Raw genomic sequence first — 107,992 nt, forward strand, 5'->3', positions numbered from 1 at the left:
CCCTCCCCTCCCCTCCCCTCCCCTCCCCTCCTCTCCTCCTCTCCTCTCCTCTCCTCTCCTCTCCTCCCCTCTTCTCGCTCCTCTACCCTCCTATCCTCCCCGCCCCTTCTCTGCTCTCCCCTCCTCTTCTCTCATCTCCTCTTTCCACCTCTCCCTATCTCTCCCCTTCGTCTCCCTACCTCTTCCCTCCTCTCTTCCCCTCCTCTCCTTACCCCACCTTTCCCCACCTCTCATCTCCTCTCCATAGCTCCCCCTCCTCTCCCCTTCTCTCTTCCTCTCCTCTTCCCACCTCTCCTCTCCTGTCTCTCCTCTCCTCTCCTCTCCTGCCTTCCCCACCCCTCCTCATCCCACCTCTCCTCTCCTCTCCTCGCCTCCCGTCTCCTCGCCACCCCTCCTAACATCTCCCCACCTCTGCCCACCTCTCCTCTCCTCTCCTCGCCTCCTGTCTCCTCGCCTCCCCTCGCCTCCCGTCTCCTCGCCTCCCCCCTAACATCTCCTGTCCTCTACCCACCTCTCCCCACCCCTCCCCTACTCTCCGAATCCCCTCCTTTGAGTACCAATACATTGTCGGCAAATGGCAATTATAATTGTATATATATTGTATGGGTAGTTTGGAACGCTCATGTACAAAGATCATAATCTTCTTATCTATGGCTATTTTGAATTTTGCGTGCTCAATATATTAATTATTGCAATAAGTTATATGTCTAATTTTTAATAAAAATAGTGGGATCTGACATTGGTGGAATTCATAGATGAATACATAATCATTGAAAAAAACAATCATTAATATGTTAGCATTTGGTTTGAAAATAGATTGAAAAAAAATCAAAAAAAAAAATCAAATTATCTATTTACAATTTCTTATCAAAAGGCAATAAACGCGCAATAATATTTAGAACCAAAATAGCGCTGGGTTTATGGTTATCGGGGTACGCTGCATCCATTAGTAAATTTACTTGTGCATTGAATAATATTAATGTATTTATTAGGGCTGTAACGATTCATCGGTGCATCGTGAAATCGCGATTCGGTACCCGACGATACTGTATCGTATCGCATTGTAAAACATCGTGTGTATCGCGTATCGTTAGATTCGTTACCTCGACTTAAGATTTGTATGCTTAAAACACTTTCTAAACATCTTTGCACGATCAATGTGTTAACTTTCACTTTTTACTGTCGAAACAGCGAAAGCCACTTCAGCCGCATTTTCGCAAACAGCAGGTAGAGCTAGCAAAGTACGTTACATCTACCTTATCTACACCATGTTTGTTTTTTAAACTAAAATGAAAAATGAAAATAAAATTATTGAAAAAAATGCAATTTAATTTTCTTTTTTAAATTTGATTTACAAAAGGTATTGAAAAAAAACTGGAATCTGCGAGCTAGCTATTTGCGAAAATGCGGCTGAAGTGGCTTTCGCTGTTTTGACATTTTCAGTCGTCTGCAAAGTCAAGAATGGCGGAAGGAAATACTACCGGTAATAAAGAGAACAAAAGACAAATAAATAATAGTCATTTAGTAACAATAATAGGCTCAACAATTAACTTGAACAATTTTCATTTAATATGATCAACAATTTGAAAATAGCAATCATTAACAAATAATATTCATTTAATAATATACCAAACAATTTGCAAAATAATAAAAACATTTAAAAAATGCAGTTTTGGTAAGGATATGCTCAACAATTTACAAAATAGGCAAACATTAAAGTCTTACATAAAAAAGTTATATATATATCGATATAAGCGTATCGTGATATATCGTGAATCGCGTACTCCGTATCGTGATACATATCGTATCGTGAGTTGAGTGACGATACACAGCCCTAGTATTTATTACCAAACGGACATTTACCTAAAAGTGAAGAACCATTATCAAGATTATGCCACCGTATTCACTGATTTTGGTATTCTAAGGTAAATACAATATCAAATCATACAATCAACAGAGCAGCATCACCAGCAACAGCAGCAGCGACACAAAATATCTTTATAGCAATTTTAATGACAATAACCCGGTAATGGTGAGAAGGGCTGTATAAAAAAGGTAAATGCAATTATTCACGGTTTGGAATAATTCAGAACAAACAAGAACGAAGCATTGTTTTGAAAGGCATGCAAAATGTTACCCGACTGGTTTATTATCCTCTTATACATACTTTCACAGACTTCATACCGACGAATACCATAACAGCCGACCGGTCCGCCTCTCACCGGCCCAGGGTTTGTACGGCCTTTATGACATCTACTTCCGGGGACTCGCGGGCGCACCTCGCGGGCGTGCGCCCGCTACTACAGTTCCACCGGAAACAGACTGAAGCTTGTCTAACGAGATTTGTTAGGATATTGTTTTCATACTTGAAACAGGAGTATACTGTCGACAAATAATTGATGCAAACGATACTTGTACCATGGTTGAGAGTGTTTTCTTTGTATTTGTATACCAACTTACGTACTAGATACATACGCAAAGTAATATCCAATCCAGCATACTCCGAGTCTATTTCTAAAATCTGACATTGTTATAAGAAAAGTGTTGCATGTTTTACATCGTTCATTCTTGTCCGTACCGAATCGAATATTAAATACTGTAAAATCATGCCATCTATCAATATATGTCATTGGTATATTTCAGCATTACATCAAACTATTAAACTGTGATTGAAACATTGACTACATTTGAATATTTCAAAAACACACTAAAACCAAACAGATAATTAATAAAAATAATTTATACTGAATGTAATGGTCTTGTAATAACAACACTAAATATTGAAATTATTGCGACATAATTAATAAAAACATATCAAATATTTAACAAAAAACACTAACCAAATGAAGCACAAAATAAAACATTTTTTTAAAGAACAAACTCGTAATAAGCCATCGTATTTAAACGGAGAGTACCAGACCCAACCACGTAATGAACTATCGTCTTAAAACGGTGAGTACCAGACTCAACCTCGCAATGAGCTACCGTATTTAAACGGTGAGTACCAGACGCAACCTCGTAATGAGCTATCGTGTTTAAACGTTGAGTACCAGACCCAACCTCGCAATGATCTATCGTATTTAAACGGTGATTACCAGACTCAACCTCGCAATGATCTATCGTATTTAAACGGTGATTACCAGACTCAACCTCGCAATGATCTATCGTATTTAAACGGTGATTACCAGACCCAACCTCGCAATGATCTATCGTATTTAAACGGTGATTACCAGACTCAACCTCGCAATGATCTATCGTATTTAAACGGTGTGTACCAGACTCAACCTCGTAATGAGCTACCGTATTTACCAGACTCAACCTCGTAATGAGTACCGTATTTAAACGGTGAATACCAGACTCAACCTCGTAATGAGCTACCGTATATAAACAGTGAGTACCAGACTCAACCTCGCAATGAACCATCGTATTTAAACGGTGAGTACCAGAACCAACCACGCAATGAGCTACCGTATTTAAACGATGAGTACCAGACTCAACCTCGTAATGAGCTACCGTATTTACCAGACTCAACCTCGTAATGAGCTACCGTATTTAAACGGTGAGTACCAGACTCAACCTCGTAATGAGCTACCGTATTTAAACGGTGAGTACCAGACTCAACCTCGTAATGAGTACCGTATTTAAACGGTAAGTACCAGACTCAACCACGTAATGAGCTACCGTATATAAACGGTGAGTACCAGACTCAACCTCGCAATGAACCATCGTATTTAAACGGTGAGTACCAGAGCCAACCACGCAATGAGCTACCGTATTTAAACGATGAGTACCAGACTCAACCTCGTAATGAGCTACCGTATTTAAACGGTGTGTACCAGACTCAACCTCGTAATGAGCTATCGTATTTACCAGACTCAACCTCGTAATGAGCTACCGTATTTAAACGGTGAGTACCAGACTCAACCTCGTAATGAGCTACAGTATCTAAACGGTGAGTACCAGACTCAACTTCGTAATGAGCTACCGTATTTAAACGGTGAAAACCAGACCCAAACTTGCAATGAGCTACAGTATTTAAACGGCAAGTACAAGACTCAACCTCGTAATGAGCTACCATATTTAAACGGTGTGTACCAGACTCAACCTCGTAATGAGCTACCGTATTTCAACGGTGCGTACCAGACTCAAACTCGTAATGAGCTACCATATTTAAACGGTGAGTACCAGACTCAACCTCGCAATGAGCTACCATATTTAAACGGTGTGTACCAGACTCAACCTCGTAATGAGCTACAGTATTGAAACGGTGCGTACCAGACTCAAACTCGTAATGAGCTACCATATTTAAACGGTGAGAACCAGACAATAAAAAATACCTCATTGACTCTAACTTCACAATTCAATGTAACATCTTCTCCTAATCTTCTTCATCAATTTTGTGAAAACTCTACGGTAATGATCCTCTAGTCATTGTTTTATTTTCATTTACCTAATTTGTAACCATTCTTGCAGTTACAATACTGCATTAAACAGTTTCTTACTACAGTAGAAACCCGTTGGCTTGATATCCCAGGGACCGGCCAAAGTACTTCGAGCCTCGCGAATATCGAGCCAAGCGGGAATGCTTGCAAAGAGTAAAACAAAAGCGGTTCTTAACATCCAGTTCGTGCCAACTAGAAAATCGAGCCAAGATATATCGATCTAACAGGTTTCGACTGTATACTGTCGTAGAATATTTCTACTTAATTATGTTAATGATAATAAAACGGTGTCATGACGTCATATTTGTCTTTCGCTGAACGTAAAAAAATCGGCTTGATTCGCAAAGGAAATTCGCTTTTTTTTCTACGATACCAGGCCCCAATATCACGAAAATACTGAAGTCAAATCTCAAACTCATTCTCAATTCATTTTACTATATACATGTACTTAATTCCATTCGTATGATCTTTGATTCTTGTAGCTCATTATTTAACATTTTGAAAATCAGCGAGACTAAGCCAAATGCCGCGTATAATGTGATTTTTATATTTTTTACTTGTTTTGACTTGTTTAAGTAACATATTGTGATAGGCTGCGACTGACAGTACTTTTATGTTTTAGTTGCGATTGACAGTACATGCATGTGTTGGGCAAATTTTCAATGGGTTAAGCTGCTTTCTGAACTTGACTTCACTCAAATTTTCAATGTGTTAAGCTGCTTTCTGAACTTGACTTCACTCAAATTTTCAATGTGTTAAGCTGCTTCCTGAACTTGACTTCACTCAAATTTTCAATGTGTTAAGCTGCTTTCTGAACTTGACTTCACTCAAATTTTCAATAAGAATCGCTCTTGATAGGTTTTAGCCTATACATTTTTAATAGCTCATAAAAATGTACAATTTCAACGTGACATCATATCTTATACTGTTTCACGTGTGTAAAACAATTTTAAAAACTTAGTTTAAATCAAGTTATATATCTTGTCTTGAAAGAACATACACCAAGCAGCTATTGGCAGAATTTTGTAAATCCAAGCCTGAGGTCATTCCATGTTTTATGCTTGTCGGCACAGGGGGTATTTTCTGTCATATTTAAATAAATATTGACAATACAGCTTCAACATGAATATTATCATCATTTTGTGGACATATAAAAATAAATGGATGTTTTTCTGTGATGTTTAAGCCTTAAAACGTGAACAAGCCTTTAACTACTCTAACATTTTATAAGATGTTCTTGCAATAATGTGTGTGACTAATTGTATGTGTTTATTTTTACTATAAATCAAACAAAATATACATAAATAACATGTTTGAAATATTTTATTTGTTCATATTTTAAACAGTTTGCGCAGGTCATGAATGCATTGTTCCATACAAAACATATTGCCTTGCAATTTCTCAATTTTAAAATGCGTGTATTCATAGTTGAACAATTTAGTTAATAAATTATTGAATACAACTTGGAGAAAAAAAGTTGAATTTATCAGTTGGTACATATGTATACTTTTAAGTATGGTGTTTATGATGTGTATGAACAAACTATTTTACATGTACCTCAGTATTTCAAGACCATTTCGAATGAATAATTAAGGAGAAACAGGTCCTAATCAAATTGATATTTTAAGTATCTATCATGTGTTTCCGGTACACACACTTGCCCGAGGGTCGGATTTTTCGACCCGGACCTGAAAAACATGGTTGATATTTTTTTCTTGCATATCTAAAATTATAAGCTTGTGGAAAAGTTGACGTAGAAAACGCACTTTTGTACAGTTCATCAAAAAGGGCGTGCGACGTTGTTTACTGACGTTGTAAAACGCAGTAATTTTAAATGACTAGTGACGTCAAATAGTTCCTCTAAAATAAGAGAAGTCTAATAGTGGAATAGCCTTACACCTTCAAACTAAAGCAAGTATGTGCCTTGCCTGAAGTTTCACCTCGCATCTCGCGAGATCCTGGTTTCCGATTTTCCCTTGCACTAATCTACCAGCTGGGAAGCAATATAAAATTATACGGAATGCTGTTATGGCCATCGCCTATGAATGTGTTAATCTGAAACACGATACTTGATAGTATGATGATGTAAACGAGAAATCACGAAACTACGATAATGAAAACGCGACAATACAATGATGAAAACGCGATAGTACGACAGCGATACTACGGCAGTTCGATGGTGATAATGCGACTATCGTTTTTCACCATCGTATTGTCGCATTTCACCAGCGCTTACATAATCGTAGTATCGTATTGTCGCGTTTTCAACGCCTTCTGTCGCGTTTTCATCATCGAACTGTCGCGTTTTCATCATCGTGATATCGCGGTTTCATCATCGTACTATCGCGCATTCATCATCGTACCGTCTCGTTTTCATCATCGTACTATCGTGTTTTCATAATCGTATGTTGTGTTTTCATCATCGTACTGTCGTGTTCTCTACATCGTTCCGTCGCGTTTCATCATCGTTTTGTTGTGATCCATCATCGTACTAGCCTTCCGGTACACATGCGCATAGAATAATTTGCCCTCCATGTGACAAAATGTCGGTTTCAGGAGTCCTTGCATTATGTCTTCAACTGAGGATTTTATCACGTATTTGACATTGATCTGAAATACTGTTTATTTAAAAGATTTAACAACGATTTAAACAATAAAGATTGAATTATGAATTGTCTTTAACAATTTTTGTTCAATATAACAAACCAGTCAAAACAATATCTCCGAACAGTTTTCAAAATGCAATACCCCTCAGTTCTCATCATCATCATCATCATCAGCAGCAGCAGCAGCAGCAGCAGCAACATCATCATCGATATCGTCACCATCATCAACGTCAGTCGTCGTCGTCGTCGTGATGATTATCATCATCATCATCATCATCATCATCATCATCATCATTTACTTTTTGTTATTTCTACCATTTCTCTTGTACAAAGTATTGAATCGTTGTTTATGAAACAAATCAATACACGTAACTCAAATCAACAAGCCACATCTTTCCGATATCATTTCAATATCATTATATATTCAAAACATATCTATACATCTTTTCTCAAAAATAAATGCATTGACAACCCTGAATAGAATTTGACGCTTAATTTCTCAAGGCATTTTTAGTTTTAACACATTGTTTGGAAGAAACAACATATTTGTGTTTGAGTCACGTCTTTGAAGATGACAGGCGTATTAGAATCGATATGTCTAGAAGTCATTAAATTTAAATCATTTAAAGCAAAGATGTTTTTCAATATCTGTCATACAGACAGATCGCAATTCAGTATGAATATAAGGTAAGAAGACTTAAAGGCCCAACCCTTGTTTTAAAGGGACTCACTCATGGACTGTAAAATGCACCTTTTTAATTACGAAATAAAATGTAGCAAATCGTAAGAAGTGTTAAAACAAAAATACCAAAAGCTCGAACCCTTCAGCAAATGGCGATTGAAAATTAATTACGGCTGTGGTGTTGGTTGATTGACATTATCTCGTGATGTCATCAATGTATCCTTAAGATGTTAACATATCCTCATCACTTTTTAACGTCCCGGTGGCCGTTAGGACTAAACGGATGTACTCTACTTTTTTCTTGACTTTACCGGCGTGGGTTCGAACCCCACTAAAGCCAAAATACTTTTTAATGCTATAATTGTATATTTTCTGCAATTTCGATATCATAGAGTCAAATAATGATAAAATAAGTGTTTCCTGATGCATTAACAATAAAAGTAATTTTTGGTAAAAAGACATGAGCGAGTCACTTTAAAGTGGCACTCAGTAAAACAGAATGTCCTAGCTAGAGCGTTAATAAAGCTAACAGAAATATACCTGAAGTACTTGAAACCAGTCTTATCTTACATGCAAATTGCTCAATTGACTATACATGTATAATATATAGGAAAAGTATTTATTGGTACCTGAAGTTGTCTGTTGGTAACCATACACAATACGGTGTACTTTAAGTATTTGCTGCCTGATTTCTAATACGTTCAAAAAATAACAATCAACAACATATCTTACATTAAGTTATGTACAGTTTGTATATTTGCTATTTTGTTTCAATTTAAATGGATGTTAACGCCATATTTTGCAATCTTTGAAGGGCCTAATAAAAAACATTTTAAGTTATTTTTGGTAAAAAATAATTCTGGACACAAAACCCTTTCAAGTGATATCAATATAATATGACGTCACCAGGCAACTGTAGTTCACATCTGCTTGGGTCGAATACCTTATTAAGGTTGTCTTATAAACCCGTTGGCTCGATAGCCCAGGGACCGACGAAATAATTCGAGTCTCGCAAATATCGAGCCAAGTGTGTATCCTTACATATTTTTAGTAAAAGATAAGCGGTTCACAACGTTCAGTTCCAGCCAGCGAGGAAATCGAGCCAAGCGATATCGAGCCAATGGGTTTCGACTGGATGATTTATAAAATATATATACCAAGAAGAGCGAGTTTGGCCCTTTAAACATAATGTAGATTACAGGACACGTTTCACTGGTGAATCCAAGGGCGGCGCCCCCGGAAGACCACCGCCCCCCCCCCCCCAATTAAATCGCAAAAGTTTACTTTTTATTTAAATGTATGAGAAAAATAAAAATTGTAAAAAGTTTCTTGGGGGATTGTCGCCCCCCCCCCCTTTCAACACTTTAAACCAAATTCATTTGGTTCTGAGGGAGGGGCACAATTCAAACGGTTACGCCCCCTAAGTTACGACACTTGTACGCGCTCCTGCATTTTACTTCGACAAATTTCTGACGCTTCTAATAACTCAAAAATATCCGCAGGCTCTAATGAGTTTTATAACACCAAAAAATGGAAATAATGACACGGTTTGACATTTTTGTACCTGCGATTCAGAGGTTAGTGGAGACCGCATTGACACTGTATAATTGTTATATTTTATACTTTCATTTTACAAACAACATGTCGAGCAATTTAATTCCTATATTTAGATATTGTATATACGACCTTGCATACTTTGTATGTTTCTTTCAGTAATAAAATATGCTAAACCATATGTCGAGCGTGATTAAATGCCTTTTACACTAGTGTTGACTTGAATTAAACTATTTACGTATTACATACAAATGTAAACGACTTACCTGGTATGCACATCCGCGCCAAACACTAAGATTGCTTTTGTTATTTTTGCTGCTATTATTACACAGTGATTTGATGGGAATTAACTCCTACTTTGGTGTCATTTGATCTGTACACAATTAAATGGCATTTAACCTAAAATATTTTTTTTCTTCATATTTATCAAAGGGATCGCTCCTACCAACTATCAAGCATAAAATAACTATGAATTACTGCAGTTTAACAATGTTAGAAAATCTCGAAATCCTATTAAGGCATTTCGAGATTTTCAGACATTGTTAAACTGCAGTAATAGCACTGTCACACAGGACACTCATTTTACGTCCGTCCCGGGAGACGATTAGTATTTTATTTTTAGTGGCGCGGCGGGGATACGAACCAGCGACCCATGGATTGACAGTCAAGTGTGTTACAGTAGACCACGGATCCGCCACAGTTGCAATTTTTATTAACGAAGTATCCTTTAAGTAGTCCATTGAATGGTTAAATGACATTCAGGGTCTTTTTATTCTTTAGAACTAATGAAAAATGTTCGCACTTTAATGTGTCTCTCAAGTTATAGGGGCATACAATTAAACATGCTTCCAGGGGCGTAGCTAGCCCTCTATTAATGTGGATTCATAATTATGCTATGGGATTCCGGGGGCATGACCCCTCGAAAAAAGGGGAAAAAATGGTCCAATCTGGTGCATTTTTGGCGTTCTGAGGTGCTTTATTTAGCACTGGAAAATGGACAGTTAATAATGGACAGGATTATGGAGTCAAGTACGCATACTGCAACTTTGGCTGATTTTTGTCAGAATCATGTGGATTTAGCCCCATACTCGCGTATAAGGCAGCTTCGCGCCTGGTTTCAGGTACGCCTATTATAGGTGAACGAGTGCTTCATGCCATCTTTGCTTATTTATTATATTTTATTTCTATTTTTTCAGACCGCGCATGTGCGATGCCGAAGCACCGATACATGATGCATTTTTACTTCAGCAGACAACCAGTGCACGTGAACGATTCGCTCGTTCGTGAACTCACAAACTGGTTCCGGTACGGATGAGCCTGATCAACACTACCTTGCGTGTGACGTCAATCTTGTGACGTCACAAGACCGAAAGCTCATGGTGCACTTTCAGAAAATGATGATTATTTATCCTTTGCACTTTTGTTTGACCATGGTCCATAATATCCTAAAGCTAACTGTAAATGTATTTATTGTATGCTTTACGGTGGTTTTAAGAGATTAATCAGTGAAATAAAAATGTATAATTCACTGATTGAAACAGTCGTAAATGGATATTTTTCACTGTTTTGAAATTTTTGCCCGCTGTCAGTTCAAAATCAAACGTCAGCGCGCACAGGGCTAGGGCAACGACGCCATTTCCGAAATGACGTTACGTGAGCATACACATTGGCGTATTTTGAATATACGGGGTCCCGTGCACTAAACGTGTACGGACCCCGTACACGAATACGTATACGGAGCACCACGTGTACGGACTTCTGTACATCCACACCCCGAACTTAAATAAACTTAAATATATGGAGTTATTAACTTCTTAAATAATTTAACACTTATGCAGAAAAACATATTTTAACCGTTAATTTTTGGCCAAAAAAATAATATATAAATATACATATGGATGTATGGAAGCCGTATCCTGGCATGCTCGGGACAAAAGAACGGACTCCATACATACAACGTGCACACGATGGATATACGGACCCCATACACGTAGCATGTACGGAACGGATAAAGGGACCCCGTGCATGCAACGTGTAAGCTATGGGAATACGGACCCCGTGCATGCAACGTGTAAGCTATGGAAATACGGACCCCGTGCATGCAACGTGTAAGCTATGGAAACGGACCCCATGCATGCAACTTGTAAGCTAGGGAAATACGGACCCCGTGCATGCAACGTGTAAGCTATGGAAATACGGACCCCGTGCATGCAACGTGTAAGCTATGGAAATACGGACCCCGTGCATGCAACGTGTAAGCTATGGAAATACGGACCCCGTGCATGCAACGTGTAAGCTATGGAAATACGGACCCCGTGCATGCAACGTGTAAGCTAAGGAAAGACGGACCCCTTGCATGCAACGTGTTAGCTATGGAAAGACGGACCCCATGCACGCAACGTGTAAGCTACGGATAGACGGACCCTGTGCATGCAACGTGTAAGCAATGGAAAGACGGACCCCGTGCATGCTCCGTGTAAGCTATGGAAATACGGACCCCGTGCATGCAACGTGTAAGCTATGGAAAGACGGACCCCGTGCAAGCAATGTGTAAGCTATGGAAAGACGGAACCCGTGCATGCTACGTGTAAGCTATGGAAAGACGGACCCCGTGCATGCAAGGTGTAAGCTATGGAAATACGGACCCCGTGCATGCAACGTGTAAGCTATGGAAATACAGACCCCGTGCATGCAACGTGTAAGCTATGGAAATACGGACCCCGTGCATGCAACGTGTAAGCTATGGAAATACGGACCCCGTGCATGCAACGTGTAAGCTTTGGAAATACGGACCCCGTGCATGCAACGTGAAAGCTATGGAAATACGGACCCTGTAACGTGTACGGGGAGGATATACGGATATAAAACAGACTCCGAACACGTTGGTGCAATATTATTATTTTATAAATGCAGTATTATGTTTAATTCATTTAATAATAATTACTAAAACAAACAATAAACGTAATTTGTGTAAAGACGTTTTTGCACGTTTTAATGGCCACGTAGCTATTAATTAAAAATATTTTATTAAAGGTATTTTTTACTTAAAACGTATCGCGTTATGTTTGTTAATGTTTTGATCATACTGTCTAATGAGTTCAACATAATTCTGCATTTGATATAAAAACAAAATGTTTTTTGAATCCATCTTTATTGTGTGCCTTTAATTGAAAACAAAACCAACTATAATCATGGTATATGTTGTTATTGTTTTTACTTTAAAGAAACTCTGCATAATTAATGCACCTACGTTCATCTAGGTTTCCAGTGAAAATAGTTAACATATAACTGGCTCTCTTGTAGTTGTAGTAAAAGTATTGAAGCTTTTTAAAGGCACATGGCAAAACGGGCCGTATAATATATTATATATTTTAACATTAAATAAAGAATAAATCTAAATATATATATATATACGAGTATACATACACACTAACAACATATTGAATATAAGGGAATAACATTATACAATAAAAAGTCATTAAGTTGAATAACATGTGCACGATAAACATTATAACTATGTAGCTAAAAGCAAATAAAATACGTCAAATATAAAGGTATATGTACGTTTAAGCAAATATGATTCTTGTATTATATACATGTACATTTTCCATCCGTACTTATATTTACGAGAAAGGTTAAAGTAAAAATCAATCAGTTATAATAATTGTATTTTTTGCCACTTGTAATTGGATCTATTATTTATTGTACATTGATGACGAGGAGCGTGTCTTTCACTCCGCCGACAACCAGAGAGGAAGAGCGGCTGCTGAAGTACAAAGCTTGAGGGAAGTACACTCCGTCTTGTTGCCTTGCCAGTGTGGCCAACTTCGTCTTCCCGTCCTTGTCAACCTGCAGCACTGTTTGGGAGTAATAGCAACAGACAAACACGTGTCCGGAAGTTGTCGCGTGCACTCCCGAAGGTCCCCTTAAGTCAGGATCAGTGAATGTGGCCAGCTTGTTGCCGAGGTTGTCCAGGGTGATAAGTTGATTGTTTGAGTAGTTTGTGATGTAGATAGTCTTCCCGTCGTTACTGATGGCAAATCTCCTCACCGTGTAACCAAAGGACTCGTCCTCGTACAGCGTCTTTACCCGCTTCCCCGTCATCGTATAGACGTACAGCGCGGTGCGTGATGAAATGTAAAGGTTGTTCCCGTGATGAGTCGCGCCGTAACATTCATGGGAGAAACTTAACTTTCTCGTAGTCACAAGTTTCCCTTTTGTAATGTTAATGAAATGAAGTTCATGTCTATCATCATTGTTAACACAAAGCGCAACCTCATTCCCGCCAATGTGGCACACGTCAAGTGGATACTTAGGAACATCACAGTGGTCGACAACCCTGTACTCCTGGTCCAGAAGTTTCACTGTCATGTTGTTGTAGTCTGTAATAACAATCTCTCCACCAGGCAGCTCACACATCCCATAGATATCACATCTATCTTTGTCTGAACTCATCTTCACGTTGTACTCCTTGTAACCTTCTGTAGCAAATACATGATCTCGCGGGAATAGCGATGTACATGGTTGTTTACAAAGAACATTCGATTCATTTAACTCTCCAAATGTCTTCATCGAAGACAAGTTATCTTCTATTCCATTATGTTTACGAAAAGTTAAATCGTATTTGACAACACTTGACATGTTTTGCAGAATTTCTTTTGCTTGTTTGATTTTTTCTTCACATTTTTTGAAACCAATATATAGGGGTGGTTCGCCTGATGAGTCTTTGCTTTGTATGTCATCTATGATGTTCTTTAATTCATCGTGCATCTGTGTGCAGGATTCCATATCTTTCTTAATGGACATTTCCTGATCAGCTACCAGACGGTCTAATTCTTGAACGGTTGTTTTCTCCATCTTGTCAAGCATGCCGTTGATCATTTTACGAATTGCTTTGATTTCATCAACAATGGCTGTTCGAGTCTTCCTCAATGAGGAACTATTTTTCTTTCGGTCGTTTTTCATATCTTCTATCTGCTTCCTAAGAACAGCAACCTGTTGAGGTAGTTGGCGAAACCCGGGATCTTTGCGGATGTCCCTTGCAACGTCTGGAATGTGCTGTATTGATGAACATAGTCTGCAATGAAAGAAGGAAAACTTGTTTTTCATGAAGACGCTTGTTTATAACATTTTTCTAAAATCACTTTAATTTAAATACTTATATTTCGTCGTCGTTTTCGTCGTCTTGCAAACAGACAGACAGAAAGACAGACAGACAGGCACAAACACAGACAGACAAACAGGCAGACCTACATAAACACATATATAAACACAGCAAAATAGACATACAGACAGACACGCAATCACATAGACAGACAGAAACACAGACAAACGGACACATATACAGACATACGCACAGGCAGGCAGACGGACAGACACACAGACAGTAAAAACCACAGGCAAACACAGACACACGGGCAGACAAAATACAGACAGACGGACAAACATACACACACAGAAACAGACAGACACGCACACAGACATACACATAGTTCGGCAGACAGACAGGCAGACATACAAACAGACACACTGATATACAGAAATAAAGACACACACAGACAAACAGACCGACACAAAGACAGACCGACACAAAAACAGGTGGACACACAAATAGACATAAACACAGGCAGGCAGTCAGGTAGACAGTAAGAAATACCGACAGACAAACAGACATACAGACATACAGACAGATAGAAACACAGAAGGACACTCACTCACAGACAGTCATACACACAGTTAGGCAGGCAGGCAGACAGACACACAGTTAGGCAGGTAAGCGAGCAGACACAAAGATAAAAGATACACATATATAGAAATACACACAGACAAACACATACAGACAGGCAGACACACCTACAGACAAACAGACAGACACAGGCAAAGACACAAACAAACACACTCACACACACACAACCTCACACACACGCAAACACACACACACAGACACACTCACGCACGCGCATTAACACGCAAACGTGCTCGCACACACAAACACACACACACACTCAGGCAGACAGACAGAGGGAGACACACACACACACACACACACACACACACAAATACACAAACACAGACAGACAGATAGACAGACAGAAAGACAGACGGACACATATACAGACATACGCACAGGCAAGCAGTCAGGCAGACAGACGAACAGACACACAGACAGAAACAAACTCAGACAAACACAAACACATAGTCAGACAGAAACATACACAGAAACAGACGGACACGCACACAGACATATACACAGTTAGGCAGGCAAACAGACAGACGGACATACAAACAGACACACTGAAATACAGAAAGAAAGACACAGAGGCAGACCGACGCAAAGATAGACGGGCATACAGAGAGACATAAACACAGGCAGGCAGGCAGACAGACAGAAATACTGACAGACATACAGACAGATAGACACACAGAAAGACACACACTAACAGACAGCCATACACACAGACAGGCAGAGAGACACACATTTAGGCAGGTAAGAGAGCAGACACAAAGATATACGATACACATATAGAAATACACACAGACAGGCACACAGACAGACCGACACATATATAGACAGACGCACAGACAGACGGACGCACAGACAGACATACACACAGGCAGTAAAGCAGGCAGGCAGGCAGGCAGGCAGGCACCGCGCACACACAAATACTCACATACACATAGAAAGAAACAGACAATCACAGATACACGGACAGACAGAATCACAGTAAAACGTACAAACAGATAGACATAAACACAGGCAGGCAGACAGGCAGGAAGGAAGAGAGATTGAAATAAAAACAGACACCGTGATATACAGAAAGAAAGACAAACACACAAACACAGACAAACATACACACAGACAGACCGACACAAAGGCAGACGGACACACAGATAGACATAAACACAGGCAGCCAGGCAGACAGACAGACATACTGACAGACAAACAAAACAGGCAAACACACATACAGAAAGACACACAGACAGACACTCACCCACTTACGCACAGACAGACATACACACAGTTAGGCAGGCAGGCAGACAGACACACAGATACACATATATAAAGACACACAGACAAACACAGGCATACACACAGACAGACAGACACATAGACAGACAGACACACAGACAGACGGACACACAGACAGACATACACACAGGCATGCAGGCAGGCAGACAGTCACGCACACACGCACGCACACACACACACACACACACACACAAAGAAACACAGACAAACATTAACTCAGGCAGGGTGGCAGGCAGACATACTTTCAGACAGACAAGCACACAAAAAGAAAGTCACACATGCCAAGAAATACCACTTTTCATTTCTAAACAAGAGTTAACTTCTGCTACACATTAACCCCTAATTGACCGAGAATCTTAGGTCAAATTCTCATGATATCATGTTTTGGGAATTGCTGTTGTTTGGGTCAGATTTGGTAGAATGTATTAAATTTGGCAATAAAAACATGAAGAAATATTCAGTGTTTTACATAATTATTGACAAGTTAAACTTATTACAAACTTATATATATATATAATTTGTTGTTTTATAATGAGTAACATGAACTGCTAACAACTGTTTTATTTGGAATGTAAATGTTACCTATATTGCAATATTATACCTTACATAAATGTGTCTCTTCTTTGTGTATATAAAGTTGATCGGTCCTTATAACAATGTATTTTAATAAAAAAAACTAGTTTTTATGACGTCAGCGGTCCATATCATGTTTTTGGCCGATCCGGACCTCGCCAAAAAAATAATATGGACCGCTGACGTCATACAATATGGACCGCTGACGTCATAAAACTGGTGAGTGCTGCTTGTAATTTTCTCAAGGGCATTTTTTCGCAAGTAAACATTATTAGATTTGTTCAATAAAACACATTAAAGGTACTTTAAAAATTTTAAGTGGTAAAAAAGTGTTCGGTTTAATATAAGAAATAAAACACACCGCCTCGGTCCATAAACACCTTCTGGGGCTGACTGGCCGGTCCTTATAATGTCATATGACCCTCAGTGGAGTGTAATATTTCTTAATTATATATGAATCTTGTTGTTTCATAGGTCGAATTGTATTAAGGGGAATGCTTTACTAAGCGTATAGATGTTGATTTTACAATGGCAGATTTATTGATTTCGCATTTTATGAAAAAACAAATACTCTTTTATTTATTCATTTTAAAAGCTTTGTTTTTCAGTTCAGTCGAACCCCGTTGGCTCGAACTCCTAGGGACCGGCGAAAATACCTCGAGTCTCAGGAAATTCGAACCAAGCGGTAGTGTTTATCTCCAGTATAATGAAACAAGCCCATAACATCCAGTTCGGGCCAAGGAGGAATTCGACCCAAACGAATTCGAGTCAACGGGTTCGACTGTATACGTAAACACAATGGAAAATTCAATCGAAACTTGTTGAAAATACATCATATGTGAAACTGAACCTCCGAATGTAACATTTACTTGAATTATGTTTACATCATTATGAATACATTCTGGGGCATTGCAAATTCATTTTCTTAAAAAAAGATTTGTTTTGCGAATGATTCAATCAAGAAAATTGCTTTGTTTTGTGTGAATCTTGCATTGTCTTCATACCGTGATCAATGTAAAAACTTACTTCCCCCATCCTCCCCTACACCTCCCCCAAACAAATAATAAAATGATTCCCCACGATCTTGTCTGTAAAAATGTATACAACCCCGAACAGAACCGACTATGTTCTATTGAAGTTTAAATAAATATATAAGGTCAACATGTTTGGTCATTTAAAACTGTTCTCTCAAATCTTAGTAATAATGCTGGTAATGCTGCGGCTTTTGCTGTTAATACTTCCACTACTGCTACTGCTACTGCCACTGTCACCGCCAGCACCACAATACCTCCTCCACCACCACCACAACCAGTACCACCACCGATAAAGTGATGTTGCATCCCCTGAAACAACTGTCGCTGCTGCTGATACTGTTGTTGTTGTTGTTGTTGCCCCTTCAACAGCACCAGCTACTTCTACAACTACAAACTATCCAATACCTAATACTACTGATGCTAATCTCGCGATAATTAACTATATGCAGTTGTGGAAGAAGGGACTACGTTTTTGTCTCAATGCAAGACCCTTCATTTATGTATTTATAATAATGAAGGTTCGAAGAAAAAAAACATTATTTCCGCAGATTTTTACATTCAAAGAAAAACGACTCCCCGAATCATTTTTCTTCGTGTACAGGAGTCAAAATATAAGTTTAAACATATTTATTTTATATATATATTATTTATTCATATACAACGATGTTGTAAAAAAAAATGTTATTTCAACATTTTATTATTTACTCTCGTTGACACGATTTCACGCGAGAGTGGGGTCTTGTGTTGTGGTGGGAACCGGAGAACCCGGAGAAAACCCACATGTCCGGTTTCGTGACCACAAACCAAATTCACATGCGACCAAGCCGGGAATTAAGCCCGGGTCGCCTAGGTGAGAAGCGAGTGCGCTAACCACTGCGCTAACCGGACAACTAACCCGGTAGTCGATAAAGTTTTGCACCAGTCAATTGTAACCACGCCCCCCCCAAGGTCCGGCGAATAGCGGGGACTTTCGGTCCAGCCAACTACGGGTAAAATCCCCGCCCTGAGGGGATATACTGCTGGTAAAATCCCCGACAAATGCCCTCGACCCCAGGGACTCTAGGTAAGGGCTATCCCCGGTCCGGCCCGGACCGGGGGGGGGGGGTCGCGTGGTTACAATTGACTGGTTCATTTGGCTCGTAAAGAATTATTACTGGGTCGTGATTTGGGTTAAAATATATCCTTAAGAAGGCCAAATCCTAATAGCCCCTTAAACAACAATACTGTAATCAAGTTGTTAAATTAATCGACACAATCAAAGCTAAAGGCGCTACTAGTATTAATACATTTAGATGTTGCGAGTTCAAGAAATATAATCATTAATTAGTTACACTTGTACTTGATGTTTTCAATCTTTAAACATAACTCAAGGGTGTGGTTTAGAGAGTTAAATACTTTTGCCCAGGAGATTATTAACACTATCAAAGATTTAATTCTTAGCTTAGTTATAGTTCAGAAAATCATGTCTATATTCAGTAAAAACCTACTGTTGAACTATTTGTTAGTTTGAAAAGTATCAAAATATACAAATTGAGATGAAGCGTTAAACCTAAGAAACATAGACTTTTACAAAAACTGACCAAAATAAGAACTCCCATGCAATTAATGCTGGACATAATGGCCATTAAATTTCAATGATTTAGCTGTTGTTTGCAATTTACTAATAAAATTTGACTGGAGAATCGCAAAACCACTGACTGGAATATTCTGTATACACACAGACAAACCCAGACAGACAGACAGACAGACAGACACGCACGCACGCACGCACGCACGCACGCACGCACACACACACACACGCACACATACACACACACAAATATACACAGACAGACACACGCACTGACAGACACGCTCACTGACAGACAGACACACAGACAGACACGCACGCACGCACGCACACACGCACGCACGCACGCACGCAGACACAAACGCACACACACACACAGACAGACACACAAACAGACACACACATAGTCAAACACACACAGACAGACACACCCAGACACGCACGCACCCACTCACACACTAACACACACAGAAAACACACACACGCAAGCACGCACGTGCGATGCACACACAGACACACACAGACAGAAGGACACACAGTCAGACATACACACAGACAGACAGACATACATACAGACATATATTCATAAAGACACACAAACAGACAGAAAGACAGACCGAGAGACACACAGACAAACACACAGACAAATACACAGACAGACAAACAGACAGACCGAGACACAGACAGAGAGACACACAGACAAACACACAGACAATCACACCGGCAAAGAGACAGACAGAAAGACAGACGGACAGACGGCCATACAGACAGCCATATAGAATGCCATACAGACAGCAATACAGACAGACAGACGGACACAATGAAATATGGCATATTAAAAGTAAAAAACAATAAAGACAAGTAAAGACAAATAAAAGCATAGCATATGTTTAAAAAATACCAGATGATTAATATCTAAATTGAAAGGTAAATGGTACATGTATAGGAATGTTGGGAGGCTAATAGCATAAATTACTGTATAGTCTAAGTCTTGGTATTTATAATAACATTTCATAGAAGAAAGGCTTGGTTTAAAAATAACTTAGATTTCTTGCTATGACGATGTTTTGCGAATTCATTCATTTAACGACATACAGTTTGTATTCAGTATTCTATAAGTCGCAGAGAGTTTATATTCAGTATACCATAAGTCGCATACAGTTCAAATTCTGTATATTACCATAAGTCGCATAGAGTTTAAATTCAGTATACCATAAGTCGCATAGAGTTTAAATTCATTGTACCATAAGTCGCCGAACAACATTGGCAGTATTTGTAGCAAAGCTCATAACTCTTAGAATGTGTCGAGTTATGTCCCTTGACTATCTGAGAAATAATGAAGAGCATTAGAACCATTCGGAACTCCTCGGCCATTATCCATCGAAAACAACCTCGGATGTATGTCGGTACAGCAGTAGAAGTAGATCGTAAAAAATAAATAATAGTAAAAATGAATCGTTGTGTTTAACGTGTATTTTGAATCACTAAGTTTTGTTTTGAATTGATTGTCAGTGAAACGTATTATTGCAAAGGCAATTAAGATTCCAAACAGAAAAGTCATTAAGTGTAACTTCTGAATTTAAAATACTACACTATCTACTTGCAAATTACTTAAATGTAAAGAATTCTGTCATTGTAAACCATCCATATACATCCGAGATTGTTTTTGATGGAAAATGGCCGAGGAGTTCCGAATGCGTTGGAACATAATTATTACGCATTATTATGTGATTTACAGCGTCATTTTATGTACGTGCACGACATATTCATCTAGTCAAACCGCACAGCTAGAAATTTTGCCCAAATCATCGTGAATTAATAGGGAGTACTTAAGTATTTCTCAATATTTCTCCATTCGAATAAAGGTCTAATAATATAGGATCTGACACGAATAACGAGTCTTTATATCATGGTATACAGGGGCGGACCTGGATTCGACGTTAGATGGGGCGCTACTTAGGGGCGTAACTATTTTAGTTGCTCATCTCCCTCAGAACCGAAATCTATTTTGTTGGAAGTCCTGGCAGGGGGAAGGGAGTTTGGGGTATCCCCCCACCAAAAAAAAAGAAGAAAAAATAATAATAAAAGAAAAAATAATTTTAGTTCAAATTGTGCACTTTGGGGGTGTTTTATTATTTCAACTATATTGAAATGTAAAGAAAAAAATCTTGGACAATTTCAGAGGGGGTGGGTTTGCCCCCCCCCTCCCCGATCCGCAAGTGATATTTAATCAACGAGTTCAAAAAATGTGTTAGTAAGCAAGGCTTTGTTGACAGTGTTGACGAATAAAAAATATAGCATAGTCTAATAATACACATATGTAAAATACAATTTTGTTATGATTGTATAAACCGGAGAAAATTTTAAGCATGCTTAAACTATTGTTTGATCAGTATAAATACTGTGATTGTTTTATTTTAACTTAAATCGTCTTTGAAACATACCTATGATCCACGGCAACGCACACATGGCAACACAGCTGGTCATGGTCACCACAGATCAGCTTGAGCGCCTCCCCGGGGTGCCTCTCGCATCTCTCAAGGACGTCCACCGTCCCTGGTGCTGCTGCCCATTTCTTCACGTCCTTCCGGTCGAGTACCGAGTGTCTCTTGAATAGCTTGTTGTGAACTGGGACACAGTTTACGCAGTAATATTTCGTGCACTGATTACAGAAATATTGAGCTTCCGTGTTCAATCTATCTTCTTCGCATGGGGAACAGACGAAATCATGGATGAAATCACAGCCCCTCTGAATGGAGGATTCAAACTTCGATGCCATAGTCCTGTAACATATAGGGTTTCATTTATAAATGTCCTTTCCCTGGCCTTCACTACCAACCAGGAAGTTTATTTTAATAAACAACTTATCGTCTCAAATCTATACAAACAAAAACATTGATATCTCAATTCTATACGAACGTAAAACTTCTGTCGTAAACAATTTCGACACTATTTTCTTCACTAATTGTATCCTTTAAATAATATTTTTGATATAAAAACAAGAGTATAGGAAGTAATTGAAAATATTTCATGAGAGAAATCAACCTTACAATGATTGTTTATAACTTTACGTTTGAATAGAAGTTGAATGTCAGCGTGTTTTTTGTTTGCATAGATCTGAGACGTCAATCTTTTATAAAACACTCTTACATGTAAATTCTATACAAACGTTAATTTTCTGTTAAATTGAATTCACGTTGGATGGACTGAGATGATTTTCATAGCGATAGTATTCACGTTTCTGCAATACATGTCCTCAGATTGTTATTTACGTTTGTGTAAACAGTTCTCAAAAGGCATTTAGTCGAGAGGAACGGCCAAAACCTTTATCGATTGTCCAAGATACATAGTTAAATGTTTAATTCAGATCATGACCTCTTATCACTCTAAGGCAGTTTCTAGAGAGTATGTCATACTAATGTATACATTAATTTTGGTAAGGATGGCACTGTTGTAAAGTTTTTGTGTCTTATAATATTGATTAAATCAATCAAAGTGTTCGCTTTAATAAATACACTTTCATTTTCTATGCCTTAAACGAAAGTAATAATACTTTGCGGCAAACGGTCCACTTTACGATAATTGTGTTTGCATGTAATCGAAGAGTATCGTTTGTATAGAGTTTAACTATGGCGACTTATCTCTAGCCTACGTAATAGGTCATGTGACTGATTTTTGTGTACAGACTAAAACGCAGATGTAACTTTTGGCTCTACCATCGTTAGAATAACGACAAATGTAGATAAAGTTTCGTTCGATATTTTATTTTGTCATTTACACATCAAAACATGTCCAACCCGTGTAACCACTGGAATGGCAGTAACAGTGAAACGTCCTGCAATTACATAAATAACATTGTCTTACAATACTGGAGACATTACTAAATAACTTATCATTATAAGAATGATAAAGAATGACATGAAGGTTAAAATGGTTATGGAATGAAATATACATTTTAACAATGAGTTCAGGGTGAGTGACTGTTCTTTATACAATAGCCTATATTATACATCAAACAACATTGTTTTTATACTTACAAAGTATCTGGTACTTTAGACACGTTACCCCAATCAAACTCTGGCTTTCGCTCTCAAACCGGGACTGGAGGACCTGGTGAAATATGAGCTGTAACAAACCATGCAGTTGTTAAAGTGACTTGTAGAGATGAAATCGTGAGCTTTATTATAAATTAAGGTTAAATGACGTTCAAAACAGCCCGCAAAAATATCAAAGACAAAACCCGGTCCGACATCACAAACAAAGACGGAAATACAGAAATAGACAAAGCCTACGCTCTACTTACATTTGTCTAATAGAATATGGATATCTAATGAAGCTGTTATGACACTAAATTAATATGCCATTTTATTATACGTGTCGATATCTCCCGATACGATCTACTACAAAACTGCCAGTATCTCTGGCTTCCTCTCGTGGAGAAAACTTACTTAACCCAAAGAAAATATACATAAAGTTTACACTACACTATTGATTTTATCACCCTGTCACACAGACAACATGGATAAATATTTATATAGTAACGCATACAACAAATGCAAAGAAGGGTTTCAACTTTGCATACAATATACACTAAGAAGGTGTTACGAAACGCATACAATATAGAATCAGAGCAAAATATTGAATTTAAAGTTTAAGTGTATTAAAATAAAGTTAAGTTTTAAGTTTATTATTGTATGACTTATATTAAAAAGAACACGTTAATGATGTAATTGATTGGGTATGATGTCTTTTGTTATTGTCTTAGGGAAAATACTTTCACCCCTTACACGTTGCATGTTCGGGGTCCGTACTTTTATCACTTCAAAGTTGCATTCACGGAGTCTTACTTTCATCCCTTACACGTTGCATGTACGGGGTTCGTTGTTGTATCCCTAATACGGTGAATGTACGGGGTCCGTACTTTTATCCCTTATCATGACGTTGTTTATACAGGGTACTTTAATTCCGAACATTAGCCTGGGTGTACGGGATCCGGACGTCCATCCCAAACATGCTAGTGTACGGGGTCCGTACTTTCATCTCAAACATGCTAGTGTACGGGATATGAACTTTCATCCCAAACATGCGTATGTACGGGTTCCGTACATCCATACTTATTTTGTCAACAAATGCTACGGATGAAATATGTTCTCTTGTTAACAAATACGTTAAAAAAATGATTTTTTATCATAGATATTGAAAAATCCATATATATTAACGGGTGCGGGTTCAGTGTACAAAAGTCCATACAGGTGGCGTTCCGTATACGTATTCGTGAATGGGGTCCGTACGCGTTTAGTTCAGAAGTTCAATTTTAAAGTAAACTCAACTAGTTTGTACACATTTAGTGTGAGCAATACATTCTGTACATACAGTTTATTGTTTATTACAAATGCATCAGACAAATGTTAAAGGGGGGACATAAATGAAATACTTATACAGGTAGATTAAAGGGACAAGACACCAGATAAAACAATTGTATGAAAAAAGAAAATTGTCAAAAGATTACATAAAATCGATATCGCTGTGTACAACGCATTGCATCTTTCTTACTGATGTATCACATCGCTAACGACACAATTTTGTTTGTGTCTTTCGCAGTGTTTGCATTTTTTTCCAATGCGAAATTCACTGGGTTTGTCCCAGTGAATATAAAAATCGCGTCTGTTTATGCACCTATTCTAATCACGGGAATTTCACGTGCTAAATGTATACACTATAAACTGGGAAATCTGAATGCGCTATTTTTTAACCGGGTAAACGCAGCTGAGACAGCGATAATTATTTTTAGTAATGAAAAATAATGAATTATAGGCCTCAGTCCACTGCTTTCATATTTGAAAACAAATGAAATTAGATGGATCCCTGGTCAAAAAGCCGTACAGATAAGCCAGAAGTGGCCCTTCTACGTATTTGAACAGATACAGAAATGGCGTTATGCGCCAATGGAGGGTCTTTCGGTAGGGCGAAAGCCTAGTTCTGGGATAGACCTCTACTAAATATAGCTATTGAAAAACCAAACCAACTTCGGAAAAAGTCAAACAATAAAACGAAAATATATGCGGATTTTGACTCTTCTTGTGTGCATCAATAGAGAAAATATATCCTAAAATGCTATACTATACAGTTTACCGAAACTAATTGAAATTGCTGAAGTCACTTGTCTAAAAGCCAGTTATTGTCATATCACGGGGACTTTTTCCAGTTCCCGAAGATATGTCCCTAAATGATTATGACGCGTGTTTAGTGTATTGTCAGCAGTGTGATATACACGTCTGGCATTACGGGTCAATCGTTGTAATAACAAGACAAACGAACTTTATACACAACACAGAGTTGTAGGCAAAAGGGTTCATTATTTTGTTTATTCAAAAACAAAAACAAAATCGACAATTCGAATTCCGATTTTGACATTCGAATACCAAACGTTTAATCGAATATTCGAATATTTGTTTACAGCCCTAAAAATAATGGTTGGACGTGTTTGTGGGCGATTGCCGTCCAACTTTGTGATCGCTTTTTAAACTTTACAAACTTTTTTCCTAATTTAAAACTTAAGAAATAAATCCTTCTGGCAAAATCTATATCTGCCAGACATTTTCAACCATTTCGGAGTTACTCTTCCTTTTCCCCTTTGCCACAAATGAACTGCGGAAACTTGGCTGTGCAAATTTAAAATCATACTTTATAAGCCATTTATAAAGTGGTTTGTATTTGCGAGACATAATATTATTATCATTTTCTTCATTGTATGTTGGCCTTGGAGGTTGGAGATATCGCAACATAAATAAGTATAGTGTAACCGCACATTATTTAGTGCAACATAACCTCTGTCATAAATGAGCCTCGTTTTGGATGCCAACAGCGAAAACTTTTCAGAGAAGTTTTACAAATTTATTTTATCAACCGCGAACCACCCCTCCACCCTCCATGCTATTTTATCTAGTTCACTTATATGTTGCATACATTTTATTGTGGGCGATTGCCGTCCAACTTTGTGATCGCTTTTTCAACTTTACAAACCTTTTTCCTAATTTAAAACTTAAGAAATAAATCCTTCTGGCAAAATCTATATCTGCCAGACATTTTCAACCATTTCGGAGTTACTCTTCCTTTTCCCTTTTGCCACAAATGAACTGCGGAAACTTGGCTGTGCAAATTTAAAATCATACTTTATAAGCCATTTATAAAGTGGTTTGTATTTGCGAGACAGAATATTATTATCATTTTCTTCATTGTGTGTTGGCCTTGGAGGTTGGAGATATCGCAACATAAATAAGTATAGTGTAACCGCACATTATTTAGTGCAACATAACCTCTGTCATTAATTAGCCTCGTTTTGGATGCTTAAGATATAAATCCGTCTGGCAAAATCTATATCTGCCAGACATTTTAGGTTTGTTTTGAGGAAATACTGTATTTGACGATTTTTGGACCATCTGGTGTCTAGTCTAGTCATTCTAAAATGCCGTCCAGGCTTTTTTTTATGGTTAGCCTGGACGTCATTCATAACAAAATTCGTAAACATGTTCAAAATGCCGATCAGAATTTGGTTGCACATTTATTAAGAATTTTCCAATTTAGTCTAATAAAACAAAAAAAGACGACTGTACCTGTTAAAAGTAATCCTTTTTACATTAATTGCACTATATATTATAAAATAATCATGTTCCGAATTGTTAAAACAACATGCATTTTCAAACACCATCAAAATTCACCAAACACCATTGTTTTTGTTCACGAATGTAGCCGAGAATATCCAAATGCATTTTCTTTTCTCTGCTTAAGGTTACACATGACTATTAGTTACTTTAGTACAAGCTGTAGTGTCATTGGCAGTAGTTTTGTTAATGCAACTTAAATGCTGTATTGTTAACCTGTAAATTATTCAAAATAAAATAAGAATGAAGTGTTTCCAAACATTAATTACAGTAAAACTGCGGTCGTTCGAACAAGCGGTCGTTCGAGAACCGGCGGTCCCTCGAGGTCGGAGCTTGGTCCCGAACATTTTTCTTTCTATTTTCATATAAAATATACCTACGCTGCATCGAAACCTAAATAAGTCGAGCAATATCCTCGGTCCCAAGTACACAAATCGTGCACAAAACCTTATGGCTCCCTCGAGGTCATATTTTCACCCTTTTTCCCGAACGCGTGTTCCAAAATTAACAAACAATTGCTAGGTGTAAAATTGTTTGCAAGTTGTAAAAATTGCAATGCCAGTTGAAAGGTAAGGTGTGAAAAACCGTTTATCACTGTTTATGCACGACCGATAGAAGTTGATAAGGGCATTTGAGGAGATAATTATGAAGCTTTTTGTAAAAATAAACATTTCTATTTATTCATTTTTGTTATTTTTTTTACATTTTACATTGAGAATACGACAACCTTTGAACATATGAGCGATTTCCTCAAGCAACACATAATCGGTGTCTTAGTAAACAGTCGGTTTGACGACTTCATACTTAAAATACGCTGATACAAGATATTTCATAACAGACTGGAAAATTTAAACTCGGGTCGTTCGAAACATCGGTTCCCTCGAGGATCTGACTCGGTCCCCGACGTCCTCGAGCGGTCGCAGTTTTACTGTACTTTTGTTAGTATATTGAAATAAAGACATTTAGTTTTTGCAAAATGAATCAAATAGCAATATCGTTCAGTTTGTGGAATGTTATCATGCAAAGTATGGGAAGAATTTTCATTTGCATGCATGGCATTTTTTTTTCAATTCGTTTTCATTATTTTCTATTCTTGTAATTTACCCCTCATTTGCGCTCACTTGGATGTCTTTGGGCTTTTGTATGCTTCATATCCTTTGTTTGGTGTCTTTAAACATCCAGATTCTGACACACAACAAAAAAACTTTTTCAAGTACTACTTGTCACAAACTTGTGGTAAGAGCAACCTCAGACACCAACTGGTGACTTTACGAGCTCTCTCCTCCCTACCTTCTTCCTATCAGTAGGCGAGTTAGTTTTCTGGTGTGCCCCAGTGAACGACCATTTGTATGTATGTTGACAAAAACCTGCCATGACGGTTTGAAATTCTGCAATTATTTGGAGGTTTTTAATTGACATCTATTGACATAAAAAACATTTCTACATTTCTTTCCCCTTCCCCACACGCACCTAGCCTCCCGTCTAAAAACGACCATACGTTATAAATACTATATGTGTGCTTTTACTTTGTATGACAGAAATGAGAATACTGGGGAAAATTACCGGTTTGCCTTTATAAGCTTTGTTAAATTTTATAGCGTCTCTTTGGACCGCTGGCGCGTTCACGTCACAAACTGGGCATCTGACCTTCTGTAAGATGACATTTTAAATGTAAAGTCGGCGACGATTGCACAAGTGTCTCATAACAACCCGAGGCATATTCTATAAGAGCTTGAAGGCCAATTCTCACGCAGAGGCCCGTCTTTGTCATGTTTTAACCCCTTAAACACATAAGTGTTACTTCTGTTTACCAATATAGTTCTTTTAAAAAACACAACAATTCTAACTCTAGTTGTTTTTTTTATAAGCTGTAAGCTTGACAATAAAACGCACTCTAGTCGGAAGAAAACAAAAAACAATGTTCTGTAATTACGTTTTTCTATCATTTTTTTTAAAAATAGTAATTTCCTGAAGATTCCCTTTAGTTGAGTTTGGTATAGGTTTTCTGATGTGAGGAATAAGGTATTTGTTAATATAAATATCATCATGAAACATCTGTTCTAGCGAAACGATATATACATACATAATAAATTGACAAGTCAGCAAAAACTTAATATCTCTGATTATTGTAAACTTGTATTGTCGTGTTGAAGTCAAATTGTGATAAATAGGTTACACAATAAAACATTTTGATTCACTTAGTGTAACAATGCTGTTGATATGGGTTTTTTTAATATTTAGTCTTATTTTCTATACATATGTATAATAGTATGCATTGTCCACAGCCCTTAGAATAGTTTGTAAATAAATATTGAATCCTGTATGTGACGATAAATGTTTTTCAAATTCATTAAATACAAAAGTGTGGTAACTGATAATGATAGTGTTAGGGGAAGGTAATCCAGACTAAAAATACTACTTCAGATTAAAATCCCAAAGTATAGTTGTGTGTAACCTTTTTTTCTTTTGACAGTATGAAGGTTACACACCACCAGTGTTATTCCCTATATAATTCAATGTAAAATTATAATTTTTAGACAACATTTAAAGGCATTTCGAGCGAATGCAGGCTATGATAACCAGATATATTCTTAAAGAAAAAGCTTTTAATTAACTTTTAAGCCAATAAAAAAGGGGGCTCAAGTTATTCCTAAGAAAAATTACTCCACTTGAAAAACAAACTCTGAAAATTGCACCGTCCGCCATGACAGTTCTTCAAAAATGACCTTTCAACTATAGGGCAACGGTTTATGCTTTAATCTCTACTCTAAATGATAAATCAAGCAAAAATAGATACTTAAGGTATAAAAGTTTCAGGAATAATGATAGTTTTGATTTACAGTGAATTGAGCAGGTGAAAACATGTCTATCAATCATAAGAACTTTTTTTTATTGAGAATTTTCCACACAAGTACGGAAGTACATATAACGTTATGGTGACGTCATTCCTGAATGCTCCTGTCAACTGAAATCTGAAATCCGGTATTTAAATTACTTTTTTGAAGAAATAGCTTGTGAATTTGCAAAATGGATATGTTTATTGATAAGAATTAAGGTATTTATTGGCAGTCTTAAGCCACAGAATACAAATGAAGAACATTTCATTTCATAGACAGTTTTTACATGTTTTTGAATTTTGTTATGAATGACGTCCAGGCTAACCATCATAAAAAAAAGCCTGGACGGCATTTTAGAATGACTAGTGTCTAGTCCCTTTAAGGTTATTATGAATCATGGTCAAACAAAAGTGTAAAGGCTAAATACTCGTCAATATTTAAGCACATGATGGTCATGCATGTATTTATCTGTCATGGTAAACAAGCTATTTGTTCAACAAAACAAATGCGCATACAAGATTTACACAACGGTATTCAGCGCTAGAATACCACAAATTAAACAACATATAACAAACAGAAGTAAAATTGTTAACACTATCAATCACATGGCATACAAGCATACTCATTTAAAATTAAAAGACACAGTTAAACAACAAAATAATATAGGTTATTGTTAAGGAAATCATAACAAACATTAACTCTCACATACAAATTATTAAGCAGTAAACTTTATTAAACTTTCTTTTCTTTTTATGGGAAAAAAAATCACCAGAATAAAGGCAAAAATAGTTCAAGACCTTTACTGGCTTTTGTCCTTTAAGGACTTTTCATGAATTTATGCAAGAATTTAATAGATATGGGTAAAGTAATATGCTTCAAAGGAGATTGGAAATATTGATAATACGAAGGTGGCTTTCTTTTGCTCGATTTTTTAAGTTTTAAAATATTTCAAAGTTTTTTTTTTAATAGTTGATTGTTTTTCATTTTTATGAAAATTTAAAATGTATTCACGTCGTTCAAATATTTCGAGTATTCCAAGGCCATGGACATTATGATTGATCGATTGAATATATGAGGAATATTAAAAGACTTTTCAATGGACTGGAGAAGAAAGTTCAAGATCATTTTTATTACTTGGGGAGAGAGTTCAAGGCTTTTTATGGACTGGTGGAAAGAATTTTATTTTATGCACTGGTGGAATGATTCAAGGTTTTTGATAACCCTGGGTTGATAATTTAAGGATTTTTGATGGACTGCAAGAAGAACTTGTAGGATTCGAAGACGCCATTGGGATCCTCCCACTGGGGATAGTGTCCTATCGCCGCGTCTAGTACAGTTATACTTGGGGATGGTACTACTTTCCTGTGGATATAAAAAGGAGATGACAGTTATACTCGCGGATGACACTACTTTCCTGAATAAATAAAAAAGAAGACAGGAATTATCGCGGATGGCACTACTTTCCTGTATATATAAAAAGCAGATGACAGTTATACTCGCGGATGGTACTTATACTTTCCTGTGAATATAAAAAGGCGATGACAGTAATACACGCGGATGGAACTACGTTCCTGAAGAAATAAAAAAGAAGACAGGAATACTAGCGGATGACACTACTTTCCTGTGAATATAAAAAGGAGATGACAGTTATACTCGCGGATGTCACTACTTTCCTGTGAAAAAACAGTCACACTCAGGGATTTATTTTATGTCCTGTGGAAATAAAAAGAAAATCGCAGTAACACTCTGGAATTGAACTTATTTTCTGTGGAAATAAAAAAAGAATACCGCAGTAACACTCTTGGATTGAACTACCGGTACTTTTCTGTGAAAATATTGGATTGAACTACTTTTCTGTAGAAATAAAAAGAAAATCGCAGAAACAGTCTGGGATTGAACTTCATTCCTGTGGAAATAAAAAGAAAATCGCAGTAACACTCTTGGATTGAACTACTTTTCTGTAGAAATAAAAAGAAAATCGCAGTAACACTCTTGGATTGAACTACTTTTCTGTGGAAGAAAAAGAATATCGCAGTAACACTCTGGTGTTGAACTTATTTTCTTTTTCGATTTTTTGCTCTTGTTTTTATGGGAATAAATTAAGCTAAATCATACATTAAATCAGTTTTATAACACAATAAAATATGTATGAAATGGTGTTTTACTTGTAATGATCAACGAAGGCGTATCCACTGTTAACTGGAATAGATGGCCCATTAATCATGTGAACTGAAATAAGAATATATATCATTAAATAATTAAAATAGTTTGCTGAGTATACAAAATAAAATCATTGTTTTTAGTCATTTTTGCCGAATGTCGGCCATCTTGAAAAATGGCCGCCAAATCGCATACTGCCTGGTCCTCGATTTTCATATATTTCTTTTAGTCTATAGTTTTCATGCTTTTAATTGTAACTTATTCACTCTTTCTTTAAAGTTTAATAATATCTTGCCAATAGAGTCATTCATTATGTACAAAATGATGTGAAGTTTATCACCTGGAAGTTTCGTTTCCAAAAGTGCACCGACCCATCTGTCCTTGTTTTCTTCCCGTTGGTTGAGCTATGTTATCAATCTAAAATACAAAATGTCTTGTTAAATAAACTCATGCATCTCGACAAAACATTTAAGTGATATAAATTTAACTAATGAATTTGATTCCATGTTATAAATAAGTCATAATTTTCAAAGGCATCAAAAAAGTATTTGTTTTCGGTTTACCGACCTACTCTCAATGTTTGCACCTAATGTTTGTTTTTTAAATTGACTTTACGCGACTAGGCGGATGAATTCACATGATTCGGACAAAAATATAAAAAGAATCGGCACTAATTAAAGCAAGAGTTATGGCCTTGTTTCACATATGCACGTTCTCACTGGTAATTTGTATACTAAGCATCATGTTAAAATCTTGAATGGTTATTAACCTACAGCTAATTTCAATTCTTTGCATGACTTTTTCATATTTTCAAGAGGCAAAACTCGATAACTATGATAACCAAACTACTTAAGCCTTCTACAATTGCGTTGTTTTGTTTTTGTCATTAGTAGCATGTACGCAAAGTTCTATGTGAAAACTGTAAATGCTAAACATCTTTTATTGTGTTATAATAACCGATTTATTATTAATTATTTTTATTCACATTTAAGGCGCACAATAAAGGCTGACGTATTTTTAAAAAATAGTTTTGAAGCATTTTCATGTTAAACTCATTTGAATTAAATGATAAACACAAAAAATCGCATATGATTTTTGGTGCAGATAACAAAATATTAGCCTTACTAAATGAGGTTTTGGAATTCATAGCTACGCAGCCACAAATTCCACAGTTAGAAAAGGCGTCAAAAAATCGCTAATATATTTTTATCTGTATATGAATCATATAACTGTGATCTACGCTTTCATTTTGCAGGAAAGTAGTGACATATCAGAGTATTACTGTGGTCTACTTTTTTTATTTTTAACAGGAAAGTAGTGCCATTCCCGATAATAACTAGGGTCTACTTCTTATTTTAACTTGAAAGTATTGCCATCCTGGATTATTACTGAGATCTACTTTTTATTTCCACAGGAAAATAGTGCCATCCGCGGGTATAACTGTGATCTACGCTTTCAATTCGCAGGAAAGTAGTGCCATCCGCGGGTATAACTGTAATCTACGCTTTCATTTGCAGGAAAGTAGTGCCATCCCCGAGTATTACTGTACTAGACGCAGCGATAGGACACTACCCGCAGTGGGAGGATCCGAATGCCGTCTTCGAATCATACAAGTCCTTCTTACAGTCCATCAAAAAGACTTAAATTCTCACTTTAGGTCCATCATAAACCTTGAAATCATTCCACCAGTGCATAAAACGCCTTGAAATTAATCAACCAGGCCATTTAGGATAATTGAAATCATTATATCAGTCCATCAAAACGCATTGAAATAAAATTTAATAAATCAATCAGTCTATCAAAAAGCATTGAATCATTCCCTCCAGTCCATCATACGCATTGAAATCACCTAACCAGTCCATTTAGACACGTTAAAATCAATCCACTAGTTCATTAAAGATGCACTTTTACACCCAACTAAGTTTTACCACGTTTAATACAATTGTTTTAATTTACCAAAAAGGATTAATTAATGTCAAAAGAATGGTTCATATGAAGGATACTTTGTTTAATTTGAAAGAACGGTGCAGAAAACACGGTATTTCTACCTTATGAAACAATGCTAGATCGCAGTAAATCTTTTAGCATTCACCAATCATTTAATATTTTTGCGTTTTCAGCTTTTGAATACACGGTTATAAACTTGTTACCAGTAATTAATATTTTCATGTATGCATCATCTAGTAATAAGTTGAAGGTTTATTACTCAGAATTTATGTTTTTTTATACATGTGTATGTATTGATTTTAAATGAGAGTGTCATTTTAAGAATCATTGTCCAAGAAAACGCATTGCAACAACCAACCAGTCCATTAAGAAGCATTTACTATCCCCCCACTCCATCAAAATGTCTTGAAACATTTTGGCATGCTCATTTGTAAGCCTTCTAATACTTACCTTATTCTAAAAATATAATAACGACAGGAATCATTAAAACATCTTAACATTATTACTTGAGTTTCCAATTACTTTTGTTTTTTTAGGTTAAATTTCTATAAATAAAGGTGATCAAATACAGTGTAAGAAGTGTTCCCAATGGTATCATAATCATTGTGTAAAAGCACCAGTGGATATATCACATGTAGACGTTGAATTCATTATATCCAAACTGTTCTATATTACACTCACTCACTCACTCACTCACTCACTCACTCACTCACTCACTCACTCACTCACTCACTCACTCACTCACTCACTCACTCACTCACTCACTCACTCACTCACTCACTCACTCACTCACTCACTCACTCACTCACTCACTCACTCACTCACTCACTCACTCACTCACTCACTCACTCACTCACTCACTCACTCTTTCACTCGCTCGCTCACTCGCTCGCTCGCTCGCTCGCTCACTCACTCACTCACTCACTCACTCACTCACTCACTCACTCACTCACTCACTCACTCGCTCGCTCACTCACTCACTCACTCACTCACTCACTCACTCACTCACCAACCCAACCACCCACCCACGCACCCAAACGCACGCACGCACGCACGCACCTACCCACCCACCCAAAAAAAACTTATAATTTCAATAATATTTTTTTCCTTCTTTGTCTATATGGTCAGCAATTGGTCAGCAAATCTCCTCTTTTTCTATATCGTCAGCTAATAGGTCAGCACTTTTGCACGACCACTCAATATCGGGTGGTGCTAAAAGCTGTTACCCGGTATCCGGTATCGCCCGGTGTCCGGTACCACTTGTCGATACCGGATTGAGTGCTACCGCAATGTTATCAGATGACTAATCTCATTATGACATGACCCGCTTTTGTATTGCCTTCTGAAGGTATTATTATCGGATAATGATCTTTGATGTTGGCGGTATGCTTGATTGATCTATTGTATCTTGATTGTATTTTTTTGAGTTATAAACAACCATTTAAAATCGTTTACTGTCATATTTTTGAATTGCAAGATAGGCAAACTAGCGACAATAACAAATAATAGCGAACTCTCACACAAAATGCATAGGTAATTGCACGGAAAAAGATGTGCACAACGCATGTTTAATTATTGTTATAATTTAAACACGCATGATTGATATAAGTTCGTAAGCATATAATGAAAATATCAACAAACACAAAAAAACATAGGTAATTGCACAAACCATTATGTGCCAAACGCATTTTCAATCAATGTTATAATTTAAACATGCATCACGAGACCATCGGTGGACATTGGATAACGGGCCTATCGATACCGGGATTTCTGAAGATAGTATTTTATTATCCGTTACCGATTGTGATGTAAATCCCGTATGTATAATGTTTATACAAGAATTGGATATGTATTAGTCAGACAATGATATTGTCACATCTGAAAGTGTCAACTTTAAAAGGCACTGGACCAATAAACAGATACACAGGAAATTGACCCCATGCCATGAGACAAGTGCAATAAACAAGGGGAAATATCTTGCTGCTCATGCTTGAAGTTAACATATAATAAGAAATGTATACTAAAAAAACATGTTTTAAAGGCTTGACAGACAACAAAATTGGAATTTTCTTTTTTACGATTTTTCATACATATAAGATTTAAACCTACCGAGAAAAAAAGAATAAGCACGTCGGCGTTTTGAAGATCAACACTGGATGTTAATTCAAATGAATTATTTCTATTCAAATATCACAATAAAAACCAAAAGTCATTTATTATCAAATTATAATGTATTATATTCAAGATTTACAACTTGTTAAAATTGTGAATATTAAGGGGACTGTCAACATATTAATACAGGTTAATCATACTATTCTTCGTTCATCAAACTAACTATTATGTTGTATTTGTGTAACATAATCAACGATTCAAGATTCAAACATATTTATTAAGAAACGTAAACATATTTTTTCTTAAATTACATGATAAGTTAAATTTAGATTATATATCATGTGACATAGTAATAATTATTTCTAATCATGATTAATTGCATATTAATTAAGCATATTTAAGTGAAAGAAAAACAAAATAAACATGCATGCATAAATAACAATTTTAAAGGCCATGGTTGATTGTTGGGGACATTGATACCGGGCCTATCGATACCGGAATTTCTTAAGGGATTATTATATTACCCGGTACCGTTTTTGACGAAAAACCCGGTATCAACATAATCTGGTAGATATCATAAACAGTCATACCGGCTTTTCTCAATATCGACACCGGGTCTCGGCTTTTAGCACCACCCTCAATATCATTCAATTTCGCGACTATTTATTTTCATCATCTGTCAGGATGCTTAGCAATAAGTATAATCCACTGCGGGTCCGTGGTCTGGTGGTATGAAAATTGACTCTCAACCCAGGTAAAAAATAACCATCTGCCTGTAGTGTGGTAACCACAAAAATCGTGTTATTGACGATACCATGTAAGGGAACTTTTTTAATATTTGGACATTTATTATGTTTCCTTAACGAAGAGTTGCCAAAACCAAAAATACTCTGAAGTACTGGCTTTTTTTAAATGGAATAGTACTTATGGGAGAAACTCACAGGGCAGGTTGCTGTCTAGCTACACTAATGAGAGATCAGGGATACATTTTTATTACTTTGAGTTTGACATTTCTTTTGTTGCTCTGTAACGTCTCAAGTCTGCCATAGTGATAAAATTGTCAAAAGACTTGTTGATAGCCATTTAGGTGGATGAGGCTACAGTCATGCCACTCTACTCTAGCTATGCTTCTTCCAGTGTTGGTATTGGCAGACTTGTTGCATTCATCGCCTTTGTCATTCACTCCAGTTTTTATCGATATTCTTAAGCCTTTCAAAGTTAAAAGAGTTAAAAGTTGGATATCGGTCACTCTATTAACCCTTTTGATCGATGTTTCTACCCAAAATATCAAAAAATCAATACTTATATCAGTCATGACGTAAAAAAGGACTGTTGACAAGGTAAAAAAGGACTGATGCTTGTCAACGTATGCCTGTTATGTGGTTATAGCTACAATAATGAGCCTTCAGGGATACTTTTTTATATTTTGACATTAGATATAAATATATACATGGATGTACATTGAGATTGCACATAACTTTTTATTTAACTTGTGGTAACTCTTAATTTGTTATCATTCACCATTTCTGTGTAATGAGGTATACTCATCACTACCCAAGAGAAAGTAAGCAACGCTGACAGGATATTCTGATTTTTTTCAGACTTGAGTCCAATATGTCACTACTGTCTGGAGCAAAATCTGGACCGAGTTTTCAAGTGTATAAAACATTAGTGAAGGTATTTCACTTGTTATTTTCAATTAATTGAGATATATATATATAAATGCATAACTATATAATTGCTAATTTCTCAATGTATGACAACTAATATCACATTGTTTTAAACTTTTAATCTTGTATTTATATACCAATCGGACCCCCACCCCCCTCCTTTTGGTCCTGGGAATAGTGGGGACTTTTGGTCCAGCCAATCCCAGGTAAACCTCGCCCTGCGTGGACAAACTGCTGGTCAAATCTCCGCCAAATGCCCCTGCACCCCAGGGACATCCTAGCTAAGGCCCATTCCTTGCTATTTTTTGCGCACCCCCCCCCCCCCCCCCCCCCCCCACCACATTCACTTGGCAATGCAGTGCCACCTGGAAGATAATAACATGGCCCATTTCCCCCTTTATCCGTGGTATACCCCGATCCTGGGGGGGGGGGGGGCATGGTTGCTATTGACTGGTGCATGAGTGGAAACAAATAACTTCTTTGTTTCCCTAATTTCAAATTTACATGAGTGGTCTTTTAATACGTAATTAATTCAGCTGGGCAATACAACTATATAACATTGATAAAACGCTTGTTTGACTTTATATTTCTTTTCATGTTTCTCCAGTTTGTTAGAAGCTGTCGAAATGAAGCGTATGATCGATACCCACTGTTGTTTTACGAACAGTTCCAAACTTCAAAGGACAGACATTTCAGCTACATGCTGCAGAAATTGCGACCCAGAAGAAGAACATCCCAGGTATATGTTCACTAGAGGGTGTGTGAAATATTATGTTAGATAATAAGTATCTTCAGTGGTCGAGAGTGTAAGATAGGTTCATCCCAACCCGAGCATAGGTTTTTTTTACAAAAAAGATGTTTACTGATTTTCCGAGAACACCCTTTTGAAAGAGTTGGTATGAACTATTTTACACAAGCGGCCATGGTAGATGTTTTTATTCCCATCTCAGTTAAACTAAATACCGTTTAGCAAAAATGTATTTTTATGCTGGAACTCTTTTTTGTGTTACAAGTGAAGAAAAGGTTGTTCCATGTGGATATTTTTTATCTTTGCCCTTGGGCAAGGTAAGGATATCCAGCAAAAACATTTGGATCTACTTATATAGAAATATATAGGGCTTACATTTTTTCAGCTCCCCTTGAAACTTTTTTCCCAATATTTATAAGCAAGTTCCATCCCTCTGAGATATTTGCAGAGTTCTGTACCTTGATCTACTGATAAAAACAGACAAGCATGGACATCCTATCTTTTGAAGTTAAGCAGTTTGATGACTATCCCCCTCTGTCATAAATTTAACATTTAAATCAATTTTTCATAAAACTTGTCAACATTTAAATGCAAAAGTTTGTTTTTCTATAAACATAAATCCCAATTGATGCAAGTTTTCATTTTTTCTTTCTTTAATTTCAACATTTTAATCCTATCTTCATGACTTTTGTTCAGAATATTTGAATCTGAGACAATATTCTACCATTATTTCTACTCCATAGACAATTAATGAAAGTAACAAGCAATTTTTAATTACTGCCCACTAACTATATAATCTTTAAAAAAAATCCATTGTCAAATAAAAAATCTATTTTACTATTATATGGTGTACCGAATTGCCTCATATCCAAAAATATTTTGAAGGCGACTATAAATTAATTTCTAGATTTTCATCCCCGCCCCCTGCTCTTTTTATTCGCCGCTTTTTAGTTTTATTGACTCAAATAAAAGATGTTGAACTCAGTCTTTTTTGCATACCTGTCTGGTACTGTCTGGAAGTGGTGTTTATTCGTACCTACGGTTCAATTAAGGAATGAATTGCGGGGTTGATGTCATTATCGGGGTATGAACGCAATTGGGTTGGTCAATGTGTGTGTAGTCCGAAGGACTCCACGCGTACTTTGACCAACCCAATTGCGTTCATATCCCCGATCATGACATCAACCCCGCAATTCATTCCTTATATTTACACCAATAGTTCATTATTTCATTCAAGAATTGTTAAAAAACTACTTCATTTTATTTAAGAAATTATTTCAGTAATCCGTTCTTACCCATTCTGTAAATAGAACGACCCGACTATAACCGGAAACATTTTTTTCAAATGACGTCACAAAGATCAACCACTTGAAATCACTTTAAAACTTAAAAATTGAAACACTTCTGGCACCAATATATTTAAAATATAATAAACTAACACTTTCTAAAATGTTGATCTATATTTTACGGGACCTGCTGACACAATACAACTAATAACAAGATCAATAGCTTTCATGCATATTGTTATGCAATATATTACGATCCGAACATATCCGAAGATGTTGCGTTCATCGAAGGCAGTTCATTTAAGGAATGGAAGTTGAGGTGTAAATATTGTATTTAAACATTCACATTTGAAAAAGGAGAAATGTTACTATTTTGTTTGTGGCTCGTCTATAAAGTCTTGTATGCAATAAGCAAGAACATGAACATATATTCAAAGGTGAAACTGTCATCAAAAAGAAAGAAAAAATGTCACCCCCATCCCCCATTTAAAAAAAAATGGATGAAAATCTAGCAAATACTTTTTTTTTTAAATAAAACAGCATGCTCTCACTAAACTCTTCATACTGTTGATGTTGCTTCCTTTCTCTGATTGTTATTTATCCTGTCACTTGTAAACATGTATATTTTTGTCAACTTATGACGTAATGCAGAAGGGTTTAGATAATATTATGAATGTTCTAAAAAACAATGTGTGTGTGTTTTTTATACCGGTATATTATTTTTTACATATATATTATTTTAGAAGTTCAAAAAGAGCAGCGCAGATCCTAAAGTATACAGACATGATAATAGTCCAGGACAGAGAGACCCTCTTGAAGTCCTGAAAATTCAGTACGAGGTTATGAAGGCTACGGGAAATATACAGGTACATGTATACATGTTCACATCTATTTTATTTTGACTAGAATGATTTCATAAATAATGGCTCCAAAGGTAACTCCATAGGTAATAGTTAGCAACCACATTATACTATGTATAGGACGCAGCATAAATAGGACGGGGGCAAAATTAAAATACCTGAACAATTGGGTAAAAAAACATTAATACCATAGGTAGAACTCATTGAAAAATGTCCAAATAAGCAGACACCATTTTTGTTCTTTACACAGTATAATATGCTATTATATTTATCTTCTAAATGATTAGGTTGCAACTGGCAGGCCAAACACAGCCTGGGGCTGGCTTATCTTTTAGAAGACCAGAAAGAATTGCCTCTTTTCTTAGTGTTCATCATGAATTCCCTATCGAATGCCTCTATTCTACCCATGCGCCAGCTTCTTTGAACATTCACTTAAAATAAAACTTAGAGCCAAATAAAAAATAGGTTTGTTTCTGGTCACATGCCCAAAAAGATTTAGGTTGAAGGATTTGTTTTTTATTCTTCTAAAAAGGCATGTTTAAAGAAATACTGATTTTTTTTCTATGAAAAATAAAACACAAACAGTACTGATTAAAGTTCCAAATTTGGCATCCAATCTGTAGACTGAATATGTTTGTAAATGACAGTATCTGTATATACTAAGATTTATTTGAATCTTTAATAAAAGCAGGACTAAAATTTTAATTGGTCCTTTAAATACCAACACGGTCCTGCAATGCAAATTGTGTTGCATGACCTCAAGGCCTGCAATGTCATAAAGACTTATATTAAGACTGATATTACTTCTCCCCCATTCATGGGGAGACATATCGTTTTGGTCCTGTTCTTCATTCCATCAGTCCGTATGTCACACTTTGTTTCCCCTCTATAACGTAGTAGAATGCTTTGACCCAGGAGCTTCAAACTTGTTATGGAGGTTGGTCATGACCAGTAGATAACCCCTATTGGTTATGAGATCAGTAGGTCAATGGTTGCCGTTACCAACAGGTTAAAAAAATATTTTTTTGGTGGGGACCATAAGCTGGAAGATGGTTTTCCTTCTTTTATAAGCTAAAGAATGCTTGCTACCAGGAACTTCATACTTGGTATGCCAGCTGTTCATGACTAGTAGATGACCCTTATTGATTATGCGATCAGTAGGTCAACGTCCAAGGTTGTGATGACATAAGCTGAAAAATGTTTTCAGCTCACTCTAAAGAATGCTTGTACCAAGGAACTTCATACTTGGTATGCCAGTTGGTCATGACCAGTAGATGACCCCTATTGGTTATCAGATCAGTAGGTTGATGGTCAAGGTTGCTGTTACCTTCAGGTAAAATATGATTTTTAGGCGTTGATCATAAGCTGAATAATCAGGTTTCCGCTTTATTATATCCTGAAGAATACTTGCACCAAGCAACTTCATACTTGGTATGCCAGTTGGTCATGACTTGTAGATGACTCTTATTGATTTTGAGATCAGTTAAACAAGATGGTACTTCTTACATCCATTAATTTTAAGCTCGACTATTCGAAGAATAAGAAAGGAGAGCTATCCTAGTCACCCGAGCGTCGGGGTCGACGTCGGCGTAACCACTTATGTTAAAGTTTTTGTAAGAGTTTTTGTACCACCTCAAATATTTTCAAAGTCCATTGAAATATGGCTTTGAAACTTAGCACACTTGTTCACCATCATGCCCCCAACCTGTACACAGGAGGACATAACTCTATCAAGCATTTTGACATGATTATGCCCCTTTTTCTACGTAGAATTTATGTAAAAGTTTGCGTACAACCTCAAATATTTTCAAAGTCCATTGACATCTGGCTTTGAAACTTTGCACACTTGTTTACCATCATGCCCCCAACCTGTACACAGGAGGAGGTAACTTTATCAAGCATTTTAACAAAATTATGCCCCTTTTTCTACTTAGGATTTACGTTAAAGTTTGCGAACCACCTCAAATATTTTCAAAGTCCATTGACATCTGGCTTTGAAACTTAGCAGGTTTGTTCACCATTATGCCCCCAACCTGTACACAGGAGGAGGTAACTCTATTATGCATTTTGACAAAATTAAGCCCCTTTTACGACTTAGAATTTACATTAAAGTTTGCTTACCACAAATATTTTCAAATTAAATTTATGTAAATTTCTCAGCACATTAGATTGAAATCTAATTTAACAGTGATCCTTGCATGTTTCGCCAAAACTTTTCAATCCATACACCAAAAAGCGGCAGAATAGTCGAGCGCGCTGTCTCTGTGACAGCTCTTGTTAATATTTATAGGATCATTGATCTCATGCAGTAGATATTCACTATTGAATAGGGGTGAATAGGTCAAACAAGGTCACTATAGGTTTGTCCCAAGTTCAAAATTACCAATTTCATGTCCATCAACGATTATTTTTCAGCTACGACCACACAATGGGGGAGGCAAGCACTTTTACAATCCAACATTTTAGTTATGAATTTCATTATATATTTTTAGATGCCCAAATATATGAGACCAGAAGATTGGTATGCGCTGAGAAACCTGGATCCAAATGCCAGCAGCTTGCTTTACAAGTCAATCAAACAAGAGGAAGAGATTCTTGAAAGAATTAAACTCGGACACATCCAAAATGACGAAGAGTTTGTAAAAGCTACCGAGAGTGAGACTTCATTACAAAATCCATTTTATCTGGATTTTGAGGATAACACTTCACGTCAACTGTCAGCGAATGTTTGGAATGACAGATTAGCGAATTGTTTTGGAAAAAATGTCGTAGTGAATTGTCAAGGGATTAACTCATTTCGTGAACATATATCAGTTAATAGCATTTGCCGAAATGCTTTTAACAACTATTCAACAAACATTTATACTGATATGAACAGAAGTCATAAATGTCCTTTGAATTTGCACTTTGTATGTCAGAAAAATATTAACATTGGACAATCGGAAAAGGACTTTCCTTCATCAAATTTTCATCATGTACATCAGGAAAGAGAAATTTTTCCACGGGAAAAGTTGGTCTTCATTTCGAACTCTTCACCCAATGTGTATGAAAATAACACGGACGATATTCCTGTGATATTCAACTTCGGTTTAGAAATTCGGCAAGATCTTGTGTTAGAATACGCCATGAGAAATAACATTAGGCATGCCACATTGCCGATATCAAAGTTTGTAATGTAAGTCACCTCTTTCATTTGATTTGATAAACATGTTTGTTTTTCTTTACTGAAAGTAGCGCCAAAATAGACCAGATTCATTTCATAGTTACAAATATATCTATTTTCATAGTTTGGTCTAAAAATCGTTATCGTAAAAATTAGAAAAAAATGACCCCCATCCTGAAATCAAAAAATGTCCCTTTTGCATAACTGAAAAACTTAATACGTAAATATATTGCCATGTACGCTTGTTATTGCAGAATATAAAAATATCTTTATTTAAAGAGGAAGGTTTAAAAATAAAAAAAAATAAAAAAATACCCCTCCACAGCATTGACATTTTAGATGGCATTTCTAAATTTTTCCATGCGGTTTCCTATCAGGGCGGCAATTGGGGGTATCAATCACATTCAGTGAAATATAGAAACAATTTTGCTGAGAAACTATCAGATCACAAGTTAAAAATCGTTTGAAAATTGGTGATTAATGGCTAAAAGCGTGACTAGCGCTTTAAGAAAAAATATTTTTTTGGCATTTTCCAACAGATCTGTTCTATTGTGAGTTATCTTAATACATGTATATGATTGAATTGAAGGCATAGATGTCAAATTGAGCTGATTCTGAGACAAAAAATACAAAAGTCAAATCGGTCGATCTGTGAGAGTGCAGCTTTTACTGTTACTATAATGTGTGCAAGACTCTAAATACCTCATGAACTGTGTGAAGTGCTATAAATATTGAACAATACTTTTTAGTTTTAACATTATATATTTTACAACGATTGTGTAGAAAGTTATGATAAGTTATGATAATTTAAACAAAGTCACTCTCGTTGGCACAATGTTGCGCGAGAGTTTGGTCTTGTGTTGTACGGAAAATTGGAGTGACCAGAGAAAACCAATTGTCCGGCTTGGTGACCACTAACCAAACTCACATGTGCCCAGGCTGGGATTTGAACACAGGTCGCCTTGGTGAGAAGAGAGTGCGTAAACCACTACGCTAACCAGTCAACCACGTAGAAAACTTTTTGCTTTATACACATGTAATTGTATATGTGTTTATGCATTTTCAGGTTGACAAATAATCCTAACAGAGATGAGATAGTCGTAACACCAGTTCAACAGTTGGAGATTCTACGGGACGTCGAAGCTGGTATTGACTGGGAAACGGCTATTTTCAACAACCTACTGTACCCTTCACAAAGACTTGTTAGAACTTCAAAAGCGTACCAAGCCATTCGCAAGAATCGACATGCCGATTATTATTTACCGATTCATGATTTGGTGATGGATACTTTATTGAAGGCGAAGAAAAAGAAATGTTAAGGAACAAATATTTACAATAAAGCATGTGTGGCAATTGCAAAACACATGAGCCGATTATTTGGTTGCAGAAATACTTGTGTGTTATTATACCTATAGAACAATTTAAAAAACAAAACAATTGACTGGATTGTACATTGCATTGTCTTGAATATAGATATGCTGTTTATAATAAACAGACAAACAGTGTTGGAACGTATAAACTTCTTGTTATGACATAAACTACCTGTTATGACATTAAATCCCAGCTTCATAAAGTGATGTAGGGACTACATAGGAATTGTGTGCATGATCATGTTCGTTCGTCCGTCCATCTGTTTCTTTTTGTCCGTTCCATATCTTTCTCATTCAAGGTCAGATTTTCAATTAATTTGGCCTGGTGATCACCGTAGCAATAGGATGTGTTGTGCACAAGACCGGTGTTCCTTCTTTAAGGTCAAGGTCACAGCAATGTTCTGAACTTAGTGTGTATTACGGTCCGTCCAGTTTTCATCCACTCCATATCTTTCTAGGCTTCCAAGGTCAGAGTTTTAAATGATTTGGCAGAAGTTACCACCATAGCATGAAGATGTGTCGCTCACTTGATTTTCCCTTCTTCAAGGTCAAGGTCACAGCAATGTTCTGAACTTAGTGTGTCCGTCGGTCTGTCCTGTTTTCATCCACTCCATATCTTTCTTAGTCATGGTTGGATTTCAAAATATGTTGCAGAAGTAACAGTACGGCAGAAACACGAGGACGAATCATGCACAAGACTTGTTTCCGTACTTTCAAGGTCAAGGTCTCAGCAAGCTTCTGAACTTAGTATGTCTCGCTCTATAAGCCTAACTGATAAAAAATAGTGTCCTGTCCATATATATCTTTCTCATTCATGGTCAGATTTTAAAATAATTTGGCAGTAGTGACTACAATAGGATGAGGATGGGTTGAAGACAGGATTCCCTAATTTAAGGTCAAGGTCACAGCAACCTTCTGAACTGAGTATGTTTTGCTATATAAGCCTTACTGATAATAGTTTGTGTCCCTACCATATCTTTGTCATACATCAGATTTTAAAATCATTAATCACATTCTGTGATAGCTCTAGTTTGCTCAAAGAATATTGACCTTGGAATATGAAAGAATATTGACCTTGGAATATGAAAGAATATTGATCTTGGAATATGAAAGAATATTGAACTTGGATTATAAAGGAATATTGACCTTGGATTATGAAAGAATATTGACCTTGTATTATGAAAGAATATTGACCTTGGATTATGAAAGAATATTGACCTTGGATTATGAAAGAATATTGACCTTGTATTATGAAAGAATATTGACCTTGGATTATGAAAGAATATTGACCTTGGATTATGAAAGAATATTGACGTTGAATTATTAAAGCATGTTGACCTTGTATTATGAAATAATATTGACCTAGGAATATGAAATAATATTGTCCTAGGAATATGAAATAATATTGACCTTAGAATATGAAATAATATTGACCTTAGAATATGAAATAATATTGACCTAGGAATATGAAAGAATATTGACCTTAGAATATGAAAGAATATTGACCTTGGAATATGAAAAAAAAAATGATCTTGTATTATGAAAGAATAATGACCTTGGATTATGAAAGAATATTTATCTTGGATTATGAAAGAATATTTATCTTGGATTATGAAAGAATATTGATCTTGGATTTGAACAACGCCCATTATTTTAGTGAGTGTTCTTTATTGTAGAAAATCACACATCTGTAACAATTTGATACGTAAAACAAATAAATAGAGGGAGAATATTGGATATTCAGCTTATAATTACATAATCAAGAGAGTATAAATCATCCTGTATACACAAAGAATATAAAAACATTCAACAAATGTCTTGTTCGATATACTCTGGCGAAAAACAATGGAATCAAGTGGGTGAAATGAAAATGCATTTAAATACAATTAAAAACAGAAGTGGGCAAAAGCACACTTGTTTTTTCTATACAATTATTTATAATAATTTAATATATAATACAATTATCACTTTTAAGATATTAAAAATTAAAAACTGTTTCAGCCTTTCTGAAAGGCCAGAGACCTACATTTTGCCTGATTTGATGCGACAAAATTCTTATGGCATTTAAGTTTGTTATTTATTTTTTTTAAATATAGAACTATTGTTTCAACGGACATTTTTTCTCGATTTTTTCTTCTGAAAAAAACAGGAGCAGTCCTTTAAAAATGTTTATAAACACTTAATTTTATTTTCTAAAAAAACAGGGATGGTAAAACCATTCAACAAATCATTTGGTGTGGCCTTATGAAGAAAAGAAAATATTTATCAGCATGTGGACTGTGTTAGCAATGGTATTGACTAAATCCGACCTATATATTCATATAAAAATATCATACTTTCTTGTGAGATTTGGTCTATAAATACACTAAAGCAAGTTGGATGCAACGTTTCAGTGACATTGAGTCAATTGTTCAGAACTTGGTTTAAGTTAACAACATTGTTAACATCATCGTTGTTAACTTTCAAATCGGAATTCCTCTGGAGGTCTCACTGTAGGCTTATGCAGGCCTTCCAGCAGCCACTAACAAAAAAGTAGGAAAAAAGTAGGAGATTTTCTGACAGAAAAAGAAGGAAAAAGTAGGAATATTTTTTACAAAAAAAGTAGGAAAAGTAGGAATATTTTTGGTTAAATATGTAATTATTAATAGCTATAAACTTACCTAGAGGAGATGTTTTTAATGCAAAATCATACCATTCTATATGCCACATTGAATATTTTAGTGAATGATGCTTGGTCGGTTTCTGTTGCTGAACTGTGTGTGTGTGAAAAGAGGATGCACGTCAAAGTGGAACATGTTGCCACACCTTTCAACAACAGAAACCAGCCAGTTTGACATCTTTTATTCATTTTCTGCAAATAAAACTAGCTCAAAGAACAAACTTTAATATTTTTGCGGACTTTATTTTCAAAAGAGTAGGAATAGTAGGAGTTTTTTAGAAAAAAGTAGGAAAAAGTTTGAAGCTGTTAAAAAGTAGGAAAAAGTAGGAAAAGTAGGAAAAAGTAGGAACGCTGGAAGGCCTGCTTATGTTCCCTAGTATTCCTTATATAACAAGATTTGAGACAATTGTTTTAAATGAACTTGCCTTTTATAAAATTAGGAGCCCAACATATTATTTTTCACTTTTAAAGCTGCACTCTCACAGATATACCATTTTTACAACTTTTTTATTTTTTGTCTTGGAAAGAGCATATTTTTGCGTAAATATCTGCAAACCAATGATAAAACATTGCTGACAAAAGATCAAATCGCAGATTTTCCTATTTCTGTTCAAAAATTAATGTTTTATGGCTTAAACCGTTACTAACGGCTTAAGAAATATGCATAAAACATCAATTTTTGAACTTACATATAAAAATCTGCAATCTTTTTTTTGTCAGCAATCTTATATAACTGGTTTCCATGGAATCTCGCAAAAATTGGCTCTTTCCAAGACAAGAAATAAATAAGTTGTCAAAATGTTCAATCTGTGAAGGTCATTCATCATGCTTTTAACTTCAACAAATTTCTGAACAAATGGCCCAATGACAGAAATAAGTGGCCTTAAAAGATTAATCCATATCTGTAACTACCTGATTATGATATGCATACAACAATACAAGTGTTTTTCTTCCCCATATCACCTGCCAAAATCACACACCTACATACAGGGCAGGGCCCGCCATATTTACTAACATTTGAGTCTGATTTTGAGACCTTAGACAGGCTCAAAAAAGCAAAATCTTTATTTTGTTGTAAACATGCTTTCATAGGTGCAAAGATGATAAAAGTGGTTGTACCTTTTACAAACAAAAATGTACAACATTCAAACAGACATCTTTTTTATAAACAATGTTATATAATAGATATTTGGAAATAATTAAGATTTCAGTTATCTGAGCCCGAGTCTCAAATTCAGACTTACGATGTTAGTGAAGATGGAACCAGGTTTATTGTGGCTATACCCTGATTTCTTTTTGAAGAAACAAAGAGTTATATTTCATTGGGAATGGTTAACAATGATTTGTACATAACATAACAAAGATTAGACATGAAAATATTTTATGCATATCTTCACTAAATATTATTATAACATTTCTGATGAGAAAACGTCTGTGACATCATCAAATAACACATCATCAAATAACATTAATAATATATGTCATGTGTTCCCGTTCCGGATAGAAAATTCCGACCCGAGGGCACCTGCGTTGACAGGTAACGAGGCTTGCCGAGTTACCGGCTACGCAGCGTGCCCGAGTGTCGGATTTTTCTATCCGGAACGGACACACATGATAGATATTTTTTTCTAGCATACCTTTAATTACATTTTTTGTGAAGAAATTACATAAGAAAGCGCGTTTTTGTACATATCACCAAAAAGTGCGTGCGATGATGTTTACTGACATCATGACGCGCAGTAATTTGTATTACCTGCATACGTCAATATGTTCCTTCGATATCACGTCTTTTAAGGGTTATTTTGTTTTGTTTTAAGGAATATTTTTGTAAAGTTAATGTTAATGGAACTCATCAATTGAAATCTCATAACTATGGTGACATTTAGTGTTTAATAAAAGAAATTGAAAGTATTACGTCACAGCGCGTGACTCATCTGGCATGGGGGGATGCCAGATGGAGTTTTCCAGCACGGCTGAATTCACCGGAAATGCCTATCCGGTGTGCTAGAAAATATTATCCAACACAAGTTTAACATGCAGGCTTGCAAACATAGTGGTAAAATGGTAGATCCTATAAAACTAAAAAGCCTGCTGGTAAGCAAATAGAGTATTGCACAAAATCATTATCTTGCATTGTCACATGTATAGTACAAACATTACTGCATTCCAGCACATACAATGGCACTCAAGAACATACATTTCTATTCAAAAACATGCATTGCCACTCAAGAACATATATTACCATTCAAGAACATAAATTACCACTCAAGAACAAACAGTACCTTTCAAGAACATACATTATCACTCAAGAACAAACATTACCATTCAAGAACATACATTACCACTCAAAACATACATTGCCACTCAAGGACATACCTTGCTACTCAAGAACATACATTACCACTCAAAAACATACATTGACACTCAAGAACATACATTACCACTCAAAAACGTACATTGCCACTCAAGAACATTCATTACTACCCAAGAACATACATATGAACTCAAGAACATCATTTTATTAATAAGAACACACAATTACCACTCAAGAACATATACTACCACTCAGACTTTCATTCTCACTCTAGAACACACATATTTACTCCTCAAGTGAAGAACATACATATGACAATATTCTACAGTACCTCTTAAAAACTTCACTTCCATTCTAGATCAAACAGCTTCAATCTAGAACATGAAGTTCAATCAAGAAAAATACCTCATTACTTTAAAACAAGAACCTACATTCGATAACAATAATTACCATTAAAAACATATATATATATATATAATCACTCGAGATCAGTGCCACTCAAGAACTTTATTTAAACTCAAGAACACAAATCTTGATCCAAGAAGAACAAACATCAATACTCTAAAACAAGAACCTACATTATCACCCAATAACAATCTTCACTCAAGAACCAGAACATTAATCACCATTGAAAAATAAGAACCTTCATTCTCACCCAAGAACAATCTTCACTCAATAACAAGAACATTAATCACCACAGAGAAATTAGAACCTACATTATCACCCAAGAACAATCTTCACTCAAGAACAAGAACATTAATCACCACTGAAAAATAAGAACCTACATTATCACCCAAGAACAATCTTTACTCAAGAACAAGAACAATAATCACCACTGAAAAATAAGAACCTACATTATCACCCAAGAACAATCTTCACTCAAGAACAAGAACATTAATGACCACTGAAAAAAGAACCTTCCAACCCACATCATCAAGATCATTGATTTGTAACCACCCAAGAACAATTATTACCACTCAAGAACATACTTTTCCCTTTATTACAGCTCAATTACATGAATGGTTAATAATGGGATAATAATTATTTAGAACAGTTGGTGCATACATGTATATGTTTTTCAAAGTCATTGTTCATGCCATTTTTGAAATGTGCAATACTGATGAACTACAAGCATATTAGAACAAACCAACACTGGGTAAATTGTTTCGAACTTTGTTAAAGTTAACAATGTTGTCAATGTTTTCATCGTCAAAATGTTACAAACTACTTCTACTGATGAACTGGCATTCATCCGGGGTTGTTTTTGATGGAAAATAGCTGAGGAGTTTCGAATGCTTTGGTACCATGTGTGCCAAGTTTGATAACATATCTGGAGTCTGGTTTAAGAAAGATTTTAGGCGTAAAATCCGCTTAATGTCATATTTTTATTATTCTGCAACATTTTTGTATGAAATGAATTGTATTCTGTATTAAAGATGAAAACATAGCAGAAAGAAACAAATGCTAATAAGTCAATACCATCTGTGATGATACAACAGATTTAAGATTTTCACAGCTACTACTAAAAAGCATTTAACAATGTTGTTAATGTTCTCGTTGTGAACTTTCAAATCGTTTACTAGACTTGTGATCTGCTGTATTTCTAACAAGATTTGAGACAACTGTTTCAGCTGTACTTGTTCATATTTTAATTTGTGAGCAATTCATCATATTGTAAAAGTTTAAAAGTTAAAACAATGTGGCAATTCTTGTTGTTAACTTTATCGAAGTTCTGAACAATCGGCCCAAAGCTCTAAACATGAATGAAATGAAGAAAAGCACATTAATGTTAAATTCAGTGCATATTATTTAATAAAATATTGAATCTCATTATACATTATGTTATACATTGTCTATATTGCAATAATACCTTCCTTTAAAACATAACCCAATTAACAAAATTGTCACGTGTATTTAAAATTATGAGGTTATGGAGAACTAAAAATGAAAACAGGAGCACTGTAAATGGTTGCTTATGCTCGTTTCTTGTTTATACTCATTCAAAACTCAATCGTTATTGAAGCCAAAATTACCTGGGGCCATGGGAAGGGGCAGTGATTATGAACAGTCTCATGTCAGATTTAAGACTCAAGACTCCTTATGGCAGAACATCATTTCATTGTGATTTTCCTAGTATCAACACATTGATGGTGAATTTTGCTGAAATATATAACTTTTTGAATGTTTTACAATTATTTACTTATTTTTTGTAAAAGAAATGTAATAAATATGATTTTTTGTTCCTTCATAATAACGCTTTTTTAGTCTAGACTTTGACTTGAGACTGTTTGTAATCATGGTCCCTGGGCATTTGTGAATACGGGCCCAAGATGAGCCCTGAAATCGAGAGCTAATGACTTTTTTACAGCTGATATTTGCTTGCACACTTGCATCAAAATTAGAAAAAAAACCTACAAATTAGTATCAATTGCATCGGCTACAATTTCATATACCCCCACAGGGTGAAGGCAATTTTTTTCTTAGTATAGGGGTGGGTATCTTTTTTCACTAATTTGGACCCCAAAAGGGTGGTTATATAATTCAAAAGTGCCTTAATGTTTAAATGGAAGAACCCTAAGCCCTTTACCCTGCTTTGAACATGAAACCCTTAAATTATGAGACAAGTCTGTCACAAAGTCATTGATCATGGACAAAAATGGTTCCATAAAGGCACTTGGTTTTCCCATCTGCCTTGTTACTGTTAGATAGTCACTTCTTGTCCTTCAATTTATATTTAACATTCTTTTGGGTCAACGGTTTCGGTGGGGATTCTTTCGCTGTTTTCGTTGGTCCGCCTGGTTTGTTTCGATATCTGTCGTAGATGCCCTGAAAAAAAAATGACATGCCATATACAAAAGCACACAGAGCGGATTCAAAGTTCAAGCCAGGAAAGGTTAAAATACAATGAATTTTGATGAATGACCCTTGAGACCTTGACCTTTAACCTACTGACATGGATCTTGCACATGACACACTGACTTCTTATGGTGAACATACGTGCCAACAATTTTAAAATCAGCCAGAAAATGACCAAGCCACAGCTCCATAAAGCAAAGTACATGGGTGTTCTTATGAAAAACATTTTTGTACCAAGATATTATAAAGTCCCCATGAAACCCCCTGACAACCCCCAAATTATGGAATTTTGACCAATCATCATTAAGTGTGGCCATGACCTTCAACCCATATACTACATGGTTCACTGGACATGCTGTCTTGTTATGGTGAACATTTGGTGCAGAATTATTTTAAAATCAACTTATGCTTAGTTCAGTTACAGCCCATAGGCCAAATTACGAAGAACTTTGACCAATGACCCTTAAGTGTGGCCATGACCTTCAACTTATATATTATATGGTTCACTGGACATGCAGTCTTGTCATAGTAAAACATAGTCGCAAGTTATTTCAAAATCAACTTAAACATGGTTATGTTACAGTCTCTAAGTCAAATTACAAATAACTTTAACCAATGACCCTTAAATGTGGCCTTGAACTTTGACCTACAGAAGCTGGTCTTGCAGCAACACATAATCTTGTCATAGTGAACATTAGTGTCAAGTTATTTTAAAATCCCCTTATGCATGACCAAGTTACTGCCCAGAAAACGAATAGTTGAAGTCATCCCAATTGTCTGCCAGATCATAATTCTGTCCGCCCAAGGACATACCACAACCGTATAACCAAAGTTTTCAGACAACCTGGTTTATAATCAAAAGAAATTAAAATGGTATTGTGTAACCTGGAGTGTAGCATGCACTTCCCCGAGCAGCGGGCGTTTGGCTGGTTCACACTCCCAAGAATTCGACATCAGGTCCCAACATTCATCGTCGAACACGGGCAAGTGCTCTGGCCTTAAACCTGGAGAAGAAATCAATCAAGTTACGGCCAACCTTAAAAAAAATTTGCTGGCCATAGAACTTTGTAGTAGAATTGGATTTCCTCTTCTATGGTTGAATGGTGTCTTAAAGAAAGTATTTTTTTCAAACTAATACACAAACATCCCAATTTTTAATGAAACATGCAATTTTCTCAATGACATACTTATTTCCACGGCAAGATTACTGGTTACCCTGGAGAAAACTGTGCAAATATTAATCAACAGCAATTGACTGTCACACTCTTAATAATATAATCCAAGTACATGAACTTTTGGTCCTTCAAGACTTGTTTTTAACATATAAATATTCTAGATATGGCGCTATGCGATGAAAAGGAGTGATGGATATGCATACAGATCGGCAAGGGTATCGCTATTTGACAATGAAGCGGCAACAATGTAAAAAAATGATGAAAGGTTGTCAAATATCTAAGGGTTTTTACGAACATGGAACTGATATTTGGGGGTGTTCCCGGAGACTCGTTAGAGCTAAATAGTTTTTAATGATAATCTTTCAAAGCTTTACATAATTCACACACATATGTACCATTTTTTACGTAATTCCAAAGCTGTTCCTTGTTGGCGCACTGTTCGAAATTCTGTGGCAGACGGACGCTTCCCGCGCAGATGTACCAAAACAGAATTCCAAATGCATAAACATCCACACTGCTGTCATATCTTCCCGAAAACAGCTCGGGTGCCATATGGATTGGAGTACCTAAATAAAGAATCTTTTTTACAGAACTGCATTTTTGTAGTTTTAGGAAAGAATGTATTTCATTTAAATAGATTTCATCATGGAAAGCATTATATCAATTATATATATCTCAAATATTGAAAGACTGCTAGTTAGATAAATATTCTAAACCCCTGCTTAAACATTAACTGTGTATATTGCTCCCACTAAAATACTCCTACTGACTGATACTCCCACTCACTAAAATACTCCCACTGAGTGATACTCCCACTAAAATACTCCCACTGAGTGATACTCCCACTAAAATACTCCCACTGAGTGATACTCCCACTGAGTAATACTCCCACTAAAATTCTCCCACTGAGTGATACTCCCACTAAAATACTCCCACTGAGTAAAACTCCCACTCCCACTTAAATACTCCCACTGACTGATACTCTCATTAATATACTCGCACTGAGTAATACTCCCACTCCCACTAAAATACTCCCATTGATGAATACTTCCACTCCCACTTAAATACTCCCACTGACTGATAATCCCACTAAAATACTCCCATTGATGAATACTTCCTCTCCCACTAAAATACTCCCACTGACTGATACTCCCACTTAAATACTCCCACTGAGTGATACTCCCACTCCCACTAAAATACTCCTGCCTAGCTGAAACCAAGATCCGCTTGTCTCCCCAGTTGTATAAAGTCAAAAGTAGGTGATACATACCATTACTTTATTAACAAAGAACTAGATAGCAGACATACTCACCCACAATACTCCCACTCATCATTGCCTCTGGCTTACAGAAACCAAGATCTGTGATTTTCCCACGATTGTCCTTATCCAACTGTAAAGAATTATAATTATTCCATGCTTAATTTCTAAACAATCAAACGTTAAATGTCTAACACAGTTTTTTATTCTTAAAACTCAAAACCAATGGACTCAATGTTAACACATTTTCAATAACCTTAAACATTATACACATGCCATTGATGTTTATGAATTCAGAAAAACTTTGTCATATAATACGGTGTATATCACGGTAACTAAAACCATAAAGTTAAAGAAATATTTTTGCCTAATATAAAATAGGTACTGGTTTGAATTCTACTTAAGACCAGATTAATCCATCATCAGCCAATTGAATGAAACTGGTTAAATTCTTTGGTACATTTAAAGTTGTCCAAAATGTTTATTGGTTGGCAAAATGTTATCCAATAATTACAATTAACAAAATTATTGATATAATTTAAATGTGCAAATTGGGTTAAAGATAACCCAGCCAATTGTATGAAAACAGTTCATTTTTTGGTTTGGTTAAATTTAGTTCAAATGGTTATAGATTGATCAATATTTATCCAATAATGACTTTTGACCAATTAAATTGCTTGGATGTGCAAACTTACCAAAAGATTAACTTTGGATAAGTTATCAGGTTTTATACAGTTGCCCTCTGTGATAGGTTACAGAGGTTTTAATCAATAGGCCCTCTGTGGCAAACCTATCCACATTACATACAATTGGCCCCCTGTGAATAATTACATCACCATTGTTTACAATAACTGTACGCTATTCCGTAAAACATATTATTTTTTGAGGACCAAATAATGACTGGTATCATATTTCTAATCCCATTTCAAAGATACTCAATTATCATTAAATTTCTTCTCACTCAAGCTATTTTAATCAAGAAGAACAAACCAGTCTATTCAGTCTAACTTTGAAGCACAGTCTGGATCTGTTGATTGCAGAGTTCATAATCTCCAGTTGTAGTTAATCTCTGACATCGCACAGATTCCGCTTTCTTAGGAATAATGAAATAAACCAGTCTATTCAGCTTTACCATAACATACAATTGGACCCTGTGAATAATTTATCCAGGTTTTTTACAATTTCCTGTGGATAAGGTATCCATGTTTTTGTACAATTTGCCCCCTGTGGCTAACTTAACCAGGTTTTATACAATTGAGGCCCGGTGGATAAGTTATCCAGGTTTTTGTACAAGTGGCTTCCCTGTTGCTAATTAATCCAGCTTTTATACCATTGACCCCCTGTGGATAAGTTATCCAGGTTTTTGTACAATTGGCTCCCCTGTTGCTAATTTATCCAGGTTATATACCAATGGCCCCCTGTGGATAATTTATCCAGGTTTTTTTACAATTGACTCCCTGTAGATAACTTATCCAGGTTTTATACAATTGACCCCCTGTAGATAACTTATCCAGGTGTTATACCATCAGTCCTCTGTGGATAACTTATCCAGGTGTTATACAATTCCCCACCTGTGGTTTACTTATCCTGGTTTAACACAATTGGTTAATAGGGGATAACGGTTCTATACAATTGGCCCACCTGTGGCCAACTTATCCATGTTTTATACCATTGGCCCGCCTCAGGTCAACTTATCCATGTTTTATACCATTGGCCCACCTAAGGCCAACTTATCCATGTTTTATACCATTGGCCCGCCTCAGGTCAACTTATCCATGTTTTAAACCATTGGCCCGCCTCAGGTCAACTTATCCATGTTTTATACCATTGGCCCGCCTCAGGTCAACTTATCCATGTTTTATACCATTGGCCCGCCTCAGGTCAACTTATCCATGTTTTATACCATTGGCCCGCCTCAGGTCAACTTATCCATGTTTTATACCATTGGCCCGCCTAAGGCCAACTTATCCATGTTTTACACAATTGACACCCTGTGGCCAACTTATCCAGGTTTTACACAATTGATTAACAGGGGTTAACTTATCCCACTTTTATACAATTGGCTTCCTATGGCTAACTTATCCAGGTTTTATACCATTGGCCCTCTGTGGATAACTTATCCTGGTTTTTGTACAATTGTCCCCCTGTGGATAACTTATCCAGGTTTTATACAATTGGCTGCATAATTGGTTAACAATATAAGGTTGACTTACTAGGACATTTTTCAGTTTAATATCTCTGTGAACAAGGCCCTGACCATGAAGAAACCGTATCCCCTCGACCACATCGATAGAAACCTGTAATCTGAAATATGGAAAATTGTTGATGATCATTACCTCCACAGAACTCATTTTCGCTGACATCATCACATTTGAAAACATCACCATTGTTTACAATAACTGTACGCTATTCCGTAAAACATATTATTTTTTGAGGACCAAATAATGACTGGTATCATATTTCTAATCCCATTTCAAAGATACTCAATTATCATTAAATTTCTTCTCACTCAAGCTATTTTAATCAAGAAGAACAAACCAGTCTATTCAGTCTAACTTTGAAGCACAGTCTGGATCCTGTTGATTGCAGAGTTCATAATCTCCAGTTGTAGTTAATCTCTGACATCGCACAGATACCGCTTTCTTAGGAATAATGAAATAAACCAGTCTATTCAGCTTTACCTTGAAACTCTGTCAAGATTTTATATTTTGCAAAAAAATTATATGCATACAGTTCTCTGTAGACAATCCATAATGAGTAAATAATGCTAGGATACCACTTTCTGAAGAATAATGAGATAAACCAGTCTATCCAGTCTTACATTGAGACCTAGTCCAGAATTTGGTTGATTGCCAAGTACAGATCCCTCTGTAAACAATCCATGATGAGAAAAACTGCTTCGATACTGCTTTCCTAGGAATAATTAAGTAAACCAGTCTATCCAGTCTTACATTGAGACCCAGTCAAGATTTTGTTTGATAGCCGAGTACAGATCCCTCTGTAAACAATCCATGATGACAAATACTGCTTCGATACTGCTTTACTAGGAATAATTAAGTAAACCAGTCTATCCAGGCTTACCTTGAGACCCAGTCCAGATTTTGTTTGATTACCGAGTACAGATCTTTCTCTAGTAGATCCATGATAGGCAAAAATGCTTGGGTACCACTTTAGTAGAAATAATTAAATAAACCAGTCTATCCAGGCTTACCTTGAGACCCAGTCCAGATTTTGTTTGATTACCGAGTACAGATCTTTCTGTAGTAGATCCATGATAGGCAAAACTGCTTGGGTACCACTTTAGTAGAAATAATTAAATAAACCAGTCTATTCAGGCTTACCTTGAGACCCAGTCCAGATTTTGTTTGATTGCCGAGTACAGATCTCTCTGTAGTCGATCCATGATGAGCAATACAGCGGGAGTACCACTTCCGTAGCTGTAGTCGATCACAGAGCCACGTAACATAACAACTCTGTCATGGTCGGGGATATTCCTGAAAATATTTCAAACCAATAAATTAACTGTCAACTTTCATCTCAAAGAATATGAGTGAGCTAGGACGCCTCTTTACCTCTTGGGAACTTCGTCAAGCTCTGTAAATCATTGAGTCACACCGCGTTACAACTTATGTATGATTAGGGATGTTCCTAAATCTATGTCTGAAAACAATAATAATTATTATCAGCATAATTTTCATTGAATGTAAATCAGCTAGGATGCCTCATATACAGCTCGAGTACTTCTTCCGTAGCTGTTTGAGTTGAGAAGAGAGCCACATAACAATTTACACCTCTGTCATGGTCAGGATTATTCCTTAAACAAATTGGTACGATCTCTACTTTATATATGTCACTGACAGTAAGGTCTGTTTTTCATTTGTTCATGATGAGTATACCATGCACTCAAAATTAATGCCTCACGAATATTAATAGTTTATTTGAAAGAAAGGGAAAGGTTACTTATTTCACAAACAAATGAATGAAATACCAATGTTGTTTTTTCTTAATAGGGGAATAACTAAATTATTCTACAACTAGAAATGTGTCCATAGGACACGGATGCCCCCACTTCGATTTTTTGTCACAGAAAATAAGCCATAATGATTATTCAGGATAATCTGAGGGCCCTAACTCCTAAATGATTAAAGCGATTTCCATGGCTATCGAACTTGATCAAGATATTATGGTCACAAACATGTGTTAAAAGTTTGGTGAGGATTGGACAAACAGTTTTCAAGAATTAGATCGGAAACAATCTTCGGGACGTATTTTTCAAGTCTTTTTTTGCAAATAAAGGGCCGTAACTCCTAAATGACAAAAGCGATTTCCATGGCTATCGAACTTGATCAAGATATTATGGTCACAATCATGTATGTAAAGTTTGGTGAGGATTGGACACATACTTTTCAAGAATTAGATTGGAAACATATATTTTTGAAGTATTTTTGGCAAAAAAGGGCCGTAACTCCTAAATGACTAAAACGATTTCCATGACTATCGAACTTGATCAAGATATTATGGTCACAAACATGTGTTTAAAGTTTGGTGAGGATTGGACAAACGGTTTTCAAGAATTAGATCGGAAACAATCTTCGGGAATTTTTGGCAAAAAAGGGCCGTAACTCCTAAATGACTAAAGCGATTTCCATGACTATCGAACTTGATCAAGATATTATGGTCACAAACATGTGTTTAAAGTTTGGTGAGGATTGGACAAACGGTTTTCAAGAATTAGATCGGAAACAATCTTCGGGACGTACGTACGTACGTACGTACGTACGTACGTACGGACAAGGGCAACCCTATATGCCGTCACTTTGTGGGGGCATAAAAACGGACGAGTCTATGAACAGATGGGCCAATGAGCGGACGAGCTAATAATGAATAAAGAGAACTTTCTTACTTTGTGTAGAAGAACTCGAGAGCAAGATCATTCCAGTGTTTTTCATCAGGGGGAACAACCGACTTTATGGCACAGGGGGTGTAACTTGCCCATGAGTCACAAGAGTAGACAACTCCATATTGACCACGGCCGATTTCACGTCCCATCTGTGGCATACCTGAAGGAAATTGTGACAGAAACAATGACGATATAGATTTGTTAATTTTTGATAAAACAAAACAAAGTACAAAAAGGCAGGACTAATTTTCTTGGAAGACTGAACATTTTTAAATTATTATTCATTCTTTACAGCTCTGTGAATGTTAAAACTTGTTAAGTTTCTGGTAGCTTAAAAGGACAATGAAGTTTTAAGAAACTGCATCTGATTTCTTGAAACTTCTTAAGTCTGTATTATCTTGATTAATCTTAGCTCACTCTTTTTGTTCTTCAATAATTTGTGAAATATTTCCTTTTTTAGAAGTGTTTTGAGTGTATATTGAAGGTATCTGTCTGATTTTCATGAAAAACTAAGTTTTAAAGTTTTATTTATCAAAATCAGGTGTAAGTATGAATTTTGCTAATCGACATATAAAGCTACTTATGTCTCTAAAACTTAAGAACTTTCGAGAAATCAAGGCCTGTGAAATAAATGGACTTAAAATAATAACTCTGCGACCACATTAATTTTAATAAATAAATTGTTAAGAATAAACTCATAATAATAAAAAATAAATAAATAAATAAAAATGAGGCCTAATAAACGATTATAAGTGGGTATTTTAGTGAGTTGGCAGAAAAACACCAAATACGCTTATAATCGATCGTAGCCTTACCATAAAGTATGACATCTTTTAGTGAGGTGCTTTCCAGCGCAACCTTGGCAACTCTCGGTGCATGCACTTTCCGTAGTTTCAACCGCTCCTCTTCGATCTTAGTAAGTCGTCCCGAGTGCTTCATTTCCAGTTGCTTGAGTGCTGTCAGAAAGGCATCGTGGGATTTGTTGAGACGATCTTTGATCTGGGATGATATGCTCTTTGCTAATCTGAAAATGTAATTTTTAACGGTTTAAGAAAAATGCATAAAACATCCATTTTTTAACTTAAATATTAAATCTGCGATCTAATTTTTTATCAGCAGTGTTATATAACTGGTTTCCATGGATTTACGCAAAAATTGGCTCATTAAAAGACAAAAAAAAGTTGTCAAATTATGTTCAATCTGTGAGAGTGCAGCTTTAAATACATTTATCTACAATTTGAAGGAAGAATCTACCTAAAACATCTTTCCAAATCAAGAATCTACCAAAAGATTTCAGGAGATTTTTTTTTTAAATGTTATAGTTGGACATAAAAACTTAGAATAGGTCAGGAAAACAGAAAAAATAATTTCATTTTGCTATGCCTTAGGAATGACATCATCATCTCTTACAATGTAATACTTGCCTACTTACTATTTATTTCCTTTTTCAATACAAAAGAAAAGATTTTCCCATTCAATCCTCAGACTGTAAAATGCTTGGACAGAAACGCGCCTATCTGTCTGTCTCTCTGTCTGTAGGCCTCTCAGCCACAAGGTTCAGGTTAAAAGGCTACTTAGCAGAAATATTAAACTTCTTAATTTTCATGTATTCCTACATTTTCAGAACCCATGCTTTTTTCTGCTTTTACAGAATATTTCATGGGGAAAATAGGCTAGCGATCTTTGAATTTAATAACACTTTTTAGAAAAACCCGCCTATTTGTATGTGCAAGTAAAGTCACTTTGTAAATTGAGTCATGGGCTAAAATTTCAAAATAGTGAAAAATATCAAATTGATATTTTCAATGTTTGAAACAATGAAATATCAATTTTATTTCACTGATAAATCTCTAAAAATCACTGGAAAGCATAATTATAATAAAACTTTTATAATAATTGTTATCAACTTTATTATAAAAGGTCTGTGGCTTTTAACCTGGTTGAGCCAAGACCCAGGCCAACCCCTCGTTGGCAACCTTTTTCTTCCGGTCATTGTCAATCCACTCTAGCTCTACGGGATCATTATATTATAATTACTATCATGTCTCCATGTCTTCATTTAACGGTAAAGCAGTTTTGATAAGGGTGGGGTTTGTTTGTAGTTTTTTTTATTTTTTATGTAGGGTTAGGTTTTTTTTGGTGTTAGTGTCTGTGTTATATATGTGATGTTAGTAAGTTAGGCCTTTGCCTTGTGACCCTAAACAGGGTTTATTTTTGAATTGTTGACTATTAATTAGGTGAGTCCCTGTATTTTTCATTGTATTAATCAAACCTTGTTGCACTTAAACACTGGCCAACCTCTTGGTGTAAACACTAGTAGGTACAGTTTTCCTCAGATAATGACTGATCTTTGCAGATAAACATGTATCCTCCTAGCAGCAGGGAATAAGTAGATATGGCATAAATTTTAATGACAAATGAGTTTGTGACCTTGACCTTTAACTCTATGACCTCAAAATCAATAGGGGTCATCTACTGGTGGCTCCAAACCTAAATGTCAAGTTCGTGGGCCATGGACTGAGGCAATGTCAGCTTATCACAAAGACACGCTTTTTGCTTCAAGGTCACTAGGACCTAAACCTTTGACCTGATGACTCTACTGGTAAGACCCAACCTCCATGTCATGTTTGATGAACATAGGTCTAGGCATTGTTGAGTTATCACTTGGGAAAGCTTTAAAATCCTTTTACCATTAAAGGTCTCTATGACCTTGACCTTTGGCCGGAAGACCCCTCAAATCAATAGCGGTCATCTACTAGTCAGGCCCAACGTTCATGTCAAGATTGATGACCATAGTTCCAGGAATTGTAGAGTTTGCATCCAAGGTCACTGTAACCTTTGACCAGATGACCCCTAAAATCAACAGGAGTCAACTACTGGTTGGGCCCAACCTCCAAGTCAAGTTTGAGGGCCATGGGTGCAGGCATTGTCAAGTTTTCAATCGGACAACCTTTTAGCATTCATGGTCACCTTGACCTTGACCTTTGACTTGATGATCCCTAAAATAATTAGAGGTCATTTCCTGGTCAGGTTCAGTTTTCATGTCAAGTTAGATGACCATAGGTCTAGGCATTGTTGAGTTATTACTTGGACAAGCTTTGACAAACTTTTACTTTCAAAGGTGACCTTTCAACCGATGAACCCTAAAATAAAAAAGGGTCGCCTACTGGTCAGGCCCAACCTTCATGTCAAGTTTGATGACATACGTCCAGGAATTATCGAGTTATCACTCGGACAAGCCTTGGTCTACCGACGGACCGTCTGACTGACTGACATGTGCAAAGCAAAAAAAAACCTCTTCTTCGAAGGGGGGCATAATATTTATTATAACCATAGCCTCATAGACATACCTGGTAGCACTTAGACTGGCCAACATCTCGGCAGCAACTTTTTTCTTCCAATCATCATCAATACGGGGACTCTGGCTCCACGGCATACCCTGGACGATCTGATGGAAAGTGAAAATAATTTTGTGTTCATACATCAAACACATGACTAAAACACTAACACACTCAGCTAACATGTTGTTTTTTTTCTTATTATACTTCAAACACATGAATTATACTTATAAACTGTTAACATGAAAATCGTTTAGTTTTAATTATATCTGAAACACACACCTTTTACAAACAATCATATGGAAATCTTTACATTTTTAGTGTGCTTCAAAACACTAGATTATACTAACAAACTGTTCTCATGGACATTTTTTAGTTTTTATCATTCCTGAAACACATGAATTAGACTAATAAACTGTTAACAACATCTTTCTTTTATACCTCAAACACATTAATTATACTAACAATCAGTTAACAACATCTCGCATTAATTAAAATCTATGATGTAAAATATAATTTTATCATTGTGTTCTCTATATTATAAGTTTAGCCATGATTCAAAAAAAATAAATTCCATATCAAATTTCTATTCCTTACAATCATGCTTCTCATATTAATATGAAAAACTAAAGAAACAAACTCAGTAGCCAATATGTTCATAATAAATATGTATCAATTTATTTAAAATTAACCTTAAAATGAATATTTTTTATATGAACCTCGAGTGAAGAAATGATTATGTAATAGACAATTGTTAAGCAAGTTTTGAAAGTACACGTATAATATCAATTGAAAACATAGAACCTCATATGATATATAAGAAACAAGAGATATATATTTAGTTACAGTAGTAATTCTTATATATAAATAAATAATCTCCAAAACAAGAAGCCTATGTTTTAATATCGGGGAAACAAACGATGGACCCATTTATTGTTCAGAACTTTGTCAAAGTTAACAATTATGTTAAAGGGGCTATTAATTAAAATACACCAGATGATACAATAAATTTATTGCAAGATAAAAAAGAAAATTGTCAAAAACTTAAAATTGACATCGTTGTGTACAACGCATTGAATCTTACTTTCTGATGTATCAGCAGCCATCACTTAAAACTAGGGATGCAAACGAATGGCAAAATTGATATTCGAATATTCGGTTATTCTTTCGATCGAATATTCGAATATTCGATAACCAAAATAAATATTTAAAAAATGTCGTAAACTACTGTTATTTTTCGCTACAACTATAGCCGTGCCTTTGTAATAACCGGTTCACGCGACGGAACCTGAAAATCCCCATTTACAGAAAATAAATCGAACGAAAAACAATAGATTTTGAACAAACAAAAACCCAAAATAATTTAAGTTCCACAGTATTCGTATTTGTAAACAAGGCCATGATCGTAAATTCCCGGTTGAATGTCGTGATTCACCAACGGATGGTCGCGCAGCCTCGTTCTGGGATTGATCTCTACTGAACTAATAATATACATGGAAAAAACAAACATACACGGGAATAAGTTAAACAATAAAACGAAAATAACCCTGAATATTTTACTCATCTATTGTACAACAATGTCCTACAGTTACATTTCAAAGCACGGACGTTATAATGAAACATGGAAAATAGTTAAGATCAAATAACTAACACATGTCATTCATATCATTACGGCGTTTTCAGCAATATTGCAAAGCTTAATTGGCAGCCGTGACACCACTTTGGTGGCTGATACCGTTAATCCTTTGTTGGCATGGTCATTAAAATTTACCGAAAATAATTGAAATTTGTTTGATGTCACTTGTCTAATAGCCAATTTTCGTAAAATTACGGGTACTGTTTGTAGTCCCGACGAATTGTCCCTATTAAACTAGCATAATTATGACGCGTGTATAGTGTCATCACGTTCACGCCTCTGGCATTAGGGACCAATCGTTGTAAAAACAATACAAGCGAATATATACAAGACAGTTGTAGTGAAAAAGTTTAAAAAGATATCAAACAAAAAACATCGAATATTCGAATACCGAGTTTTACATTCGAATACCAAACGATCGATCGAATATTCGAATATTCGAATATTCGTTTGCATCCCTACTTAAAACACAAACATTCATGGATCTTTCGCAGTTTTTGAGCATAAACAAAATTCAATTCGAAATTTACTATGGTTGTCTACCATGTAAATCCCAGTAAGTTTAAAAATAGCATCAGTATATTTATCTGTACTCATAAACAGATATAAATTAAACTTGAAAACCAGTATACGCTTTTTTAAATGGGAAAACACAGATGAGACAGCAATTTTTAACATAAGATTTTTGCTTTTTTTTATTTTAACCATGTAATTTAAAAAGTGACATTTCATTGACCCCTTCTAGCTGGCATTGACAATTCTAGGCTTGATTTGAGGAAATACGGCATTTGCCGATTTTCGGACAATCTGGTGTCTAGCTTTAATGTCATCCTTGTTAACTTTCAAATCTGTATAAATCTGGAAAATTCACAGATACATTTATGATCCGCAGGAAGATTAACAAGATTTGAGACAATTGTTAAACCGTATTTGTTTTAATTATATATATATGAACACATCATAAAATATTTCACATTAAAAAAATAAGGACTATATCATTTATCACATTGTTAACCATTGTTAACTTTAACAAATTTCTGAACAATAAATTATTGGGCCTATGTTATTGTTTTTTTCAAGAAAATGTAATGCTTAAGGGTTTGTTTTTATAAACAATTATTATTTACTATGAATTGGTACACAGAAAGTCATGCATATATTTCCATAACATTTAAAAGATGATTTATAAGTGTATGCACTCTCTGTACATTGTAAATTTAATTACCATATAGTAATTTATTTTTAAAGGTGCACAAATTAAAGGTTGATGCCCCCCCCCCCCCAATTTTTTTTTAATTTTTAAATTAATGCATTATCATGTTTAACTCATTGACTTTAATGATCTGACATCAAAAACATGCATATGATTTATTAGTTACAGATAAAAAATACTAGTAATATATTTTGGTGTTTTTTTCAACTGTGGAATTTGTGGCCACATAGCTGAATAAATATAAACAAAAATAAAAAATGGTTCATATTTTTTTATATGTACCTAAATGATGTGCGTTTTTTTTTTAATTTGATCTTTTATGTAAGACCAATGAGTTCAACATGATAATACATTAATTTTAAAGTTTTTTTTTTTTTAAACACCCTATTATGTGCCCCTTTAAGCAGAAAAAATGCATCAAGTGCATACATATAACCAGATTATATTATTTTCTTCTAAGAAAACGCAAGGCTCTGTAAATATTTGTAAACGTTCCAAGAAGGCGCCGCAGCAAATGCACAGCGCAGTATTTTTAAACATGCCCATCGGCTTCAATATTTATGGTGTACCATTAGGACTTGTATTTTAGTCTCCGCAAAGTTTATAATGTACATTGATATAAATAGTGCTAAAAAATTAATACAATTATTAATCTCTCACATTAGTGAGGTATAGTGTTGTCAGTGTGTGTATACCACGTGATAAATTACGTCATAAACGTCGCAAGGTAATACTTTGGTTTGAATAATGCACCAGTCAATTGTCACCATGCCCCTCCCCCCAGGTCCGGGGGTATACCGTGGATAGCGGGGGAAATGGGCTGTGTTTTTACCTTTCAGGTGGTCCTGCAGTGTCGGGTGAATGTGGTGGTTTTGTAGCAGGGAATGGTCCTTACCTAGAGTCCCTGGGGTACGGGGCATTAGGCAGGGATTTTACCAGCAGTTCGTCCCCTGTTTACACAGGCTTGGCTTGCCCCGAAGACTAAGTCCCCGCTATTCCCCGGACCTGGGGGGGGGGGGGGTTAAAATTGACTGGTGCATATAAAGACAAAATAAGCTTCCCTTTATCTTCATCATTTAATATGAAATGAAGGGCAGACAATGCCACTTAAAGAGCCCCGCCATTGGCTTATTACCAGAGTTTGATGAGGTGATTAGTTTCCTCAAACACTTCGACAAACCTGTTTCCAGATTAATGTTTTGACAGTGATCCATCAGGCAGTGGTTTTGTGCAAAGGTTCGTTTAGGAAAAACTTAACGCTCAATCAAACTTTGGTAAAGGACCAAAGTCAGTGCTCTGTGAGTGGCGTAGACTGTGCATTGTATGATTTAAAATGGTGAAGTTATCTTTATTTAAAGCAAAATATTGCCTTGGAAGAAAACATTTATGACGAAATGTATCACCTGGTATACACAGACTGCGTTGTGGAGTATTGGGAGGAAACGCTTAGACCTCGCTAAACTCACTGTTAAAAGACTTGTCCCAAAGAGTACACCATATCTTTCAAACTGATTACCTTCCTCATTTTACGTCGTATTGACTGTCTGCAAGTGTTTTCCATTTCTAATTCAAGCCTATAGGCTGTGATTATCATCTGATGGAGCAAAGCAGGTTAATATATTTGGATTACCTCGGCCATTTTCTATGAACAACAACCTCAGAAGTATTTTGACTTCTTTACATTTTACTAAGGTCCAAGTAAAACAGCATACGCTCCAAGTCAAACCACATAGAAATTTCAATTTAGAAGTTAAACATAATGACTTTACTCTTGAGACTCTTCCTTATTTATACAATAATACAATAATAGCTTGCGATTGATTCAAACTGAGTCATACAAAATACACTATACACAGAATGAATACTATTATTTAAAATTTTATAAACTTCTTCTACTGATGTACCTGCATTTTTTTAATAATAAGCTTGTTTTGGATAGAAAATGGCCGAGGTGTTCCGAATGCAGGTTAATTTAGAAATATTCTTCCACATTTACTTGAAGCTTTGAAAAATAAATGATGAGTAACAATTGTTTTCCGAAGTTGTAATCCCAAGCAAAGCATACAAACATCATACACAGTATATAATAACTGTGGAAGCTGTTTGTTCATGAATCATAGTAGGTATACACTGAGCCCATATTCATTCACATTTTGAGTCTCTGTTCAATATCATTTTAAGTCTCTGTTCAATAACATTTTGAGTCTCTGTTCAATAATTTTGAGTCTCAGTTCATACACAGTTTGAGTCTCAGTTCATTCATATTTTGAGTCTCAGTTCATTCACATAGGTAATAGGTCTCAGTTCATTTACATTTTGAGTCTCAGTTCTTTCATATTTTGAGTCTCAGTTCATTAACATTTTGAGTCTCAGTTCATAAATGTTTTAAGTCTCAGTTTATGATCATTTTGAGTCTCAGTTCTTTCACATTTTGAGTCTCAGTTCATTAACATTTTGAGTCTCAGTTCATAAATGTTTTAAGTCTCAGTTTGAGGATGAGACTCAGGAAAGTAAATTTCAAAATGTTAACTGTATCTTATATATAATAGTTCTTAACAAAAAGGGTGTATTATTATATTAACAAAATGTTATTTTAAAAATATGCAGCAATTTTTACAATTATTGCCCTTCAAGTAACAATTTTATAAGTCATTAAAATTTGCAATTAAGAGTCTCAATACTCTAAATCAAGACAAGAAGAAGAAGGTCTTAATCCTGGCAAGATTTAAAGCGCCATGATTGCCTGTTTTACGCCTAGTACTTTTTCCACCATTTTGGGTCTCACTTTCTGATTGGGAATCAATTTTTGACTCAATTTGGGAATTTCATTTTTCTTTAATAATGAACAAAATTGTTAAAAATACAAAACAAATATATAGACACAATTTAAACATAAAGGTTGATACAAGTTTGTTTCTTTCAAAATACACCAACTCAACTTCTCGGTACTGTTGAAATTAGTGTACTTAATAAGAACCTTTCTGGGTTAATGATGACTTACATAAAATGAAATGAATGTTTTGTGAAAGAATGATTGTCCAAGTTGTAAGGCATGGATGGGTTACCTGTACCCACAGGCAGGGGTACGTTTTGACGGGAACCCGCTGGCTAGGGTACATTTTGGTGGGAACCTGCCGGCAGGGGTATATTTTGGTAGGTAAACCCGCCAGCTGGGTACATTTTTGAGGGGTCACCTGGGAATAATATGAGTACCCGGAACCCAACAAATACAGCAATACCATCTAAATGATTTGTGATTTTGGGTCTGTAACGTTAGCTATTTCACCTGCTGCTTGTTGAAATTATAAAGCTATTTCTTTAATCCATGTACTTTTTCATAGATGACATAACCACCACCACTCTGTCACAAAGACAGAGCTCATATGAACAGAAATGACACAAGATAAAAAGACATCCGAACCATTTTTGTTTCAGACAACATGGTTTTTGTTATATGACATGATTATTCTGCTGAATGTATGTATATAATTAATAGCCCATATCCAGGTAACCATGGGCAGTTGATGATCAGGGACCCGGTACCAAATTTTTTACCCCTCCATGCCCTCACTTGGAACTAAGTAGAAAGTGGAAGTCGATTGCAGATAGTTTAAAGACTGTTAAAAGTTGGGATGCATGCCTGGACAGAAAAGAATAACGATTTTGTCTCATTAAGTTTGAGGTCGTTTTTGGCTGTTTTAAGCAGGCTTTAAGCTGTACATAGCCAAGATTGTCCAAAGCTTTGATCATTCGATGCACATTCAATCACCTTATATATCCATCCATATCGAGTAGCCTGCACATTTACCATTGATACAGTTTCAATCATATTATTTCCATTTCAAAGTGACGTACATTTTAGCTCAATTAATATCAAATACCAAAGCTCATAATTATATATATTTGAATATGCTCAAATCTAGCAGACCTACATGATTTTTTTCTTATGAATCTCAGATATCTAATACATATACCATATTTTTCAAAATAAACGCACCCTGCAATGTCATTTTTATGAACGTGATTAAAAAAAATTCTCCAAAATTGGTGTTGTGTAACTTAAAATTGGTGTTATTTAACCTAAGAGTTGTACACAAGCGTATAAATTAAATGTCAACAAAATGACCGACTGATATATCATCTAACAGCCAAATGAGCTAAAACAAGGTTTTTAATCATGAAAACTTTTCTTATTATGTTGTTTGATAATACCAAAAAACAGTCCCCCTGAACATCTATTAGGGAATGTACGTCTATGTAGAAAAATACAGAATTTTATGCATTCAGTGTTAGTCTACAGCTAATTAATGTCATATATGATTCTTGATTAAATGAAAATACATTATTTCTATAAAACTTTTATTATTGTGCGTTCATTATTGCACATGCTTATTGATAAGTTAAAGCACAACAGGCATTCCCTGACTGCAAAACAACATCACCAGGCTGCCCAGTCACATGACTTGATCACATGACCAGGTCACATGGTATTACCTGCTTCATTCTTTGGAGGAGTAAATGGATGAAAGTAGAACTTGATCGGACTGTTATCTCAACTTGGTACGCAGCATTGAGTATCTGAAATTGATTACATTCATGCTCCATGCAAAGAAGGTTATGTAAAAATACAAATGATATTTACAATGTTGGATAATCATATTCAAGTGACTCGTTCATGTTTTTGGACCAATAATTAGTTTTTCCGGTAATGCATCTGAAAACACTTATTTAATCATTATCTTACTCTACGGTATTGAAATTGCAGAAAAAATATTTTGGTTTTAGTGGGGTTTGAACCAACGCCAGTAAAGTCAAGAAATAATTAGAAAACAGCCTGCTAGTCCACACAGCCACCAGAATTTTACAAAAGTGGTGGATATGTAAAACTGTTAAGAATACATTGATAACATCACGTGATAATGTCAATCAACCAATCACTCAACACCACAGCCGTAATTAAATTTCAATGGCGTTATATACGCTAATGAAAATTATGGTCTTCAAAGACGATATTCGAGCAAATATCAACATTTGCTGAAAGGTTCAATTTTTGGTATTTTTTTTTAGCACTCTTTGTGATTTGCCACACTTTATTTTGTAAAAAGAAAGAACATTTTAAAAACCATGAGCGAGTCACATTAAAGACATTAAAAGAACAGGGAGCCGTTTCACAAGTTTACTGCAATTTTTAAAAGATACATCAGGAAACACAATCTTACAGAAAAGTGCCTTAATATTAAAATCAGAAACAAACAATTTATTTTTTTGGGCCTGAATAAAAAAAATCCAGTAGTTCTCAAGACATGAACAGTGGTAATGATACAAATGTGAAAGTACTTGAACTTTAACCAAAGAAGAATATTTAAAAAAGACAATCATAAACAATGAAAGTCCTTCTTTTAAAGCTGCACTCTCACAGATTGACTGTTTTGTCAAAACGATCAATCTGAGAGAGCTGTGCAGCTTTAAATAGCATCTACGGCCAAAACAGTGTTCTAGTTGTAAGGTTCTGGTTGTAAGTTGAGATTATAATCTTAATGTCCAGGGGCGGGTTCAGGAATCAGCGTTAAAGGGGACATAACTAATAGGGGTGCAAACTTTTGACACCCATTTTAACCCTATTACCATAATTTATATGGCTTAAAATGTTTCAAGGAGGGTGGGGGGGGGGTAATTACTCCCCATAGAAATGTTTAACAATCCAAATGGTGCATTTTGACGGTATTTTATTATTTTTATTCTCAAATATCAACATAAAAAAAAAAATGGGGGGGGGGGGGAGTGGGCGCAGGGTAATATTTTGCACTTTTTCAAGTGGTGGAATAATGAATGGAAAACCCATTTAACAACAAGGTCATATTGTTTTGTTTCCTTAATCATGGTTTTAACTAATTAATTACTAGCTTAAGTGTAGTACTTATAAATATTTCACAAAATAACAAAACTATGACATATTAAAGCTGCACTCTTACAGAATGAACGTTTTGCCATTTTTTTTTAATTTTTGTCTAGGAACAAGCAAATTGTAGCAAAAATTAATGGAAACTAGTTATATAAGACTGCTGAAAAAAAGTAGATCACAGATTTTATATTTTAGTTCAAAAATTGATGTTTTATGCATTTTTACTTTAATTTTCGAACGGAAATATGAAAATCTACAATCTGACTTTTTGTCAACAATCTTATATCATTGGTTTGCAGATATTTACGCAAAAATTTGCTCTTTCCAAGACAAAAAAAGTTGTAAAATGGTATATCTGTGAGAGTGCAGCTTTAAGCTAATTTCTCTTTACCATTTAAATTTCATTTTTTTTTTGGCTCATATCAACAGGGGCTTATAAGTAAAGAGAACAATAATAGTTATTTCCTGATATTTGTTAAAGTTGCACTTTCACAGATTAAACGTTTTGACAACTGTTTTATTTTTTGTTTTCGAATGAGCCAATTTATGTGAAAGTGCAAGAAAACTAGTGTTATAAGACTGCTGACAAAACATCAGATTGCAGATTCTCATATTAGGTTAAAAAATGATGTTTTTATGCATTTTTCTTAAACCATTAGTTACACTTTTAGCCATAAAATAATAATTTTCGGACGTAAATATGTAAATCTGCCATCTGATATTTTGTCAGCAGTCTTATATATCACTGGTTTACAGATATTTACGTGGAAATGGACTCATTCCACGCCAAAAAATAACAAGAGATGTTTGTCAAACATTATGCCCCTGAGCGCCAAGTTGCCAGAAATATTTGGACAATTGAATGAAATATGCATGGACTGAAATGACAGCTGATTTGTCATTGGATGCATATGAGGCAGGTCATCTACTGGTCATACCTAATCTTCATGTCAAGTTTGATGACCATAGGTCCGGGAATTGTTGAGTTATCACTCGGACAAGCTTTGGTCTTCCAACAGACCGACCGACATGTGCAAAGCAATTATATAACCCCTCTGCTTCGAAGGGGGGCATAATTAAACTAGATGTTCACTGAAAACTGATACTTCAACTCATGCATTTAGTGACATATAAATTTCTACTGTCTACTATATAAGAAAATAAATATGGACAATCAGAAAACCTTTTTTCAGCTTACAGTCACACTGACCTTGACCTTTGACCCACTGACCTCAAAATCAATAGGGTTCATCTGCTGGTCATGACCAATAAGCCTACCTAGTATGAGGTCCCTGGGTCAAAGCGTTCTCAAGTTATTGATCGGAAACCGTTTTCATGTTAAGGTCACACTGACCTTGACCTTTGACCTCAAAATCAATAGGGTTCATCTGCTGGTCATGACCAATACACCTACCAAGTATGAGGTTCCTGGGTCAAAGCGTTCTCAAGTTATTGATCGGAAACCGTTTTTCATGTAAAGGTCACACTGACCTTGACCTTTGACCCACTGACCTCAAAATCAATAGGGTTCATCTGCTGGTCATGACCAATAAGCCTACTAGTATGAGGTCCCTGGGTCAAAGCGTTCTCAAGTTATTGATCGGAAACCGTTTTTCATGTTAAGGTCACACTGACCTTGACCTTTGACCCACTGACTCAAAATCAATAGGGTTCATCTGCTGGTCATGACCAATACACCTACCAAGTATGAGGTTCCTGGGTCAAAGCGTTCTCAAGTTATTGATCGGAAACCGTTTTTCATGTAAAGGTCACACTGACCTTGACCTTTGACCCACTGACCTCAAAATCAATAGGGTTCATCTGCTGGTGATGACCAATACACATACCAAGTATGAGGTCCCTCGGTCAAAGCGTTCTCAAGTTATTGATCGGAAACCATTTGGTATTCCGACCGACCGACAGACAGACAGACAGACCGACCGACCGACCGACCGACCGACCGACCGACCGACCGACATGTGCAAAACAATATACCCCACTTTTTTCAAAAGGGGGCATAAAAAGGTTGTCAAAATGGTAAATCTGTGAGAGTGCAGCTTTAAAAGAAACCAAACATGATTTTTGAAAAGAAGAACAGATTTTGAAATGTATGTACATTGAATAGAATTGAATTGATTACAGAAAAAACAGTATGGAAGAAATAAATGCCATAATGATAATATTGTTGTATGAAATTTAATAATCATAAAAAATGGGGCATAGATTTAAATATATAACGCCGCCAACATAAATGACGCAACGCCATTGGTCCAGGACTGGTCACATGGTGACCCCATATGATTCCATATATTGGGTCACCAAATTCATATCTTACCAAAATGGCATCATTGATTTTCCGATTCCAATGAATGAATGAAACATTTCACATGTTAACAGATTTTTCCATATTGGGTCACCAAATTTATATCGTACCAAAATGGTGTCTATTTTCCGATTCCGATGCATATTTTGATGAATATTAATGAAACATGTTTTAATGTTTACAGGTTGTCAGTGTGATATATATGTTATGGAGCTTATTAAATAGGTGACCCGATATGGGATATTCTGGGCACAGGAAACCATATTCGGGTTCAAGCTTTGCTCTCACCCAATATGGTTTCCTTTGCCCCGTATATCCCATATCGGGTCTCCTACTAACCCCGTAACCTTTAGTACATAGACAGGTCAGGTAAAATTATAATAAAACCTCCAAGGCAATTTTAGATATATGGCTAATCACCTCTGTCATTCATATGTATTAAGACTTTATGCATCATATCAATAATATACAACTCTTTGATTAAAATGATAACAAGCAATGCACGAAACTTGTCCAAATATTGGGTTAATTTGTTACTGTGGTCATCACGCCTGGTGATCAGACCTTGTCCAAATGCTGGGTTATACAGCGGTCAACACAACCATGGTCAATGCTGATGGACAAAGAAAATAGTGGCTTAAAGCTGCACTCTCACAGATTGACCATTTAAACAACTTTTTTCTTTTTTGTCTTGGAAAGAGCAAATTTTTGCGTAACTATCTGCAAAACAATGATATAAGATTGCTGTCAAAAAATCAGATCGTATATTTGCATATTTCCTTTCGAAAATTAATGTTTTATGGCTTAAACCGATAGTAACGGTTTAAGAAAAATGCATAAAAAATCAATTTATGAACTTATATGCGATATGATTTTTTTGTCAGCAGTCTTATATAACTGGGTTCCATGGATTTACGCAAAAATTGTCTCGTTCCAAGACAAAAACTAAAAAAGTTGTCAAAACGAACGTTCAATCTGTGAGAGTGCAGCCTTAAAGGGACTTAATTCACAGTCAGAAAAATGACAACAAAAAATAATAATTCATGTGAATTGCTAAGTTCCCTAATACGAGCATAATTGTGGCTAGAATGTTCTCCTGCTCTACTGGTGTTGTTTTTTCAGTCAATAAAGGGAAATAATTCAAACTTTACTTAAGCCAGAGTTTAGCCCTTGCTACCCATGTGCATATTGTTTCTTGCAACGTACGGTCTAAGTTTCATGTGAATAACTTAAATGGCTTCACATTCTTTGTGTTATTTCAAAGGTGAAGGTAATTATGTATTTGCCAGCCATTTCGATGACACCTTGAATGCTATCACCAATAACTAGACTGTTTTCTTCTGAATACCAACAAGCTAAGAATGTTTAAACAAATTACATAAACTTTAGTTGTACTTATTGTTTGATAATGTTCTCTTTGTTTTTGGTTCAAACAATAACTTCCCATATCAGAGTGATAACAATATTAGAATGGGCCAATCAACCATTCAATAACTAGTACTGTGCGAATAAGTTACAATGCTATTAAATTTAACCCACAATTTTTATTGAACGTTGTCATTGACACCACGGCATAAAACAGTTACATCATCCACAGACCATGTGAAAGAAATAATACACTTGCACTAAAGTGCTTGTGAATAGTCTTATTATCGCAGGCTGTGGGTGCCTCAACTATTACGAGTAAAATACGTCGGATGCGATAACATACCTGTTTGAGTGCCTCTGTGGTGGAGTTGCTATCCGGGTGTTCCTGCTCGACTCTTTCGAGGCTTTCAAGGCATCGGGTCAACGTACCTGGAAAAAACAAAGATGTTACGATTTCATTTATATTTTCAATGAACATTTTCAGCACGAGTTTGATTAGTATATACGTTTTTCTTTTAAATGTTGTTTACATATCGATTCACTTTTAAGTAAATTTTAGGGATTTTGTGCATCAATTAATCTGTTATATATGTACTTCTTTAACCGATTACCCAATATCGTACAACTTTCCCTAACTTAGCAGTTTTGGACAAATTTCTGACTGATTTTTTAAACATTTTCTGTTACTGAAATTGGTCCTGCATGGTCAAAACCGGTCCAGACAGCAAATTGTTGGTTTTTTGGAGGCCTGATTATAATACTTATAGCTGAAGGTGTTGGCATGTGAGAACATTGATGTACAATAAGGCTGTTGCTTTTACAAATCTATTACCAAAAAGTTTGAGCTAATCTCATTATTTTTGGTTTTCAATAAATTGAATAATATTAACTTCTTTAAGAGTTTTTATACTTTAGATAGAAATTATCTTTATGATAATTACATACACCATTTTTCATTTATCAAAATTCAATTTCAGTATGTATTTCGGCTAATTGAAATAAGAAGTTTCGAGAAATTGCCTGGGGCCTCAGGTTTAGTCAGCAACTTCTGTAACTAACTTGTAATTTTAAGTTGCTCCAACCACAACCGTGCAGTATAAAATTATTTTTGTTGATAGCACTGTAATTTATCTGCATGCTAGTTACTGAATGCTTTAGCTCCACCTCTGCATGCTAGTTACTGAATGCTTTAGCTCCACCTCTGCATGCTAGTTACTGAATGCTTTAGCTCCGCCTCTGCATGCTAGTTACTGAATGCTTTAGCTCCGCCTTAGTGTTTCCATTCCCATATTGATGTTGTAATAATGTAAAGATTGTACAACAAAGTTAACCTATTACCAAGGTTGTGAAGTGCATTGTTAAGTGTATACTAGTTTAGGCCGATCGATTCCATGGGCACACTTTCCATGTCTACTGTCTGCATCCATTGGCTGCTGTCGACATTTTAAAATGGACACCATTTGCCATTGTGTGATTTTAGCAGACACAGATCAGACTCTGGTCGGAATTGGGCAAGTAAAAGCAGGTACCATTAACAGACCCAACAGTATTAATCTTGTTTGGTTTTATTCTATGCGGACAGCTGAGGCATCAATAGCGTGTACTTGGAATATCAGCATTTAGTAATCAACCTCTGGTTATTGAACTTGGTTATAATATAGCAATGGCAGGGATTTTATTCAGCGAAAATTCGAAAACGTGTTTTAAAAAAAGGCTTTTATTTTCAGATTTTTTTTACGCGTAAATGATTCAAACAATATGAAACAAACACAATTAAAACATCAGCAAAAACATTCATTCCATGAGATTTATTTACATTTATTAATTTTGAAAAAAAAATGTCTCAAAACAGCGCAAAAAATATACTTTTTTTTCAAATGAGATTAACCTGGTGTTGATATTGAAAAAAATAATTTAAATAAGGTTAATGGGACGATGTGGATTCTGAATGTCACGTGATCAGGTGAAGAAGTCAAAAATTCGAGCTCGGCTAGATTTTGTTTTTTTCTTTGGAAAACTGGACTAAACTTAAATAAATTTGTAACAGATATGTTAACAAGAGATGTTTGTCAAACATTATGCCCCCCCTGAGCGCCATGTTGTCAGGATTATATGGACAATTGAATGAAATATGCATGGACCGAAATGACAGCTGATTTGTTGCTGTTTTAAGATTATGACCATTAAAGTGTGAGGATAAAGTGTGTTATGACCGTCATGACCTTTGACTCTATGAACTCAAAATCCAGAATCATCAGCTGGTTACCAGAAACCGAAATGTCAAGTTTGAGGGCCATGGGTGCAGGCATTGTCAAGTTATCACAAGACAAGTTCTTTTCGTTCAAGGTCACTGTGACCTTGACCTTTGACCCGATGACCCCTTAAATCATAAGGGGTCATCTACAAGGCCATGGGTTCAGGCATTGTTGAGTTATCACTCAGACAACCTTTTACCATTCAAGATCACTGTGACCTTGACCTTTGGCTCTATGAATCCTAAAATCAATAAGGGTGATCTACTTGTCAGGCTTAACATCCATGTCAAGTTTATTGATCATAGGTTCAGGCATTGTTGAAATATCAGTGGGGGAAGATTTGTTAAAAAAAATTTCGTTAAAGGTTACTGTGACATTGACCTTGGCCTGATGACCCCCTAAGTCAATAGGGGTCATCTACTGGGCAGGCCCAACCTTCATGTCAAGTTTGGTCCAAGAATTGTCGAGTTTGCTTTCAAGGTCACTGTGACCTTGACCTTTGACCCCTAAAATCAATAGGGGTCATCTACTGGTCAGGCCCAACCTCCATGCCAAGTTTGAGGGCCATGGGTGCAGGCATTGTCGAGTTATCACTCGGACAACCTTTTACCATTCCAGGTCACTGTGACCTTGACCTTTGGCCAGATGACCCCCAAAAACCATAGGGGTCATCTCCTGGTCAGGCCAATTCTCCAAGTCAAGTTTGAGGACCATGGGTGCAGGCATTGTTGAGTTATCAATCAGACAACCTTTTACCATTCCAGGTCACTGTGACCTTGACCTTTGGCCAGATGACCCCCAAAAACCATAGGGGTCATCTCCTGGTCAGGCCAATTCTCCAAGTCAAGTTTGAGGGCCATGGGTGCAGGCATTGTTGAGTTATCAATCGGACAACCTTTTACCATTCAAGGTCACTGTGACCTTGACCTTTGGCCCAATGACCCCCAAAAACAATAGGGGTCATCTACTGGTCAAGCCCAACCTCCAAGTCAAGTTTGAGGGCCATGGGTGCAGGCATTGTTGAGTAATCACTCGAACAACTTTTTACCATTCAAGGTCACTGTGACCTTTGACCCATTGAGCCCAAAAAACAATAGGGGTCAGCTACTGGTCAGGCCCAACCTCCAAGTCAAGTTTGAGGGCCATGGGTGCAGGCATTGTCACGTTATCACTCGGACAACCTTTTACCATTCAAGGTCACTGTGACCTTGACCTTTGGCCTGATGACCCCCAAAAACAATAGGGGTCATCTACTGGACAGGCCCAACCTCCATGTCTAGTTTGAGGGCCATGGGTGCAGGCATTGTTGAGTTATCACTCGGACAAGCTTTAAAATTATTTTACCATTAAAGGTCACTGTGACCTTGACCTTTGACCCGATGACCCCCAAAATCAATAGGGGTCATCTACTGGTCAGGCCCAACCTTCATGTAAAGTTTGATGACCATACGTCCAGGAATTGTTGAGTTATCACTCGGACAAGCTTTGGTCTACCGACGGACCGACCGACCGACCGACATACCGACATACCTGTGCAAAGCAATATACCCCTCTTCTTCGAAGGGGGGCATAATTATAGTATTAGTGACGCTCTTTTCCGAAAAATAGTGTTAATTCATGGGAAGACGTGGAAATAAACGTAGAAAAGCAAGCGACGATAGTGTAAACAATGAACCTGAGGAAAAGTGGGAAACATGGAGTAAAACACCGGAGGGGATAAATACATGTTTAAGTAAAGTTCTAAGTCAAACAAATTCTTTTATATATATATGCTAGTGACAGAGATTATCTGGAGAACAGTGGATTTTTGACGAATCTTTTCTTGGAGAGTGATGAGGAGTCATCGAATACCGTGACGAATTTTGAATCTTCAAACATGGCGGATGTAAACAAAGAACCCACCAACGCAGACATCATGCAATGTTTAAGTGGCATAAATTCTAAATTGACACAACTAGATGGGAGAATGGAAAGTCAGACCCAAACTTTGGAAACTTTACAAACGAAGGTGGGGAGTTTTGAAAATGATTTGAAAAAACTTTGGACATATATACATGACAATGAGAAGAAGACTAGTGAGCGAATAAACAGGGTGGAGGACCGGGTCGAATCAGCGGACTTCAACTTAACTAAGATATCGGAACAGGTGTTGGGATTGGAAACCAGGGAGGAAGAAATGAGGGCAGAGCTTGTGTACCTTCAGGCGCAATCCATGCGCAATAACCTGGTTTTCAGCAACATACCGGAGGCCTAGGGAGCTAATGCTAGCCCAGAGGACTGCGAGAGAGTGATCAGGGACTTTATGATGGAGAAGATAAAACTGGCACAGGAACTTGTGGACAGCTTTAAGTTTGACAGAGTACACAGGATGGGTCAGAGAAGGCAGGGGTCCAGTAGAAATATTGTTGCCAAATTTACACTATTTAAGGAGAGGAAGCTGGTAAGGAGGCAGTCAAGTGCGTTAAAGGGGACTGGCAACTATGTTTTCAAGCAATTCCCACGGGAGGTTAGCGAGAAACGTAGACGAATGGTGCCACGTATAAAAGAAGAACAGCAGAAGGGTGACCGTACCTGGCTTTCTTATGACACTCTGTACGTGAACGGGCACCCTGTGAGTGAGGGAATTGCGATGAAGAGATAGGGATTTGATGAGGGTAGGCTAAAGGTCTGTTCCTGGAATGTAAATGGACTTTTACATGATAAAAGACAATCTGAGGAGTTTACTGGTTGAGAAGCAGTTTCTGACGGCAAGCAGTTTCCGACAAATCGCTTTTTCGCGTACTTTCTTTAGATCTTCATAAAGAAGGTACTGTAATTCAACAATGTGGTAACTAGGTAATCAAAAGTTGAAATTCTTACCGAGACACGTAAGTAACTTTTATTATTATTTAATGTTTAATGTTTATCATTTTGTACACAAACTTGCACGTGGGGGATCGGCACGCGCCGCGTAATGCGCATGCGTGTGAACCTAATTTGCATATCTATGAATAGCTACAAGGTTTTCCTTAATTGACTTACACAAACGATGATCATTGTGTACATATTTGTGAACACTGGTGTCATGCTTGTTTCACACCTACATTCACTTAAATGTATACAAACAAAAGTTTATATCAGAAATGAATCAAAATATCATTGATATTCAGTGTCTGCCTGATTTCGAGTATGAATTGACTGTCATATATTTTAAGGTTTAAATTTTTTGTAAATCCTGAAAAATTAAATAATATTTCTTATTAAAGTCTTATATTTAGTATATCAAATAAACGGATAATAAAAACACACAATAGGCACATAAATCCGCCCGCATTCGATTTGTCGGAAACTGCTTCTCATTACAAGCTAATCAGAACAGTGTAAGTACCCTCTTTGCGCCCCTATTAGATACACTATGTGTGACGTCACACGTGTGAAAAATATATCGACAATAGCAGCTTGAGCTGTAGTTATCTAAAATGTGAACAATTTTAGTAGGTATTTAAACACTTATAAATAATTCAATAAAAACGTATAAAAACTGTCGGAAACTGCTTCTCAACCAGTACAGATATTATTACTGCTAATGATATTATATTTCTGTTTGAAACTTGGTTGTCAAAAGATACTGATATAGAACTTTCGGGTTATTGTAGCTATAATTTCTACAGAAAATTTCAAAACAGACGAGCACGTAGAAATAGTGGTGGCACCGTTTTATATTTTAAAGAGCATTTAAAACCAGGAATAGAGGTAGTCCGTAACCAACACGATACTGTAATATGGTTAAAGTTAGACAAGAATATTTTCCATACAGAATCAGATATTTTCATATGTGGTGTATACATTTGGTGTGAAGATTCGCCTGTATATAATGATGTAAATGTTGACTTATTTGATGTTATACAAATTGATATAAATGACTTTACGGATTTAGGTGCTGTATATATTGCTGGAGATTGGAATAGTAGAGTGGGAAACAAGCCTGATTGTATTTTAAATGACACCTACAATGTTGAGTTAGATGATGTTGAATATAGCCCTGAAATATAAATAATTAATCCTACCACAGAATTTGTACAAAACACAGGATCTGTTTATATGGAGTATTTACAGGATAGTAGAATCAGCCACTGGCACTGAAATATAAAATATTACACAAAGAATCCTTGCCAATTTAAGCCGCCAATTTAAAGTCAATACAGACTACAGTACCGTACAGGTATATAAGTTGTTATAAATGTATCCCTGTATATTTCTGTGTTGTCTACATTTAAGCTCTGTTGATTAAGTTTAGCAGGTAGATTGACCGTGATCTTAATATGTCTTTATTGTATGTATTTAAATTATATAATTACTGCATATTTCAACAATGTTTACTTATCTGACGTGCAAGTTGGCATCTGCTGTCTCCAAGTTAGTTAGAAATGTTAATCCTATGCTAAGTGTCATGACTTAGTTTACACATAGACATCCTCGGAACACATACAGATTTATAGTTAAACGACACATATCATATATTACTTCTTATAAACAATCGTACTTCATGTTTTTCAAGATCATAACATCACGTGTTATCCGATTTATTAAATGTCCGGAATGATACCTATAGTCACGTGATCGTATATAACTACAGTCCGGTTACCGGTTTCCGCGAATGATTATAGTTAAATTTGAAAAGCTTGATACATCAATAATACTTTTTTTAAAATATACTCCAGGATATATAATGTGCTACTATATACTATTAGCGTTGTACAGTTTGTCTATAAAGGTAGCATTATATAGTTGTTTTAAGAATGCTACATCCTCGTTTTCATTTAACTCACAAACAAGTATTGCTCTATGATGTTGTATTTCTTTTCCTTTATTTGTTTGTCTGTCTGGTGTAAGTTTGGTGTTCTGTCTTGTTTTTTGTATTTACCTGACACGTGAATGTTTACTATATTATTTATATATACATATCATCATACATATTGAATGTTATTTGTATATTTCATGAAATATGTATATGTTTATGTTTATGTCTGTCTGTCTGTCTTAAAGATGTACACAACATGAGAGCAAGCTCAGTCACAATGGAACAACTAATTGATTAATTATCGTGTCTAAAATGTTGCATTCTGGGGTATACTATGCAAAACTCAGTTCTTGCATAATAACGGACAAGATAAGGCCACACCAAATTAATAACTTGTTCATCGGATTTACCGCACCTATTTCTTCAGAAAAGCAAAAAAATATATTTTTTTTTTTTTTACGAGCGCTAATTTATTTAGTAGAATGTAGCCTCTTCCCTTCATTCGGAACTCCTCGGCCATTTTTTTTCAAAAACAACCTCGGATATATGCAGGTTCATCAGTTGAAGTAGTTCGTAAAATTTTGAATTATATCATTAATTCAATGTAGTGTTTTAGAGTTGTATTTATTGATCTAAGTTTAATTTGATTGCCATTAAATTGTATTATTGCAAACATAATTAAGAATCCCAAGAGTAATGTCACAAAGATTAACTGCTAAATAAAATTACTACGCGATCTACTTGCAGCGGACTTAAACGTACCACTTTTTGAGTATGTAAACCGTCCAAATACATCCGAGGTTGTTTTCGATAAAATGGCCGAGGAGTTCCGAATGCTCTTCCCTTATCACCTAGACTGGTACCTTCGTTACTTTTTGATAGAAAAGAGAATAAGGGTACCAGTCTATTATCACCGCGCATTCGGAACTCCTCGGCCATTTTACCGAGGAGCTCCGAATGATCACCGCGTTTTTTTGGTCGTAATGCACCGGCTCAATCATGCAGCCGCTCTAATTAAAGTCTAAGAACGATCTTAACCCAGATACAAGCGTCTAGATGAATTACGGGCACTACGGACCATGGACATTACGGACCAGATTTAGGGACACTACGGACCAGATTTAGGGACATTACGGACCATCTTCGGAATCATACGGACCATGATTTAAACTTTTTTTTTTAACTAATCACTTATTAGTTTTTAATTTGTTAATAATTATTTGAATATGAGTGCTCAGTATGACGTTATATCTTCCATAAAACTGTGAAAATCCCGTGAAGTTCGAATAGATCAATGGTTCAATATAAAATCTTGTGAAATTCCAAAAGGTGTTAAAGACCTATGCATTTATAACAATTATGTGAACAATAATGAACGAAATTTGAAAAATCGGCAGCTAAATCAGTTAAAAGCAACAGAAGAAATATTTTCCAAAACAGTTTATTTCCCAAAATAAATCGAGCAGAAATATTTTCCAAAACAGTTTATTTACCAAAATAAATCGATCATATATTAAATAAACGATGTGTGTTTGTTGCAATTCTTGCAAACTGATGTTTAAAACTGGCAATTTCTGTTGCCTTAATTAGTGTTTATTTAGTTATAATTGTACCCGTAATTATCGGCGGTATATTACAAAAGAAACAAACATTATACTGACAACCTTTAATTGGCAATCATAAAAGTGTGATAACCCATTGTAACGGCGCACTTTCACTGAACCCACGGCTCAATACACAATCCGACTGGTAGGTTACAGTGCCATTTATTATTTTGGCATAGAGTTAGCGGAAAATGAGGTTATGGCATGTTGACATTAAAAACCAGTCGAGTGTAATTCGTTGATCTTGTTCAAACGTAAGTAAAAAAGTTAAAGGTTATACTTTTGGTTTGGACACTAAAAAAAGTCAAAGAATTCGCAGTCAAGACGGAAGCCTATACTTCAGTAATTCCGACAGTATTTAAAGAAAACTTCAAAATTGATCCGGAATTAGGCAACTGCCCAGTATATACTTTTAAGTATGGTGTTTATGATGTGTATGAACAAACTATTTTACATGTACCTCAGTATTTCAAGACTATTTCGAATGAATAATTAAGGAGAAACAGGTCCTAATCAAAATGATATTTTAAGTGTCTATCATGTGTTTCCGGTACACACACTTGCCCGAGGGTCGGATTTTTCGACCCGGACCTGAAAAACATGGCTGATATTTTTTCTTGCATATCTAAAATTATAAGCTTGTGGAAAAGTTGACGTAGAAAACGCACTTTTGTACAGTTCACCAAAAAGGGCGTGCGACGTTGTTTACTGACGTTGTAAAACGCAGTAATTTTAAATCACTAGTGGCGTCAAATAGTTCCTCTAAAATGAGAGAAGTCTAGTGGAATAGCCTTACACCTTCAAACTAAAGCAAGTATGTGCCTTGCCTGAAGTTTCACCTCGCATCTCGCGAGATCCTGGTTTCCGATTTTCCCTTGCACTAATCTACCAGCCGGGAACCAATATAAAATTATACGGAATGCTGTTATGGCCATCGCCTATGAATGTGTTAATCTGAAACACGATACTTGATAGTATGATGATGTAAACGAGAAATCACGAAACTACGATAATGAAAACGCGACAATACAATGATGAAAACGCGATAGTACGACAGCGATACTACGGCAGTTCGATGGTGATAATGCGACTATCGTTTTTCACCATCGTATTGTCGCATTTCACCAGCGCTTACATAATCGTAGTATCGTATTGTCGCGTTTTCAACGCCGTACTGTCGCGTTTTCATCATCGAACTGTCGCGTTTTCATCATCGTGATATCGCGGTTTCATCATCGTACTATCGCGCATTCATCATCGTACCGTCTCGTTTTCATCATCGTACTATCGTGTTTTCATAATCGTATGTTGTGTTTTCATCATCGTACTGTCGTGTTCTCTACATCGTTCCGTCGCGTTGCATCATCGTTTTGTTGTGATCCATCATCGTACTAGCCTTCCGGTACACATGCGCATAGAATAATTTGCCCTCCATGTGACAAAATGTCGGTTTCAGGAGTCCTTGCATTATGTCTTCAACTGAGGATTTTATCACGTATTTGATATTGATCTGAAATACTGTTTATTTAAAAGATTTAACAACGATTTAAACAATAAAGATTGAATTATGAATTGTCTTTAACAATTTTTGTTCAATATAACAAACCAGTCAAAACATATCTCCGAACAGTTTTCAAAATGCAATACCTCTCAGTTCTCATCATCATCATCATCATCAGCAGCAGCAGCAGCAGCAGCAGCAGCAGCAGCAGCACAGCAGCAGCATCGACATCGTCACCATCATCACCATCGTCAACGTCAGTCGTCGTCGTGATGATCATCATGATCATGATCATGACCATCATCATCATCATCATCATCATCATCATCATCATCATCATCATTTACTGTTTGTTATTTTTACCATTTCTCTTGTACAAAGTATTGAATCGTTGTTTATGAAACAAATCAATACACGTAACTCAAATCAACAAGCCACATCTTTCGGATATCATTTAAATGTCATAATATATTCAAAACATATCTATACATCTTTTCTCAAAAATAAATGCATTGACAACCCTGAATAGAATTTGACGCTTAATTTCTCAAGGCATTTTTAGTTTTAACACATTGTTTGGAAGAAACAACATATTTGTGTTTGAGTCACGTCTTTGAAGATGACAGGCTTATTAGAATCGATATGTCTAGAAGTCATTAAATTGAAATCATTTAAAGCAAAGATGTTTTTCAATATCTGTCATACAGACAGATCGCAATTCAGTATGAATATAAGATAATAAGACTTAAAGGCCCAACCCTTGTTTTAAAGGGACTCACTCATGGACTGTAAAATGCACTTTTTTAATTACGAAATAAAATGTAGCAAATCGTAAGAAGTGTTAAAACAAAAATACCAAAAGCTCGAACCCTTCAGCAAATGGCGATTGAAAATTAATTACGGCTGTGGTGTTAGTTGATTGACATTATCTCGTGATGTCATCAATGTATCCTTAAGATGTTAACATATCCTCATCACTTTTTAACGTCCCGGTGGCCGTTAGGACTAAACGGATGTACTCTACTTTTTTCTTGACTTTACCGGCGTGGGTTCGAACCCCACTAAAGCCAAAATACTTTTTAATGCTATAATTGTATATTTTCTGCAATTTCGATATCATAGAGTCAAATAATGATAAAATAAGTGTTTCCTGATGCATTAACAATAAAAGTAATTTTTGGTAAAAAGACATGAGCGAGTCACTTTAAAGTGGCACTCAGTAAAACAGAATGTCCTAGCTAGAGCGTTAATAAAGCTAACAGAAATATACCTGAAGTACTTGAAACCAGTCTTATCTTACATGCAAATTGCTCAATTGACTATACATGTATAATATATAGGAAAAGTATTTATTGGTACCTGAAGTTGTCTGTTGGTAACCATACACAATACGGTGTACTTTAAGTATGTGCTGGCTGATTTCTAATTCGTTCAAAAAAAGTAACAATCGACAACATATCTTACATTAAGTTATGTACAGTTTGTATATTTGCTATTTTGTTTCAATTTAATGGATGTTAACGCCATATTTTGCAATCTTTGAAGGGCCTAATAAAAAACATTTTAAGTTATTTTGGTAAAAAATAATTCTGGACACAAAACCCTTTCAAGTGATATCAATATAATATGACGTCACCAGGCAACTGTAGTTCACATCTGCTTGGGTCGAATACCTTATTAAGGTTGTCTTATAAACCCGTTGGCTCGATAGCCCAGGGACCGACGAAATAATTCGAGTCTCGCAAATATCGAGCCAAGTGTGTATCCTTACATATTTTAGTAAAAGATAAGCGGTTCACAACGTTCAGTTCCAGCTAGCGAGGAAATCGAGCCAAGCGATATCGAGCCAATGGGTTTCGACTGGATGATTTATAAAATATATATACCAAGAAGAGCGAGTTTGGCCCTTTAAACATAATGTAGATTACAGGACACGTTTCACTGGTGAATCCAAGGGCGGCGCCCCCGGAAGACCACCCCCCCCCAAATTAAATCGCAAAAGTTTACTTTTTATTTAAATGTATGAGAAAAATAAAAATTGTAAAAAGTTTCTTGGGGGATTGTCGCCCCCCCCCCCTTTCAACACTTTAAACCAAATTCATTTGGTTCTGAGGAGGGGCACAATTCAAACGGTTACGCCCCCTAAGTTACGACACTTGTACGCGCTCCTGCATTTTACTTCGACAAATTTCTGACGCTTCTAATAACTCAAAAATATCCGCAGGCTCTAATGAGTTTTATAACACCAAAAAATGGAAATAATGACAAGGTTTGACATTTTTGTACCTGCGATTCAGAGGTTAGTGGAGACCGCATTGACACTGTATAATTGTTATATTTATACTTTCATTTTACAAACAACATGTCGAGCAATTTAATTCCTATATTTAGATATTGTATATACGACCTTGCATACTTTGTATGTTTCTTTCAGTAATAAAATATGTTAAACCATATGTCGAGCGTGATTAAATGCCTTTTACACTAGTGTTGACTTGAATTAAACTATTTACGTATTACATACAAATGTAAACGACTTACCTGGTATGCACATCCGCGCCAAACACTAAGATTGCTTTTGTTATTTTTGCTGCTATTATTACACAGTGATTTGATGGGAATTAACTCCTGCTTTGGTGTCATTTGACCTGTACACAATTAAATGGCATTTAACCTAAAATATTTTTTTTCTTCATATTTATCAAAGGGGTCGCTCCTACCAACTATCAAGCATAAAATAACTATGAATTACTGCAGTTTAACAATGTTAGAAAATCTCGAAATCCTATTAAGGCATTTCGAGATTTTCTGACATTGTTAAACTGCAGTAATAGCACTGTCACACAGGACACTCATTTTACGTCCGTCCCGGGAGACGATTAGTATTTTATTTTTAGTGGCGCGGCGGGGATACGAACCTGCGACCCATGGATTGACAGTCAAGTGTGTTACAGTAGACCACGGATCCGCCACAGTTGCAATTTTTATTAACGAAGTATCCTTTAAGTAGTCCATTGAATGGTTAAATGACATTCAGGGTCTTTTTATTCTTTAGAACTAATGAAAAATGTTCGCACTTTAATGTGTCTCTCAAGTTATAGGGGCATACAATTAAACATGCTTCCAGGGGCGTAGCTAGCCCTCTATTAATGTGGATTCATAATTATGCTATGGGATTCCGGGGGCATGACCCCTCGAAAAAAGGGGAAAAAATGGTCCAATCTGGTGCATTTTTGGCGTTCTGAGGTGCTTTATTTAGCACTGGAAAATGGACAGTTAATAATGGACAGGATTATGGAGTCAAGTACGCATACTGCAACTTTGGCTGATTTTTGTCAGAATCATGTGGATTTAGCCCCATACTCGCGTATAAGGCAGCTTCGCGCCTGGTTTCAGGTACGCCTATTATAGGTGAACGAGTGCTTCATGCCATCTTTGCTTATTTATTATATTTTATTTCTATTTTTTCAGACCGCGCATGTGCGATGCCGAAGCACCGATACATGATGCATTTTTACTTCAGCAGACAACCCGTGCACGTGAACGATTCGCTCGTTCGTGAACTCACAAACTGGTTCCGGTACGGATGAGCCTGATCAACACTACCTTGCGTGTGACGTCAATCTTGTGACGTCACAAGACCGAAAGCTCATGGTGCACTTTTAACCGTTAATTTTTGGCCAAAAAAATAATATATAAATATACATATGGATGTATGGAAGCCGTATCCTGGCATGCTCGGGACAAAAGAACGGACTCCATCATACAACGTGCACACGATGGATATACGGACCCCATACACGTAGCATGTACGGAAGGGATAAAGGGACCCCGTGCATGCAACGTGTAAACTATGGAAATACGGACCCCGTGGATGCAACGTGTAAGCTCCCCGTGCATGCAACGTGTACGCTAAGGAAAGACGGGCCCCGTGCATGCAACGTGTAAACTATGGAAATACGGACCCGTGGATGCAACGTGTAAGCTATGGAAACGGACCCCATGCATGCAACTTGTAAGCTAGGGAAATACGGACCCCGTGCATGCAACGTGTAAGCTATGGAAATACGGACCCCGTGCATGCAACGTGTAAGCTATGGAAATACGGACCCCGTGCATGCAACGTGTAAGCTATGGAAATACGGACCCAGTGCATGCAACGTGTAAGCTATGGAAATACGGACCCCGTGCATGCAACGTGTAAGCTAAGGAAAGACGGACCCCTTGCATGCAACGTTTTAGCTATTGAAAGACGGACCCCATGCACGCAACGTGTAAGCTACGGATAGACGGACCCTCTGCATGCAACGTGTAAGCAATGAAAAGACGGACCCCGTGCATGCTCCGTGTAAGCTATGGAAATACGGACCCCGTGCATGCAACGTGTAAGCTATGGAAAGACGGACCCCGTGCATGCAATGTGTAAGCTATGGAAAGACGGACCCCGTGCATGCTACGTGTAGGCTATGGAAAGACGGACCCCGTGCATGCAACGTGTAAGCTATGGAAATACGGACCCCGTGCATGCAACGTGTAAGCTATGGAAATACAGACCCCGTGCATGCAACGTGTAAGCTATGGAAATACAGACCCCGTGCATGCAACGTGTAAGCTATGGAAATACGGACCCCGTGCATGCAACGTGTAAGCTATGGAAATACGGACCCCGTGCATGCAACGTGTAAGCTTTGGAAATACGGACCCCGTGCATGCAACGTGAAAGCTATGGAAATACGGACCCTGTAACGTGTACGGGGAGGATATACGGATATAAAACAGACTCCGAACACGTTGGTGCAATATTATTATTTTATAAATGCAGTATTATGTTTAATTCATTTGATAATAATTACTAAAACAAACAATAAACATAATTTGTGTAAAGACGTTTTTGCACGTTTTAATGGCCACGTAGCTATTAATTAAAAATATTTTATTAAAGGTGTTTTTTTTTACCAAAAACGTATCGCATTATGTTTGTTAATGTTTTGATCATACTGTCTAATGAGTTCAACATAATTCTGCATTTAATATAAAAACAAAATGTTTTTTGAATCAATCTTTATTGTGTGCCTTTAATTGAAAACAAAACCAACTATAATCATGGTATATGTTGTTATTGTTTTTACTTTAAAGAAACTCTGCATAATTAATGCACCTACGTTCATCTAGGTTTCCAGTGAAAATAGTTAACATATAACTGGCTCTCTTGTAGTTGTAGTAAAAGTATTGAAGCTTTTTAAAGGCACATGGCAAAACGGGCCGTATAATATATTTTATTTTAACATTAAATAAAGAATAAATCTAAATATATATATTATATATGAGTATACATACACACTAACAACATATTGAATATAAGGGAATAACATTATACAATAAAAAGTCATTAAGTTGAATAACATGTGCACGATAAACATTATAACTATGTAGCTAAAAGCAAATAAAATACGTCAAATATAAAGGTATATGTACGTTTAAGCAAATATGATTCTTGTATTATATACATGTACATTTTCCATCCGTACTTATATTTACGAGAAAGGTTAAAGTAAAAATCAATCAGTTATAATAATTGTATTTTTTGCCACTTGTAATTGGATCTATTATTTATTGTACATTGGACGAGGAGCGTGTCTTTCGTCCGCCGACAACCAGAGAGGAAGACGGCTGCTGAACAACAAAGCGGTAGGTCCGTACACTCCGTCTTGTTTCCTTGCCAGTGTGGCCAACTTCGTCTTCGCGTCCTTGTCAACCTGCAGTACTGTATCGGAATTAAAGCAGCAGACGAACACGTGTCCAGCAGTTGTCGCGTGTACTCCGTAAGGTTCCCTTAAGTCAGGATCAGTGAATGTGGCCAGCTTGTTGCCGAGGTTGTCAAGGGTGATAAGTTGATTGTTTGACAAGTTTGTGATGTAGATAGTCTTCCCGTCGTTACTGATGGCAATTTCCTCACCGTGTAATACCGGACTTGTCCTCGTACAGCTTCTTAACAAGCTTCCCCGTCATCGTATAGACGTACAGCGCGGTGCTGATGAAATGTAAAGGTTGTTCCCGTGATGAGCGCGCGTAACATTATGGGTGAAACTTAACTTTCTCGTAGTCACAAGTTTCCCTTTTGTAATGTTAATGAAATGAAGTTCATGTCTATCAATATAGTTGTTAACACAAACGGCAACCTCATTCCCGCCAATGTGGCACACGTCATGTGGAAGCATGGGAACATCACAGTGGTCGACAACCCTGTACTCCTGGTCCAGGAGTTTCACTGTCATGTTGTTGGAGTCTGTAATAACAATCTCTCCACCAGGCAGTTCACATATCCCTTCAATATTACATGTATCTTTGTCTGAACTCATCTTCACGTTGTACTCCTTGTAACCTTCTGTAGCGAATACATGATCTCGCGGGAATAGCGATGTACATGGTTGTTTACAAAGAACATTCGATTCATTTAACTCGCCAAATGTCTTCATCGAAGACAAGTTATCTTCTATTCCATTATGTTTACGAAAAGTTAAATCGTATTTGACAACACTTGACATGTTTTGCAGAATTTCTTTTGCTTGTTTGATTTTTTCTTCACATTTTTTGAAACCAATATATAGGGGTGGTTCGCCTGATGAGTCTTTGCTTTGTATGTCATCTATGATGTTCTTTAATTCATCGTGCATCTGTGTGCAGGATTCCATATCTTTCTTAATGGACATTTCCTGATCAGCTACCAGACGGTCTAATTCTTGAACGGTTGTTTTCTCCATCTTGTCAAGAATGCCGTTGATCATTTTACGAATTGCTTTGATTTCATCAACAATGGCTGTTCGAGTCTTCCTCAATGAGGAACTATTTTTCTTTCGGTCGTTTTTCATATCTTCTATCTGCTTCCTAAGAACAGCAACCTGTTGAGGTAGTTGGCGAAACCCGGGATCTTTGCGGATGTCCCTTGCAACGTCTGGAATGTGCTGTATTGATGAACATAGTCTGCAATGAAAGAAGGAAAACTTGTTTTTCATGAAGACGCTTGTTTATAACATTTTTCTAAAATCACTTTAATTTAAATACTTATATTTCGTCGTCGTTTTCGTCGTCTTGCAAACAGACAGACAGAAAGACAGACAGACAGGCACAAACACAGACAGACAAACAGGCAGACCTACATAAACACATATATAAACACAGCAAAATAGACATACAGACAGACACGCAATCACATAGACAGACAGAAACACAGACAAACGGACACATATACAGACATACGCACAGGCAGGCAGACGGACAGACACACAGACAGTAAAAACCACAGGCAAACACAGACACACGGGCAGACAAAATACAGACAGACGGACAAACATACACACACAGAAACAGACAGACACGCACACAGACATACACATAGTTCGGCAGACAGACAGGCAGACATACAAACAGACACACTGATATACAGAAATAAAGACACACACAGACAAACAGACCGACACAAAGACAGACCGACACAAAAACAGGTGGACACACAAATAGACATAAACACAGGCAGGCAGTCAGGTAGACAGTAAGAAATACCGACAGACAAACAGACATACAGACATACAGACAGATAGAAACACAGAAGGACACTCACTCACAGACAGTCATACACACAGTTAGGCAGGCAGGCAGACAGACACACATTTAGGCAGGTAAGAGAGCAGACACAAAGATATAAGATACACATATAGAAATACACACAGACAGGCACACAGACACACCTACAGACAAACAGACAGACACAGGCAAAGACACAAACAAACACACTCACACACACACAACCTCACACACACGCAAACACACACACACAGACACACTCACGCACGCGCATTAACACGCAAACGTGCTCGCACACACACACACACACACACACTCAGGCAGACAGACAGAGGGAGACACACACACACACACACACAGACACAAAAAAATACACAAACACAGACAGACAGATAGACAGACAGAAAGACAGACGGACACATATACAGACATACGCACAGGCAAGCAGGCAGGCAGCAGACAGACGAACAGACACACAGACAGAAACAAACTCAGACAAACACAAACACATAGTCAGACAGAAACATACACAGAAACAGACGGACACGCACACAGACATATACACAGTTAGGCAGGCAAACAGACAGACGGACATACAAACAGACACACTGAAATACAGAAAGAAAGACACAGAGGCAGACCGACGCAAAGATAGACGGGCATACAGAGAGACATAAACACAGGCAGGCAGGCAGACAGACAGAAATACTGACAGACATACAGACAGATAGACACACAGAAAGACACTCACTAACAGACAGCCATACACACAGACAGGCAGAGAGACACACATTTAGGCAGGTAAGAGAGCAGACACAAAGATATAAGATACACATATAGAAATACACACAGACAGGCACACAGACAGACCGACACATATATAGACAGACACACAGACAGACGGACGCACAGACAGACATACACACAGGCAGTAAAGCAGGCAGGCAGGCAGGCAGGCAGGCACCGCGCACCACAAATACTCACATACACATAGAAAGAAACAGACAATCACAGATACACGGACAGACAGAATCACAGTAAAACGTACAAACAGATAGACATAAACACAGGCAGGCAGACAGGCAGGAAGGAAGAGAGATTGAAATAAAAACAGACACCGTGATATACAGAAAGAAAGACAAACACACAAACACAGACAAACATACACACAGACAGACCGACACAAAGACAGACGGACACACAGATAGACATAAACACAGGCAGCCAGGCAGACGGACAGACATACTGACAGACAAACAAAACAGGCAAACACACATACAGAAAGACACACAGACAGACACTCACCCACTCACGCACAGACAGACATACACACAGTTAGGCAGGCAGGCAGACAGACACACAGATACACATATATAAAGACACACAGACAAACACAGGCATACACACAGACAGACAGACACATAGACAGACAGACACACAGACAGACGGACACACAGACAGACATACACACAGGCATGCAGGCAGGCAGACAGTCACGCACGCACGCACGCACGCACGCACGCACGCACGCACGCACGCGCACGCACACACACACACACACACACACACACACAAAGAAACACAGACAAACATTACTCAGGCAGGGTGGCAGGCAGACATACTTTCAGACAGACAAGCACACAAAAAGAAAGTCACACATGCCAAGAAATACCACTTTTCATTTCTAAACAAGAGTTAACTTCAGCTACACATTAACCCCTAATTGACCGAGAATCTTAGGTCAAATTCTCATGATATCATGTTTTGGGAATTGCTGTTGTTTGGGTCAAGATTTGGTAGAATGTATTAAATTTGGCAATAAAAACATGAAGAAGTATTCGGTGTTTTACATAATTATTGACAAGTTAAACTTATTACAAACTTATATATATATATAATTTGTTGTTTTATAATGAGTAACATGAACTGCTAACAACCGTTTATTTGGAATGTAAATGTTACCTATATTGCAATATTATACCTTACATAAATGTGTCTCTTCTTTGTGTATATAAAGTTGATCGGTCCTTATAACAATGTATTTTAATAAAAAAACTAGTTTTTATGACGTCAGCGGTCCATATCATGTTTTTGGCCGATCCGGACCTCGCCAAAAAAATAATATGGACCGCTGACGTCATACAATATGGACCGCTGACGTCATAAAACTGGTGAGTGCTGCTTGTAATTTTCTCAAGGGCATTTTTTCGCAAGTAAACATTATTAGATTTGTTCAATAAAACACATTAAAGGTACTTTAAAAATTTTAAGTGGTAAAAAAGTGTTCGGTTTAATATAAGAAATAAAACACACCGCCTCGGTCCATAAACACCTTCTGGGGCTGACTGGCCGGTCCTTATAATGTCATATGACCCTCAGTGGAGTGTAATATTTCTTAATTATATATGAATCTTGTTGTTTCATAGGTCGAATTGTATTAAGGGGAATGCTTTACTAAGCGTATAGATGTTGATTTTACAATGGCAGATTTATTGATTTCGCACTTTATGAAAAAACAAATACTCTTTTATTTATTCATTTTAAAAGCTTTGTTTTTCAGTTCAGTCGAACCCCGTTGGCTCGAACTCCTAGGGACCGGCGAAAATACCTCGAGTCTCAGGAAATTCGAACCAAGCGGTAGTGTTTATCTCCAGTATAATGAAACAAGCCCATAACATCCAGTTCGGGCCAAGGAGGAATTCGACCCAAACGAATTCGAGTCAACGGGTTCGACTGTATACGTAAACACAATGGAAAATTCAATCGAAACTTGTTGAAAATACATCATATGTGAAACTGAACCTCCGAATGTAACATTTACTTGAATTATGTTTACATCATTATGAATACATTCTGGGGCATTGCAAATTCATTTTCTTAAAAAAAGATTTGTTTTGCAAATGATTCAATCAAGAAAATTGCTTTGTTTTGTGTGCATCTTGCATTGTCTTCATACCGTGATCAATGTAAAAACTTACTCCCCCCATCCTCCCCTACACCTCCCCCAAACAAATAATAAAATGATTCCCCACGATCTTGTCTGTAAAAATGTATACAACCCCGAACAGAACCGACTATGTTCTATTGAAGTTTAAATAAATATATAAGGTCAACATGTTTGGTCATTTAAAACTGTGCTCTCATATCTTAGTAATAATGCTGGTAATGCTGCGGCTTTTGCTGTTAATACTTCCACTACTGCTACTGCTACTGCCACTGTCACCGCCAGCACCACAATACCTCCTCCACCACCACACAACCAGTACCACCACCGATAAAGTGATGTTGCATCCCCTGAAACAACTGTCGCTGCTGCTGATACTGTTGTTGTTGTGTTGTTGCCCCTTCAACAGCACCAGCTACTTCTACAACTACAAACTATCCAATACCTAATACTACTGATGCTAATCTCGCGATAATTAACTATATGCAGTTGTGGAAGAAGGGACTACGTTTTTGTCTCAATGCAAGACCCTTCATTTATGTATTTATAATAATGAAGGTTCGAAGAAAAAAAACATTATTTCCGCAGATTTTTACATTCAAAGAAAAACGACTCCCCGAATCATTTTTCTTCGTGTACAGGAGTCAAAATATAAGTTTAAACATATTTATTTTATATATATATTATTTATTCATATACAACGATTGTGTAAAAAAAAATGTTATTTCAACATTTTATTATTTACTCTCGTTGACACGATTTCACGCGAGAGTGGGGTCTTGTGTTGTGGTGGGAACCGGAGAACCCGGAGAAAACCCACATGTCCGGTTTCGTGACCACAAACCAAATTCACATGCGACCAAGCCGGGAATCAAGCCCGGGTCGCCTAGGTGAGAAGCGAGTGCGCTAACCACTGCGCTAACCGGACAACTAACCCGGTAGTCGATAAAGTTTTGCACCAGTCAATTGTAACCACGCCCCCCCCCCCCAAGGTCCGGCGAATAGCGGGGACTTTCGGTCCAGCCAACTACGGGTAAAATCCCCGGACCGGGGGGGGGGGGTCGTGTGGTTACAATTGACTGGTTCATTTGGCTCGTAAAGAATTATAACTGGGTCGTGATTTGGGTTAAAATATATCCTTACGAAGGCCAAATCCTAATAGCCCCTAAAACAACAATACTGTAATCAAGTTGTTAAATTAATCGACACAATCAAAGCTTAAGGCGTACTAGTATTAATACATTTAGATGTTGCGAGTTCAAGAAATATAATCATTAATTAGTTACACTTGTACTTGATGTTTTCAATCTTTAAACATAACTCAAGGGTGTGGTTTAGAGAGTTAAATACTTTTGCCCAGGAGATTATTAACACTATCAAAGATTTAATTCTTAGCTTAGTTATAGTTCAGAAAATCATGTCTATATTCTGTAAATATAGTAAAAAACTATTGTTGAAATATTTGTTAAAGTTTTGACAAGTATCAAAATATACAAATTGAGATGAAGCGTTAAACCTAAGAAACATAGATTTTTCCAAAAACTGACCAAAATAATAACTCCCATGCAATTCATGCTGGGCCATTAAATTTCGATGATTTAGCTGTTGTTTGCAATTAACTAATAAAATTTGACTGGAGAATCGCAAAACCACTGACTGGAATATCCTGTATACACACATACAAACACAGACAGACAGACAGACACAAACACACACACACACACACAGACAGATACACACACAAACAGATAAAACTGTAATATTCTGCATACACACAGACAAACAGATGGACACACAGTCAGACATAAAAGAAACTATAATCTTTATTTAAAGTTGGGTATGTGTAACAAGAAATATTAGCTCAATGAGCTACATGTATATTCCGACATACACTCAGACAAACGCTCAGACAGACGGACCGACGGACGGACGGACCGACAGACGGACAGACGGACCGACAGACGGACAGACAAACAGACAGAGAGACGGACAGACACACAGACAGTTTATTCAACGAGTTCAAGAAGTGTGCTATAAAGCAAGTCTTAGTTGACAATAATGACCAATAAGATTAGAGCATAGTTTTAAAGTACACATTTATGTCAAATACAATAATTAATGGTTGTCTTTGAAATATACCTATGATCCATGGCAACGCACACGGGACAACACAGCTGGTCATGGTCACCACAGACCAGCTTGAGAGCCTCCCCGGGGTGCCTCTCGCATCTCTCGAGGACGTCCACCATCCCTGGTGCTGCTGCCCATTTCGTCATGTCCGTCCGGTCGAGCACCGAGTGTCTCTTGAATAGCTTGTTGTGAACTGGGACACAGTTTACGCAGTAATATTTCGTACACTGATTACAGAAATATTGAGCTTCCGTGTTCAAGTCATCTTCTTCGCATGGGGAACAGACGAAATCGTGGATGAAATCACAGCCCTCTGAATGGAGGATTCAAAATTGATGCCATAGTCCTGTCACATTTAGGGTTTAACTTATAAATGTCCTCTCCCTGGCCTTCTCTTCCAACCAGGAAGTTAAATAAACACCTTATCGTCTCAAATCTATACAATCAAAAGCATTGACATCTCAATTCTATACAAACGTGAAATTTCGGGTACAGGCTGATACAGGAATCCAGTGGATTTCAAGTGAAATCCACTCAAAACGTGATATCCACTCAGAACTCATTTATTTTAAATAATAATTATTTTTTATTGTATACATATTGGAAAGTGCCTCATGAAGGGTTTATATTTCAAATTTTCTAGAAATTGGTCAAAATATGCAGAAGTAAGAGCAATATTTCGATTTTTTCGAAAATAGATCGGAAATCAAGGTGAAATCCAGTTTTCGACAAGTGAAATCCACTCATAACTCTTTTATTTTTATAGATATTTCTTTTTCTTTTTTGTATACTTATTAGAACCCCATGAAGGGTTTATATTTCAAATTTTATTGAAATTTGTCCAAAAAAAAGAAGTTAGAGCAATTTTTCGAAAAATGATCGGAATTCGAAGTGACATCCACTTTTGAGACATGAAATCTACTCATAACTCATTTAAATTTAACAAATATTTCTTTTTGTGGAACAAATAATTGACACGGCTTCATAATTGGTTTATATTTCAAATTTTATTCGAATTGATCCAAAAATAAGAAAGTTGCTGACATATTTTGTAATAAGATCGGAAATCGAAGTGAAATCCAGTTTTCGAGAAGTGAAATCCACTTTTTGAGACGTGAAATCCACTCATAACTCATTCATTTTTAAGAAATATTTATTTTTGTTGATCAAATAACCGAAAAGGCTTCATAATAGGTTTATTTTTAAAATTTTATTTAAATTGATAAAAAAATAAGAAAGTTGCTGACATATTTTGTAAAAAGATCGTAAATCGAAGTGAAATCCACATTTTGAGAAGTGAAATCCACTATTTGAGACGTGAAATCCACTAATAACTCATTTATTTTTGTTGATCAAATAACTCAAAATCTTCATTATAGATTTATTTCAGATTTTATTCGAATTGATCCAAAAATAAGAAAGTTGTAGACATATTTTGTAATTAGATCGTAAATCGAAGTGAAATCCAGTTTTCGAGAAGTGAAATCCACTTTTTGAGACGTGAAATCCACTTATAACTCATTTATTTTTAACAAATATTTCTTTTTGTTGAATAAATATTTGAAAAGGCTTGATAATCGTTTAATATTTTGAATTTTATTAAAATTGGTCAAAAATAAGAAAGTTGTAGAATATTTTAAAAAGAAAATTGGTCAAAAATAAGAAAGTTGTAGAATATTTTTAAAAAGAGATCGGATATTGGAAGTGAACTCCACTTTTTAAGAAGTAAAATCCTCTCATAACTCATTTATTTTGAACAAATAAATATTTTTGAATATATAATGAAATAGGCTTCATAATCGGATTATATTTGAAATTTTATTCAAATTGATCAAAAAATAAGAAAGTTCAATACAGAAATATTTTGAAAATTGATCGGAAATCAGAGTGAAATCAACTTTTTGAGAAGTGAATTCCACGCATAAATCATTTATTTTGTAACAAATATTTTTTAATTAAACATTTAATTGAATAATTATGCATTATTATCGGTTTATATTTCAAATTTATTGAAATGATAAAAAATAAGAAAATAGATCTAAACCTTTTTATTCTTGGGCGTCTATTAGGCTGTAAATATAATTTTAACAAATTAGAACTAAAACATGTAAATCCTTAATTCTTATTATATATAAAAATCAGCAGAAGTTGAATAAATTCATATTTTCAATTTAACGGATTCCACAAGATTGATTTATGTCATTTAATGTTTATAGAAAATGCCATAACTATTAATTTGTCAATATTTTAAATGCATTTCACAACCCCAATAAATTGTTCTTTAACTAAACAAACATTGTCACTCGATATGCATGTCTACAAGGTTCTGACTAATAATAACCCGCGATAGTCATAGCTGATAACGTTAACGTAGGAGCGATTCTACTTGATTAATATCCAATACATACTTGATTGTATTTATTTCCTTATGCTAAGAAGATTTCCTTCTCCAAAATTTGATTTCACTTCTCAAAAAGTAGATTTCACTTCGACTTCCGATAGTGTTTCAAACTATTTTTTCAACTTTCTTATTTTTTGACCAATTTCAATAAAATTTGAAATATTAACCTATTATGAGGCCTTTTGCATTTATATGTTCAATTAAAAAAATGTTGGTTCCAAATGAATGTGTTATGAGTGGATTTCAAAATAAATGTGTTGTGATAAAATTTGAAACATAAATCAATTATAAACCTTTTCAATTATATGTTTAAAAAAAAATATTTGTAAAAATTAAATGAGTTATGAGTGGATTTCACGTCTCAAAAATTTAAGTGGATCTCACTTGTCAAAATTTGGATTTCACCTCGATTTCCGATCTATTTTTGAAAAATTGCTCTTACTTCTTCATTTTTATACCAATTTCGATAATATTTGAAATATAAACCCCTTATGAGGCACTTTTTAATATGTATACAAAAAAGAAAAAAAAATAATTAAAATAAATGTGTTATGAGTGGATTTTACATCTCGAAAACTGGACTTCACCTCGATTTCCGATCTTTTCGAAAAATAAAATTTCAAAAAATAAACCAATTATGAGGCACTTTTTAATATGTATACAAAAAAGAAAAAATACATATTCAAATAAATGTGTTATGAGTGGATTTCACTTCTCGAAATCTAGACTTCACCTCGATTTTCGATCTATTTTCGAAAAATTGCTCTTTCTTCTTCATTTTTTGACAAATTTCAATACAATTTGAAATATTAACCCTTTATGAGGCGCTTTCTAATAAGTATACAAAAACGCAAATTATTTAATAAAATTAATGAGTTATGAGTGGATTTCACTTGTCGAAAACTGGATTTCACCTCGATTTCCGACGATCTATTTTCGAAAAAAATCGAAAAATTGCTCTTATTTCTTCATTTTTTGACCAATTTCAATAAAATTTGAAATATAAACCCTTCATGAGGCACTTTCCAATATGTTTACAATAATAAAATTATTATTAATTAAAATAAATGAGTTCTGAGTGGATTTCACGTTTTGAGTGGATTCCACGTGAAATCCACTGGAATCCTGTATCACCCCGCACCGTGAAATTTCGGTCGTAAACAATTTCGACATCATTTTCTTCACAAATTGTATCCTTTAAATAATATTTTTTGTATAAAATCAGAATATATGAAGAAATTGAACATATTTAATGAGAGAAATCAACCTTTTAATGACTCTTTATATCTTTACATTTGACTAGAAATAGAATGTCAGCGTGCTTGTTTGCGTCAATCTTTAATGAAACAAATTCCATACAAACGTTAGTTTTCTGTTAAATTGAATTCACGTTTGGATAGACTGGGATGATGTTCATATCGATGGTATTTACGTTCCCTTAGACTGCAATACATGTCCTCAGAATGTTATTTACGTTTGTATTTAAACAGTTCTCAAAAGGCATTTAGTCGAAGAACGGCCAAAACCTTTACATGTTGTCCAAGAGACATATTTTAATGTTGAATTTAGTTCATGACCTCTAGGGCAGTTTCTAGCGAGTCTTTTATGTCATATTTATGTACACATTAATTTTGGTAATGATAGCACTGTGGTAATCTTTTTGTTTCTTATATTATTGATTAAATAAATCAAAGTTTTCTCTTTGATATTTACACTTTCATTTTCTATGCCTGAAACGAAAGTAATAACACTTTGCGGCAAACGGTCCACTTTACGATACTTGTGTATGTATGTGAGTTTTGAGTATCGTTCGTATAGATTTTAACTATGACGACTTATCTCTCACATACGTAATAGGTCATGTGACTGATTTTGGGGTACAGACTAAAACGCAGACAACATACATACATATTTATATAGTAACGCATACTACAAATGCAAAGAAGGGTTTTCAACTTTGCATACAACATACACAAAGAACGTGTTAAGAAACGCATACAATATAGAATAAGAGCAAACTATTGAATTTAAAGTTTAAGTGTATTAAAATAAAGTTAAGTTTTAAGTTTACTATTTTATGACCTATATAAAAAAAGAACACGTTTATGATATAATTGATTGGATAAAATGTCTTTTGTTTTTTTAGGGAAAAATCGTTTTTGTAATTTTTCTCACACCTTGCTTACTGAGAAATATACCTAATTTAAAGATATTTTAATTAATATGAACTTTGCAAAATGAGTCATATAGATAAGTGATTTTTGGTAAATGGATAACTCTCAGATGTTAAATTTGATAATATAAATTAACTTTCATTACATACATTGTCTACTTTTTCAAGACAAACGAAAACGTTTGTTTTTTAATCTTCAATAAATTAATGAGTACACACAATTCCAAATGTATGAAATATTACTTTTGAAATGAAAATCTTGACACACTGTTAATGAAAAAGAAGTAAAAGGGGTAGGTATATATTGATTATGTACATGTAGTAACTTTTTTACTTGTGCATATCTTACAGATTGAAATCTTTATGCTAATAAAATATTATAAAGACAGGTGAAAAGCTTCCGTTTGTTTATTATTAATCACACATAATTTATGATAGGGATATCATAAATAAGGTGTTAGGTGACAAATAAACATTTATTATTTAAGGATGTCATAAATAAGGTGTTAGGTGACAAATAAACATTCATAAAAGCTTATATTTTGTCTTTTTTTTTTACACGCTTATGGCAGCCAATACACATTATTTATATCAATAACTGGGATATACCGGGATTCATGTGACCCCTCCCCAAGATCGGTGTATAGTACTTGGTTCTTAGACGGCGGCTGGCATGGTGACTACGTTCTTACTTCAGACGTTGATGACGTCACTTTTCGGGGTCCTTACTTTCATCCAGAACATGCGAGTGTACGGGGTCTGTACTTTCATCCCGAACATGCGAGTGTACGGGGTCTGTACTTTCATCCCGGACATGCGTATGTACGGGTTCCGTACATACATACGTATTTTTGTCCAAAAATGCTACGGATGAAATATGTTCTCTTGTTAAAAAACACGTTAATAAAAGGATTTTTTTTATAATAGATATTGAAAACTCCATACATGTATATATTAATGGGTACGGGTACAGTGTACAAAAGTCCATACAGGTGGCGTTCCGTATACGCATTCGTGAATGGGGTCCGTACACGTTTAGTTCAGAAGTTAAATTTTAAAATAAACTCAACAAGTTTGCACACATTTAGTGTGAGCAATACATTCTGTACATACAGTTTATTGTTTATTACAAATGCGTCAGACAAATGTTAAAGGGGGGACATAAATTAAATGCATATACAGGTAGATTAAAGGGACAAGACACCAGATAAAACCATTGTATGAAAAAAAGAAAATTGTCAAAAAATTACATAAAACCGATAACGCATTGATGTCCTTCGCATTGATTGCATATTTTCCAATGCCAAATTCACTTGGTTTGTCTATCACGTAAATCCCAGTGAATTGAATCAAAGTGCTGAAAGCACTGATGGACTAGGGCTTCATTCAGGGGAATGTTGACAACCATATTCTAAGCATTGAAAAAATCGGCTCACATCACATGGGTCACTGTTTAATGGGCTAGCTTAAACTTTAGACTAAAACTGCTTGCAAGCTGCAAAGGTAATTTGAAAAATCTAGTTAAGTATGTGTAGAGTAAGGGGGTGGGGGGGGGGGCACACATACTTCTTTAATTTGATCAAATCCTTTTATATCAAATGTCTGTTATTTGCAGTTTCAGAGAAGATTAACTGAGTACAGCCCCTTTAAACTGTACCTTATAATGTCTGTTACTTATCAAATATTTAATAGTAATGGTCTACAACCAAGATTTGTTTTAATTATCCAGGTTTCAAACTGCATTGTGTATGCGATTGGAAAGGTAATCTTGAAAGCTCACTTAGTATATTTTTTTACAAATAACATTCACCCTGCAAGGTACTCATATTTGGATGATACATAAAGATTTGCACAGTCATTTATGTATACTTGCATTTATTGATAAAGGATACCTTTTTCAAATCTTTGATTAGATTGCAAAGTATAACTTATATAATAAATATATATATAACTTTATCTGAATACACAAGCTAATGCATCAGTCAATTGTAACCATGCCCCCCCCCCGGTCCCGGACATTGCCTGATAAGGGAACTTTATTGAATATTTTGATTTTAATATTGTTCCCTAAACGCCACAAGTCAACTGATTAATTAATCATGACAAATTCAATTCTATCTCCACAATATTCGGCACTGCATTGTTAAATAAAACTCAAAAGTTACACTTGTAAGTTATTTAACCAAATACCTTTCCCTCAAATATTTCACAAATTTATATTGATCTATCAACAACAATGCATCACCATACAGTATCTCTCACTGATTTTTGATTTCCTTTCTTGGCTAGAAAACAAAAAGTGAGCACAAAGCGTCTTCAGAAAAAGAACTTGTAAACTATGCACCAGTCACTTGTAATTACGCCCCCCTAGGGAATAGCAGGTACTTTGATTTTCGGTCCAGTCAATCCCCTGTAAAACCCTGCCCTGTGAGAACGAACTGGTGGTAAAATCCTGTGAATACCCCCCCCCCCCGCACCCTGGGGATCTAAGGTAAGAGCAATTCCCTGATATTTTTGAGGGAAGACAAAACCACCGCAATCACCCGGGGACACTAGTTCTGGCTTCCATAACTTTAATGTTGATATTTATTTTTGACATTTCACAGGGGTAGGTTGTGTTGTTTTGACACACCACGCCCCTGTCCGTTTTGTTGTTGTTTTTATCAATTTTTAGTAAGAATATGATGTGGTAACTGTAACTTGTGATAATTGGCATTTTTTTTTATTTATGTTATTATCTTTGTAAAGGGGGACGACTTGACCCTGAATTTCCATATATATTTGCCGACATGACCCTGTTTAAGAGGCCATAACTTTATCAAAACTTTTGTGTCAAAACAACGCAACCTTCCCCTGTGGTAAGAGAGGAAATCAAAATTGAGCATGCAAGATTGTTTTATCAATGGCGATGGTTTATCACAATGTCATGTACTTACACTGAGAGTGGCTCCAAGACTTTTCTATGCACATAGGTAAACAATCATCTTATTCACAGATGCTGTGCACATATTCATACATTTGGCTTCATTTAGAATGAAACTTCATAAATAAGTATGCGCATATTTGATATTTTTTATCTCCATTTTGCAAAATTGAAATAACATGATTTTTTCAAACGAATTGGTATTGCTTGAAAATTTACGTGTCAAATTAAAAATGCTACCCACGGTAAGGTGAAAATAAATCCGTTTGATGGTGGTAATTATTCAATAGCGGCTTTATTGATAAATTTCCTCAATAAAACACTATGAAATTCACATCATCAGCATCTGGAAGTAGTGATAACATACATGTATGTCTGAATCATTCGGCCGCTCCGATCAGAGTAAATTTTGAGGTCAATAAGTAGACTGGTACCCTGATTTACTTTTTCCTCAAAAATATAAAGTTATACAGGTACGCGGCATATGGTTTTTAGTTAAAATTAATAGTATTTGAACAATAAATACCAAAAATCATGTTGTATTTAAAAATGTGCTAAGTGCCATGCGATGATTAGTTAAAAAAACTTTGTATCGAAAATAAAATATCACGGAAACATGCAAATTATGTCGAAAAAAGAACAGGGACCGACTTCGGAATACCAACATTGTATGCGAAGGATAACAATATTTTTTAAACCAATTTTCCTGGTTGTTTTCTACTTAGACCGCACGCTTTATTCGCTTTACGAATGAATTCACAAGACATTTTGAATGAGCGACGGGCACCGCGGTTAGCTGATACTGGTTTCTTTTCGGATAAAAGAGAAAGAGGGTACCAGTCTATCAATACAGAGCATTGAACGGAAAACTATCGATGCATACTTTTCCAATATGTTCATATTCTTATTGCATATAATCTGACCGTATGCAAGAATATTCATGTAGTTAACCCGATTAACCCACTCGCTACGTATGAATTTCTTGTGCTTCATTAAAAGAACATACAGTTATCTTGAATTGTTATGAGAACTATTTTTATTGGATGTTTTCATTGTAATCAGTTCTGGTACTACTTTGATTATTCAAATTCGCTAACGGCAATCCAATCAAAATACAGCGTATGAATACATTACGTCAGTGAACCCCCAGATGCGGCTTGAGAATGCAGATAGCGCGTGTATGGCTATAAACTAGGCCACAAGTGCCCTAGTCCAAAAATCGCGTCGGTTTATGTACCTGTACTAATCACGGGAAATTCACATGCTAAATGTATACACTATATACTGGGAAATCAGAATGCTCTATTTTCAACCGGGTAAACGTAGCTGAGACAGCGATAAATATTTTTAGTACTGTAAAATAATGAATTATAGGCCTCATACCAGCTCGTATCGACATTTTAGGCTAGTCTTGAGGAAATACTGTATTTGACGATTTTTGGACCATCTGGTG

General features: G+C 36.0%; 5 protein-coding genes across 7 annotated transcripts; 1 reads left to right on the forward strand and 4 right to left on the reverse strand.

Annotated features, from left to right (window-relative positions):
- Positions 1 to 12,418: 12,418 nt before the first annotated feature.
- Positions 12,419 to 23,937, reverse strand: LOC128218025 (uncharacterized). 2 transcript variants are annotated; one of them, XM_052925535.1, is made up of 5 exons: positions 23,795 to 23,937; positions 23,529 to 23,616; positions 23,289 to 23,326; positions 21,936 to 22,274; positions 12,419 to 14,361 (listed from the first exon to the last, which is right to left on the reverse strand). In XM_052925535.1, exons 4-5 carry the CDS (start codon positions 22,268 to 22,270, stop codon positions 12,984 to 12,986), a joined length of 1,713 nt encoding a protein of 570 aa, XP_052781495.1. In that variant the 5' UTR covers positions 22,271 to 22,274; positions 23,289 to 23,326; positions 23,529 to 23,616; positions 23,795 to 23,937; the 3' UTR covers positions 12,419 to 12,983. The 2 variants fall into 2 exon arrangements, with proteins under 2 accessions (XP_052781495.1, XP_052781494.1); XM_052925534.1 differs by lacking the exon at positions 23,289 to 23,326.
- A 7,286-nt stretch (positions 23,938 to 31,223) lies between these two features.
- LOC128216254 (mesoderm-specific transcript homolog protein-like) lies at positions 31,224 to 32,955 on the reverse strand. Its single transcript, XM_052922824.1, has 4 exons — positions 32,923 to 32,955; positions 32,490 to 32,553; positions 32,155 to 32,218; positions 31,224 to 31,351 (listed from the first exon to the last, which is right to left on the reverse strand). Exons 1-4 carry the CDS (start codon positions 32,953 to 32,955, stop codon positions 31,225 to 31,227), a joined length of 288 nt encoding a protein of 95 aa, XP_052778784.1. The 3' UTR covers position 31,224.
- A 3,870-nt stretch (positions 32,956 to 36,825) lies between these two features.
- LOC128216551 (uncharacterized) lies at positions 36,826 to 46,974 on the forward strand. Of its 2 annotated transcripts, XM_052923148.1 has the most exons (6): positions 36,826 to 36,962; positions 37,810 to 37,885; positions 38,486 to 38,617; positions 40,656 to 40,778; positions 43,265 to 43,947; positions 45,002 to 46,974. In XM_052923148.1, the coding sequence occupies exons 1-6, from the start codon at positions 36,940 to 36,942 to the stop codon at positions 45,252 to 45,254; spliced, it is 1,290 nt and encodes a 429-aa protein (XP_052779108.1). In that variant the 5' UTR covers positions 36,826 to 36,939; the 3' UTR covers positions 45,255 to 46,974. The 2 variants fall into 2 exon arrangements, with proteins under 2 accessions (XP_052779108.1, XP_052779109.1); XM_052923149.1 differs by lacking the exon at positions 40,656 to 40,778.
- LOC128216255 (dual serine/threonine and tyrosine protein kinase-like) lies at positions 46,960 to 92,396 on the reverse strand. The gene is made up of 14 exons (XM_052922825.1): positions 92,344 to 92,396; positions 82,549 to 82,574; positions 76,591 to 76,676; positions 71,149 to 71,232; positions 70,424 to 70,450; positions 63,818 to 63,915; positions 61,283 to 61,491; positions 60,471 to 60,627; positions 58,909 to 59,061; positions 57,781 to 57,871; positions 55,622 to 55,700; positions 54,705 to 54,875; positions 54,020 to 54,138; positions 46,960 to 53,104 (listed from the first exon to the last, which is right to left on the reverse strand). The coding sequence occupies exons 1-14, from the start codon at positions 92,394 to 92,396 to the stop codon at positions 52,988 to 52,990; spliced, it is 1,470 nt and encodes a 489-aa protein (XP_052778785.1). The 3' UTR covers positions 46,960 to 52,987.
- On the reverse strand, positions 92,393 to 99,345 carry LOC128216256 (uncharacterized). Its single transcript, XM_052922826.1, has 3 exons — positions 99,052 to 99,345; positions 92,843 to 93,368; positions 92,393 to 92,800 (listed from the first exon to the last, which is right to left on the reverse strand). Exons 1-3 carry the CDS (start codon positions 99,186 to 99,188, stop codon positions 92,393 to 92,395), a joined length of 1,071 nt encoding a protein of 356 aa, XP_052778786.1. The 5' UTR covers positions 99,189 to 99,345.
- Positions 99,346 to 107,992: the final 8,647 nt, after the last annotated feature.

The sequence above is a fragment of the Mya arenaria genome, chromosome 14, assembly GCF_026914265.1.
Source record: "Mya arenaria isolate MELC-2E11 chromosome 14, ASM2691426v1".
NCBI classification, from domain to species: domain Eukaryota; kingdom Metazoa; phylum Mollusca; class Bivalvia; order Myida; family Myidae; genus Mya; species Mya arenaria.

Coding starts and splice junctions, on each gene's coding strand:
- LOC128218025 (XM_052925534.1), bottom strand. CDS start 22,270: ATGGCATCGAAGTTTGAATCCTCCATTCAGAGGGGCTGTGATTTCATC. Junction 14,362..21,935: donor TGCGTTGCCGTGGATCATAG/GTATGTTTCAAA, acceptor CTTTCATTGCAG/ACTATGTTCATCAATACAGC.
- LOC128216254 (XM_052922824.1), bottom strand. CDS start 32,955: ATGAAAAAGTCATGCAAAGAATTGAAATTAGCT. Junction 32,219..32,489: donor TTTGGAAACGAAACTTCCAG/GTGATAAACTTC, acceptor TTCTTATTTCAG/TTCACATGATTAATGGGCCA. Junction 31,352..32,154: donor GCCTTCGTTGATCATTACAA/GTAAAACACCAT, acceptor TTATATCCACAG/GAAAGTAGTACCATCCCCAA.
- LOC128216551 (XM_052923148.1), top strand. CDS start 36,940: ATGAAAATTGACTCTCAACCCAG. Junction 36,963..37,809: donor AAAATTGACTCTCAACCCAG/GTAAAAAATAAC, acceptor GATTTTTTTCAG/ACTTGAGTCCAATATGTCAC. Junction 43,948..45,001: donor CCGATATCAAAGTTTGTAAT/GTAAGTCACCTC, acceptor ATGCATTTTCAG/GTTGACAAATAATCCTAACA.
- LOC128216255 (XM_052922825.1), bottom strand. CDS start 92,396: ATGACGGGGAAGCTTGTTAAGAAGCTGTACGAGGACAAGTCCGGTATT. Junction 59,062..60,470: donor CTCGAGTTCTTCTACACAAA/GTAAGAAAGTTC, acceptor AAATATTTTCAG/GAATATCCCCGACCATGACA. Junction 54,139..54,704: donor TTGGAATTACGTAAAAAATG/GTACATATGTGT, acceptor TTTCTTCTCCAG/GTTTAAGGCCAGAGCACTTG.
- LOC128216256 (XM_052922826.1), bottom strand. CDS start 99,188: ATGACGAAATGGGCAGCAGCACCAGGGATGGTGGACGTCCTCGAGAGA. Junction 93,369..99,051: donor TGCGTTGCCATGGATCATAG/GTATATTTCAAA, acceptor CTTTCATTGCAG/ACTATGTTCATCAATACAGC. Junction 92,801..92,842: donor TGAAGACATTTGGCGAGTTA/AATGAATCGAAT, acceptor TGTACATCGCTA/TTCCCGCGAGATCATGTATT.